At 39.6% G+C, this 135,421-nt stretch overlaps 2 protein-coding genes across 4 annotated transcripts; both read left to right on the forward strand.

The window, feature by feature from the left end:
• Nucleotides 1–5,875: 5,875 nt before the first annotated feature.
• Nucleotides 5,876–92,130, forward strand: CD2AP (CD2 associated protein). 3 transcript variants are annotated; one of them, XM_074861439.1, is made up of 19 exons: nucleotides 5,876–6,064; nucleotides 28,885–29,097; nucleotides 29,796–29,956; nucleotides 48,839–48,992; nucleotides 52,702–52,802; nucleotides 57,254–57,374; nucleotides 59,918–60,102; nucleotides 64,160–64,268; nucleotides 68,234–68,325; nucleotides 70,606–70,710; nucleotides 73,156–73,192; nucleotides 73,574–73,636; nucleotides 77,023–77,179; nucleotides 80,574–80,716; nucleotides 86,966–87,081; nucleotides 87,925–88,008; nucleotides 88,620–88,804; nucleotides 89,915–89,978; nucleotides 91,134–92,130. In XM_074861439.1, coding segments are annotated over exons 2-19 (1,920 nt in total). In that variant the 5' UTR covers nucleotides 5,876–6,064; nucleotides 28,885–29,096; the 3' UTR covers nucleotides 91,176–92,130. The 3 variants fall into 3 exon arrangements, with proteins under 3 accessions (XP_074717540.1, XP_074717539.1, XP_074717538.1); XM_074861438.1 differs by lacking the exon at nucleotides 28,885–29,097; XM_074861437.1 differs by lacking the exons at nucleotides 5,876–6,064; nucleotides 28,885–29,097 and adding an exon at nucleotides 7,256–7,371.
• Nucleotides 92,131–98,138: 6,008 nt separating this feature from the next.
• On the forward strand, nucleotides 98,139–106,458 carry ADGRF4 (adhesion G protein-coupled receptor F4). Its single transcript, XM_074864687.1, has 8 exons — nucleotides 98,139–98,223; nucleotides 99,163–99,199; nucleotides 99,341–99,501; nucleotides 100,059–100,349; nucleotides 101,085–102,449; nucleotides 103,587–103,628; nucleotides 103,725–103,784; nucleotides 105,845–106,458. The coding sequence occupies exons 1-8, from the start codon at nucleotides 98,146–98,148 to the stop codon at nucleotides 105,848–105,850; spliced, it is 2,040 nt and encodes a 679-aa protein (XP_074720788.1). The 5' UTR covers nucleotides 98,139–98,145; the 3' UTR covers nucleotides 105,851–106,458.
• The last annotated feature ends 28,963 nt before the right edge of the window (nucleotides 106,459–135,421 follow it).

A 135,421-nucleotide genomic window follows, 5' to 3' on the forward strand; every position in this document is an offset into this window, starting at 1 on the left:
CATTAGCCCATTGGACCCTGAAGATGAGATCTCTTTGTGCTATATGTTAATATAAGGAAATCCCAAACAGCGGCTGCCAAAGGGACTTAATGTGAATGCAAAATGCCAAATGTGCCTAAAGGGAAGGAGGAAGGTGCTTGCCTATTAGAGAAAAAAATAAATAAGCCAGCAAAAAGCATGATTTGCTTTTTTTAGTACTTCTTGTTTTAAGTACTGTGTGATGTACTCCAACCAAACTGTGGACATAAAAACTCTCTTGTATTTAAATCAAATAGAGTATTTTTGAAACTACATGGTTATACTGTTATAACGCGTGGTTATACCGTTATATAACGCGTGGTTATACCGTTAAAGACTACACGTCCATGTGAAATGGTTTTTATCAGCATGATGCGGATGGAGTTTCTCCACAAACTCCCTGCTGTTTGCAGCTTTGTGTTAATTAGTTGTAATAGCCCAGTATAAATGAACTGAATCCTCAGAAGAGATGTCAAAGAAAAAATGTAATGGCTGCTGTCAGGGTAGGGAACTGCTCTTTCAGATTACTGTTATAATGGCCTCATGGCAGAAACATAATTAATTGTTGCCTATACTTAGCCTGAATTTCATACACCTCCCTCTCCCCCAATTCTCTTCTTTCAAGATTCAACATTTACAAGTACTTTATTCCATACCTGTGCAAGAGAAGTGACATTTCTAATACTTCCTTCAGGACTTTAAAAGTATTTAGCACTGGACAAGCTGTTATCTACAATAATGTTTTACTTAACGTTGGGTACTATTTGAAGGATGTATTTTTACACAACAAAACAAGGCCACAGAACTGAAACTTGTCCTGGCTCCCTGTCTTGTGCTCAGCCCAACAACATGGAGTAAGGCACAGTGAATTTTTGGCATGAGGTAAAGGAGTAAGACAAGGGAAAAAAACAGTACTTGCTAGTCAAGGCTAGAACTGATTATGGAAAAGAGATTGGGATTGATTAAAGAGATTGATAATAGAGGAAATATATCAAGAGTGGTTAAACTTGAAACAAAGGACAGGAATTTGTTTTTGCTGGCTGATGTTCCTCAGCCTTTTCAACCAAGAACTGAACCAAAAAAACCCAAACTGTTTTTGTGGTGTTGCCACAACAATTTCCAGTTAAAGACAAATAAAACTAGTGTCCTTATTATTCCCCTCATTTTGGTTGCTTGATTTTTCCATGTGAGAATGCAAGGTTTACAAAGTGCATGATTCTTTTGATAGCCTGAAAACTGGCACCCCAAACTCCTTAGTATCACCAGCTGTCTGTAGTGACACGGTATTCCATCCTCCTTTAGCAATAATCCATAAGAAAGATTACGACTAGTTGCTCTTCACCTGCATGGAGGGAGCTGTGCTGTAGTTGCAAAGGGTCCAGCCTTTCTAAGAGCCCTGCATAGCTGTAGCTGCACAGAGTGTCTGTATGGGCACAGGAAGAAAAGAAAAAGTTGGTCTTGCTTCTTAAAATAATGTAACCGCCCCAACAGTTAAAAGAAATAATAGGATTAAATGTTAAGTGTGCAAGCTTAATTTGCCCCTTCCTTGAAAAATCTACATTTTGATAAAGTTTTTATTTACAAAACAACTGCTCTGTGTTTTTATATTTTATCTCTTTTTTTTAAAGAGTCCTGTCTCATTCTGTGAAATAAGCAGATTCACTCTCCACTGAATATGTATTGAAGGGAAAAATACTGTGTGGGCTGCATGAGTATGTTCCCACAGTTTGTATTTTTTTAAATGAAATATATCTACTGCTTCTTTAACCAGCAGAGGGAGTTTTCTCATCTAAGTAATTTTTTGACTTCTGAAACACAAACCTGTCTTTTTTTTTTTTAGTAATGTTATGTTGCCTAGTAGGAACTGCTACTGCAAACAAAATGTGAAATTTTACAGTCAAGACTGGTTAACTCCTTTGCGCTAGAGTCTGTACGTTTCTAGTCAATTTTTACGGGTATTATTGTGCAAGAAGTTGCTGTCATGAAAAAGGCAATAGAGTATTAAAAGCATGAAAAATTGACTCAGCTGGAATGTTTGGGAGCAAACTATTTGGTTAAAGGGGAATGTACAATTATTGCAGTACATATGCCACTTAAATGTGCATGAAACCATAACTTGGTAACAGCTGACACAGGATTTTTCTTTAAAAAAAAAGTTCCTTTATTTTTTTCTGCTCTAGGGAGAAGTTTTGAAAGTTCCAGATTTAGGTTTCTTTATTTGGAAGTAATAGAGTAATTTTAAGATTACCACAGTGGCAAAAAAGTTCAAGTCAAATGTTCACTGTAGCACTACTAGAAAAAGGATCTATTGTTATTCCTAGTTTTTTGTGAGAGAAAAAAAAGCACCTCCAGTGGTGACAAATTATATCATTCTTATTTTATGTTATAAACCTACATACCAGGCTCTATACATTGATCTCTCTTGTAAAATGATAGCAGTTACTGATGTTAACAGTGAGTATTTTCCTGATCTGTGAACATGTCACAACTCTTCCTCTCTCAAAAGCAAGCAATAAATTCAGATATTCAACTAAGCTCAATCATAAAGCATTTAAAATGCTAATCTTTCATTTTTAAAAGTTTTGTTGAACAAACTCCACCTTGGGAGAAAACAATCACAGCTATTTTGGGGAACATAATTGGATTTGAAAATACTCTGAAACAAATATGCACTTTTATAATTCCAGAGTCAGAATATCGATGTTTTATGTTCTGCTTGAACTGAAAGAAACGACTGAATAAAAACCAGGATGCAGCGTTCCCTGTATATCTATCAGTATAACAGCAAGACTGTATTTTCAAAGGACTGCATAAATACCAATCACTGCATAATATCCAAACGAAAATGGCTAATTAAATGTTTTCAGCTTTTATTGAAGTGGAAAATGAGGAAGGAACTCATTGTAGGTGATTTAGAGGGTAAATATTGGTAAATAAGCATTTAGCACATGACACCAGACAGAGCATATAGAAGATAAATTAAGTAGTCACATGGCTTAACGGTTGAGCCATAATAGTTAATAGTCTAGCACAGATGTATTTTCCTTATATGTATTATAATTGACAACTCATATAAGAATGCTTAATACGGGTCCCTATGCTGCTTTGAGTTACACTTGAGCGGACTCTCGCATTTTTGCAAAACTCACTGTAGCGAAGCCTTGTCAAACTCAGTGAAGCATGAGGCAGACACAACTGCTCAGCGCCACATAACTCAGGGACCAAAGCCCCAAAGAAGGACCAGCTTTAGACACAGGAAAACCAGAAAATTGTACGGGGCTGCAGATGATGGATTCAGCAGCATCACAGCCAGTCGTCCAGAGAGAAAAAGACTTTTGGGCTCAGCAGCCTCAGGGGCTCCCTCAGCAACCATCCCATTTCTGCCTCACTGGTACCAAAAAGGAGATGGAGGCTAAAGCAGTGGACCAGCTGGATGCTGGTGCACTATCATCAGAGCAGATGGGCTCTGAATAAAATTCAGTTTTTGTACTCAGACTGCTGAGAAGCTTTGAGCCAGCCTTGTCCACAGTTATCAAGACATGTAAAAATAAAATAAGAGAGAATTTCAGAAAGCCAGCATCTTGCTGGTCCACAGCATAAGAACTGAGAACCAGTGCTTTGCTGTCCAGCATGTTCTAGACTCAAGAGGAGGGCAAATGTAGCTTTATATCAGCATGAGCAGTCATTCAGGGCTGATCCAAAGGCAGAAATGATGCTTAAATAAACTGGAATTAGCTTTTGCCCTAGTTCAGACCAGCTTCCTGAAAGGTTACATGGAGCTTCTCCAACTCTCTTGTCAAGGTGTACACCATGAATATTTTATTTCTCACCTCTCCTTCATGTGTACTTAGCCTTGTGGCAGGGTTTAAAAAGGTTAAAATTGCTACATCAGATCAAATTTATAATTTGTCTCATTCTTTATCCTTTTTTAGCATGTAGTTCTTCAGAGGAAGTGGAAAAAAACTACAGAGAAGACAGATGAGGATAATTCATCCTCATGGACGTTATTTTTGAATTTTTCTTGGGAGTGACTTCAAACTCTAAGTAAGATGTTTCCTTTCTGTCCCAAATCTCCTCTTGCTGTTAACTATTGTAAATCTGGGGGTGTGGGAAGGTTGTATTTTTATAAAAAATAGATTCTTCTTTTAAAGAGAGTATCATGTGGCCATTTATCAGCATTAAATGCTATACCTGCTTCAAGGAAATTCTGACTATCGCTTGTAGTTCTGCTTCTTGGAAGAAATGGAAGAACAATCTGCCTCAAAGTGCAATGAAGGAGATAAAATATCATACTATAATATGGTGTATGCTTGTTTACACCCTCAGAGTTCACATTTTGTCTTCAGTACTCATCATCTGACTCATTTTCTGTTTATATGCCATGAGAAAGATGCTAAGCAAAAGCTGAGTCCTGGAAATACTTGACATTCTTTTTAGGCTAATTTTGTCCTGAGCTTGGCTGAAATGGCTCATTTTGAGCCACTCATAAAAGGATGTCTGCAGCAGGGAAGACAGAGTATTTTCATTTCAGAGAGCCCTGCTGTGTTATATTCCCTGATTTTCATCAAAACCAGACCATGTTTACTTGTCCTTTTGGCCTCAGGGTCACTGTTTTTTCTTTAAATCGGTTTAGTTCTAAGTAGTCGTTTTCACTCATTCCTGAGTTTCCCACAAAAACCTAAACAGTAGCAGCCTGATATAGCTTTGAATACTTTCCTCCTTTCTTAAGTACATCTTAAGTTAAAAAAACCCCCAACCAAACAAAAAAATACCTCTGCGCTATAAATTCTCCAGAAGCAATGCACAAGCCCACAAACATGCACACGAGGTTAGCAGCCTCGAAGGCCAAGGGGACTTGCCCGCTTTCCTCCCCAGCCCGCCCTGCATGCACCCCTGCCACCATCCTTGACCCAGGAGGAATGCCCTGGCTCCTGGTCCCAGAACCAACCCCAAATCTCAAGATTTCTTTGCCCAAAAGGGGCTTCCTGAAATGATCAGGAAGTCTGGAGAATGGGAGGCTGAGGGGAGACCTCATTGCCCTCTACTACGACCTGCAAGGAGGGTGCAGAGAGGTGGGAATGAGTCTCTTGAACCAAGTAACAAGCGATAGGACAAGAGGGAATGGCCTCAAGTTGCGCCAGAGCAGGTTTAGACTGGCTGTTAGGAAGTATTTCTTTCCAGAAGGGGTTGTTGGGCGTTGGAATGGGCTGCCCAGGGCAGTGGTGGAGTCCCCATTCCTGGAGGAGTTTAAGAGTCGGGTTGACCCAGCGCTGGGGGATCTGGTGGAGTTGAGAATGGTCAGTGTGAGGTTAATAGTTGGACTGGAGGACCTTCAAGGTCTTTTCCAATCTCGATGATTCTGTGATCCCACGGAGGGGTTTTTCTGGGACAGGGCTAGAGCGGGGGAGGAGGCGGGGAAGCCCCTGGATGCACGGGGCAGCCCGAGGGCCTCAAAGGGCCGGGGGTTTGCTGAGGGGCTGCAGAGCCGGGAGGCAGCTCCTGCCCGCGGGGGAGCTGTGGGTGCGCGGGCCGAGGGCTGAGCCCCCACCCGCCGTGGGGGTGTCTCCTGAGGAGCGCCTGAGGAGAAATGGCGGCGGGGCGGGCGGGGGACTGGGCAGGAGAGCGAAGCAGGGCAGGGGAAGCGGCGGCGGGGGGCCGCGGGCGGTGCGGGAGGCGGCCCCGCGGGCGGGGCCACTTTCCCGCGCGGGGCGGGGCAGCGGCGGTGACGTCATCCCGCCTGGCAACGGCGGCACAGCGTGGGGGCGGTGGCGCGCGGTTCTCGCGGGATTTGGCGACCCCCGCCGCGGGTAGGGGCGGGGCGGGGGCGGGGCCGCCGGTGCCGGAGCTGCAGCTCGAGCTCGCCTGAGGCGAGGAGCGGCGGCGGGACGGGACGGGTCTACGGCTGCCTCTGCCCCGGGCCGCCGGCGGCTCGGCGCGGCCCCTTTCACGCCCGTCGCAGCACGGATGGAGCCGCCGTGCCCGGTTTGAGCGCGTTGGCGGGACCCGGAGCCGCTCCGCCGAGCCCGGGCGGACGGGCGCAGCATGGGTGAGCGCGGCGGGGAAGGGCTGCCGCGGCGGGAGGCGGCGGGGCTGGCCCCCTCTTCCCGCTGCCCCGGGGCCGCCTCCGCCGCCCTTTGTCTGAGGGGGAGGGCGCGGACCAGGGGTGCCCGGGAAGCGCCGCTTCAGGGCAGCCCCCGAAGTCTTCTGGGGAAGGAGCGTTGCCGGTACCCGGCGCCTTCGCGGCCGGTGGAGGGGCTGGAGGCGCTGCCAGGGGTGCCCGGGCCCGGCGGGCGGGAGCTGGCGGCGGCAGGTGCCCGCAGGTGCTTGGGTAAACGCTGCCTCCTCGGCGGGACGGGGAGCGGCGGCGGGGCTGGGAGAGGCCGGGGCCGCTCCCTCCTGCCCGGCCCGTCCCGGGGGCTGCGGCAGGGGCCCGGGACGGGAGAAGGCGGGGGGCAGCGCCGGGGCTTGCGTGGCTCTCGGCGGGGAGAGCGAGGTTTTACAGCCACAGAACGAACGCGGATCCAGTGCTGGTTGGAGGGAGCTTGGTTGGGGTGGCTTGGTGAAGAGTAAAAGTTTCTCCAGTTAAATCTAGCCCTTTCGGTTTTTTTTTTTACTCAACTTCAGTTTGAGTTGCGCTTCACCCATTTCTCCACCAAGGTGTTAGCTTAGAAAAAGCAAGTGTCCACCAACTCAAAGTATTCCTGTTTTCATAATGTTGCAGATCAGGTTTACCCATAAAACAGTCAGTTGTACTGGGTCTAATTTTTTAATGTAGGAGCACCTGCATAGGGAAGTATGAAAGAGTGACTTGAACGCCACTCTCAGAGCCCTCTTTCCTTAGACAGAGTCCCCCCACTGGGGTCCAGAAAGGTCCGTTGCCCATTTTGTCTGTCTCTGTTACCTCTGCTTGTATTGCATCCCTTGCTTTGCTGTCCTGTATAACATCAGCTGCTTGATGTGCTTCTGGAGAGGTGTGAGCAAGAGTGTGTGTGGCGGTGGCTTTCGTCTCTTGTGTGAAGAGGCACGTGTGTACTTATGCTCCTACGTGCAAACGTGCTACGTTTGAGCACGATTTAAGCTTTTTTAAGTGGAAGGATACCTAGGTTTTGGAGAGCTTTGCTACTTCCCCCTAGTGCGTAAAAAGAAGGGAAGAAGCTCACGATGTGCAGATCAAACGTGCAGTTAGTGAAGTGATAAACGCTCCTCCTGACTTGTGTCCCTCCTGATCATAAAGATGAGCTTTCAGTGTTTTCATCTCAGTGAAAGGCGTCTTATGTGGTCAAAGCACAGTTAAAATGAAGTCTGAAAATACAAAGTGAACTCACTTTTTGATGCTTCTTGTGATCAGAATAGGTAAGAATTACTGTTTATTTCTTTTCGGGTTGCATTGTCTTATTTGCAAATGAGAATTGTCTATCCAGGTTATTGTGGTGGCCTGTGATGGTAGTTCCTAAAGCGTAAAGGTTTAGTGTGCTAATTAAACATTTTGCACTTGTACTGTGTAATGCTGAAACCTGCAGTACCTGAGGATTTACATATGGTAGGCCTGGGTTATTAAAATTATTAGTATACAGTTAGGAATATTGTATAAGACTGTTAAAGGACTGACTCCAGTTTATGACTAATGATCATTATATGACATGTGTTTTGTTTTTTTTCCTAACCTTTCCTTTAAGTGTGGCTTCTTTCTCTGCCTCTTCTGACTACAGTAGTGAGCATGTTATTACTGCTCCAGAGGCAACTGAATTGAGTGGGTGCATATGCTCTGTGCCAAGTATTGTTATTGCATGGGTGGTTATAACCATAACAATTTGTGTGCATGTGCAGTTATAGAACTGTTTCTGCCAGAACACTGGCAAACCTCTATAAATGATTGCAGAATGATCTCAGAGCCTTTTAAATGGATTTTCTATGAAGGTGGTGTCCTTTATTGAGATTTTCAAGTGTTACTCTCTTGCGACCAAAAGCAGGGAGCAATGTACGGTAAAACATCTCTAAAAATAAGAGTAGAGAAAGAACTAACTGTAGTTTGCACTGCACTCACTATATTCACGGACGGCCTCACGTTTACCTTGAGAAGTCATTTGATTATTTTATTACCGATCATGGTAGAGCTGGCTCTTGATAAGAGATTGTCTTTTATGTCAGCTTATGGAGGAGATTTTACGTGCAAGAGGTGGCTTAGAGGGGACTGTTGAGGTATCTGTGACAAACTCAAGGGTTTCTGAAATTTATGGAGAAGTGAGAATGGGGCAGTATGACTGGAGAAACCAAAAGGAGAAGGGCAGAAATACAAAATGCCTTGTAACAGGTTCTTTTATGTTCTTGTGGTAGCTGGAAATTAATGTTGCAAGAGCACATGTCATTCAGGCACTTGAAAGATGGGGAAGAGGATGTTACCAGAGGTGACAAACACTAGACTTTACAAAGTTACTAGTAATGTCCAGTTGCATGGTTAAAGTCCATCTTTATACTTTTTTGCCTTCTATGCTAGATTAATCATGTGGATTCAGTATATGGCTCTATGAATACTTAGAGAAATAGATTAATTAAAAGAAAAAAATGTATTCAGATGTTCTGGGGGAAAAAAAAACAACTTTATTTTATTGAACTATCTTCTTGCTGTCTTGGGTTGATATCCACTTAGATGGAGGTAGAGTTCCATATATTGATGCGTTGTAACATTTGTCTGGTTTACTTCTATGGCTCAATAACAGATAATATTCCTAATTATCGTTGAGAAATGGTTTGTACAACTTGCACGTTAATGTGCAAGGCTGAGATAAATTTGCAGTGTGCACCTAATGTTTGTATGGCTGCACAACTAAGAATGAAATATTCCAGCAACAGTTGATAAATTGCCACAGTGGTACAGTGGAATCTACTGGACTTCTGTCAGTATCTTCTTGGCTATATGCGTTTCCCTCCCCTTTTTTATTTCCACAGATTTGTGCAAGCGTTGATTTGTGGTTCCCACGAGTTAGTACATTTGAATTTGCTGCATTTCGTCTTTAGAAGACCCATGGTCTGGCAATTAGTAATTTATGGACTTGGTCAAAGGTGTTTGTAGTTTCACCAGACCTTTTTATAGACAGGGATGGACCATCAGGGACTTGTACAAGGTGGGACAAAGGAACGTGGCTCTTGCCCTTCACAACTACCTGTGGAAGTGAGAGTCCTGTCCCTGTTTAGCATGAATGGGGGTGTGGGGGGCAAATATGTCCTTTTAGCATGAGCTTTTTTCCCCTAAAGCTGCTGTTTATTCTGTCTGACTCCTTGGAGAAATGGTGGATGATTGGTGGGTGGTTTCAGACTGAGAAGTCTCTCTGCATCTACTTTCCTTGTGTGCCAGTCAGTGGTGCCAGTTGCTGGTCACCTTTACTGGATGATTATTTTAATTTTGATAGCACTTTTTTTCTTGTGGAGATTTGTTCAGGGTAGTGTATGTGTTGCTCAAGACCTAACTCCGTGTTCTCTTGGCTTCTTTGGTTTTCTTAACAGTTCTTAAGAGTTTTTGTTTCAGCTAGGTAGGATCTTCCCTTTGAAGTCTCTTCACCTTCTATCTGTTGTCTGCCTGTGTTGGGATTTTTTGTCCGTTAGTGGGTTTCTGTTGCATAAAGACAGGAAATGCGTGGTCAGGAACACTGTACTGTCCGGGGCTAAGCGAGGTGGCTGCCTGGTCTGTCCCGCTCTGGCTGTCGTCTCTCTGCTCTTCCCATCCATTTTGCTTCCTTGGAGGTTCTGTCACATATGACTGCTGGTGCAGTATTTCCCTAACCCAGTATCATAAAAATGATTTGTTAGGAAAGAGCAGCAATGAAAGTGCTTGAAGTGACTTAGGTCATCTTGACAGAAGTGGGTAAACTGATTAGGTGAAATTTGTTGCTAGTGGGTCGGGGGGGTAGCGATTTCTAGCAGCTAGTCCAACCTGTGATTACCACCTGGGCACTTAAAACATGTCTATGGTCCACTACAGGGGTTTAGCGCTTTCCTTCTATTCCTTTTAAAGTGTGGGGTTTTTTTTCTTTTTTTAAACTGTCTTCCTATATTTTGTAACATAGTTAAATTATGTTCAGGTTTTTCTTCCCTGCCACTTCCTTTCCATGAATGTTGCTTTTCTCTTCTACTTTGAATTGTGAATTTGTGAATGATCTAAAATGTACCCCATTCTCTGTGAAGGGGACACCTGTGCCTTTGCTGTCACTTACCTTCTTGGATGTGCAGTGATGAGGAATAGTTTTACCTAACTTTGTCACTGTGACGGTGCGCATGTAACCTTGTTTGTGCATCGCCCTTGGCTGTCCTGTCACACTGGTGCTTAGCAGGACTGAGATAGTAAAACTGCCTGTACAGTCGCCTCTTTTCTAGAGCGATCCCTTGTTATGTTAAATAAAAGTGTACTAGAGATTTAATTTTGATGCTAGCCTTGTTTTGAGCAGGATGTTCGACTAGGTGGTCTCTGTAGGTTCCTCTCACCCTAAATTATTCTGTTTCTTAGCATAAACTTCAGTTCATTTGAATAATGTTGTGATGCCAGCACAAATAGTTACTTTCTCTGACTAATGCCAACAAGTATTTTTGGGTGGGATTATGTTTTATTGCTCTAGCCATATTCAGAATTGCCTTTCTTTTATGTAAAATCAATCCGAAATGTTGCTTTTTCAGAAATCCTGAATGAAGAAAATGAAGCACTGCAGATATGTTTGAACAGTATATCTGCATTTCTTGAAAAATTTAAGACCTGCCACTGCCAGAGTCCGAAATCAGATTGAAGGAGAAGTCACAGTATGTGCCTGTCTGCCAAATGAGTTAAATCTTTCCACTTTTGGGGTGATGTACATGGAGAGGCTATAGTATGAGGTCATTTAGAATATTAAGTTAACTTTTCTTAAAGGAATATATTATTGCCTGTAACATGCTCAAGGTATTAGGCAGGGTTGCTTTCAGTGGAATAAATTAGAATCTAATATTTTGAATTATTAAAAAAAAACCCCATTTTCCTTCAATTTTGGCAATTTGGACAGTGCTGACTTGTGGAGTTACAGGAGAGGGTTGCAGTTGGAGCTCTCCACTGAACTGGAGGAGGAAGCAGGGATCTGTCTGCTTGTGTGCCTTAGTGCTGAAGAGTTTTGTGCTTGTAAACTTTGAGTTTAAATTTGACATTATTGTTAAAGAAACTGAAAACTATCTTTATCACCTTTATCGCTTCAACCAGATAAAGTATTATTTTAAATTATTTAAATGGCTTAAGCTCATGCTGTTTTCTTAACAGTACTTAAATCACCATGAACATGATACTTTTTGACAGTAGAGGAGTATGTAAATGGTTTTCAAATTAAGCAGTACTAGGTAATGGTTTTTTTTTTTTTTTTTTTGCTTCTGCAGCAGCCGAGTCTTGGCTGCCGTGAATAGAATTTTGTGGATTGGAGTTAATGATTTTTGTTTTGGTTTTAAAGAAGACAGTTTTGCCTGAGTTCCTGGAAACTTGCCTGATTTACCATTTAAAGACAACTCTTAAATCATCAGTTTCTACCTCTTGGCTAAAATTACTAAGTGGTCAGTCTTAGTCAAATGTTTTTGACCGTATATGTAGCTTGATCTTTTAAGCTGGTGCTGAAAGTCTCACCCTTCACTTACCTCTGGCTAGTGAGTATTGTCCTCTTCCCTTCATTGTGCCAGCTGCATCTTCTGAAGCCTCCCATCTTCCTGGATTAGCTTTCAGCCAGGCTGCCTCTCCAGAAACTGAGGCTAAGCTCATGGTTACAAAAAGAGTGAAGGGAAGCAGGAGGATGAGGATGCTACTTACAGCTGTGTCATCCACAGCACACTTACAGCAGTCATTGAAGTCGTTGTGCCTGATAGAAATTGTTGTCTTATAATTTTTGTTCTTTAGTTCAGTCGTGGATTTATTTGAAAAATACCAGTGTACCTTAATTCTGCTTAGTGGTTTTTTGTTTGTTTTTTTTTTTCTTTTTTTTTTTTTTCCTGAAGCTGCATTGTTTCTTAATTTTTCAGGAAAAATACCAAAGCAGAACAATAAGTGAACTTCTCAGAGTGGTTCAAGTTGTTTCCACTCAATGCATCTCTGGGACTGGGGAAGTGAAAAGTCTCCATCTTTGCTGCCTGAAGAAAGGAAACTTAGTTTCATGAAGTTTTCACTCTCTAGTAAAGGAGAATCACATCGCTTAACAATGAACTTGTATCTTTAGTTATGAAAGGATTTGTTTTAAGGCTGCTTTGCATGTTATCTCTCTTCTCCTGAAGTCATCCTGTGGGTACAGTTTCATGCTGTCCTTCAGCAGAGATAACTTCAGGCTGCTGCCAAAAAGGGCCAGAGCTTTGCGATGCCTCTTCGTGGCTTGCCATGGCTCTAGTAGTTGTCTGTGGTGTGAGCTGACAAGCTGGCTGATGTGGAAGAAACTCTTGTGCCAGGTTTGCCATGGTGTCAGCAAGCTGAATGGCCTTACTCTAACTGCACAGTTGTTAGCTCCTGTGCAAGAGGGGATGGGACTGTGTTCCAGGAGCCAGGGAATGGAGCGTGTTTCTCCTTTTCCATTTGCACTAGATCCAAGCTGAAACTTCTTAAATTTCTCCTGAGTGTCTATATTAATTGCTCTCCCAAAGTGTTCATGATTCAGCAAACTCATTATTTCACAGCTTTCTCATTCCAGTTCTTTAAAATGCTTTTTAAAATTCCTTGTCATCCTCCCCCATCCATTTTAAGCTAACCAGGTGCCCTTTTTAAACCGTGCCGCTGACTTGCGTTCTTTTTAAAATAGGCTTTAATATACCTTTAAAGAGAAAATGTTTCCTAAACAGCTAGAATTTGTTATTAAGGTCCTTTTTGTATTTCTGTGGATTTTGGTTTTGGTTGTCCTCAGTAATATATATGTTTTGAGAAGAAGGCCGAGCACAGTATCTAAGAAAATGCCTCTGTCCTTCTGTATCCTGATTTTCCACAGTGGGGCTGGACTTCAATGTTCCCATCACTTCAATGCTTTTATGAAGTTTGGCTTAATTAGTACTGTTATAAATCAATAAATGCAAGAATAACTAGAATAAACCTGCCTAAAACTTAAGGTAAATTATATTGCTGTTTGCACTCATTTTAACATCAGAATGTTTTGGCAAGTTAATAATTACGAGAACAAATTGCTAAGGGAAGTGCTAGATCCATCGCTTCTTGATATGGTCAAGCCCCTGGCTGATGCCCATATCAGTGTGTTCTTTAATCTTCCCTTTTGGCAGATTTAGTGATCATGTGTCCATGGGATGATCTAGTTTAAGACACTGGCCAGAGTTGAATCCAACTGGAAGAGAACCAGCTGGCTGATTTGGCAGCAAACTAAACCGGCACACCCTGGAGCAGCACAATTGCGAGACCAGCATAAGGGAAGAGGCAGCGGTGTGGGAATGAGTAGGGAGAGAGCATGCAGGGTCACTCCTTCATCCTCAGATTGTTGGAATTGCTCTAAGAAACTCTATTCTCTGTAAATTACTAAAGCAGTTCCTGAAAAGCAGAGCCCATCTGTTTGGTTTCCTAAGTGGTTAAGTGAAGAGTGTTCTTTTGTTCAGAGTTTTTAGTACAAGACTTCACAAATTTAGCTGGATTTGCAATCTGCTTGGGAGTGTCGGCAGAGATTCAGATGCTGTCTGAAGAGTGGGCAATGGTCTGTTTGTTAGAAACCTCAGTATCCCAAACAACACTTCTTTTTATGTTCATCTGAGTTAGTGCTGTTCTGAAGCTGGGTAAAATGAGATGACGTTCTGAAATCGGGGCAGTGGAAGTGCTGGGGGTAATAAGTCTTTTGTAGACATAAGGACAAAAGCAAATATGTTAATCCCATACTATCGTGGGTATGGTAGATAAGGACACAGTGGATCTTTCAGAAAAGTTCAAACAGCAGAATATAGTCCTTTTATTAAGCATAAATTATTACGAAGTGTGCTGTTTTGCTCTTGAAAATCAAATACAGTGTTTCATTTGCCCAAGTCAAACTATGCATGGTACTGAAAATATACATCGTCAGCACAGGGAAGGAGATTTTGTTTGTGAAGTGGAAGACCATAGTTCATTACATTAACATATTTGTAACGTTATGAACATAACAGAGGGACATGAATATTATATTAAGATTTTCACATTATGAGGAGCCTAAGTATAACAGGATCTGCTTTTACTGCATACCAGTATCTGCGTAAGGATGTGGTGCAGGGAAGCAGAGAAATTGGAAACCGTCTCCGATGAAATGCTTAGTATCTTGAGGAGATCTTGAAGGCATTTCTTGTAGCTCTGTGTGCTATAGGGCTGTATGTCAATTAGCAGTGTAGTTGTGCTCAAGTAAAAGCACAATTGAGAGTGCATTAAATTTCTTTCTCTACTTTTTATTGTGCTCATCTTACTAAATGCTTATTTTGTGGGAAGAGCATTTGCTCTTTCCATTTTAATGCTGCATCCTTACTGAGAGAGAACCATAAAATGTATATATGGATTGTCATGTAAATGGTTTCTAATGTGTAGGCAGTAGAAGAAAACCTGCCCTGGTATATAACTAGTAACAGGAAGCCTCAGGCTTGATGAATAGCAGATGAAATAAAGCTGTTTATGAAACATGAGATGTGCTGTCAGTAGAATAAGACACAGCCTGCTATCTCCATAAAGCAAGAAGCCCAATGCTGATTTCCTATCAGGACAGAGTTGCTGGATCTTGCCATATGCTGCTGTGTCGTGCTTTTGTAGTTATGAGCAGCGATTGAAGTGGTAAATCCTAACCTGTGTTTTTTAAAAAGCTGAGGTTATACTGATGATTTTTCTCTCCTCTTGGATTTTACTTTTTTTTTTTCCTGTGTAGTTGGATCACCAGGGTTTTGCCTGGTGGTCATGAAATAGGTGGGGACAGTCAAAAGGATTTCCTTTGTGTTTCTGAAATCCAAACTGCTACCTCAAGCAAATGTGTTGAGAATAGTGAAGGTGAGGATTAGCTTTCTATGAACTTGCGTTTGGGTGCTTTGTCTCCTGACTAGAGCCACTGGTATCCCTTGCCCCAGACAGCTTTTCATAACCTCCCGTAAGGCCTTTTTTCCCTTCTCAAATTCTTCAAATACCGATTGTTCTGTGTTACTATCAATTAGCTCTGCAAGACACAGCACATGCTGTAGCTGCTTCCAAGCTGCATATTTGGTGATTAGCCAACCACCAGGTTAAAAGAGCAAGAGTGTTGGGACAGTCTTGAAGTCTTTTCCTTAGGGAGGACAGTGATTTGGGTGGTTGAGTGCTACACCAAAAAAAAAAAAGTACAGCTCTTAGTTTTGAGATGGTACTCTTCTGGCATGTTTCAACCAAATGGGTGTACAGGGTAAGAATTGTTGTGAGTGAAGCAGGAGGATAGGTTGATAGGGATGCTCATGCGAGCCTGGTTTCTTCATGTGCTCGAGATGATGTTCAGGTTACCTAAAAAAATCCACAGTGAATGAGGGGGTATGGTTGATGTGCTGCAGAAGTACTGGGGGAGTGGGCTAAGAGGAATCTCCTGTGGTTCCAAAAAGGGCAAATGCATAATCCAGCAACATGGAAGGAACAACCTTGCTGTCTACCAGGTGGCATGAGCAGAATAGTAGCTAGGAGGTCATGGGGAGCAGTTGTTCCCCACTACCTGGCACTCACAAGGCTGTCTCTAAAATACCGTGTCCAGTTTTGCTCCTCCCTCCCCTCAAATGCAAGGAGGATGTCAACAAATCTGAGAGCAGAGTGTGGTTTGGAGGCTAGTCCATATAGCGTGGAAGAAGTTTGTCTAGCCTGGAGAAGAGAAAGACATGCTCTCCTTAGAGGCTCGGTGAAAAAATGTAAATCAATGTCTGCAAGTTAGAGCTATGGTAATTCCTATTGAATATAATGGGGGAAAAATTACTATGAGAATTGAGTACCAGAAGAGGTGCCCAGGGTGGCTGTGTTACCTCCATCCTTTGAAGACTTTCAGAATTTAGCTGGACAATACCTTGAGTGACATGATTTGACTTTGAGGTTAGCCTTTCTCTGACCGCTTTGGAGTAAGAAGCAGAAGAGAAGGATGAAGGTTGAAGATCTTCTCTTTGAGTAACCCAGCACGGCTGTTGGATATGGAGCAGGAGCCCCAGAATACAGAATGTCCAATTGCATTATAATTCAGGACATGTTGCCTCAATGATACTTATGTGGCTTCTCAGTTGGTGTAAAAGTCTTGAGTTGAATGGATTGTGGATTTCTCCTGGGAGATTTGAAATTATTTAAAATTTCAAAAACTAAAAAAAAGAGAAACGGCTGAGGGAACTGGGGGGGTGTTTGGTCTGGAGAAGAGGAGGCTGAGGGGAGACCTCATCGCCCTCTACAGCTACCTGAAAGGAGGTTGCAGAGAGGTGGGGATGAGTCTCTTGAACCAAGGAACAAGCGATGGGACAAGAGGTAATGGCCTCAAGCTGCACCAGGGCAGGGTTAGACTGGATATCAGGAAGTATTTCTTTCCAGAAGGGGTTGTTGGGCGTTGGAATGGGCTGCCCAGGGCAGTGGTGGAGTCCCCATCCCTGGAGGGGTTTAAGAGTCAGATTGACCCAGCGCTGAGGGATCTGGTGGAGTTGAGAATGGTCAGTGTGAGGTTAATGGTTGGACTGGATGATCTTTGAGGTTTTTTCCAACCTTGATGATTCTGTGATTCTGTGATAAGTGACCTGCAGAGGTCCTTTCAAACCTTGTTCTGTGATTGGAAGTATTGCAAGCCATGCAGGTTTAAATCACGGTCTTAATGTGCTTAAATCCTCCTAAATTCAGGTTACAAATGGATGTTTAAAGGACTCAGTCTCCTAACTTTTAGAACATAATTGAGCTAATGAAGCATTTTTATCTCCTTTAAAACTATCTGATTGAGATTGTAGGGTGCCCGTGAGCATTTGCTGTTTTGACTGGCTTTTGTAAAAATCCATTGCATACGGATTTCTCTCTGTGCTTTTCAATCAACAGTTCAGTTTTTTGTATTGACTAAAATGTCCACGCTAAAAAGTAAATGAACTTTATTAATGCCATAATTAGTAGGGACTGTCCTGACAGCATGAATTCAGATAGGAACACTTGTCCCATTGCTAAGCATATTTTGTGGTTTTTGCAAGATCCTAATCTGGGACCATTCAGACTATTGCATCATGTCTGTTTTTAAAGATGAAGGGAACACTTTGTGCACACTCCGAATGATGCTTTTAAGTTTCCATAAATTTATTTCAAAGCCAGATTCTTGCCATGTTTGCAGAAATACTAATTGTCATTCTGAATTCGATATGTGCCAAATTGTAGGCCATCTATCAAAGCATTTTTGCATTTCTTTAGAGCGTGAAAGGAGTTTTCTTCTAGTTTAAACCCAAAAGGCTTTCAGAGACTTTCTTGGTTTTATAACTCATGAATTCATAACCTGCAGCTATGATTATGCTGTCCTTTTTGGCTAGAAGAGTCCTGAAAAAAATCTGCAGGAGGAGCTGAAGCTTTTGTACTAACATGGGGTCCTGATATTGAAGGAAGGAAACTTATAAAGTGCAAATACAGATTTTTTTTTTTTAAAAACTTTTTGGGGAAGTGGGGGAGGGGGATGACTTCGTAAAAAGAATTCTAAGATAAGCAACAGTCTTCAGCTTCAAACATTTTTGTGAACTAACTATCTAGTGGAATTTTTAAGGGAAAAACCTATAAATATAGTGTTGACCCTGTGGTACTTTCACTGCTTGTTTGGTGCTTTGGATTTGAACTAAATCTAAATAAGGTATGATCTTTTTGTTCTTCAGAGCTTTTTGGCATGGCTTTGGTTTAGCAGCTTTTGTAATTTGGTGTTTTGTGACTCACCTTAAATGTTTTGCCAAATAGATGTTATAAAATTAACTTAAGGGAAGGAACAGAGGAAGAGGTGTAAATCTATATATGGAACAGTGTCTTGAGTCATTACTTAAGAAAATGTGATGTGCTTTTTTGAAGTATGTTTCCCTGTGCCCTCTAAGATCCCTGGTTTTCTCTGCATATTAAAGTAATGCCAGTTTTTCATCTTTGCTTGTGAAGACATTTCTACCTTTCCTGCTGGTGTGATTTCTCATTTCCAGTCTGGTTTCTTGCAGTGAGCTCTACTCAGACTGAAAGAAATAGCAAGTAGCACAAAACATAGCTTTCTGTTTAATGTAACTTCCCATGTAAAACATTTTGACCTCTTCTGTCCTTACAAGGTAGTATCAAATACCTGTAGATGGTAGAGATTTTACTCTAATGCTTCCTATTTCATGTTTTCTCTTGGTCTGAAGGGTGGAGTCTTGCAATTCCCTTTTATAAAGTAAGGGGGTAAATCAAATCCACTCTTTTAACATTTATTAAGTTTTCAACTGAGTTTAAGACAGGTATTTCTGATAATATTGGAAAAAACATGATCGGATGCTGCTTCTAGAGTCAGTTTAATGTACCTGCAGTGAGGAATGTAACGCTAAAATACTTTTTTCCCAGCTGGGTGGTAATGGTGAATTATCTATAGGATACAGTTGTAGAATTATGAGGGTATGTGTGGGAATGATTTGCATTAGGGAAAGAAAAATTTACAAACTTCGAATTTAAGTGTGTTCTATTGTACATAGTTGTAAGCACTAGAATGCACTAGAGTATGGGAGCCTGGAGCAGGAAAATGAGGCATGCATGGTTTGCATCTTTAATGCTTCAGGGCAGGCTGCTGGGCAGGATTTCTGCTATATTGTTTAATTTCCTTCACAAAGTATCTTGCTAATTGTACCAGAGCCAGCTCCAGAAGATGGTGTTTGAGATGGTTGCTGTTAGAATGCAATGAGTTTTTCATTACTTGAAATAGTTTGGGAGGAAAAGTGTGCATTTTTACAGTTTTCAATTGTTCATTTTCCTCATTACTTCAGCCATTCTTACTGGGCTGTAAAATCAGACATAATCTTTTATTAAAAAATGTGTGGTGACTCATGTATTGGAGAATGGACCATTGACTTGCCCAATCTAAAAATGCCAGTTGGATCCAGGGAGGCTTCCAGATGGACCAGTTCTGTGCTGACAGAACCAAGGCTGCTGGCTTTAGATGGTCTCATGGGTAGACTGCTATTTTTGTTTTTATTTTCCTTTTTTTTTAAGGCAAGCTATCGATGTAGAGGGATTGTTGCTCTAAGCAGGAAATGTTTGTGCTAGAACTGGGTGATGCAGCATAGAGCAAGTTACAAAAGGAGTAAGGAAAAACAACAGACACTGCAGGGTGGAAAGAAAAAAAAAAAGAAAAAAGCCTAACTTTACTCGAAATTACCTTATCACTGACTTTGATAGTGACTGGAGCTGGCTAGGGATCGTGCTTCTGAGTTTGTGATTGGGATGTCGGTGGCATAGCAGTGAGAAGGTATTTTTCGGAGTGTTCAGTGGCTGAAATTAATTTCAGTTTGGCCAACTTCTGTAGAGTTGCCTGTCAGCTGTAGATGTAAAATCAAAAGTGTGAGAGACTTTAATGAGGGATCTGACAGCTCTTGTGGATCACAAGAAGTCTGTGAAAGTCATAGCTGTCTCACCATGGGCTGCAGGGGCGCTCTGCATTAGTGCATCTCCCCCCCTTCTCCTTTCTTCCGCTGACCTGGGTGTTCACACAGATGTCTTTCTGGCAACTCCTCCTCACAACGCCAACTCCTCCTCTCAGGTTCCACTTCTTAAATATGTTATCACAGAGGTGCAGCCACTGTTGCTAATTGGCTCAGCCTTGGCGAGAGGTGGGTCTGGCTTGAAGCTGGGGGAGCTTCGAGAAGCTTCTCCCAGGGGACACTCTTGTAGCCCCCTCCCCCGCTACCAGAAACCCCCATGACTCACTCAAAGCCAGGTTGGGGAACTTGAGAGGGGGAGGAGGAGTTGTGAAGGAGACACCTATGCAGACACCAATGTCAGTGGAAGAAAGGAGAAGGAGGGGGAGGTGAACTGGAGCAGAGACTCCCCTGCAGCCCATGGTGGGAGGACAGGCTGTGCCCCTGCAGCCCATGGAGGTCCACGGTGGAGCAGATGCCGACCTGCAGCCTGTAGAAGACCCCACGCTGCAGCTGGTGGCTGCATCCAAAGAAGGCCGGGACTCTGAGGGGAGCCCATGCTGGAGCAATTCATCACTGGGAGGATCGCAACACGCAGGAGGGACCCACGCTGGAGCAGTTCGGGAAGGGCTGCAGCCCATGGGAAGGACTCATGCTGGAGGAAGTTCATGGAGGACTGACTCCCATGAGAGGGACCCCATGCTGGAGCAGGGGAGGAGTATGCAGAGTCTTTCCTCTGAGGAGTGGCCGAAACAATGAGTGATGAACTAACTGTAACCCCCATCCCCTGCACCATTTGCTGCAGGAGGGGAGGGGGTAGAGAAATGTGGAGCAAAGCTGAGCCCAAGAAGAAGGGAGGTGTGAGGGGAAGGTGTTTTTAACATGTAATTGTGTCCTACTCTGTTTAAGTGCTGTTGATGGTTAAATTAAATTGATGTTAATTTTCTTCCCCTAACAGTCTGTCTTTTGCCCATGACCATAATGGGTGTGTCATGCCTTTCTGTCCTTACCTCAATCTCCGAGCCTTTTGTTTTATTTTCCCCTCCCTATCCATGAGGGAGAAGGAGTGAGCGAGCAGCTTCCTGGTGCTCAGTTGCCCTCTGGGCTCAAATCACAACAGCAAGCAAAGGCCCAAATGAAATACTGGATATTGTGAGACTTAAACAATATGTTTGAAAGTTGTGTTGTTGCCTTTTTATTTTCCCCTGGTGTGTGTTTATTCTGACTTCTTTTTTTTTTTTTTCTAAAAGCTATCTTTATAACAGTTGAAAATACCCTTACTGTAAGCACTGGAAAGTACTTAATAAGTTTCTAAGTGATCTTGTAAACTATCGCATATATCCAGCACCTTTTTGGTGGTGACTTGTGATAGAAAACATATACTGTATTGCAGAAGAATGATGTATTTTCTTGATAACCAGTGCTATGGTCTTTGATTGGAAAGACTGATTTTTAAGTTTCCTTCTAAAAATAATTTTTTAAAAAATCTGATAGAGGAATGGGGCCTGGGGCTGCCAGACTGAGCTGTCCCAGCACAGTGCTGCATGAGTGTGAGCAGGGATGCTGCTCTGTCTGATCATCTCTAATGCTGGGGAAGTGGAAAGAGGGCTCATTGGGAATTTGGCCTGACTCTGTAGCATAGTGGGTGATTGCTGTCGCTCATCTAATGCTGCATTGAACCTGATGAGCCTTCTGAGATGTGGGGTGTGTTGGATTGAGTGTAAAGGCTGTTGCTTCAAATGGAGCAAGACCCCAGCAGGGTCTTTGTGGTGTTCCCAGAGTTTGGGTGGACACAGCTGAGCTGGTTTTATGTAAAATCAGCTTGAGACCAACAGTGTGTATTGGTTCATATTGAAGGTGTCTTTAGTGCTTGAAAGCAATGCTTGTTTGCCCAGCACCTGAGCTAATATTCTACAGATTTAGGTTCTCTGTCTTTGAAATAATGTACTATTGGAATAATCAGCTTACAGTAAATTGGGAGTTAATTGTACCTGCTTAAAAGAAATTCTATACAGAATGGCATGAAAATCTTTCCATTGGCATTATGTTGTTTTATTATAAACTAATGAAAGAATCCTGATGGCTCAGGACACTTTGCTTAAAAAAAAGACCTTAAGTCAATGTTTGAATATGTGAGGTCGGCATTACCTTAAAATGCAGAGTACCTTGTCTGCCGCATCCCTTCCTTGTGGCAGCAGAAGTTTGCTTGGCTGGCATATAGGGGATCAAAGCTTCAGGAGCAGGAAGCAATGTGAGTGCTTTGGTACAGAGCTGTTTATCAGGGCTGGAGCTGGCATGACTGGTGTGGCTCACTTGGGAGTAGTCGCAGGCAGAAATGGCTCTGCTATGTGTCACTGCTGTTTTCGAGGCCAAGGCCGTACAGGAGGAGTCCAACCTCCTTTTGAACTACTGTGAACATAGAACGTGTTACTTGTGATGTTTAACGCTTTCAGTAGTCCTCATGTTGCAGCTGTCTTGCAGGTCCTTCACGTGGAGCATGAACGTGATGGCTCTGTATGGCTGAGCTCAGTTTAGTGTCTGCTGTTCTGTATAGTGTGACTTGAAATTATTGACTTATTGAAGGCTGTGGTGAACTGTGCTGTAAAATATGTGTAGACTGCATGGTCTCTGTTAGTTCTGTTAGTTAAATATAGTCTTTCCTTGATCAATTTCTTAATAGGTTGGAACTGCATCCCTACCATCAGAGTTGACAGGAATCCAGTGGCCTCATATTGTTGATGCATTACGTTAGGATGTGGTTTCACAGCAGACTTCATTTATGTGCAAAGCAGCAGGTGGTAAGGGGCAAGATGAGTGGATCTGTGGGGGGAAACTGCTGGTGTCAGGGACCTGATATTCATATTGCACATTTTGGACGCTTTTATATCATTGTAGTTCTAGTCTTATCCCATGGGCTTAATGCCTATTAAAGATTAGCATGCATTAAGAGTGTTCCTGGGCTGCGTATCTTTGATTTAGTTTCAGTGAAAGGAAGTCCTGATTACTTGCTGTAGGACTGTTCCACACTGAACTGAAGCACAATAAATAAGGATGGTTTGGAGCTTCACTGAGAAGTGTGTTCCTGATCTGGACTGTAACAATGATGTAGATGTTGATCTAAGTTGGGTTTGATGCAGTCCTGCATCTCTGACCCTGCAGTGAGCCATCTTAGGGAGACAAACTTGCAGAAAGCTGGCGCTAAATGGTTTTCTCTCGGGCTGTTTTCTTTATCTGATTCACCAGTAGTATAAGTAAGTACTAATTTAAGTGCAGAACAGGGGGAAGGGACCATGTGAATGCACACAGAAGAGAGGATGGGATCACAGCATCCTTGGGTTAAGATGTCTTGGAGGTACTTTGCAGGTTTCCCGCTCTCTGAGAGTTAAGTAGGAAATAGTTTTCCTGCTGTTGTTTAGGGTTCAGTCCCTAGGCTGCTTCTTGTACTGATGGCTATTGGGGTGTGGAAGGAAGGGAAGTACCTTTTTGCACAAGACCAGTGGTTAGAGTGGTTTCCTCAATAGTGGGAAATGTGAGGTGCTTCCCTACTCAGTGTGAGGAAGACCAAACCTACATCTGTACCCCAAAAGAATACTTTGATCTTCGAGGAACTGGTTATTATGGTCATTGTGGGTCATTGTGTAAACAGGAGAGCGAATCATGGGAGCAGTTGCAGAGTGCAGAAGCCTGGCTGCAGAGCAGTGGAGGCTCTTGGCCAGGAGGGGTTTGTCTTTAGTTGCCAAACCCTGGTGCTTGCCTTGTAGGTGTGTCTTACCAGGAGAGCTTTGCAGGACAAAACTTGTGCAGTTTTGGAAGCAGGCACTACAACTTAAGGGCAAGAATTTAAGGTCAATGGGGAGTCCACCAGGGCTCTTTATTGGAGCATGTGAGTTGTCATCAGTGATTCAGGTCAGGGTAACAGGGAATTATGTGGTGTTGAAGTGGAAAAAAAAAATTCTTATAACCACTACTTATGTGTAACACTTACGGAGCTGTTTTCATTGTTCATCATTTAAACACCTGAACTACTGTTTCAGTGTAAAGATCTGTTTTCAGTGGCCAAATGTATGGTATTACTATTAAAACAGCTGAAACTCTCATATCTCACATTGTAGGAATGTTTCTTGGGGAAGGCAATTGGAAGGAGCTTTCTCCTTCAGTCCAACACCTGATTTTGAGATAGTTGTGAAGAAAAGTGTGATGGTTAAAAGGATAACATTGTGTCTTCTGTCATCTTTTGTCTCTAGTGTAAGCTAACTGTCTGCTATAAAACTAAATACCTTTATAACTCCGAGTGTGTGCATATATAATAACAAAAATGTTAGCTTGGTTTTAGAGGAGATTAAACTTTGGGGGTTTTTTGTGATAGACATACAAGTGAAGATAAAGTTTGTTTCAGGCATCTAGCAACTGTCTGTTATGATAAATTGGAAAAGCAAAATCTTAGTTTCTGGTGTAACTGCAGTTCTGCTGGCAAGATGCTTCTGGAGGCCACACAACTTTCCAGGGTTCACGTTCCAGTAAATTACTTTGAATCTGAACTGACCTAAAACCTGCCTGAAGAGACCTTTGTGGAGCATGGCATGCAACTTGAGCTTCTCTTGCTGCTTGATGTTGGACTCTGTCCCTCCAGGTCTGCAGCAAGTTTCATCAAGGCTTCTTGAATAGCTTGAGTTATATGCAAGGATTTCAGTTATCCCACAAATTAGATATCTTTTTTTTCTTTATAAGCTATTAAATGTGTTCTTAATTGGCTTTATTTTGTATCTGGTTTGTGTCTTTTTCTGGCTACTATGGAAAGGTCACTGGATTCTGACAGTATTGTAATATCCTAAACAAAGTACCAAGAATGTGAAATTGTGCTTTTTGCTGGATGAGCATCTGACGCTTGGTTACTTCTATTGAAGACACAGGCATGCTAGAATTTCAGTATATTTTCCACTCTTTTCCTTGATTTATTTATGTATTTCTTTTTGTAGGACTCCCAGAGACCCTTAGTTACCTGTAACAGCCAACTTCAGAAAGAGTCTGAGTAGCTCAAAACTTCCTTTGTTTAAAATCAGTGAAGATGGGTGTTATAAGGCCATGCTTATCGGGAGGCTTGCCTTCTGTATTGGCACTGGGATGTGGTTGGCAGAAGAGCCGGTTGTGTAAGTATTGGAGAAGTGGAGAGTCCACCTGTGCCAGCAGTGAGTGAATGCCTTGTGCAGGCAGTGTTGCTATGTTGGCTAACAGCGTGAGCTATTTTGTCAGAGAGGCAGTGTTGTGAGCTAGGACACTTCTTGTCTTTGCCATGGGGAACAACATAGTCTGTAGTTGTTGAGGGGACTGACTGGCTTTGACATGTTTGGTCTGTTTTATTGTTTCACTAGTGAGGTTGTCGTCTTACTTGAAACCAAGAGCTGACCACACTGCTCCCATAAAGCCTGTTATAACCTCCTTCCCCCCCCCCCCCCCCCCCCCAATATCCAGTCAATATTTTTTTAATTAGCACTGTTGATTTAATCGATCCCCTTCCTCTGAAAATGGGTCAAAACCTTCAAAAAGCACTGTCTCTAATTATGCTGGAAATCTGGCATGGCTGGATGATGGAAAGCTGCCACCTAACATTTATCTTTGGCTCAAATCAGTCACAGAATGGAGATTATCCAGGCCAACTCTCCTGCTCAGAGCAGGGTCAGCTACAGCAGGTTGCTCAAGACCATGTTCAGCTGGGTTTTGAGCATCTCTAAGGAGACTGCACAGCCCCTCAGGATGAACTGTTCCATTGTTTGATCATTCTTGCGGTGTGTGTGTATATGTTTAAGTGGAATTTGTTCTGTTTCAGTTTGTGCCTGTTGCCTCTTGTGTTTTCACTGGGCACTGCTCAGTCTTCTCCACACCCTTATCGATAAGATCTCCCTAGGCCTTCTCCCAGCAGTTCCAGCCTTTCCTTGTATGAAGATACTCCAATCCCTTAGTCATTTTCCTGTCCCTTTGTTGGGCTTTCTCCAGTATGTTCATCCCTGTCTTATACTGGGAAGCCCAGAACAGGACCCAGCACTCCAGATGGGTTTTACCAGTGCTGAGCAGAGGGGGAGGATCACCTCCCTCAACCCACTGGCAATACTGTTCCTAATGCAGCCCAGGATGCTGTTGGCCTTCTTTTGCTGCAAGGGTGCATTGCTGGCTCATGTCAACCTCGTGTCCACCAGGTCCTCCTCTGCCAAGCTGCTTCCCAGCCAAGCAGTCACAGCCTGTACTAGTGCCAGGGGGTGGTTCCTTCCCAGGGAAGGACTTGGCGTTTCCCTTTGAACTTCATGAGGTTCTTGTTGGCTTATTTCCTTAGCCTGTTGAGGTCCCTTTGAATAGCAGCACACCCATCTGGTCTGTCAGCCACTCTTCACAGTTTTGTATCATCTGCAAACTTGCTGAGGGTGCATTTAGTCCCATTGTCCAGAACATCAATAAAGACACTGAATAACTCAGCACTGACTCCTGGGGCATGCCACTGGTGACTGTCCTCCAGCTGGATCATGTGTCATTGATCACAACCCTTTGAGCCTGACATTTTGGACAGTTTTCAGTCTATTTCACTTCACGATCATCTGGCCTGTACTCCATCAGTTTGTGTATGAGGATGTTATGGGAGACAGTGTCAGCTGATTTCCCATCATCCAGTGAAGTAGTCATTTCATTGTGGAAGGCTGTTGGGTTGCTCAGGCATGATTTCCTCTTCATACATATTTGCTGATTCCCACTATCACCACCCTGGTGCTCTTGTGTGTCACAGGCTCAGCTGCCTATGATGCTTCATTGAACAGAGCTTCCAGCCTCTTGACTGCTACCACAGCACTGAACATAGTCCTCTGTTTCTAACTCTGTTTTGTCAGTTTTTACAGTCTGTTATAATTTATTTTCTGTAATACCCTAATCAACCTGACTGTGATTTGGCTTGTCATTTTTTGTTTCCTTCCCTCTTTCCTTGGTTGGAAGCATGTGCCAAGTGATGTCATATGTTTATATTTGAATTCTTGCCAAAACAAGATTGCCATTTATTTGTTAGAGATCTAGGATAAAGAGATCATCTTTGCACACAGTGTAGGAGGTGGTTTGTGATGCCCTATGCTGTCTGTGAAAACTCAGGAGGATGTTGTTTCCTTATCGGGTCAGCTTTGGTCCTGCTGGATGTGCAAGAAAAGCATGGTTAACCTCACAGTGTTTGAGCTCAAGCTTGAAAAACTATTTTTCATCCAAGACTTCGTCATTTACGAACTTTTAAACTACAGATAGTTAATTTGAGTTGAGTTTGAAATGGAGAAAGCTGTGTAAAAAGTAGAGGGGAGGTAAGAGGTGGTTTTGGTAGTTGCTGAGGTGTTCTGCTGCACCTTCTACCAGTTGAGACGCTCTGGTTTTCAAAAGTTTTGACCAGCTTGTATTACTGCAGCCCAATTTATTGCTGACTGATTTGAGTACCACATCTGTTCTTGAGTGAAGCTTTTAAATGAGAACTTGAAGCATTTAGAAGTGTAATTCAGAAGAATTCAGTACTGCTTCAAGCATTCAGAAGTATAATCTGTAGACTGACTGATTCCTAATAATTGTTATTATAAGGAGTTGTGATTCCTTAAAAACTTTTTCTGTCACCACTGTACACTGTTTTTGCTTGGGTAAATGTTATACTTGAAGACCTTTCAGAGGCTTACTTATTCTGGACTGTTTTGGCAATAGAATGCTTTCTTGCCCATCACACTGCAGTCTGAATTACCTGGACGGTTCATCTAGTGCTACTTGCTAATACTGAAAAGCAAAACTAGTAAGTATTCCTGTTGAGGACCCTGTAGTAGTGAGATGTGTAGCTTCTTGCTGTTTCTGTGTCATGATACGAAAGAAATGTATGGGATGAAATTATCTTGACATTCCCCATGACCCCACCCACTTTACAGGTGAGACAACAGAGTTTAGGTCTGTTTTGTATACGTATCCATGAGAGTGAGGGTGGTATTGAGTATCACTGACAAAAGAGGGAATTCAGCACCTAAATTTTGAACATAAAAAGCTGATACTCATTTACTGCTGTTTGTCTTTGGAACACGGAGACACATGGGTGATGACTGGGAAGGTCTTGAGATCCTTCTTCGGCTGTTGGTATGACTGAGTCCACGTTTTACAGCTGGAAATGTGATAAAAATGAACGTGTGCTGCATTTCAAGCACAAATGTAGAAATGTTCCCCCAAGGAAATAAGGAAGCTTTCAGAATAATTAGTTCATGTTGACACAGTGTGGGTATGATTACCTACTACTTCTGTGGAAAAAGGACCAGGTGTTTGGCAGTTCGAGTCGTAGTCTGCAATGCTGTAAGCATTTAGCATGACTGACACTGCACTCTGATCCATTTTCCATGTTTAGCTTTGTGAAGCTGTCCTATAGTGTGTATATTGAAATATTATACCTGCTAATGTGCTTAAAACCAGAATTTATCATGAGAGAAATATGGATATTTCTTACATTTTTATGCATTTGTTGGGTTGAGTTGGTTGGAAGATGACATTTTTATTTCCAGACTGTAGGTGATGAATGGCAGTTGTCTTTATGATCTGTGGCTGCCAGAATTTCCTATCTGTTGGGCAGTATTTTATGTCAGCCACTCAAAAGACAATTCAGTGCAGAAACAAGACAAAACTACTATGCTTGCTGCAGGCAGTAATGGGGAAATATGATGCTTTGAAGCAGGCTTAGAGAATACATTTGTCAAAAATAAATGTATACAGTACAAAAAGCGTATGTTAGGAGTTCCAGACTGTGTATCACAAGCAGATAACTTTAGTGATGACTTCTGTTCATAATGAAGAAAAATTTTATTTCTTAAAGGAGAAAAAGCAAAACTAAGTCTTAATGTTTATATTTGACTGGTTCCTTTGTTAGTGGGTGTATTCAGGAAATAGTTTGCCAGACACATCATTCTAGCTTTGCTTGTCTTCATGTCACCATCATATAGTTCTTGTTTTTACCAAGGGTTTTCTAACTTCATCTATAAGCAGCAGGGGAATAAAGACTACATTGCAGTGTAAGCGCAGCAGTGCTTTTGATCAAAACTGGCCACAGAACAGAATTATACAGTGATTTATTGGAGCTGTAAGTTCAATACCAGGAAATAATACTTTCTCCCATTTGACTTCTTAATTTGTGAATTAATTGTTGGATATTGTTATGCACTGATAGAATAAAGAGAAGCCTAGGAAAAGCTTTTACAGTCATTCAAGATTGCTGTCTTTTAACCCTATTGTGCTCTTATCTTTGTGCGTGTTTGTTGTGATCTGCAGAGGAGAGGCAGGTTTCAGAACAGCGTTACCTTTGGTAGTGCCTGGGTATCCTGACTGGATTTGACTGAGAGGGAAGATTATTTGATTGTTGCAGATTTGTGGAAATTTCTGGCATAAACAGAATTTCTTGATGAACAAATGAGCCTTTATTGCCAAACAAGCCTTAAGCTGTCAGTAAGCAACTCTCATGGATCTTGTGCAACAGATGGACAAGTATGTAAATACATTGCTATGCTCCTCTGAGTAAACTTAATTATATCAAAATTAAAGCTCACTTGCTTATTTTTCTTGCAAAACCAGATGAATCTGAAGGAGGGTGCCTCTTACATGTCTGTGCAATTTAAGTTGTATGATATTGTCAGTTGTACACCTTCTGGCTGTATTATATTTCTTGAATCAAATCTGGAAGAATATTGTGTGTGCAGCAATCAGTTTTTTTCAGATGTAATAGTAGATGCAAGTATGAGAATTAACAAAGCATTGCGTGTACGTACCATACATGTACAGCTTGAACCCTTCTCCCTCCTTGGCCCTAAATATGCATTGAGTAACAAACACTTGCCCTCTGGGCAGTGATTCATAATTGCTAAATCTTGGGCTGGGACTTGGTGGGGCAGGGGGGAAAAACCACTGCCAGCAATCCATTCCACCAGACATGCACAGAAACCTACCCACCATCAACAAAATATGACCCAATGTCGTATTCCTAAATTTAATAGGTGACTGTCCAGTTTTTCCCCCTTCCAAAATTGTTGGGAATGCTACAATTCATAAATAAGTGTTGCTGTAAGGGAAATGCTTGTTCTTAGCATTTGTCGCTAGGTCTGCCTCTCTGTACATGCATGGCTTTCACGTTGCATTTCCACGTTTGAGTTGCATTCACTGTGGTTGTTTTGTTTTTTCCTTTTTAGTGGACTATATTGTGGAATATGACTATGATGCAGTGCATGATGATGAGTTAACGATCAGAGTTGGGGAAATCATCAGGAATGTGAAAAAACTGGAAGAAGAAGGATGGTTAGAAGGGGAGCTAAATGGCAAAAGGGGCATGTTCCCTGACAATTTTGTGAAGGTGAGTTTTCTGCACTGACTTGGTTTTACTGTGATTGTACTGCAGGCTAGTTACTATGGAAATGATTAGAATACACATCAGTTCTCTTTGTAACAAGATGATTTTTTTTTTAACTGGAAGAACTATTAGATGATTACATTTTTTTAGTGTGCTTTTGAAGGCCTTTCTTGTTTGAAATAAGTTCTGCTGTCTGTTCTTAATCACTTTAGTATTTCTTTTGGTCTATACCCTTGTACTGTATGTTCTGTCTCCTTCCCACTGTTGCAGTGCACTAAGTTGTTTGTAGTCGTGGTTACCTGCTTTAGTGAGATGAACTGTTTAAAAAAAAAAAAAAAACCAACACAAAAAAATCCCTAAACCTAGCCCTACAAAAGACATCAAGTCATGAGAGAGTTAGGAAAGTGGGGTCACAGCTCAGTCAGCTCAGCTATAATGAAAAACTACATCCTCAGGCTGTGGTTGTGTGGGTGCTTCAGCCTGGACCAAGCTACTTTGTTTGAAGGAGAGATTCTGCCCTACCCTGTACTCCCTGCTGCTGGCACTGCCTTTTTCGTGACCGTGCAAAAGGACAGGGCAGGGAACATGTCCAGCTAAAAGGTAACTGTGAAATAAGGTTGGCTTTCGGTTAGTTTGGTTTCCTGACCGGGCTCCCCATCTGTCAGCAGCAAATATCTGAAACAGGAAGGGTGTGAGGTGAGTGCTCCGCTGGGCTGCAGCACTGTCGTGTCTTTGGCTTAGTCATCATCCTTCCAAATACAATCCTCCTCTCTGGGATCTCTTTCTCTCTTAGTGCTGTGAGACTGACTTGTGGTAGTTGTCTTCTGCTGTGAGATATTGCTTCTCTAAACTTTTATTTAAACTTTTATATTTATTCTGTGTTTGTGGCCTAACTTTAATTGAAGATCTTGCTTGCACCTTCCACATTTTAACTCTTCCCTGCAAATTTTCTAAATGTTATCTTGAGTATTGACCTATTTATTAGTTACAAAAAAGTCTGCAAAGCAGCTAGGTGTGCTATTCCACATATAACTTCTGAAATTCAGAGTCTGCTGAGCTGCAGATAGTTTCTCATCTAAACTACGTGTTACGGAGATGTTATGCTTTGCTGCTTGATGCTTTTTAAGCTTTTCACTAACTTCCAAGGATTCGTCAGTGTAACTTCTGTAAAGTATAATCAAAGAGAATTTAGATATTCTTGTCTCTTTTGAAGTGAAATGAATTCTTTCCAAAACAGAATTACCTGATGTATCTTACTGCGATATTTTCATATTGTTAAACCTAAGGGGAAACCTGTCCAGTGCTATAAACACTTCTTGACACTTGCTTACATCAAATTTGACAATTATTTTGTTCATCTTACTGAAGAAGCAAAATTACTCATTTTTGACTTACTGCAGGAGGATTTAAGTATATACCTTTTAAAACTGATGGGAATAATCCAGTTGTTCTCAGAGGGTCCTTTACCAAGGAAAAGTTTTGTACTTTTGCCTTTCACTTGTCTAATATTTTTAAGTTGTTTGTAGTTTAGTTCAAAATCCGTTTTGAGTCCTGTATAAATAGTAATTCTACTGTGATATGTTGATAACTACTCCGTTGATGATGTACTGAATTAGCACTCAAGTGCCGTATAGGAAGAAAGCATCAGACATGGCTCTTCTCTGGTTCTTGTGTCATCAAGACCATCTTTCTACCGAACAGCGAAGAGGGATCAGATGTGGCTTGTTTCCGTGTTAAATACTAAACTTGTTGGGTGTTTTCTTGCCCTTTTGTAGCTGTGGCTTTTATAAACGTATTTTTAAATTATTTGCATCCTGAAAAATCTCTGTGCTTTTCAGCTTCAGGTATTTTTAGCTATACAGTTGTTCAGTATGTGCGTGGCATGGTCAGATATCCTGAATTACAGGGGACAGTTGGTTTTCTAGAAGGCATAGGTATTTGGAGAAGTGGAAGGAAGTTGTGTAGAAGAAAATGATCTCTTTGGTTTCATGGCAACAGGGGGTAACTTGCCTTCTTGGTGCTGGAGTTGAGTGCAGTTAGGAGGCTGATCTTGGGAACTTTAAGATGTTATACATAGGCTGGAAGACTGTTGTGCAGTGATGAGATGATGGGAAAGCATTAGTTGTTAGGGAAGTGAAAGTTATGGTTTTCTTCGTGGCCAGTTTGATTATAGTTTCTTCTTAAAAGTTGATGTACTGGTAGTGATAGCTTGAGAGACTTACTTCTGGGAAAGCTGTTGCAGAAAAGGGAGGTGTTCGTGCCTTCCCGCCCCCCCCCCCCCCCCCCCCAACTGTTCTCATTTGCTGCTTAGCATTAGGTTGTTGATAGTGCAGGATCTATGAAACGCCACTATGACCAGACTGCTGCAAATGCCAAGCCTCAACAACTAAATTCAAATGCTCCAGCTTGGCCTGCTGCAATGTTAACGCCCACAAGTTGTGGGTGAACTTCAGGAGGGAGGTAGAAACAAGGTAAAGCAGGGTTGTACTTTGGTCTTGTGAACAAGGAAGGTCCCTTGAGGAATGGATTTACTTGTTTGCTGCCTTGCCCAGCAGCTCACCATCACCTGGTGGTGGTGTCCTCTGTGTCCTCTGAGCTTTCCATGGGAAGGGGTGTCATACTGCTTTAAGCAGGAACCTCCCTACAGCTCCTGCAAGGGGCTCTAGGGGTGAGAGTAGAGAAGTGTAGCAAGTTGATTGGGAGGGATAATGACAAGAAGGATGCTAAAGAGGAACAAATATTGCTAACTTGATGTGACCCACACGAAAGGGAAGGGAGGCTGAAGGTCTGAAAGATGCAGTGAGGAGGAAGCAGCTGGAAGGACGCAGCAGCTGGGAGGACTGGGGAGACCTCGGGTACATGGGATGGATGTCCCAGGTTAGGTCAGTAGAAATGTGACCAGAGAGAGCAAATTGATGTGAACAGGACCAAGGATTGCAACAAATTTTACACATTTGGATGCAAAATTCTGGGACTGACTGTACTTGAGTATTTATTCCTTTCTGAAAGGATCTTTTTATTCTCCTGTTATGAGAGTAATTTCATTCATTAGGTGGGGATCTGGCCTGACCTTATTATATGGATAAATTTGGAGTTTTTTTGTGATATATATGCTGGTTTGTTAAGTATTCAACTGAGGCCATGGTATAACCTCTCCATGCAGAATTTCAATGGTAAATTATAATCTGTGCTGACCTGAAAAAGATTAGCATTTGAAGCTGAAAGTGCATGTGTTATTGATTAGATTTGCCTAGCCTCTTCACCTATAAAATATTTAAAAACATAATAAATATATGACAGATTAAACTGGGTAAAGATGGACATGTTTTCTTTTTCCAATGTTAGATGTTTTTAGAGAAGATAAATGAGTTCTTTTAAAGAAGTTTTTGATTTTCATCAGACAACTGCAGGAGAATTGGGGGGGAGGCGCTAATTCCAGATAGTTTGATTTTTTGCTCATTTTGTTAGTCTCTTATTCATCCTGTTCAAGGTCAGGAAGAGAGCTCATTGCCTTGGTGGCAGCTGCAAACTGTCCTTGGCTACCAGGCAGCATGCGGCTGCTTCTTGCCTGTTTGAAGGACAACCAAAATGTTAACGGGGGTTGTGGCTGCATGCCACCTGGATGCCCCAGATTTGGACTGTATCATCATCATTAAAGGGGATCAGTCCCCTTCTGTTCCCTCCTCCTGGGCTCTGCTAATACATAGGATTTACTGTCATTTTACACCACTCCTCACACTTTGGCTTTTGCATGCTTTGACAAACGCATCTTTTCTATTTTGAAGTATGACCAATGCTAAAGTCATGCGGGAAATAGCTTTTTGATTATGTCTTCCTTTTTTTTTTCCTCAAGTCTTCTAAATATTGCAAAATAGTTTTACGTAGTGGTAGTGGATTTGTTTCATGTAGTAGTAGCAATTGGGTCTTTGCTGTCATAAGTGCAGTAAACGAAACTGATGTGTTTTCAAATGGATTAATTTGTTGTATAGACAAGTAGGTGAGCTAAACATAATATGACTTTGAAATACTTGTATGCAGAAGGGAGTATATGGAAGCTTCCTGTGGATACTGATGTGATGCTGATGCTTGGTACCTTATAACACCTGCTGGTAACTTCTTGGTTGGGTTTTTTTTGGCTTCTACCCAAACCATTGATGGTGAGATCTTGAAGAAGGATCAGGGCTTTGGTGGTGCCTGGTTCCTAGTGCCAGCTGAGACCTGGGCATTCTCTGCGAGCTTGTCACTTGACAGGTTAACCAGCAGTCTGAGATGGTCTGTCCCAAAAGGTGCAGTGCTTGGTGCTGACTTCCACTTGTGTTGTTTTGCATTCAAATAGAACCAGTAGACTCAGTTAAGGGGAATCCCATCAAGCCTCCAGACATTCTCAGATACTAGTGTCACAGTGTCACTGCATTGGATGGATGCAGCAGGAGGTATTGTAAAGGTTGGGAGGGAAGTCAGGCCGTGGGATATCCAAAGGAGTCCTGAAATCAGAGCTTGGGGTGGTGGTGAAGCTTGCTGTGACTGTATAGTTGAAAACACAGAGGGTGGGAGAAAAAAAAAGTAGTACAAGCAATTGCACTGCCCACTTGTGAAGCTAATTTCCTTGAATTCACTTTTCAGTAGTAGGCCTTTTAAAAGATTTTTCTGCCTGTATTGCAGTGTTGGATTTTGGAGTACATAGATTTCCAATTTTATTAATAAAACCGGATTTGAAATTCCAGTTTGATCTGTATGCCTATTACACTTTTAGTGGGGTTGAAATACTTGAATTAGAGTTCTTGTTCCTGACATTTTTATTGCCATTTTTCTTCTTCTTGTTGTATGGGCAATTTAAAATAAACAACTTCATAAATTCCTGAAAGGAATTAGCAGTGGAAACCTAGCAGACTTTTATTGTTTTCTTTGAGAGTGGCTTTTCCTTTCTAAAACTCATCACAGTGTGAAATGTGCACACAGACGTTCATCTCCTGTATGGGTTAGAGCAGTGCAGTAATGCTGTTAGGTTGAATGTGTGAGGTTTTTGGAGATGTTAAGGTGTGGGATGTGGAAGGCTTTCTGGTTTTGGGTTGGGTTTTTTGTTGGTTTGTATTTTGTTGTTTGTTTTATTTTTAGTAGCTCTATTCACTCGCCAGCCAACTGTTGTGTTGATAATCTGGAAGTGATGACTTGTTGTTCATCCTTCTGAAGTTTTTTTGTCCGTATATAGCTGAGAGGGTTTTTAATTTCATTTATTGGTATCTTAGTTTTGTAACTAGCTATATTGTGAGTAATACGGCTTTTCATAGTAGTAAAACCAGTTCGATCATAAGCTCAAGGCAGTAACCAGAATGAGGGAGGAGCATCGGCTAGATTAATTTGTAGCTTTCATCAGTTAAGGTAGAAAGTTTGCTGGTAGGTTTCAGGGGCATTCTGGTGAGCAAGCTGGACACTTCTACAAGCGTGTTTGAGATAATGCACCACTTCAGCCGCCCGCTCAGCAGAGGACACATCTACGATAAAGCTGCTTCAGAGAGAACTTTTTGCCTGCGCAGGTGTGTGCAGCCACTCCTGCTTAGCTTAGCGCCGAGCCTGGATCCTTTTCAGGTTAACACATGAACTTTGCTCGCTGTGACATTTTTTTTTTCCTCCCCTTAAATAAAAAAAGCTGCAACACTGGGTGTGTTCGAGCAAATATGTCCTTGGAAGTGGTAAGCTTGCTTTATTTTCCATATGTTCTTAACATCAAATACTGTAAACAGACTATGTTTCAGGGTAATGAAAGTGAACAGCAGCACAAATTTAAAAGTTGTGACTGCAATTTAATTTTTAGATTTAATTTAATATATAATGTAAATTCTTGGCCTTAGAGTTGCTTGTGTAATGAAGTTATTTGAGCTTGGTTTAGCTTATCTACTTTTCTGTAGTATATAGAGACGCTCAGGAACTGCAGACAACTACGGTGTTTGCATGAAGAATTTCTTTTAGGAGTGATTTGGTTTTAGTGGTTACTTTCTTGTTCAGCTTCCTGCTCTATGTGTCTGTGTGTTTGTCCATGTAAATAAAACCCAAGCCCCTTTGCTTTCCTTAAAAGCCACCCTAGACCAAAACTTTAGAGTATTAGCACAGCTGGCCTGCCTTCTTAAAGCTGTGTCTTTGCTGCCTCCTTCCTATGTTCTTGCTCTCAGGATGCTGTTAAGCTCTGAGCATGCTGTGAACCGATGAGAGAAGTTTTGTCTGAAAACTCCTTCAAGCATAGCATCTTTGGTAATTTCTTTTCAAAAATAGGAAATCGACCTTGCCCAGAACTTTAAACATTAATTGTGGATTTGGGAGTGGTGGCAGGTGGCTGTGTCACTCGCTTCTGAGCTGTTCTTATTTCTAACCTAGGCACAATTAAATAGTGTAATTAACAATATTTACAAAAAAACCCCAGATAAATAACTGTAAGCTTTTAAACAATGTATATAGGATGAGCCATGTGCATCTAGTTTGGAGTAATTGGGATGTCTTTATAGAATGGAATAAAAGACTTACCTATTTCTAGAATTTTGGGGTTTGCTCCTCTGCTGGGTGTTCTGTCCGAATTCTTTGCATCCAGGTAAGGCTTGGAGAAAATTACGTGATGTGCAGTAATTTATCAATCCTATTGGTCAAATGATACTTCAGTTTATACAGCTTTCTCCTTTGCTTTATTGTTGTTTTGAGGAAATTATCGCAGTGGGTTGTGTAGGGAGGTGAGACTGAGGAGCTCAGAGGTGTCATTAGCTTCTCAGGGAGACGTAGGCAGCCCTGCCCATAAGAAGGTGATGCTTCCTTCAAAGCTGGCAGTTCTTGTTTTTCAGAAACAAAGATAACATGCAAGATTGAAAGCCATATTAAGTAATTTTGGTTTCAGTGCTGAGAGTATGAGAGAACTGATGGGTGTAAGGTGGCTCTTCGTCTCCTGGCAAGGAGTGAATCTGAGTGTTCAGGCTGGTGCTTTAAGACCTGTTGCCGATACGATGGTGCTGTGCATTGTTCTGCTGAACTTTCTTCTGGCTCTTGGAGAAAATAGTGGTTCTGGAGCGTGTGTTATCATGGGGTGTCATGTGTGTTTGCCTGAGCTACTCCTGCTAATCCCATCCATTGGCACGTGTCTGGGATTTATGAGAATGGTGATAATGATTCCTGTGCTTGTGGGGTGAGAGACAGGTCTCTACTAGCTGGCTGTTTTGGCCTGAATAAACAAGGAAACGGCTTTCTTCTAACCAGAATGTCGGGATAAATGGCTTGGGTATGATGGAACCATTGTTTCTAAAAATAATACTAAAAAAAAAAAAACCCAAACCCAACAGCTGAAAACATTGGCAGATATAGCCAATGGCACTGATATATAGGCACATAGTCATATGTAAGAATATTTGCTGGGATTCAGTTCATCATGGATTATCCTTACTCCTGTGACTTCTACAGTCAAATCACTGGATTGACTGCTTGGGTTTATACCAGTTGGGCCCCAGTCTTGTGAGTTCTCTCTGTAAACTGACTGTATCTGGCATGAAGAGGGGAAAAGGAAAGTCTTGAGGTTGGTTTGAGTTTGCAGATGGTCTGAGACTTTGCACTGCAGAGCTGCTGTTGCTGTCACAGCTATGCTAGCACAGCCGCTTGTGGGCACCTGAGTGCCAGGTTGTCTTTTTGTATTGTCACTGTGTCCACACTGGGATTTTATTGCCTCACCCCTGTTGCTTGAGGATGTGTGAATTATTGCATATTCCAGGGCAGTATAGGTATGTTGATTAGAAAGAGAGGGCATGATAAAGTTATGTGGCTATGAGTTACTTATCTTGATGGACTGTTAGATCTGAAATGTTACAGATGCTTTCCTCAAAAGTTAACTATTTAAGTGCAGAAAATTTGGTGAAATGTGGTCCCTTTCCTGTTCTAGATGAGCACCTGTGTGTTAAAAAAAAAAAAATCACCTGTCAAGGTTTCAGTTTGCATTTGAAAACTGTTATCTCACTGTAAGTGTAAAAATCTGTAGCATCATGAACTCTTCTATGGCTGAATGTGAACACAGAATGAAGAAAACACTGGCGCTTCTTTTAATATTTAGCATTTTAAAACATATTTATATATTCCATATTTTAAAATACTGTGTTGCCAAGAGCATGGAAGAAAAGGAAAGAGCTCCTAAATTTTGCCTCAGTGGCAGTACTGGTACGGAAGGGAACTTGATGTACTCTTCCAAAGGACAACAGGATAAAATGTGATTAATTACTTGTGTGAATCCTGTTTAATATGCTAATTATTCTCTCTGATTTGAATTATCCATGCTTCTTGGGTGTACATGTGCCTCTTGCTTTTCTAAACGGCATATTGTCTTATGATGTTACTCTGTTGTAACTGCACACGCCTGCATACTCATAGTGCTGCCTGGTTTGTGTGTAATGGTTTGTTGCACAACCTAGTCTGGAAGGGGCAACAGGTATATACAGGTAGTTTTTAACCACATGAAACGTAGTCTGCTCTTTTGCCCTTCCTTATTTAGTTTGTACACTTGATTTGTGCGTACTTTTATAACTTCCTCTCCAAGCACCGCAGAAAGGTAACCATTCTCTGGCTGGAAGCCTGCTAACAGGGTGTGTTCCATCAGATGGCATTTACAACCGTTGTTGAGTAAACTCCACAAAGCGTCGTCAGCGTCTTGGTCAGTAATAATGGACTGGACGTGTGCAGAAAACTTTTAAGTTTAGACCTTCACTGTATACAGAAGTCTAAAATGCGGCCATAAATATGTACTCTGGAATTAGCATATGTAATAACTGACCTTCTTGGTATTATACAGGTACTGTAATATGTAATGTTTCTTACATCTTGGGAGGATCTGGGTGTCCATTCCAGCACTGTATTTTTAGTACTTTGCCAATATGTCTAATAAATCAACATGCGTGTACACCCAACACAGTTAATATTAAATCTGTTCTTTTGATTCTTTTATGAGGTTGAATGAAGTAGTCTACTTGTGAACTTGAAACTTAAACTTTCATGAGGCTAGCTCATCTGGTCTGTCATCTTGTACCATTTTCACCGCTTGTAAATTTTTTTTGGATAGGTCATCGTTTTGGAGGGAAGAAGTTAGCTCTCCTCTACTGTAGTGTTTTCAGTATTAAATTTATTTTTGAACGTATGTTTTCTTTCCTTAAACACTGGGTTCTATGTAATATTACAAGCTGATCTCAAACTTGGATGTGGTAGATGTTTTCTAGGCTTAACAAGATCTTGGGATACTTTTGACTTCCTAAAAATATTATTTTGGTGTATACATGAGTTCATTAGTTTTGGACTTGATGTAATAAGCTTTCAAACTGTTATAAACTGATGGCAATGGGCAGTTGCTCTGTCACCTAGATGCTTACAAAACAGGAGCAGAAAGCAAAGACGCATTTTCAGTTAAAAATGTTAGTTAATGTGTGAATCTTTCATAAAACTTAATCTTTAAACCTCTTAATCTCCACTGTGATTTTGTGATTTATATTTTTAGTCCTTATTTGGCAAATCTCTTCAGCATTTAATTCTGTGTCTTAGGCAAGAGTTGTGATGGGATGTAGATGTGGCAATGTTTTTAACTTCCTTCAACCTTTGTGCAGAGGTGGCCACAAGTGAAGTGCTGGAGGTTTTACAGGGAATGGAAAGAGATGGGTGCCCTGGAAAAGGGAGGCAGGAAAGAAGAAAACCAACTATAACAGCAGATGCAGGAAGCCAGGATGATGGTGAGAAGGAGCAAGCAATGTTCAGAGTTAAACATCAAAGTGGACCTGTAGCGGTTGATGGATCACACGTTTCTCTGGACCGGCAACAGAGGCACTTAACTGGGAGAAAGGAAAGAACTGTGTCTTCCTGCCTTCCCTTGTCAGGGAAGCTTGATAAAACACCATGTGGTGCAGGAGCAGGATCTATGGCTTGCCCTCTGCCATGTGCGATTCTTGGTTTCATTGATCTAAAGCGCTATTTTGTGGCTGGTGCTTGACAGGACATTAACTGTTAGTCTATAAAATAATTACAGGAAATATAATTAAATTTTCTTATGTATAAGGAAGTAGAATAGGAAAGAAATGCAATTAACACTTTAAGATGTTTTTATCTGGCTGTGAATGTGGCAGCACCATAAATTATTATTAAGGTGGTATTTTTAGATGTATTTTAAGACTGTTTTTCTTCATTAAATGGTTGGCATACATGTATGTAAACATCTGTGCTTCTTTTAGTTACTCCTGTTAATTTAGGATTCTTTGCTCTCTGTTGGTAGGCCTGGTGATCTGACTGCTGTGCTTTTCATCTGGGCTTTGGTCCTTGTTGAAAGCAGATAGAAGGAGTCTTTTTAACATTATCAGAATTATGTTATCAGATAAACATATCAGAATAAGACATTGCATGTTTTTAGGTCTTGTAATTTGCAAATATCAACAAGACCTCATTTCAGAATCTGTTTTGACACTTGTTTGGCACAAGCTCTATAGGTATCCAGTTCTCAACAATAAAAATTAATGTTTTTTATATATATATGTATAAAAAGTAAAATATATGTAGGTATAGTAATAATAATCATCTGTATCAAGATCTGGAATTCCAAGCCTGCTTCTACATTCCCCCTGTAGAGAGGAGTTTTCCATATTTAGTGAAGTCCAGTTGTTTGCCTGCTCTTCACCTTCAAATATTAGATTTATTCAGTGGCTCCAGTTTTAATCTGTAAGTCTAAAATGACTCAGTAATTGTTTTATGCTTCCCAGAGATCCTGCTTATTCCACGTGTTCTGTATTGTGAGAAAGAAGTGATACCTTGCCTGGTTGATGGTGCCTTTTTTCCTAACAGGGAGGTGGTATGTTATGATCTATATTTAGCATAGATTATAACAAGTTACTAATATTTTTACATGTGTTAAACTCCATGCTGAGTGATGTGATGTGGGTGTGATTTAATAGAAGGAAACGCTGGAGTTCTGTCTGCAAACTGGAGAAGTGTGAGCCTGGCTTGAGTCACTTTTGTAGCTAATTATATTTTTCCCCCCAAAAATAAAAGTTAGAAATTGTGATTTGAATCTGCAGCAGGCATAAATATTAATAATTTAACTTTTGGAAAATATTTCTTCAACCATTTATGAAACTGTCATGAACAGAGAGTCCACAGATTTCTTCTGACATTGTTTGATGGCAGAGAAGTTTTATCTACCAGGACTTTGCATCCTTACTTTCTGTACTCCTGTGTTTGAAGCATGCAAAAACTTTAAATGTAAATGGATAGCTCTGCATAAAACTCTCATAAGAAACACTTAAGGGAATTTCCAAAGCCATGCTCAGCCGATAATGGCCTTTGAGCGAGTGGTGTGCTGTGTTGAGGAACTACAGGAACAGTCGATCCCATAGCACAATGTGTTGTAGCTCCTGTGAAAACTGCTGGGGATTCATGTCAGCTGGAAACTTTTTTCTAACCTTAGTCTTGAACAGAAATGCCCTTGACTGGGGTGTACAGAAATCAGAATATGAGGCAATTTCAGTTTTGGAAGGGGCAAAGATGAGGAGTGGTGCTGCCTTACTGTTGGTTCAGCCTGATCATGGGTCAGCACTTAAAAAATAAACCCAGCAATTTACTGTTAAACAGTTCCTACTTCAGCCATAAATTAGGCCAAAAAAAAAAAAAAAGAACCTGTGACACAGGAGGTCAGGAACCTGTGCCCAGGAGGTAATTTGTCTTGCAAACCAAAGGTTATCAAGTTTGTCCATTCTGCAGATGTTAACTACTTTCATCTTTAAAATGATTTGTGTCTAATTTCAAGAATAACCTTTAATCCTCTGGGGAGTCAGGGGCAGCTTGTGACCTCTCCTAGCTGAGGTCGTCTCTTGGGAGCTCTGACCTCCTGAATGCTCCAGGGAGAGAGCTCAGGAGCTTCTCGGCTAGTTTGGTTCATAAATTGTCTTCATCTGTCCTGTTAGTTCACGGCAGGTGTGGCAAAGGAATGGGGCACATAGGAATAGCTGCAAATTACTCATCTTTCCTTCTTTGTCTTTATTAAATACTTTACCTCTGTGGGTGACAGCATTGAGGATGAGAAAACATGTTTTCTATTCAAGGAGGAGACAGTGACAAAGTGAAAGGACATTTGATATCTTAGATTTAAGACACTGGAGGTGTTAAAGCTGCCGTGTGCCTGCCTCTCTGTTGCTGTAACTAAGACGGCAAATGGAGAGGTAACAGGTGCTTAAATTATTTATGTGAAGATTTTTGTGTTCTAGAAGCCATGGCGTTTCATTGCACTTGAACAGATTATGGCTGACAATCTCATTTGTATGCAGCTGTACAGATTTTCATATGTATTCATACAGTCACACATGTGTGTTATTTTTCAATGATAGGGTTTTGCAGGCTGTGAGGGGAAGAGATGTTTTATCACAAGGTCCCAATTCCACCTTCTCCCCTAAAATAAGCGACAGGTCCAATTCGGACTTCCTTATTTTCTGCCCAGTAAAATATGAATCATAAAGTTAATTTGCCAGTCCATGGGTTCTTTATTGTTGTTCTGCTGAGGAAGAAGAGAGATGAGAAAAGGGGAAGAAAAGAGGTGAGATAAGTAGAGGCTCAGACATTTACTGTTGTGTATTCTTCATCTCATCCTCTTCAGAGATTGAGACCATTTTTTGCCGCTTGATATCTTGATTTAAAATGTACTCAGCCAGTAACAGAAATACACAAGCTGTGCATTGTGCATTTTGTACATGCTGATGTTTCATGGTTTACAGTGGAAATAATGTAAAAAGTCTAAAGATGATTGTTCATGGTATAATGACATATATAGAAGGAAAGCGGCAGCTAAAGTCCTAATATTTATGCTTGAAGAATCTAGCTAAGGATTTAGGTTTGCTGGATAATGAACTTCTCCGTGACCTGTAACTCAGGAATGGACTTCATATTTATAACAATCTATTCCGCATGTCCTTTCAGACAATCTGATCTGCTTTCTCTATCTCCAGTGCTCTGCTGATTTTAGTGCTCTTTGCTTCTGGCAAGGGGAGCGGGGAGGATCCTTCTGTCCCCACTAGAGTGATGCGTGGGCAGGCGGCTGGTGGTGGGAAGACTGCTTTCTTGCTTAAAAAGTAGGTCAGGACCACCTTAATGGTTTATTTTAATGGATATCATGAGGCTATAGATGAATTTAGATGTGTTAGATTTTGGTCTGGGTATAAAGAAGAGTAATTCTTGTCACATGTTGCTGTACCTAAATGATTGAGATTTTATATATACATACATACACTTCCCTGAGGAATTGTTAAACTGACAGGTGCAATTAAAACAATGGCCTCTTAAGATCACCCCAGTCTTTTTTTGCTCTGAAGCTAGATATTATATGCATTTTTGACAAATTTTCTAAGTGTTGTGAAATACGTGTTTAGTGGGAATTATGAAAACTTCAAACCGTTATGACTAGTGCCGTAGTTTGCAACAGAAAGAGTGGGTGGTTACTTCCCAGTTGTGTGTCTTACGCCAAGAGACAGTCTGTATTGGCCTTCTACTGCCAAGTCACAAATGCATAAAGTCTGTGTTGCTAATGGAAACGCTGACAAGCCTTGAACTGCAGCAGACTGGCATAATAAAAATATTAAAATTTCCAGCTGCAGTTAATGTCAGATTTTCATTTTGCTTTTGCTGGCTGGCAGCTGGTGGTGGCCTCATCTCTCAACAATCTGAAGTGTCCTGGAGGATTTTTCTTGGTATTGTCATAGCACAGACACTCTCTGTTAGTTTGGATATAGGAGGCTGACTTAAACAACAAAAACAAAGAAAGAAAAATGCCTTACTTGTTGTGAAGCCAATGAATAGGAGTCTTGGGCATGTTCAGGTTGGTTGTAGTGGTACTTGGGAGATGAGACTTGTGGGCAGTGTCATTTTTCAACCACCAAAATTCAACCCAGCTGCTTGGGCAGAGATCTAAGAATTGCAGGCTCTTATTAACATCTAACATTAATTGTAATTTCTTATTAACGTTATTAATGGGGTATCTATTAATCTTTGCATCGATTAGTGTCAGTTTTCAGAGATACATGTCTTGTTTAGAAATTACTTCCTTTGTAAAATCTTAACGTGTCCGAGAGGTCAGAGAGTCATAACAATGATGCTCAGGATGAAATTGCTGGCAGTGGTGATGGGTGTGTAACTCAGAGGATCCTGACGTATGCTTTTGAAAATGAATCTTAGAGCAGTTTCCTACTATTAGAAGACTGATGTAAAACACAGGTTTGTGGTGTAGTGGACTGCATGTGCATGTGGAGACCAGGGATTCCTGAATTTCCTTTAACTTGGTTTGGTTTTAATGTGGTTTTTAATGCCCTGAGGAAGAATAATTAATGCTGCAGTTCCTCTTTAACAAGAAGAAGAAGAAAAAAATAAGTCCATACTTTACAAGGATGTTCTAAAGGTTAGTAGATTAAATATGGAGAAAGCAGTTGGCTTATGGATGCACTGCTAACTGACCCCTTCTTCTGTAGTTCTTTGTCAAAACTGGGTTTATCGCTGGTTGCTGTAGCGGTGGACTCTTGTGTGGTTATTTTTCCTCCCCTTGTTGCAAAGCAGCTTCACTGGATGCTATGGTCACAGCATGCTTTGATACATGAAGTAAAATGTCACTATCCATTCTGATTCAAGTGTGGCTGGCACTGGTTCTTTACCTGTGTGTATTTATTGCATATCTTTTCTGATTATTTGCAGCTCTCTGCTCCTGTTTTTTTCACATGGGCATCTTGATCTTTTCCTTGCATCCTCTTTCCTTTCATATATCTTACATTAGGAAGGTTTCTTGTAACTGCATATTTGAAGTATTCAACTTCATATCTTGGCTGTATTAGGAAGGTCTGGTGGTACCAGTCTCTCCCAGCATCCGATTGTTCTTTCTGGTTTCTGCTAATGAAATCCTTAAACCTTCAGCCTTTGAATCTGTTTGCAAGATTTTCTTCATATAACTGTTCCTCACAGGATTCATTAAATTTTATCTTTTAATCTAATCCCACTATATTTTCTGTTACATTTGTCATTGCTAGTCTTGTGTTAGCCTTTGAGTACCTGCTGTTACCACTTCAATTACTGACTCAAGCCAAGCAAGAAAGTTGCCCAAGCATTCCTCCTTTCATTTTTGGGTCTGTGGTCTTTTTATCTCAAATTGTTTCCTGTTGTTTGTAACCTATCAATTACTTTGTTGCCTTTGATACTACTGCTGGATTTAAGAATATATTGTATGTTTACTTCAAGTTATTGATAAAGGTGATGCTTACCTTACAGCATGTTCTAGTATTTCGAAGTGGTGTGTGGGTGTGTTTTGTTTTGTTTTCTTCTAATAAATAAAAGAAGAAAGAGGTCATATTTTTGACCAGACTGTCTGTGTATGTCTTTGCCATTTCCCTTTTGCATCTCTATGCTTTTTTACAAAGTTATTGAAGCGACTGCTTCTGAAGTCTCATGCGAAGTGCAGACCTGGGGAAAGAACTTGGAATTTACTCCTCACTGGAGAGTGTTACAACTGAGAAACCAGTTAACTAGGGAAGTGTTAGTTCCTGGAGCAGCTGGAAGCTTTTGGAGTCTGTATAGCAAAAGATTTATAATTTTAAAAATCCAGAGACAGAACGACTCTAGGCAAGTTTTGTTGAGCAGAACAGCCTTGTCAGTAAGGCAGCTAGAAAGGTGTTTTGGAGGTGGCAAACTTCTCAGCTATAGCCAAATTTAATTCCTTATGGTTTATCAGACGTGCAAGTAACTGACCAAAAAACAACTGTAAGACTGAGAATGACAAAGTCTTTGAAATGTGAAATGTCTCAGATGGGAGGTAGACATGATGCTGTGCTATTCTGGAATATGGGGGGTTTTTTTGACTTGGAAGATAGGCTCTCAGCTGAGCTAAGATCTCCAGGGCAAGAAGTCCCTGTGGGTGAAGGAGAGTAACAGCAGGAGCTGCTCACCTGTTTTCTGGAAAGCCTCTTTATGTACTGTAGATGAGTGGGAGGAAAAATTGGGCTATCTGTAGTCTTCCTTATTCTACTTGCTCTGCTCTTTTGGGTAACAGGAAGTTGCTTTGGACTGTTTAACTTGAGGTTTGTAGTATGTTTGAAAGCATCACTGGATTTCCAGACCTGCTGAGTTTTCCAGCAGGACAGCTGCAGTAAGTAGCCTGGGTTTTAATGTTCCAGACTGGTGAATATGTTTTTTTAATTTTTGACATTTCATCATTGCATGGGTTTTGTTGTCTCTAAAGCTCATGCTTAACAGTTCACACAACATTAGTAAGTGTATATATGTGCATTGTCAATATTGTTTTTGAATATTAAATATTTTATTGCAGCTACAGCTGCAATAACTAGTGGAGTTGTTAACCAGTGGCTACTGATGGTGGGTATAATAATTGTTCTGAAGTCGATCATGAAAAGCGGCAAAGTATTTCTGGGTGTTTGCTTTCCTCGAGACATTGCAATGCTGTGGTGGTGGGAAAGCTGACAGGCTTTGAGGGTCTGGCTAAGCTCACAGGCACATGAAATTCAGTTGGGTTTTCAGAAAGTCTTTATTATAAAGTTTTCTATCAAGTTATTGAAGAAATGAAGTTGCTCTGAGACTGAAGGAAATTCTTTTATGAAGTTGCTTAAACAATAAGAAGCAAAAGACAGGATAGAGGAGAGTCGGCAGTGGGATCCCCCAGGAGCTGGTTGTGGTACTGGCTTTGTTCAGCATCTCTGGTCATCTGGAGAGGGCATTTAACAGCCAACACTTCCATTTTGTGAGTGCTATAAAACTCTTACGTAGTATGATGCCACACTGATGGCAAGGAGCTGGGCAGACACAAAGTGTGGCAAATGACCTTGAAGGTAATTGCACAACAAGTAATGTGTTGTGCTGGTTTTGCCTGGGACAAAATTAATTTTCTTCATAGCAGCTGGTACGGGGCTGTGTTTTGGATGTGTGCTGAAAACAGTGTTGATAATACAGGGATGTTTTAGTTATTGCTGAGCAGTGCTTACACAGAGTCAAGGCCTTTTCTGCTTCTCACCCCATCCCACCAGGGAGGAGGCTGGAGGTGCACAAGGTGTTGGGAGGGGACACAGCTGGGACAGCTGACCCCAACTGAAACAAAGGGATATCCCATACTGTATGATGTCATGATCAGCATATAAAGCAGGGGGATGTTTGGAGTGATGGTGTTTGTCTTCCCAAGTAACCATTATGTGAGATGGAGGTGACTGAGCATCTGCCTGCAGATGGAAAGTGGTGAATGAATTCCTTGTATGCTCTGCTTGCGTGCGTGGCTTTTGCTTTACCTATTAAACTGTCTTTCTCTCAACACACGAGTTTTCTCATTTTTTACTCTTCCTTCCATCCCAGTGTGGGGAGTGAGTGGCTGTGTGGTGCTTAGTTGCTGGCTGGTGTTAAACCACAACGTGTGTATAAGAATAGTTAATCCATACTATGCCTACATGGAACTGCCAGTTGAGAGTTGAGCATCAGCTCATGAATATCTGGTAGTGCTGCTTTCAGTTCTCTGAACTGCTCAGCTCTGGGTGCAGTGACAGCCCAAAACACCAGCAGGATGCCAGGTGTCATCAGGTCTACTGAGACCAGGATGGGGACAGGTGGGTAGATGTTTAAGTGGATGGACAGCTGCCTGGTGAGATGGGGGCTGACAAGCTCTTCAGTTGAGAGGATAAAGCGAAGGGGTGATATGATCAAGGTTTACACAGCTGTGGAGGTAGTGATAAACTAAATGCAGTGGTGGGGAGCACACACTGGGACCAGTGAGGTGTCAGCTTAAAGCAAATGAGAGAGAGGAGCTTCTTTATGTAGCAGAGAGTGACTGTCTGTGTCTGTCCCCACGGAAGCTGTGGAGGCAGACAGGACCATGGGTGCAGAAAGGGATTAGACAGCTTCATCAGCAGATGTGAAAGGGAGAGAGGAAGGGATGTATCTCCCTAATGAAACCCTTACGGGTGCTCTGGGAATGTGGGAGGATCTGGGTTGCAGGCTAGCTCTCTAAAGAGCGCCTGGGATTGTGGCTGCTGGGAGCTGTGTTCTGCACTAGATGGATCATTGATCTGACTTAATGGGTTTCTTCTTGTGCAAAGGGATGATTTCCTTCTTTCAGAGTATCTCTTCTCCAGTGGAATCTCATTTAATGAGCTGATGCAGTAGAGTAACTGCTGCGTATGTGTGTGGCCTTTTCTGTTAAGAACTGATGCTTCCTTGTTTATTGGTTTCTTAGTCTTGGCACATTCAATTCCAATCCTAACACCTTAATTTAGGAAGACAGGAAGGTGGGAGACAATTATTAGAAAAATTATGTCTGTGTTACTTTCCTTCTACACCTTTCCTCATGCTTCCTCCCACTCTATTTCTTGTACCTCTTTTCCACTTGTGTCTTTCAGCAGTGTGATTGCATCTTGTCTGTAAACAAGCTTTGAGCTTTGAGGCAGAGATGATCACCTAATACAGTTTTATATAATGAAATACTTTATTTAGTGCCCTACCTTTTGGGTCTGTCATTGAAGTAATATTAATATTTTTAAAAATTTTTTCAAATATGAGCTGTGACTTAGTTGTAACATGGGATTTCTTGGGCTCAAAGCTACTTTTCTTAGGGTCGGAGTAGATGGCTAAAATATTGCCCTCGTTTCTGAACTTTCTCAGCTTACCTGTTTACTGACATGATTGTATGAAAGGGTAAAGTTTACTAAGGCCTTTAGTGTGTTTAGTTGCAGGATGCCATGAATTTTGAGTATAATACATCATTACACACCAAATGGTAAGTACCTGAAATCTGTTGGTCTATATGGAGCACCTGTCTTGAAACACTGACCTCTTGGGTGATTTAAATGGCCTCTCAGTCTTTTAAATCTCTTGTTTCAGGAAGTTAAGAAGGATGTAGAGCCCAAGGATGATGCTGTACCAGTCAGGAGGGAGAAATCTGGCAATGTAGCCAGTCTTGTGCAGCGTATAAGCAGCTATGGGCTTCCAGCAGGAGGATTTCAGCCTCATCCCCCATCCAAAAGCTTCAAGAAGAGTATGTAGTCTTTCCAATTCTTTCAATTATGTAAGCTGCTGACGTGCATTTTTTTAAATAAATATGAATTATTTAATGTTTGCCTTAGTTTTAAGGTTGTATGGAAAACTAGAGACATAGGAGGAAGAACTTTAATTCTAAGCCAAATTCTGCTCCTGGATGCATGGGCAGAAAGCTTATATGTAGTTCTTAACAGCAGCAATAGGGTTGAATTTTCCTGGGAACAGGATTTAGACCCTTTCCAGGTTGCACAGAGATGCTCTGTTACTTCATGTGAGCTCTGCCTGTATTATCAGGTACCTGCATGAGAAGTGCAGGCCTGTTCATGATGATAAAAAAATCTTCCTGTGGTTATTTCTTTTAAGCATAAACATTTTGCTGCTAATTTAGGGCTTTGTTACAAGGAAACACTCTGTAGTTCAGGTTCCTTTTGTTTGGTAGGCTTGCTTCTAGTGTGAAATAAGGTGGAGTTGGTGATGTCTAAGACAAGTAGTGGTCTTCCTTTGATAGTAACTGCAACCCCCAGGATGGACAGGAGCACAGACTTGGTGCCTCCATATCTGTGGTTTCTGTATTTTAATGCCAGTATTTAAATCAAGGTGACTGAAACTTAGAACAGAAGACTTAACACTCCCTGCATCCAGAAAACTGACTTGTGATTTGTGTTTGGACACCTCAATCTTATGAGACATTGCTCTGAATTACTCTGGCTTCTCTTATAAGGGATTTCAAGCGTTTATGATTTAAGCTTGCTTTTTTTTAAAAGAAAGACTTCAGAACTTACTGTTTCTGCTTTGAGTTTTTGCCCATAAAAGGAGAAGAGCCACTAGTTGTCTTTTGAAGTCCTGAAATGGGACCACCAGATGTACAAATTTGTTGAAACCTTCTTCTAGTCAATAAAGATGTGACCTTCAAAATCACTTTTTAGTGAATCTGATCTGTATATGCATATTGGCAACAATACATATGTGCCTGTTAGATGTTTGCAGCATCGGGCTTTTGAAAATCCAGCCTGAGAGATTAATGCTGTTCCTAAGCTAATGCAACCAGGCTCTGAAAGGGAATCAACATGATCCTTGTGGGTCCTTCCAACTCGAGATATTTTAGGATTCTTTGATCCTGTGAACATGATCTGATACCAATTCAGGTGTCGGCTGCTCATTCTGGTCTCCCTAACCCTGGAACGATCCCATATTTAGCATCACTTGTCCTCATGCTGGTGGCTGCATGTGTGATTGTGGCCAAGAGTAATAGGTGCAACTTGGTCTCAAACTTTGGAGTGCTCTGGCTACTCTCATCCTCCTAGAAGAAAATGGTGTTCAAGCACCTTCCTTTAAGCACACAACTATTTACTTGGCACACTGGCAATCTCTGTGTTTCTATTTTACTTGTTCTTCCCTCTTCTGGAAGACTGTTTAAACAGCTCGTGCAGATCCTGTTTACTCTGTGCCTGGGCAATCACACACTTCTTTCAAAAGGTTTCCAGTGCCTGGTTGTCTTTCTGTTCCTGATTCTTACTGGTAAAATGAGGTTTACAACGTTAAAAACAAAGTTAAGCTGCTTTAATAGCAAGCTTCCAATGTGTAGTGAGGTAGGTTGTGTCTACCTGGGAAGTCCCTTGTGTTGTTCTCATGTGCAGCTCTTGCTGAATGCAGGTATTTTATATCACGTGGGTAGTAGGCTGCAGGCAGTATTCCTGTCAGTTAGATGGCTGTCCTTATTCAGGAAAAGGAAAATACAGGTGGTATGCTAAATTACAGCAACAAAGGGCTAAATTTGGTTTACCCTGTACAAAACAAATAAAACCTGAAGCCAGACAAGTTGTTTTGGAAAAGGACAGAATTGCTTGGAGGCTGCCAGCCCAGCAGTCCTGCAGCACCATGTGAAGTTTTTGGAGCGGATTGGTTAGCTTCCTGGGTTAATCTAGGGATATTCAGAACTGGAAGGAAGTACTTCCTAAGCTGAGTATTACTGGAAACAGACCTCAGGTGAGAGAGAGTTCTGGATGTGAAATGCATCTGTGGGTTTGCTTTCTCCCCCACTTCCCCATTTAGATAGAATTACAATATGAAAAGGAATGCTCAGATCAGATTTATACTAAATGGCAATGACTTTTTAATTTGCCTTTTTTTGTTATCAATTAATCTCGTACAAAGGAGGAGCCCTGAAAGCGCTGTAGGAGGTAGTAAAGGCCAGTGAACCGTTTATTGCAATTACTGTTAACCTAACAATCCGTCTTGGCTGATGTACGAGTTTCAGTGGAGTTAAAAGAAGGGTTTATTGTGTGGGCAATTACATGTTATTAGAAATAACCCACAGAGCTTCATACTTCTGGTTTATTTGTTTCCTGCCCCTTTTAAGCTCTTTAGAGCACAGACCATATTACAGCATGTAGAAAATTCTTGATTTGGTGAGCACTCTCTCAGAAATTTTGGATGTTGAATATTGCTCAGATGCTTGGTGTGTTTTGGACTGAGGATGCTGGGTGTGGCTGTCTTCTAAATGTCTGACTTTGGACTCGAATGCTGCTGTAGTAAGACAAGGATCAATCTTGGAGGCAGTATCTGTGTTTTGAAATGCTTTCACCCAGCTAATCTTAATTGCTAATTGTTAATTGAGTATGGAAGGAGAGCAAAGTATAAGAGAGTATGGAAATTATGCAGCTCCTACTATCTTAAGCTTTATCACTTCAAGCTTTTGCTTTTTCAAGCATATTTTCACTTAAACTGTGGCAAATTGTTTTTGTGGAGGATAGGGAGCATGTGTGGGTCAGCTCAGGATGGCAGTTGCCTTTGAAAGTGTGCCGGCTGCTCTCTTGTGGAAAAGGTCTGAAGTCATGGCCTCTTGTTTGAAAGAGAGATACCTAAACTCTCTGGGTTCAGCAGTAGCATCACTCCAGGATACGTGCAGAGAAATTGGGCAATTGTAGGGGTTGTTGGAAGCCACTTCAATGCTCTCTCCTCTCGGGATGTCATTCTGTCTTTTTAATGCCTGCAAAGCTTTAATGATATGTAACAAACATCTAAATACTGCAGTTTATTTTAATTTTGCCTTTGTCAAACACTGCTAATTGAAGTTTAGGTTTAATCTCTGAACTCCATACTGGCACTGAGAAAAGGAAGGGTTTTTTGCATTCACAGATAAAAATGAGTTTGGATTTTGAAATATGAGCTGAGAAAACGTTAGCATTACCTCAGACTTGTAGTTAGCAAGGTCTTAGAGGTCAGAAAGGCTATCAGCACTTCAGTGTTGCCCAGAACAAAACATGTGTTACTTCTTTCAGGATTGCTTACAGACCGAAGGCTCAAAGTTGCCCATTTTCTTTCAAGCAGGTGCTAACACTGCAACTGGCAGCAGTTGTCACTCCTGCAGATTTTGGTCAAGAAATAGCATGAAAAAATCACTGTAGTGGGGGTTTATCTGACTTGCTTGTGTCAACCTGTTTTTTATAGCCTGTCGGTAATTGGTAGTGTAGTGTTTATATGTTTGTAATCAGCTGTCTGTGAAACTCAATGGTTTTCAGGCTCTAAGATACAGCTTGCTAGCCTGAAGTGACACAAGCGAACTGGAAAACCAGCAGCAAAAGCTATGTAGCTTTTTGGCATGGTTCATGGGTCTTATGGTCAGATTTGATCCTCAGGAGCTGAGTGTAGGAAAAACTAGTTTTCCTTTGCAAGCGTTCTTACTTTTGCCATTTCCCTTGAATCAGGGTCCAAGAAGCGGCAGTGCAAAGTGCTCTTCGAATACGTCCCGCAGAATGAGGATGAGCTGGAACTCAAGCTGGGGGATGTGATCGACATCAGTGAAGAGGTAAGCTGTTTTACAGAGCTGATCGTCTCTTTATGTGATGAAAAGTCAAATTGTTTTTTTGGCCTATTACTTGAATTACAAGGATGTTGGAAAAATAGCATGGGAAGTAGTGTTTTTGAAGCTAAAGCTAATGGTTTAGGAGTTCTTTGTCTCAGGATCTAATCGTAAATCAATGAATGCTAGATATTTAGGGGAAGTATTTGATCATCGCAGCAGTAAATTATGATCTGTTACACAGATTCCTTTTTTTGAAAGACTTTTAACAGTTCTTTGGCCCTGTCTGTGATCCTTGTTTTTAGGCTGCTTATGCTAAAACTGTTTGACCAGTTGTCTTAAGTTGACATAGTCTAACTTGGTTTAGGTGAAAAATGATATTTGACCTGATTTTCTGGGTCCATGCTTTCTTGCAAACTCCTTGAAGCTTTGAACTAATTATAACAGTATTCAACACAGAAGCCTGTATGTGTTGTACAATATACGTCAACCTACTTGCACAAAAATACGGAGCATACAAATACACTCGACAACATGTTATTATTTCTATTGGCTTCCTTTCCCAATGGGTAAGAAATACAGTTAAAGATATGTCTTGATATTCAGACTTTGGCAATGGTCTGATGTATTTGAGTGGGGGTTTCTTACCTTTTCCTACCTATGGGCTTCTTTGGTATCTATTCCCTTCAATAGAAACTTGTGTTGGGGGAGGCTTGAATATGTGGGAAGAGTGTCTCTTTTAAGAGTGAAATCTGTCAGGGAACCTGTGGAAAAGACCAGATTGATCATGGAAGGAACCTTTTTAGAACTAGGTGGTAAACTTCTGCACAGCATGCTCTCACCTGCTGGTGCTGCCTCTTCTTACTACCTCCCTGAGCGTCTGAGGAAGAATACTGAACCTTTCTTTCTAGCCATGTGTCTGGTGGTGCTTTTTAAGTAGCTTATGAGTTTGTGTTTTTCATAGGCATGAAAAAGAAAAGAGTACTAACTCTCCAGGATCCCAACAGTTGCCAGGAAGGACTTTTCCATTCTCCTAGCAAGGAAAAAGTTACGCTTTTAGATGCATTTGCGCTAATGGCTTGTAAAATTTGTTCTCTTCAAATAAACAGAGCAAGTGACTTGTAAAACCTGCTCACGAAAATTAGTTTCATAAACACCATTGTGTATGGATATTTTGTAAAGGAGTGCTCCTGGACAGCCTCACTAGCTTAACTTGTGGATAGCACTTGTACACAGCAGTCATGACTTTGAATGGTCCAACATAAGCATTTACAAGAGATAGCATGTGTAGTAAACTATTGCGGAAGCTGCTGTTTCAGGTCACACATGTCAGCATCTGGAACTATTTTGGGAGAGGTGTTTGGTGTGATGTTTCAGATGACCAAGTAGCCAAACCGAATAAAATGATCAAACCATTTCCTCGTTCCTGGTTTCTTAAGGAAATATGTGTTTTATGGTTTTAATTTTTTTTCGGTCAGTCCCCATGCTTTTTCTTTTCCTAATGATTTGAAAATACATATCTGTAGTACCCAGCCTTGCTACTTCTGAGAAAAACTGTTAATCAAATTTTTAGGCAAATGCTATCAGGTAGAAAAATATTGCGGCTAACTATTAATGCAGAGGTGTTTGCACACTGGTTTTATGATGGTGTAGAATAGACTCGACAGGTGTAGCTAAGGTCTGCTTCACTGATGGACCAGAAATGTGAAGAGTGATAGAGAATACCATCCATGAGTTGTGCAGTGTGCTGGGGTAACTTGTCTTAGGTAACTTGTCTTTGCTACTGTGAGATGATTTGCTTCCATTTATATATAAAAGGTACTATTTATATATATATGTGCAGATAACTGTTACTTCAAGGAAAGATCATTTGATCACTTTTTTTTTAATGGGGAAAAATAAGGTAGAATCAGCTTCATAAGAGGATCAGTTTTGCCAGTTACCTGAGAACAATTCAGTATTTAGCCTTTGCAATTGCTTTCATAAGTTGAGTAGTTATGACTGACACTGCCGATCGTGAAATCAAAGGTGGAGGCAGATGGGTTCAGAAATAAATGGCTAATATTGAAGAGAGCAGGCTACAAGGACCAGAAGTAGCATGTAGGGAAGAAGGCCCTTGTGCTATGTGCTGGCTGAATCTGCAGGGTTTTTTGTTTACAGAACATGGGGGTTTTGCATGCAAAATAGATACACGTAGTGCATGTGATAACTATCACTGCTGTAAAACTTTTGTTTCTCCTTTATAACTTTGCACCACTCCTGTCAGGCACAGCATTAAATAGCAGATTTATTTTTGTAGTATTATATTAGTAATATTTGCGTACTGTGTTATCAAGCATAATTGAAATTCATATGACCCCATTAGTGGAGTTTTTATTAAAAAATATCAGATTGGCAAAACTGCTTGTTTCAGCCTTTCTTTTCCCTCCTTTGTTTAGAAGTCTTGAGTTTTCATTATCTTATAGAAATAAGTTGATGGTATTTACACTCTAAAAAAGTACTGCTGTGTGTACTAGAGCTGTTACTCCCTCTTGTGGAAATTGTATCATGTAATAGGATTTTGAAATGGGAGATAAGAGTTGTAAAATTGCTAGTGCACAGAGATGCATAGATGCTCTCCTCCAAAGTCTGTAGAACTTTTTTTAGCCTGTGTTTTAACCTGTTTTTTAATGTTGATTTAAGATACCCTTTTTGGTAATATAGTTTGTATATAGTCAGGTTTTTTTAAAGACAATGTGGTGAGGCATCTGAAGCAAGTACACTAAAGAAATTTTTGTTTTATTCCTGACTGTCTCTGACCTGGTATCGCTTTGCTTTGCAAGTCTGTAAAGTGCTTTGCTGACCGTATTTCTTGGCAGAAGAATAAATGGATGCTGGAGTTGCTTTCTGTATCATAAGCACTAAAAGTCCCTTTCTCATGGCTCTTGGGTGTAGTATTGATGAGTCAAGACATTTGAATTTTAATTTTCTGTAATGTATTATGTAAAGCACAAGGAGCCAGAGCCTGGTCAGCACTTGTCAGTAATCTATGCTTAAAATTTGTTTCAGAGGACTGGACTCTGAATTTGAACCATCCACAGCAAAGCTATATTTTAGCACCATGATGTCTTTAAAAATAACAGTGCTTTTTTCATTGCCTCTCTCTGTAGCTGCCAGGTTTTGCATACGTTCTGCTTGCCTGGAGGTAGGCTAGCATTTAAAAACTATGCCCATGTGTCAGGCATAGTGACCTACAAAACAAGGCTAAAAAAAGAGAATGTAAACAACTGTGGGGTTTTTTTTTTTCCCCTGTTGCTTTTCTTTCTTATCTAAAAACAGCTTTGCAGCCCCAAAACAGAGTAATTGAAATAAAACATTTTGAAAATTTATCTTAATTATAGTTTTTACGTAGTGCTCATTAGGCAATTCGGTTTAAGACATTTTGAAAACTGTTCATAAATTTGAAGAGCACAATTCTTGGTCTTCTGGCATTGTTTTACACTGTCCCCTATGCATCCCCAGCTTTTGCTTGTTGTGCTTTGGACCATGGGGTATTCGTGATAAATGTTCCATTAAATATTTGGGTATTGCAGTGTAAATGACACACCAGGAGTCCAAGCACATAACAGAGCATTAGAGTCATTATGTTTCCTAATCCCTGAACAGTTTTATTTCCAGTGCAAAAGTGAGTTGTTTTGTGAATAGCAAAGCCAACAGATTTTGGCATCCAACAGACTTCTATCCTTCGGACTGCTGTGTGCCACCACAAAATCCTCGTGTGTTTCTGCCGCCTTCATCGGCTGGCCAGCTCTGATGGGAAAGCATCCTTTACCTTCTGACACATGGGGAGCTGGGTGTATGCTGTTCAGCCAGATTGCCTCCAGCTTGGAAGAATGGACAGCTTAGTTTTCCATTACTCTGTGACATACTTAAGGACTTTCCTCTGTTCTACCCAACACTATCTGTAGAAATTTTATATTTGAAACTTGTCGTCTGATGAAAACTGTTCGAAGCTGTTCAATGGATACAAGGCCAGTGGGAATGGGACTGGTGGAAGCTGGACAAGACAGAGGAAAAGACAGATGATGGCAAGAATACATCAAAATTCCCTTAGAAAGTCAGGCTAAAAGTTGCATCTATTTCATAAACAGTTTAATGCTTTCTTCTTCTGTTGGATGTGTAATGCCTGTTACTCTGTTTTATCTTGAGAAAGTTGATAAACATTTTGCTGCTTTTCTGGATTAATTGGCATGGGGCTAGTCTCAGTTTCAGGATCATTTCTGTAGTGATAGAACTGAGAGTAAATTATTTTCATGCTGCTCTTTTTGTCTACTGTTTCTACATCTTTGGTAGGTTTCCTTAAAGAGAAATCATGTTCATTTGAACTTTGTTTGTAGAGTTTTATAAGTGTAGTGTGGATGGAATTGATAGTGATTTCCTTTTGCTTTATTGGTAATGTGCAAAATATTTCTATACAGGTAGAAGAAGGCTGGTGGAGTGGAACACTAAATGGCAAAGTGGGGTTGTTTCCTTCAAACTTTGTGAAAGAATTGGAATTGACGGATGATGGAGAAACACAGGATGCTCTGGATGACACAGGTGGCATTCTGCTTGTTGTAAACCCATTGCAAAGTCATTTTTAGATCTCATGTGTAATTTTGAGTATTATGGTTGTAGTACAACAAAAGTTGTAAAGAAGTCAAGCTTCCTAAGAATGGTATTTAATTCTAAAAAATATTGATGCTGAGTATGAAGGTACCTGTTCGTCCAATACATTTCTAATAAAATTGAAGTCAAGGTCTTGAACTTGCAAATGTATATCACAGAATCATCTAGGTTGGAAAAGACCCTGAAGATCATCCAGTCCAACCATTGACCTAACACTGACAGTTACTCTGCATTTTATCCCTGGAAAGTGTTTCATATTCAAAATTTGGGTTTTTTTACTATTGGATATAATATTGCTCTTCCATTTAACAGCTTTTTTTCAGTCTTACTCACAGACATGAGTTCTCTAACATGGAAAACCTAAGTGTTTAACCACGTCAGTTGAGATGTAAAACTTGAATCAAAACAGTGTAGAGAGCATCAGGTTAAAATGAATCCTGGGAAGGGGGCCCCAGTTCTTTATTATGTTTTAATCTAACAATAAAGTATTTTTAAGGCAGTGTTTACATTTAGCCATTCCTTTGTGGCTATGACTGTAAAGCTTGGGCAGAAGCAGACGGTCTGTGGCTGAACAGTAGTTCAGTGCTGGGTGGTGCCAGGCAGGTGCCTGCTTTAACAGGCAGTTACTTTCCTTTAACACTGCGCTCTAGAGGCATTCTGTCTATGAAGACCTGTTTGAAGGCTGGGAACTTGAGATATGATACAGCTGGAGTTGCAATATTCTTTAGGAACAACATCTTAATGCAAGTTAATCAATGCTTAAAGACAGATGTGTAATTTTCAAGGGAAAAAGTGATTTTTTTTTTTTTTTTTTTTTTCCCCTCGTAGTAATGTGCAGCCTCATTTACAAGATGTTCAGTATTGATTGTTTCTAACAAGGGTTTGCTCAGAGATAGGAAAGAAATGTCTGGCTTGGATTTTTTTTTTCCGTTAAATTGTGGAAATAACTGCAGTAGCAAAAAACAAAAGTTGTTTGACTTAAGCAGTCCCAAATAGCTCAGTGGCTGTCTCCTTGGAGGTCAAGTTCCCTGAGTTTAATGGGGTCTAGTGAGATGAATTTACAAATGGTTATGTGTTGGTCTTAATTCCTGAATACTGAGATCAGTGGGACTGAATAGTAATTTGAAGTAATTGTATTTTCTGTCAGTAACTAACAATTTACGATTTTCAGCCCCTCACACCCCCAGGGGTTATATTTAATGCTCAGTACTTTCACAGTCAGGATCTCAATTATCTGCTAGTTCTCTCCTCGTTTCATTCACTGAGCTATGTTCTTTCAAACATGCAACCTGGACTTTTCTCATCAATGAAATATTTAGCTATCCTTTTAGGTATCTAAGAGGGATATAACTAAGTGAAGAGAACTTGTTTGAGAAAAGGTGAGAAAATGAATTCAAGAGCTATGTAACTTTGTGGTATTATCAAAACCCCTTAAAGTTATGGTAGAGGGAAGAGGCTTTAATCTTTATGGCAATTCCCAGGCATGCATGTGCTGAAAAGAACTTGACTGAAAAGCTAAAAGATGTAGAGGCTATTTTTAATTTGGTTTATAAAAGCTGTCTGTTTTCACATTAGTATCTCCTGGAATTCTACATGTGGAAATAGTTTGTCCATGAATACTAGTTTGTAGGTTTTAACAGATTTGACTGTAGCTTAAAAAAAAAGAAAAAAAAAAAAAAGAAAAAAAAAGGAAAAAGAAAAAAAAGTCTTAAAAGGTCCTAACACCTAAATTCAGTTCTTCTCTGAGCTACATTTTTTTGGGGGGGATAAATGTTGCCCCTTAAAACTGAAAGATTAAAAGAAACTGAAATACTATGTGATTAATCTCAAACAGTTATATCTGATTTTGAATGCTTAACTAATTAAAAATATTTTTTAAGTATTATCAGGTTAAAAAGCTATTTAAATAAATTTGCAAGAAACTCTTTTCAGGTATTTTTGGTAGTTCATTTGGAGCAATAGGAAAAACTCACTTCGGTGCCTTGAGAGGCATCACTCTGCTACTGAAACACTTTTTTTTTCTTGTGGCTGTTGAAACATGGTAGGACTCATTATGGACCTTTATTGATTATTGCTTTCAGCAAGTATAGCTGTGCAAATGACAAGCTTTTAAATGTTGGACTGAAAACATGTCTTCAGAGAATTCATAAGCAATGTTTTGTAAAACTAATGGAAAACATTGGCATGAACAGACTGTGGAGCCTGCATGATAATTGAAATACTAAGAAATATTAATGATCTAATGACTTGGTTGCCAGAGTATTAATCATGCAATGCTGATCTTATTTTGAACAGTCTTAGGTTAAATGCACAACCAGGACAAATGTGAGGTATTACAGCTACAATAACGTTCATAGAAGAGCTGTGTAGCAAGAGCAGTGCACACAGTTGTTACCTCCACTTTTTTTCCCAGAAGAGCAAATAAATAATTTCGGATATTAAGCCACCATTTTCTTTATCTTTTTCACTTTCAGAGTCTGTTTTCAGTGGTCCTACCTCACCTGTGGCCTCTCCAGGAAATGGGAGTGAACCTGGATCTGGACCAGCACAGCCAAAGAAAATCCGAGGTGTTGGGTTTGGAGATATCTTTAAAGAAGGCTCAGTGAAACTTAAGACAAGATTATCCAGTAATGAATCAGAAGATAAGAAGCAAGATAAGGTTTGTAGCAGTTCATATTGTTATTTTTGGGTTTCCTGTAAAAATAATTTTGAAAATGTGGAATCTGAAGACGTAGTATCTTGCAGATGCTGAACACACTGGTCATTTTAAGCTTTGTCAATATTGTTCCGTAATCAGACCACAGTCATCTCATAGGGCTCTTGCCTGTAAAACATAACAAACCTTCTCAAACTTCTTTCGTAATAAGTTATATTTCACATTGATTCTGAAAGGACTATTCAAATGTTTTGGTATTTAAACATTAGAGAGAGACAACCAAGCTGATATAAAAATTATCATTTCAAAGCCATGTGGCGTAAGACATAGTAACTTCTCAAACACATCTACAGTACAAGGTCCCTTGTTCTCTTTGTAACAGTCTTTTGTATATAGTCTGGGACAAGACTGTTAAGTCTTCCTATACAAGTTAAACTTGGCCTTTAAAACAAGGAATATTTTGAAGTTTCTTTAGTTTTTGGGTTGGTTTTTTTCCAAATTTTGGTGGATGTTGAGGTTGCTGTTCTAGGTGTCAACTGTCATTACCAATGTAAATGTCCTTCAGTGAATGCTGCCAAGCTTTTAGCTTTAGTGGTTTCTTAGGTTAATGAGCTATGTAAACTGCTGATTGTGTAAGCCTGAAAAATACTGTTCTACAATTTTGCATTGTCTTTAATTTTTTTCCCCCCCTTTTTTTATGAGTGAGTGGGAAAAGGAGCACTTTTAGTCTCCATATCGAATTTAAAGCTTGGGAGAGAGCAGGTAATGTGATGATAGTGGAATTGCTTTAGTTTGAGTATTATTTTGGTCTGAACCTGAGAGGGCTCTTACCCCTTGGAAGCACAACAGTGATGCTCACTCCTTTCTCTTGAATTTATTTATTGTTTATACTAAAAGCTTATATATGGATTTTCAGCTTTTGATAAATTAAAGGCAGCTGAGATAATCCAGTGTTGCAGTTTTTACTTGGGTGATCAATTCAAAAAAGCTTTTAAAACCTTTGTCCAATTTCAATATTTGTCTGTAGGTTATAGCAAAACAGCATTAGTGACTGACTGATTTGCTTTCCTCTGTTGCCATGGAAGTAATTGTAATAGTGTAGAGCAAAAGGTGGGATCAGTCCCTGGGAAGAGAGTAGGGACAGAGATATCCGTGAATGTGTTTTCCCTTGGTAGCAGTGCTAAGAGAAAGGCTTATCCACCTATAGATGTGGCACGTGTCCTGTTTGCTTCTGGCCCAGTCAAAACATCAGATGATTCAGAAAATGAAAGCTACAAGTGCATTGTCTTCTGTTCAAGGCTTGGGAAATGTTATCCTCTAAGGAAGATGTTGTTCAGCTTGGAGAAGAGAAGACTTCAGGGAGTCGTCATTGCATCCTTTCAGTATATAGATGGAGAAAGACTGAGGCCTGTAGTGACAGGACAAGGGGCAATGGTTTTAAACTGAGAGAGGGTAGATTTAGATTGGACATAAGGAAGAAATTTTTCATGATGAGGAATGTGAGAGATTGGAGCAGGTTGCCCAGGGAAGTTGTGGATGCCCTGTTATTGGAATCACAGAATCATCTAGGTTGGAAAAGACCTTGAAGATCATCTAGTCCAACCATTAACCTCACACTGACCATTCTCAACTCCACCAGATCCCTCAGCGCTGGGTCAACCCGACTCTTAAACCCCTCCAGGGATGGGGACTCCACCACTGCCCTGGGCAGCCCATTCCAACTCCCAACAACCCCTTCTGGAAAGAAATACTTCCTGATATCCAGTCTAACCTTGCCCTGGTGCAACTTGAGGCCATTACTTCTTGTCCTATCGCTTGTTCCTTGATTCCAGAGACTCATCCCCATCTCTCCGCACCCTCCTTTCAGGTAGTTGTAGAGGGCGATGAGGTCTCCCCTCAGCCTCCTCTTCTCCAGACTGAACAACCCCAGTTCCCTCAGCTGCTTCTCGTAAGACCTGTGCTCCAGACCCTTCACGAGCTTCGTTGCCCTTCTCTGGACATGCTCGAGTAATTCAATGTCCTTTTGTAGTGAGGGGAAGTGTTCAAAGTTGGGTCGGACAGGTCTCTGAGCAGCCTGATCTGTTAAAGATGTCCCTGCCCACAGCAGGGGAGCTGGATTAGATGATCACTGAAGGTCCCTTCCAACTCAAACCATTCTATGATTCTATGAAGGCACATTGATTTTTCCTCAGTTCTCTCAAGGCTTTAACCTTTGAAGTAGGAGTCGGTGGGATGACTACACTTCCATGTGAATGCTGTTAGACTAGGGTTTCAGGACCTAGCTTTTAGTTTGCTTTCTTGCCATGAGATTCAAAAGCATGTTTCTCTACTTTCCACCTTGTAACTTAAGAGTATAAAGAGCCTATCTAAAATATGTTCAATTAATATGAAGTCTGATGAGATTTTGAGTTGTGTATAAGCATTAACATATGTTGGCACTCTGGTTAGCTTGTCTGAAAAGGTTGTTTCTCAGCAAGAGGGGAAATGAAGTGAGAAAACAGCTTTGCATAGCTTAAAGACAGTGAAATAAACAGTTGAGTTTAGTGCTTAATATTCTACTTGTGCTTGTTGCCAAAGTCATCCCAAAGGTGGACTGACTTACAGAACAACATGGAGAGCCCTAGGGAGACAATTCTTATGAAGATCTGGGAAAATGGATGGCTTCTTTGGACTTGTGCTCAACTCCAGAGTGAGTTAGGTGGAAGAATGCTGGAAGAGGATTCTCAGTCTTTAAGCCAGTAAGGAAAAAAGGTGTCATCAGGAAACTCTAGGGTAGAGAGGGCTTTTTTCTCTTGGGGAATTCAGCAGAGGAAGGCTGAGCACTGACATATCTGAAGTGCTTGAGGGTATATATGCTCCTGCAGGAGGTCGCTTTCAGTTGGTCCCAGTGTCCTGCCTGGGCTCAGGCTATTTATATCCTGTCTGCCTAAACTTCCTCTCACGCATCTAATTGCATCTTATTTTGGAAGGGAGAAATGTAGAGAACTATTTCCGTGTTCAACTTGTTTAATCTCATAGGTGAGTTATTTTAGTGCTTCCTTCATGCAGCATTCTGGAGCGAGTTAAATTGCACATGTACTCCAAGAACATCCCGAGTGACCATGGCTTCCTCCATGGTATGTCAGAGGTACTAAACACCAGCCCACAGGCATCATCTGCTTTTAAGGAGAGTAAATCTAGTTTCTCTGGCAGTAGAAAGTCTACAAAGCTTAACTGTCAGTGAAAATGAACAGAATAACTAAAGGCAATGGGATTTTTCACAACAGTAGTGCTATTAGGGCTGCTCAGGTAAGTACTGACTATAAGATTATATTCTATGTTTGTAGCTCATAGGGCTGTGAAGAAGCGGCTGCAGCTGAAGCTGTCTGAATCTTCCTGGCAGCTCAGTAAGTCTCCTGGGAAGAAAAAAAAAAATATTTGAACAATTATTTTGGTTAGATGTTAACTCTGAAACTTTTTACTACTTGCAATGCCTCTGTGGTTTTTTGGTTCTGGAGAAATCTCCAGTGACATTTACTGTTTTAGTTCTGTTCTGTATGAATCGCTGAGTGAAGAGAATCTGGGATGGGCTTTCACATGCTCTTACATTTGTCTGAGTAGTTAAAAACTGATTGCCTCCTCTGCTGAGGTGGTGTACGGCAACTGAATATTCCTGCTTTATTCCAGTGCAAAATAAGTGTGGTCAGTGAGTTACTTCCAGCAGAGCTGTTATATTACCACTTCTGTTCTGCACTGGAGGAGGCAATTTTCAGGATAATGGAACAGTAACACTTGGAACTGCTGAAATATGATTGCAAAAGTATATCTGGCAATGTCCTGAAATTAGCTTCTAGTTTGAAAGCTAGTGCTGTGTCATGAATCATTAGACAAAATTCTAATTGCAGTGGCTGTAATGCAGTATCTACAGTAAGTTAAGTACTTAATGGGAAAGTTCATTGAATCTCTTGGAGATGGTCATTCGCATAGTCTCAGCTAATGAAAACCTGAGTACGTCCTGTAGCCTAATCAAAAGTATAAGTCAGTGAATTTTTGTTAACAAAGTTCTCTTTTGTTCATATAGCCATCACCTAGCCATCCCCCTGGAACAAAGCTAATCCATTTTTCCAGTACAACAAAACCTGAAAACTCATCAGAAGCAGTAAAATCAGAAGCTGAAAGTAAACCAAAAGGTAAGGCTGATGGAAGTTTACAACTATTACTTGATAGTCCTCTCTAGAGAAGTATTTGGTTGTCACTTTTTTTGGTGTTAAAATCTTAAACTTTTGCATATACTAAGTTACTGTATAGGGTTCTGTACCTTTGAGGAGTTACGCAGATGCAAAAGAGTCTGAATGAGTTTTTGATTGCATTTCTGTGGAAAATGAATCAAAAACATTTGTAGCATTGTCTTTCCAGGACAAAATAAGACTAGGGTATGAAGTTTTATTGCAGCAGCCCCTTTACATTAATTGGCTATGTTGACATGCTCAAACTGACTTTCTGCCTAGCTTTTACTGTTCAGTTGGGATTCTGGAAATCTATTGTTATAGGACAGTCCCCAAACTCAATTTCTGTCCCTGTGCTATAGAGGTGACTCTCTAGGCTCAGGATTTACTGTAGAATTGCTAGTGTGTTGTCATAACTGTATGTGAAGTTTCTTGCATCAGAAAGTTGGTGTTTATGTTTTGTTGAAGTCTGTTCCGTAGATAATCTGGTTCCATTGTCATTCTATTTATAACAGCTTATTTAATTTTTCTTTTTTACTATCTCTAAGAATTTATTACTTCATTTAACTACTAAATTGCAGAGTTTTATCTAGAGAGAGATTTTTAACGCAAAACATCTTGTGGGCATGCCAACCCCATATAAAAATTAACTTCAACTATGTGATGTGTAGACAGCTCATTTCCCCTGGTTCCAGAGCAGACTTTTTTGACTTCTGTATTGTAATTTCAAGTATATTTTTGTTTTATGTGGAAATACCTTATTTTGGTGTAAGTGGGTTGTTTTACATGGAATGCATAATTTGCAGAAATTAGAAAACTGCAACAAACAATTGACTTTTTGCCTGTGTTCAGGAGTTGTGTAATCTATCACCACAGGGCACTTGAAATGGCAGGTTTGTCAGAGCCCCAGTCTATCTGTAGCTATAGCAGTATAGAGGGCATCCATGGCATTTTAGCCCTGTTTTGGCTTTGGTGAATTGAACAGCTATAAACAGCAAAACCATCTGTACAAACAGTTGATGACTGTCAAGAATTGTTTGATGTAATGTCTTAAGAGCAGTTAATATTTAAGTTTTGCCATTGCAAAGCATATATCAAAAGTTTACATATGATGCATTCGATGGAAGTTGATGCTTACTTTGCGACTTTGAAACCTTTACTAAACATCACAATTGGGATAGTCATGGGATCTTGCTCTTAAACCATTCCAGTGCTATTGTAACAGCTAGCAAGGCCTGAGCATTGTGAAATTTGACTTGTTTAAAACTTTATATAAAAATTAACTGAAGTCTGCCTAAAAAATCTGAACATTCAGTACTGAATGCTCAGAACATTCAGTATTTAGCTCTTTTCATAATTTCAGGTGCATTTATGCTAAAAGCATAGAAATTGGACTAATCTAGTAGCCATTCTGAGTCTGCTGCATCATACATCTGAGTCATACATCAGAGAGGAACTTAAATATGATAGTAATAGATGCCGTAGAACATCAATAGATAATAATACCTATAGACACCATTTAAGAACATCTTATAACCTTTGGAAGAAAGCTTGGTTTTCTTCCTCAGTGTTTTTATTTTAATACAGACCATATTATGGTTTATGTTTATCAATTTCATTTTTGAGAGAGCAAGTTTAAAATAAACTATTCAATATGTTAGCAAATAAACAGATCACTAAAATGTTTAGACTAGTGTGGCTTATTTTGGTGTGGCTCTGCTATTTCTGGGAAGCTTGTTTTGGCCTCTTGTGCAAGTATGTAAAAATATGTTGTTTAAAAAGAAAAAATAAATCACAATTTGACCTCTCTTTGCCCCCATTGTGTTAGAATACATCTGTGATTCCAGCTACTGCACTATTAGTCCCTAGTCTTTGGAAAAGATTCAAGTTTAAACTACCTTTTATTAAAAATATTTTCCGAAGTTCGGATTTACTGTTTTGTAAATACCATCCTAGATTTAAGTGCTGGAAAGTTAAATTGGACTCATTCTTCATCTTAAGTACTGGCAGAGTATCAGGCTCACAAAATAAGGTGCTAAAATGGCAAATTGTATGTACAAACTCTCGGTTTCTCAGGTGGTGTTGACTGCTGGGGTTTACAGCATGGCACATGCGGGGGACTTGGCAGTCTGCAGGGTGCACGGCTCCCAGTCTCCAGCCTCCCTGGCAGCTGGAGCAGAGGGAAAGGTTCCCCTTTCTGGGACGGTTTTGTGTCTGTTGTGGGACTAGGTGTATGTGAGGAGGGGAGAAGTGCTTGGAGGAGGAGGAGAGTAAAGGGGGATTGTGTAGTTCAGCTGTACTGGCCAAATCACCAGGCAGTAAGGAAATCCATGTGTTTTTACAGAATCAGGACATACAGATATGTATTACATTTGTGTTACACTTATTCACTACGAATGAATAAAATCCCCAAATTTGATAGATATTTGTAGTGTACCTGATGAATTTTTTCTTAGTCAGTGTGTGGGGTTTTTTTGCCCCACCCCAGACCTAGATTCATCTCTTTGACAGGGTTCTACTTATGTTTCTCTAATTCTTCACAAACTACTATATAGTAAATCTATAGTTGATCATTTTTGATCACCAGATAAGACTGTAAAATAATGCAGGTTCTTTACCTAGGATTACTCATGTGGTTACATATCTATGTATATCTGTATATATCTCTCTATATATATCTCTTAAGCTTGTCATACCTTTGCATTTTAACGTAGTGTTGGCACTGACCATGGTAGACTTTTATTTAAGGGTGCAATTTGTACATTTTTTTAACTAAAGATTTGTATTTTGATTAAATGAAGTACAACAACAACAAAATAATGCAACTCGCTCATCTATTTTCTTACCATCCAGCAAAAGGCTGTTGTTAAGAGGTTGACTTGCAGATGATCCTAATGAGGACTTGATGTTGTGCTGCTCTCTAATTAGGGCTTCATGTGGCTGCTCACCTGTGTGTGTTGTCAGTGCCAAATACCTGACAGGTATGCAGCACGTTAGAGTCCCTGTTTGCTGCTTTTTCCTTAATGTGTCAAATACAGAAATCCAGCCTTTTTGTCTGCTAAATAATTTTAAATGTGCTGGGGTTGAAAAGAGGTGCAAAAAATGCTTTGCAATTAAGACTTCTATATTAATGTATTTTGGCTTTTCTTCTGTTTTTATTCTAGCGTGGGAAAGGAAAGCAAATCCTCCTGCTTTTTCACCTGAAATCGTTATCGCAATTTTAAATGGATTAGTTATAGAACTGTACCAAATGGAAAGAAAGGAATTATTCTTTCTACTTCTGCAGATGAGGCTGTAACTGTCTGAGTTGATCACTCAGATGAGCTCTGGTTTCAGGTGCTTAGCCAAGGAATTCCTTTGCTTCAATTACTTAATTTCACTGTAGAATTTCAGTAAATGTGCTGCTTGAGTACTTGAAGTTGCTGTAGTTGTGTCAGTATGAAACAGTTGCACGTATTTAATTAGGAATGTAAATTTGAAATTTAGATCAATTTTGAGATCATAAAAATATCATATAAACTAAATATAAAAATTGAAAGTGTTTTTGTATAAAGCAGCTCAAAACTGAATATATAATGCTATGGGGAGGGTTTTAGATAGGCTGTTACAATTTTAACGGAGTAGGCTCCTCTCCTCCCTCTGAAGTGAGAGTACCTGAATTAAATGACTGTTGTGGATAAAAATGTTTTAGAGCTTAAACTACTGTCTTCACAAAGATTTCTCTCCATCACTCTGTAAATATATAATTTTATTGTGATATGAATGACAGTGAACCTTTGTACAGCAGTCTCAGATGGCTGGTGTAGAAGGGAAATATAACTATAGCGTTAATTTCTGAGCTCTCTTTTCAGACAGCACAAGTGAGCTGGTGTTATGTAGGTTACTACCCATGGTATGCAAATGTAGTTAATTGTGCTGCTTTGTTTCAGCCAAGGAGTATTGCAGGACACTATTTTCCTATGAAGGTTCAAATGATGAACTCAGCTTTAAAGAAGGCGAGATCATTCAAATCATCAGTAAGGTAAGATGTTCAGTCTGCTTTAACAATTTATATAGCTTTTGTGGATTTTGTACAGGTAGGTAATGTGTAAAGTGGGAAAGCAGGAGAGTCTGTTGGAGTGGATATTCCCATAGACCGATTTGCCTGATGTGAGGGTCAACTCTTTGCTTCTACACTTGGTGGAGATAGAGATGTCCTTAAAGATTGTTCCATAGTGGGAAGTCATCTTAGATTCTTCAGAGGCCAGCTGGATCAGTATACACACAGTACCAAAGGCCTTTTTGGTGAGGGAACTGGGAAAGCTTTGCAAATAGCCCTTTTACCTTCAGAACTGGTACTATTTCTCTGGTGATATAACAGACTGATCTAGAGGTGGTGGTTGGGAAGTATTATTGTGTCAAAAGGTGAGAAGTTAAGTTCTGTACATAACTGGTTTTGATCCAGTTATGGTGGAAAAAAACTGAGGAAATGTTTTCAGTAGGAGAATGAAGTGCAGGTGTTAGAGACACTTGGTATTTCAGAATAACCATAGAGAAGTTAATGATACTGTCTGGCTATTTAGAGAAATACGATTATTTAGGTGACTATTTGTGTTAAATATTGAAAACACCTTTTTGAAAGGTTAGCTTGTTAGAGATGGTTTTTAACAAGAAATGAACTTACCCATACTTCATTTTCCTGCAGTACTCTGCAGTCTCTTGTTAGTTGCTGTTTACATGCTGCTATAATAAGGAATAATGACTTGGCTAAAAAAAGTGGACAGTTTCTTTTTTGTTGCTTTCAGCTTTCATGCAGTTGGAGAAGAAAAGTAACACTGTTTCTTTAGGAGGATTTTAAGTTTGGGAAAAGATGGCCACTTTTCTTAACAGGAAAATTGATATTATCAGTAGTGGAAAAGAATAGTTATGGAAGGCCTATTTTTAAACATGACAGCCCTTGCCCCAAGGGAGTATCTTCACCATATCTCTTGCCTCTCTGTCCTTTTTAAACTGATTTACCCAAAGCATACCCTGGTTCAAAATGGAGTGAAGAAGAATTATCCAGAGCAGAGCTCTCCCTCCAAAAACATCTGAAGTCTGAGTATATTAATTTAACTGTCATGTGGCTGACTCAGTCCAGGGTTTTGATCTCGTTGGTGTTAAGATATTTTCTTCTAGCACATTCACTTTGTGTAAAGCCTGTCCCCCTCAGACTTTTTTTGTGTCTGTTCTGCATGTGATCATTTTCCATGAAGTTGTCTCTGATTTGCTGGCATGCCTCAGCACTGTCTAAATAAAGTTTAGCAATAGATGGCTTATCCCATTCACGACTGCACGCTGTTCAGGAATTGGACTCTACTTAATTGAAAGGGTGATGGAGGGAGAAATGAAAGAAGGCTTCAGCAAACTTTCACTTTCAGGACTAACCACCTATTCATGTCTTCTTCCTACCTCCTTTAGTTTAATGTGGGGTGGGATTTTTTTCTAAAAAAATATTTTATTTAGTATTTTCTCTTCTCTCCTTTACCTGTTCATTGTCTCAGCTGAACTGAGTGCTGAATTGTCCTTCTTGTGGACTGAACTTTGTGATTAACTACTTGATGCTGCTAACAATATCAGCAGTAATCCAATTGGGCTTATATGGAGAAGTGACATCTGCAGTATTTTGGATCTGAGGCACAGAGGAAAGCTGTTATTTATTCTGCTAAAATACTCAGATAATGTCATACTTTCTGTTATGGAGACACTAAGGCCTCAATCCAGTAAGATCATGTAATGGATTTCTGTGCCACTGAATTAGTTGTCCTTTTTTTTTTGCTTATGTCTTCATATGGTTATTTTTTCTCCTCAGTAGGGTATATCCTCTTGCTGCTTCACTTTTCAGACCAGTGGACCTAATTAATCACATCAGAATCACTTTTACTTAGTAGAATTGTGTGTTACTCCAATGACACTTGAAGTATTTACTGAACAAGTTGCCAGTCAAGGAAGTTAAGAATATTGGATATTGTGCATTGCGTCATAACTGGTTTTATGTATTTTCCTTCCGTTTGCAGATCTTATCCTTATACACTTATCATATATATTATGTAATATAATTTCATTCTGCTTTTTAGAAAACAAATAAAAAGTGACCAAACCTGATCTGATCTGTAGCCATTTCCCCTATCTAAGGTGGCCAAAGTATTCCTCTTACAAATGCGATATTTCAGACAAACAATTATTTTATATTGTGGGTAAAAGCAAAAACATTGTTCCAGTAACTGTGTCTCTTTTGGGGAAGAAGTAAATATTGATTGAAATGTCCTGTTGTTTATTTTAGGACACTGGAGAGCCAGGCTGGTGGAAAGGAGAACTCAATGGTAAAGAAGGAGTCTTCCCAGATAATTTCGCTGTTCAAATACAAGAGTCTGATAAAGACTTCCCTGTAAGTTCTTAGGTGTGTTGTTTAGTACCACAAAAGAGTATTGATGAAAATGCAAGGAATAAGACTTCACAGCACATTATGCCGCTTAAAATATTACTACAATTGTGGCAGGTTTTGACTTTATCTTGTATTAGCTATATCAAAGAAGATATGTTTGTGTTTAAATTTCTCAAATATTAAACTGAGGCATGCTTTTCAAGATTAACTATAATTAATGAGGATGGTTAGGTCAGAGAGAAAAGGATACAGTTCTGATAACATGGTGTTATATGTAACTGATTACTGAAAAAACCCCTTACTCTTTTGAAAGGAGATAAGCAGTCAGTCTCTTCCATCAGAGTCCTGTAAGTAACTATAATTGAAAAATGCTCAGTGACCCCTGTGGGACCAGCTGGGATTTTTCCATGTTAAGACTTGCCAGTAGGTTGCAGTGTGTGAAGGATAATCTTTGGGTGGGATCTAGAAATATTTTTTTTTTACTATCTCATGAGCTAACTTGTGGAAATTCATGTTTTCATGTGGTACTCCTTGGTCTTGTAATTTTGGTTCTTATTTTATAAGTTTCTTGTTGAGATTAGTGTGATATTCTGTTCTGACAAGTTTGTATAATGAAGATGGTTGTGTTAATTCACAAATATATGTCATCCCCAGATGGAATAGATTCAGCTCCAGATCAGGACATCTAAATGTTGAAGCATGTATCTCAGCAGAACAGAGTTTGAGTTTCATAGTAATTTAGTGCCATTTGGTCTGGAATTGGAGGCATTCACAGAGGATTGCTAGATACCTGACAGACAGTTACTAACTTCAGTTACCTAACATAGACAGAAAATCTAGTTACTCCAAGTCAGCGTTTGCTTTTCAAATTGATTCTCAGCTTTGCAAGGGTGGCATAAATGCTGTAACATAAAGCTGACTTGATTTGAGGGGTGGGTGGGTAGTATCGCTGTTTTGCTATACAGAATTGTTTTTCCCTATCTCCCTTGAGAGAGGGGGGGAAAAATACTCTTACCATAAACAATGTTTCCTGTGGGCAGACCTTGCTTTGATCCTTTATTCTGCATCGTATACTGTGTCTCAGTACAGGGATTCACCTTGCACTGAGCAGCTTTGAAGTTCAAGGCATTGCATGGCTGATTATTGTAATCAGCTATTTGATATCGACTTAATAAAAACAGAGATCAGAATCATATAATGGCAAGTTGATGCTGAACTGTCAGTGTAAATGTTTTTGATATAGGCAGCAGTGCTGCACAGCTAGATAATGTATTTGCTTTTTTGGGAAAGAAAGAAAATACGGCCTTGTTACTTAAGTTCACTAGTTTTTGTGTTCTTTGAAACTAGAGAAAAAAGCTTAATATGGGTTTTCATGCTTGCTTAATTACATTTCACTTGTCAAAATAAAATCTTTCTGCATTAAGAGCTTATTCAATAGTGGTAGGGGCACAGAAGTGAAATCCATCCATAGCAACTGTTTCAAAAATACCCACTACAAGGCATTTTTGAAAGGGCTATATTAGACTGAGCCCATACAGTTTCAGCAGTGTTTGTATAAAGAACAAGTGTAGGCTTTTGTGATCATTTTATCAGTGAGTTTTCTCCTTCATGCAACCACAAAGACACCTAATGTGGAACATTTTCATGAATCAGATTCTGAGGATGAGGTGGCTTGAGGTGACTAGAGATGTCTGTCCTGAGAGTACTCCTTCAACAGGAGAGAAACTCAAATTCAAGTCTACCAATTAAAGGAAAGTCATGAGTGACTGTGTTTTAAAATAGAGTTATTTTCAATGTACAGACTGTGGCACCATAATACTTTGAGTTTTTAATGGCTAGAGTAGTTTCTCCAGCTTTCCCACTTAAATATATAATGATAAGGAATCTCAGAACGTGTTTCATGTAACTGCATTGTTTACTTTGCAAATGCTGCAAATTATTTTTTTTTCCTTACACTGTTGTAATTTAGAAGTCAATTCATTGAAATAGTTCAGATACTTAATTTAGAACCTTTTTCTTTTTCAGTGAAAGCGACTATTTTTGGTTCAAAAATTTAACTGATTACTCTTTGAAACTTGCATTGTAACAACTAAGATTTGAGTTTTATATACTGAAATTAAAATGGGTGCAATTGGAGCAATTCTTTGGACTAGAAAAGACGTAATCTTTAGTTCTTTGTACCTCTACTGCTTATGCAAGTTGCTGACGCACTGATCTGATTTGAAGAAACCCGCATTTTCTTCCTTTTTGCAACTGGTTATTGGGGAGATATCAGGGGAATTGCTCCAGTTCTATTTTCTGTCTGTGAATTGATTGCCTCTTTTGTGAAATACTTTGAAATCAGCTAGTAAACAAGCTAGACATTACAGTTAGCAAAACAAAACATGAATAAGTCTGTCTTTGATAGAGAATATCTCTTTATTTCACTTTTTTTCCTTAATTTTGCAGAAGCCAAAGAAACCTCCGCCTCCAGCTAAAAGTCCAGGTATGTAGTATATGTATGGTGGTACGTGTCTGAGGAAATATTACATTTCAGAAGCAGTGCATGACTTCAGAAGAAAATTCAGATGTAGCTTTGTATTTCCTAGTAATGGAGCCACCCATAGCCACAGTTTATGGTTACTTTTTTATGCTTTATGTATTTTGCTGCTGCTATATATTTTTCAAAATTATGACAGAGCCTACTTTGGAAACATTTTAATACAGGCCTACCATTTTCTGGGCTCAAATGAGTGTTTATAAATGGTATTACACTCCTTGCAAAGGAGAAAATATAAACACAAATTGGTGTACGTCATATTTTTAGTTAGTGACCAAGATAATTAAAGCTCTCTGAGAAATGTCTACGGTTTGTTTTTGCATTTAGCTCCAAAGCCTGAATTGTCAACTGGAGAGAAGAAATTCCCTTCTTTGAGGCCCGAGGAAAAAGGTGAGACCAGTTTTCTTCATAGTGGGTTTCAGACTATGCTCTTGTAAACGAATTAGTTTTTTAGCTTGGCTGCTCTGTGCAGTAGTTGCCTGTTTAGAAGATGTCATACAGATTCCCTTGCTACTGTCTACTGAAGCTGTTGTGTCTGTGATGTTATGGAAATATCTTTAGAGTGATTGGAAGAACTACACTTTATGAAACGTTTATTTCTTGTTAGTGCATTACATTCTGAAAAATGTTGATTGCACTGCATAATAACATAGTTACTGTTGAATTCATTTAAGTGTAGTTCTGTGATAGTGACTTCAGTTTTGAATAGCAATAGTAAGTTATTAGAAACGAAAATGCTTGCTGCTGCTTCTGAATGTTTTGGCCAAAATCAGTCTCTGGTTGAAAATATCTTTGAAATAAATACACCGAATGGTTACAACACTCCTTAGATGTTACAGTCGCAATGCTCAGAAATTGAAACTTCTTGTCTTGTTAGTTCTTGCTATATTCCATATTTTCCAGTTCTCCAGAATTTGGAGATCTTTACCACTTTATTAAAATTTAAAGGACGCCTTTTTTTTTTATAGAAAAAAAAAGCTACTATTATCACCTAAACATGTTTCTGAAAGTCGTCTTTTCATATTTGAAAAACTTGCCAAGTGAAACTGTTAAACTGTTTTGGCTGTGTTTAAAATCAGAAGCTTAAACAAACATGCTGGTTGGGTCTTAAGGAAGAAATTCTGATGTTACTGCAGCTTAACCATATTATAAAAACATACTCTGCTCTGTGAATAGCTAACTGTGACTGACCATGGCTAAACAACATTTCAACAAGTAAGCCTGCTCAGTGGGTTTCTTGGCTTCCTTGGGCAGTTTTTATAACCCACATTTAAACATAGCACGTCCTCAGGTTTTTCATATGAAGAATACTTGTTAAAATCAGGTATGTTTCTTCTGAATGTGAGCAAACAAATTATTTTTATCTCTTGGAACAGTATCTTCAGGTATGAATTGAGATCAACTCTATGCTTCTAGAAATTTTGATCACTTGGCTCTTTAGAAGTTCAAGTTTATTTAAACTGAAGTAAGTTTAATTTTAGATTGGCTATGTTTGTACTATGGTGTTAACTTTTGCATAGTTGAGTTCCACTGTTTGTGGAGGAATATAGGAAAAAGAAGTACTGAGTGACACCATCTAAAATGCTTAGGAACGTGAAAGCTCCTGAAAAATTAAGTATGGTAGAGAACCATCCTTTACTGTGGTACAGGAAATTATGAAGGACAGGTTTGTCCTTCAGTTGAAGGTCAGGTCTTAAAGTTCCTTATTTGGATAGCAGTAATCTTTTACTAGAAGAAATATCCATTTATCAGTGCAGTTTTACTTTTGGAAAAATAACCATGTCAATACTAATGATTAAATTCACTAAATATGAAATTGTACTGCAATTGGTTTTCAGAAAAAAATTGATTGAGCAGCTCCAATTGCAAGCTATTAAACCATGTAAATTTTTTATGCCTATTGGGAGACTAATAAACCTGCCTTTATGATCAAAAATTGATCAGAAATTAAAAGCAATAGTCCTATAAATATTTCTGTATTTATAGCGAAGGATACTTAGTGGTATCATGTAGAAATTTTTGTCCAGTGTAAATGTTTCCAGATTAGTATTTCTATTTCCATTACTAAACTGCTCATTTTTAGCCAACCCTTATCTCTTTCATTGCGGAGCAAAAGCCAAAAAAGAGGCATGCCATTTTGTGCAGCAGAATGTGCTCATGGTTAATCTTGACCTTTGGTATTAACTTTTTCCACTTAGTTGTGAACAGTTTTTATATTCAGATTTTGAGTGGGAGTAATTGAAGGCAAAACTGACAGATGATAATTCAGGAATACAATCTGACAGCATTTTTTCTGCCCTGTTTATGAACTCGCATATTCTTAAAAACAAAAGGTGTAATTCTCAACTCGTGATCAGCATAGCTAAATAAAATTAATTGATCTTCAGCAATACTAACTGCTATTGGGCATTTAAAATTTAAATCTTACATATAGAGTCAGCGGGCAGAAGTGGCTAGCACTGTTAGCAGGCTGTTTTAGACAGGACAGTCAGCACCACCATGTGGCAAAATTCTTCCACTACTTCAGTGTTTTATTTTCTTTTAATATTAAGAGAGACTGGACGGGGATGCCAACCAGTTTAGGTTTTTTGTTCAAATTGTCTCCTATTGTTTAAATGTCCCAAAGCAGGAAGACAATTCTGCCCTAGATAATGCTTTTTTGCAGAAGTGTCTCTATGATCTGTTTACTTCCAAGTATTCCTGTGAAAGAAAATCAGTGTTTTCCCATTTTACGGTTGGAGGGCTGACAATGGCTGCAGGACTTGTCCAGAGGAAGTCAGTCATAGACCTGGCAGTTCAGGCACTTAGCTGTGATGGAGCTGAAGCAAATTTCCAACCCTACCCCCAGATCCATAGCATATGTACAGATTTTACATTAGACCAATACTTGGTTAAAAGCAAAGTCACAGGAGGGGAGAACGGGGAGAATCAAAACTGAAGGTCAGTCTCTCCATCCCAGTTTATTGATTTCCTGCCCTGCAAGGGCAGTAACTGTAAATGACTGTAACTCCTTACTGTAGTCTAACAATAACCTTCTAAAGCCTCAGTACTTTTTGCATGCCTAACTGAGCTGTAGCATAGTTTTACAAGGAAAAGTAGAAGGTATGCTCTGGATATCCCCCAGGGTGTAATTAGGGAACATGGGTTAAAGTCTATTCAGCTAACATTTGTGAAGCAGCTTGAATTTTTCAGTGTCCCATATGTTATATGTCAGCTTCTCTGGACAGTATTCAATTAGGTCATACAGTCATTGAACAATAAAGTTAACTTTTTTATACATACTTAATTTGTATCTTGAATTTGTAGGATGGTAGACTTGAAAATAAATTTAGTTATTCAGATAAATATTCATTTTTCCCTTTTTTCCATAGATACATTATGCTGCTTGTGTGTATGGAAGAAGTCTAGTTACAACAAAATAAAAAACCCCCTACCTTTTTTAGGGGAGGTAAGGTGAATTCATAGAAAAGAGAAAGCAGTAGCAGTACAGAAAGATTCTTGGCTCTTAGATGTCATTTGCAGTGCAATAAGGTGAATCCATAATTTCTTACTACTGTTTGATGTCAGTAGAAAGACATTTTGCTTACTTTAATGGTTTTTAAGTTCAGGTAACTATGTGTTTTGATAAGGTGTTGCTTAAGACACTTGCATATCTATTTTTCACTTTTACCTGCAAAGAAAGTATTTCTGACAGCAGTTGCTTTCTAATTGATTAGCATTGTAAGAATTCTAGACAACTGGCGTTTTTAAAATGTTCTGGTGACTTATTTTGTCAGATGAAAAAGGAGCTTTGGATCAGAAGCCTTTGAAGCCTCAAGCTCCTCAAGTACCACCCAAGAAGCCTATTCCTCCAAGCAAGACTAACAGCTTACTGAGAGCAGGGCTTCTGCAAAAACGTCCAGATAAACCTGTTTTGCCATCATCTGTGTCCAAGTCAGTATAACTTAAATCGTGTACACCAAGTGTATTTTATTTGCGTTGTTTAATCTTCCTTCATGGATGAGGTGGGAAGAAACATGTTTTAAGGGTGAAAAGGGTGCAAGGATAACTTCTACCCTACACCTATCAGTGTCTTGGTTCTCCATGTCATTATTAGTGTGAATTTATAACTTTCTAATTCTTTGAGACATGGAATCTATCTCAGAGTAAGTATTACAGCATAGCTAACCATGGGGCTGATGAAGTTACAAATCTGTGGGCTGCTTTGCTTTAAGCCTGCCCCATAACGAAGAAGTTGTAACTACAGTAGCGGTGTGGTGTAAAAGAATCTGTGTACGTGGCACTTGAGAATTATTATTGTGTTGGAAAAAAACTGAAGATTTGAGCTGCATCAATGTTCAGTGTTTCAGCACTTTAGAATAAGATAGATGAAAAGGAAGTTACCACAGTTAGAACCTCTGCTAAAGGTACTCAGTGTTGCTTATGTGCTCTTCTGGGAAGAAAGCACTTATTACAGAACCACATCTAGTGTCTTTACTCTGTCCTGAGTATTCTCAGTTGAGTTACTGGACAAATAGGGACGGTAATAGCAAGTAATTGCTCACTATTTCTTCTAGATCCACTTTTAAAAACTTTTTTTCTCATGAGTTTGTAATGGTTACTTATAGGACTAATTTTGCATCAGTACAATCCTGCACACAGTTTCCCTTTCTGTCTCCATCAAAGTATATTTGCTAGATCCTTACCTGTCAGCAGTTTATTTGCAGTTTTGGGTAACTGTCCCTTTGGGATTGACTTGAAAGAACCATGAGAAAGTAAGGTCATGATTAACTTGGCCTTGTACAAATAAAGGAGCAGACAGCTGCTACATCAAAGAGCTTGCACCTTAAATACCTGCAAAGACACGTAGTGGCAGCAAGCATTTGTCAAGGTTTATCTTTTTTTACAGCAGGTCCTGTATAGCTGAACCAAAAGGAAGAATATCTAAAGGCAGTGAGGAGGAGGGCAGTGGGGAAAGGGAGTGTGTGTAGGGCACACAGTTTGGATGGTTGAGTTCAACATGGGTCACCTGCCTCTGATTCCACCCTGCACAGCCCTGGGAACACTGGATGCCTGTCTGAAGTTAGACCATTGTCACATTACTTCTGTTTATGTTTTCAGCATGTAATTGTGTTATATCACTTGGTATTTTGGAGAGTTGCCCAAGTAAAGATTTTTGTTTTCATACCACAAGTTATGTTCTCCTCAGTTTTAGAAAATAATTATGGCTATAAAGGGATACACATGTGCAGTTAAGTAGAGGTCTGTAGTAAACTGTGGTCCTTTAATAATTGAAAACTTTAAATCTTAGGGGTATTAAACTTTCAGATATTTAAACATATTTAAACATTGTTCTAGGAAGATAAGGCTGCTATCTCTTTCTACTGCAATAAAACTTCCAAATAAAGGATTTGGGAGGTGAGTTAATAACAGGAACACATTGAAGTTGACAACTGGTGCATTTATGCACTGTATATATGGCACATACAGGACAGTCAGGTGATCAGGCCCAGTCAGCATGGGTTTATGAAAGGCAGGTCCTGCTTGACTAACCTAATCACCTTCTATCACAAGGTGACCTGCTTGTTGGATGAGGGAGAGGCTGTGGATGTCAAAGGCTTTACTAGAGTCCAGGTAGAAGCCTTTGACACCATTTCCCACAGCATTCTCTTGGAGAAGCTGGCTGCTCATGGCTTAGATGGCTGCACTCTTCACTGAGTAAAAAAGTGACTGGATGGCTGACAGTTGGTGACCAGTCACAAGTGGTGTTCCCCAGGGCTCAGTATTAGAGCTAGTTCTGTTTAATATCTTTATGAGGGGATCAAGTAAGTTTGCAGATCAATAAGTTTGCAGACGGCACCAAGTTGGGCGGGAGTATTGAGCTGCTTGAGGGTAGGGAGGCTTTACAGTGGATGTGGACAGGCTGGATCGCTGGGCCGAGGACAATTGTATGAGGCTGAACAAAGCTCAGTGCTGGGTCCTGCACTTGGGTCACAACAACCCCATGTAACTGCTACAGGCTTGGGGAAGAGTGAATGGAAGGCTGCCTGGTGGAAAAGGACCTGGGGGTGTTGGTCAACAGCCGGCTGAACATGAGCCAGCAGTGTGCCCAGGTGGCCAGGAAGGCTGATAGCATCCTGGCTTGTATCAAATAGTGTGGCCAACAGGAGTAGGGAAGAGATTGTCCCCCTGTACTTGGCACTGGTGAGGCCAGACCTTGAATACTGTGTTCAGTTTTGGGCCCCTCACTACAAGAAAGACATTGAGGTGCTGGAGTGTGTCCAAAGAGCAATGAAGCTGGTGCAGGGTCTAGAGCACAAGTCTTATGAGGAGTGGCTGAGGGAGCTGGGGTTGTTTAACCTGGAGAAAAGGAGGCTCAGGGAAGACCTTACTGCTCTCTACAACTACCTGAAGGGAGGTTGTAGCAACGTGGGTTCTGTCTCTTCTCCCAAGTAACAAACAATAGGACAAGAGTGAATGTCCTCAAGTTGTGCCAGGGGAGGTTTAGATTGAATATTGAGAAAAATTCTTCACTGAAAGTGTTGTCAAGCATTGGAACAGGCTGTCTGGGGAAGTGGTTGAGTCACCATCCCTGGAGGTATTTAAAAGATGTACATCTTAGGGACATGGTTTAGTGGTGGAATTGGCAATGTTAGGTTGGACTCAATGATCTTAAAGGTCTTTCCCAACCTAAATGATTTTATGAATCTATTTCTATGCTGTAGCTTAAATGATGGCAATAAATTTATAGGAAATTTATAGGAAAATGTCATCTGTTCATTTTTTTGGGGGAGTGTGGTTTTTTGTGTGTTTGTTTTGGTGTGTGTTTTCCGCCCTGCCCCCCTCCCCCGGATGATGTGACCAGACATGCAAAGAATGCATGGTAGAATAAAAGCCATATATAGAAGGTACTTTATATCCAGAAAGAAATAACTTCATCTTGGCAGCTTTTTTCTTTACAGGAAGATTTTGATGTCAAGGAGTCTGAGTATGTTTCTGAATATTTCAAGAGATATCACTGAAGGTGCTATTCAGCTCTCTTGTTTTCTGTTGCACTGAAGTGTAATATTTTGGATTTAAGTGCCAAAATGTGCCCTGGAGTAAAAGTTTGGGATTGTTTTTACAAGGGAATTGTACGTGTTTGACAATTCTGCAAGAGCTGGAACAAAAGAATTGACTTTTATAGGACTAGAATTGCTTTCTGAAAGACTTGATTTTAAGCGAGGCTTTAGAGAATTATAAAACCTACTGAAATGTTTCAGTTTACATCTAATCCTTGATATGTTTCATTTGTAAACTATTTAATCTCTTGACTAGTTATGTCTTGTCGTTTGTCATCTTGCTACAGATCTAATGGAGAAGTTGTTTCTCTTCGACCGAAATCTGAAGTTGAGCCAGTAACAAAACCAAAGTTAGACTCTGAACCATTCCCACTTAGACCAAAATCAGTAGAGGTAGATTCACTTGTGGTAAAGAGCTCTAAAGAATCAGGTAAGAAAAGAATAAAACGTTCTTTTGGGTCTTTGTTTGGACTGTAGTATTTTACAAGGTTAGCTTTTTAAGTAATTTACTCAAAATGCTGCAGAGTGCAATTATGGCCGTTCAGTAGAAAGTATATTTTTTAGAACTGCTGTAGGTAGCTGAAGGTAAGAGTCAACAAGTGATGGGCAGTTGTCAGAGGGCTGTTTGGAGGTAGTTGATGAGCTCTGGGGTGTAAGAGATGACAGGAAGGGAGAAACGTAGGTAATGGTTTGTTGTTTTAATTTGAAAGCATGGGGTTTTGCTGCCACTCTTATCTTGCGTTTTTATGAAATTGTTTTCCTTACTGACTGGTTCTGTTTGTTCTGCTCTTGTATTTCAGAGACCTTTTGCTTTTCTAGCTAACTTGCATATTTTTAGTAATGCCATTACCTTCAGCATTCTGTGATTAAGTTCATAGCTATTCTAGATTATGACTTTATCATTCCTTAAATTTGGGCCAGCTTGGAGCATTGTACATTTGAAGTCCGTGCTTATGGCTTTGCTTAATGGACCTTGAGCCAAACCTGGCATCTCTTTAAATCTGAATTTGTCCAGTGAAACCCTTGATACTGGTTAAAGCACACACATTGATGATCAGGCTCTGTGAGCTATTATTTAGTTACCTTTGTCCTTTACTTGACAGCACAAGTGATTTCAGTCCTCTCTGTGCCTCTTGGGCAGAGATCATCCACTGCAGGCATTTTTTTTTAAATTCTAAATTATTTTTATTGTATGATTAACCACTCCAGAAAAAGCTTTAGTGAGTTGTACCTGCAGTTTTGATTTATGTATCTCAAATGCAGCCTTTCCTCTCAGAAAAGGTTTAGTTATTATACATTTTGAAATAGTATGACTTTGATTTATTTTTTTAGGCCAATTATGATATTCAGCTTGTAGAATAGTTTGTCCTAAAGTGTAATAAATTCATCTGGGAGATAAAAATAATGCATTAAAGAACTGAGGCAGTTTATGAATAGAAAAGGGTACTTCTGACTTTTCCATTAAACATTTTAAAATGTGCTTCTAAGATTAAGTGCTTTGTATGAAGAAGGGTTGGTTCCTATATGTTTTAATACAGAAGTTACATTTTCCTGAGCCACAAAAAGTTGGACTTCAGCAGGTATTAAAATATCCTGAAATATTACAGATATTATCAGTGTTACCCTAAAGTATTTATAAGTTTTCTTTTTATTCCCCAGTAAAATCTGTGCATATTCTGTGATATGTCTTGCATTAAAGGTTTTGAATTGGCAGTTTAACTATTGCCTCTATTTAAAGATGAGTTTGAGTGAGGGTATGGAAGAAACACTTTCAGGCCAAAGCAAGCTGAGAGATGAGAGTGATGCACAACCTAGCCTTAAAAATGTAAGCCTTGTCCTACTACTCAGATGTTTATCTCTAGAATTGTGCTAGATGTGTTACTGTATAGCATAGTATTGTTTTCCCCAGGAAAAAACTCCCCTGGAGTGGAATGTCTTTTGTTTTTTTTTTTTCTCTTTAGGTGCAGTTATCTTGGCATCTTTAATAACCAGAGCAGCAACATAGTAGCTGTGATATTAGGTATTCATATATATAAAATCCCCAAAATTTATACCGATTTAGTAAAAAAATAAAAATATATGGATTCTGATTTGCTAACATAAGATTGTACAGGCTCATAGAGATATTCAAGATTTTAGTACCTGAGATGGGGCAGGGGACAGGGGTTGCATAACAAGCAAGTGGGTGACATCTGCTTCATGGTCCTTGTTTGGCGCTGAGCAAGCGAGGGAGGCTGAGGCAGTCTGTGTGGGGTTGCAGCACTGACCAGTGTCAAGGAGCTGCTATTTAAGAATAAAGTTTCAAAAGTCCTCTGTTATGCAGATTGTTTTAAACAAGGGCAGCTTCACATAAGTCACTTGTAGTTTTGCTACTATTGTGAAAAGAGAGTAGTCCAAACTCCTGCCAGTAAAATGTAATGAATCTTATGCTTTATGTTACTGTGTGCATTCTACTATTAAAGACGTAATACTCTGTGCAGCAGCTAAGGCTGTATAAAGCTCCAAAGATGTTGGGTCCTTATATAAAGTTCAAGAATGTTTAATCTTACAAGAACTAGAATAGATACTAAAGGGGGAAAATGTATGGCTGGGGTTCACAAATGCATTAGCAGAGTCTCTTTTTTTTTTTCTTCTTTAGATTGAGATCCTGAAGTGAATGAATTCTTAGAAAACCAATTTCATTAAGTATGGAACTTACTTTTTTGCAACTTAGTTTGACCATTAAGTGTGGTGTAGGTTGAGCTACTTTGAATTTAGCCCAAGGAGAAGCTGTAAATCTGTATCTATAGGGGAAAAAAACTACTCCATACCAAAATTAGGCCCCTAGCCGTCAGATAAGGACAAATACTCAAAAACATTCAGAAACATTGATCATGTTGAAATACCTCTTCTCGAAGCTTTATTTGAAAAATTGCATAAATGTTTCTCTGTTCAATTAGTCTTTTACAGTACTTTAAAACTGTAATTCTAGCATGCTGAACATGTGAAGCAATTCTGTTTCTTCTACAAATGTTTCTTTTTTCTGCTTTGTAAAATAATTTTTTTGTTCAGAATCTTTTTCTAGACATTCCTCTCCTTGACTTTTCTTTCCAGATTTTGTTTCCTATCCTGTTTGCCATGTTTCCCTTCTTACGTGTCAGGAAATTACCCTACCCTTCTCCATTTTGGTAAGATAACAATCTATAAGGAAATCCAAATGCTTTATGCCATACACGTAGCTTTTTCTTAACGTCATAAGCGTAATTTTCAGTTATTGATACTAAAATTTTTGAGTTGCAATTCAAAATGCCTTTTTTTTTTTTTGTTTGTTTGTTTGAATGCCTGTTTTCCTTAGCTGTTAAAGAAGTTTAAGTATACTTTTCAATTAGGAACTTGTGAGAATTTAAAAAAAAAAAAAGAAATAACAAAAACTTTACAGTCCAGCTATTGATAAGCCAAACCTAGTGCTTATAGTGAAATGTGTTCAGTAGTTGTAGCACTTCTGTTGTATGTAGGTTGAATGGCTTTATCTTTCTGTATACACAAATTATGCAATTATGAAGCCTTTAGGCACTGAATCCACTGATGTTGGCTACTTAGTATCATCCTGTAAGAGAGCATTTTTGAAACTTACATATTAGGCATGTGCTTAATTGTAGAAAATACCTTACTATTGCTCAACCGCAGATGTAGATATTCTAAGGCTTATATCTGTCCTCTAAATTGTTGGGGTGCTATCTCAGCAAGATGAGTAATAGGAAAAAGGACTGCCACTTTCTCTTACTCTGCAGATTAATGTGAGGTCTTGTCTTCTAAAATACTGGATGTGTTTCACTTTTATTATGGGTTTTTAAGCCCCAGCCACATGAGAGATTGGAAGCATATTTCTTTAGACACCCCTTCAGCTTTGCTTGTTTTTGTGAAGGCTTTTTTAAGACAAACTGCTATGAATACACTTGAAGTGTTCACAAATCATAACAAAACCTATCACCTAGTTGTATCTGTTAAAGCTCCTAGCAGTTCTGTGACGGATCCATGCTAAGCTCGCAGAAGAGACGTTTCTAATAGTCTGTCCTAAGTAACTGTTTAAGCTTAGCTCATCTTTCTAGAAAGAAAGGTGAATATCGCTCAGCCTTAAAATAATTTTTTGACTCAAATTATCCCCAGATACATGGTATTGTTCTTTTGGCACTATGATGGAATTTCCTTTAACAATTACTCACAGGCTGTCTGTAAGAAAATTAATAAATCACCTTATTGATTGAAATGGGTGTGTAACTTGTGAAGTTCCAGTGGATTTCATCAGTATCTCTACTGGTTTCAGTAGGTCCAAGCTTTCTCCTAAAATAACTAAGATTTCTGTTTAAAAACAAAAACAAACAAATAAACCCCTAAACCCACAATAAAACAAACAAACAAAACCACCACCACCAAACCCACAAACCCTAATCCCCACCAGCCTGTGTTTTTATTTCTTCCCCATACTAAAGCAACAACATGGAAAGGTAAATAGGAAAATGCAAGTACAGTCAGAATTCCCTCTGACTTTAATGTGTTGGTAATAATTTAATGCTGAGCAGCTGTCTCAGGTGTAGCCATTTCTTTAGAAGCTCATACAAATAGGAAAAAAAACCTCTTGGCTTTAGTGTCATCCCACCATCTATATTTAAATTATATACAATTCAAAACTGTAGCAGTCTTCATCTTCAACTTTTGTGAAATACTGTGGTTTTTTCAGAAGTACACATTATTCTTAATATGTTCTTAGTATTCTTAATATGCCTGATGTTTACTTTGTTCATGGAGAGAGGGCTGGCATTACAATCATAATAGCAACTCAGTTTACAATTCTTATTTAAATTTACTTCCAAATGATTTGTCACTTCTGCAGAATGACAAAAGGAGGATTGTTTAAAGGCAAAAATTACTGAGGTGGGGAAAAGGCATATATATATATTTTTTTTTCCCTGCCTTTTTGTTACCTTTCTAATAATACCTAACTAACATAAACCCTGATTTACATATTGGCATGGGTTAGTACTCTGGGATTACTGACAATTGAGTAAAGAACATGAATATATACCCCTTGGTCACTGTTGCTTGACTTCTAATAAGTTAAATATTTTATTGGCACAGACTACAATAGAAATACCTTCATAGTTATTTATTTCTTCCTCATCCTTATTTCCATCAGCTGCTTGCCATTCATCACTCTTCTGTTTCTTCCTTTGTTTTTCTTCCCTGCGTTTTTTTAATTGCAACTATGATTACATGTTTTCAAAAGAACGTCTTTACATTCTCTTTAATAAAATTAAAAAGCAGCAAAACTGATTGGTAACAGTGCTATAAATGCTTGCATTTCAACAAGGCAACAGATAATAAAGTAGTTACATTCAGGGATGTCTGAAAGATGTGAATATTTTTAAGAACTTCAACGATAGTAATGCAGAGTAGAAGACATTAAAAATCAGTTAACGCATTCAGTGGAAAACTTAGTTCCTACAGGTACAAATTAACTTTGACAGTGCATGAGTAAAGTTTGGATTAATCAGATGATTTTAAGTCATCCAAACACCAAAGCGGTATGAATGGTCTGGCTCAGTGTTCTTAGGGGTTTTTTTCTTATCTCTTGCCATAGCTTCAAAATTAATGAGAAAATAGGGAAAGAAGAATCATAGCTGCTGTTTGAGAAATCGTAATGTCATGTAAAAATCAGAAGTCACTGGAAAAAAAACCCAAGACCCAAAACCTTGAATGTTATTTTTGGTGCCTATAGTAAATGCTGTGTCGCATTCTAGTTAAACATTTAGAGTCTCTAGAATAAGTCCAATGAATTTGTGTTGTAAAATGATATATAATATCCATAATCTTATGTTGATGCTTAAATAAAAAAACCTATCTCATTACACATCTGTTGATAGGTAAGTATTATCATTTTGTGGAGAAATGGTTAAGAAGTTCAGTTTTTAACTAGGTGAAGTACTTATGTTATTGATTAGATGTGTTCTGTTCTTCCTATTAATAGGTTTTTTTCCTAAGGTTGCCTCTTCCCATAAAGAATTCCTACTGATCTAAGACAGTTTACTTAGAGCTGTGAGCATAAAGACAAAAATGAGCGGAGAGATCTATATGATTTACTAAAGTATGAAATGTTTTATTACAGGCTTTATGAAGTTGTGTATTTTCTTTAGATGAAGTGCTACATATGAAAAAACTACCCTGCACAGAAATATCTGCAGTTAATGTTTTGTTAACTTTCACCAACATGTGGACATGTACTTTATCATGTTGCTTTTATTTTTGTCTTAGTCACTAAACTTGAATTTTCATGCAAGTTTAACCAACAAGAAAATATGCTCTCTTCAATAGTTCAATATGGCATCTCTTAGAAAAACAATCATAAATATGTTTTTCTGCAGATACTTGTTAGGACTGTTTCATGTTACTGTAGCACTACTTCTGTTGAGAACTTGAATTTAAATGCTAGTTGAATTCATCTATTTTTTTCAAGGGGGAAAATGTGGTTTCCCAGATATATCAAAGTCATGTAGTTATTTCCTATGGCTCGTGCTGTATATGCTGAAAATCTTTGAAACAGTAAGAATTCTGATAATTTTTTCTGTAAGGAAAGAAGTGATAAAAAAGAACAGAGCAAAACCTTCTGGGCTTGATGATGGTCTCTGTTTTCATCTTTTTCTAGATCTGTTAAGCTTTGATGATGTAATAGCTACCTCAGATAATCTATCACACCCTACTGCAAACCGACCCAAGATGCCTGGTAGGAGGCTGCCTTCACGTTTCAATAGCAGTAGTCCTGTGAGTATATTGGATGTGTTTTCCTAGTAGTGAACTAAGAAATAACTTCCAAGGAAACAGGATTACAGTGGGAAACAATCTTACGTACCATTTACCTGAGAGAGAAATGCAAAATACCGCAGAGGTTCAGTTCCTATAGACTTTGTCTACAGAAACATCCATTCCCAGGAGGGAAGTGTATGTAAGAGAAACAGCGTGATTGTATTGCAGCTGAAGGAGTCTTCCTGTTCTGTGGGGTATTGCTGCAGTATGTACTCAGGTCTTTTAGCTTCGCTGATGATGAAATAGATGTTGTGCATACACACAACTCTGAAAGTGTCTTTAGTGCCTTATGAGCCTAACAATATCTAGTCTTTGGCCACAGCAAATCTGTAATTTAATGTTGCTGTAGCGCAGGACTTGTGATCTCATGTGCTAAGATGTGAGGTGGTCAGACCATGAGAACCAGGTGGTGCAGAGTCCTTGACATGAATTTATGTCATTGGATGTGGTATAGTTCAGTCATGCCAGTTACCATCTACAGTTTATGCCTATTAACGTTTGTGGTTTATGGAAGCACCTACAGGCTCCCAAAAGCATCTAAGAATTAAGTACTGCAGAGATGCTTGAAAATCCTGCCCAGGCTTCCCGAGTTTGATGTAAATCAGCTGAATGAGTATTGCAGGGAAGGAAAGCTCTAACCGGCAGGGGAAGAAAACTGGTAGTCTAGTAATCTAAGTTTGGGGTTTTTTTTCTTCTTACTATTGCATCTTTAGAAACATATGACAGTTCTTCTTCTAATTTATTTTAATTTTTTTTTCTAAATTGTGAAAACCTTTTCACTTCTTATGAATGGATTACCAGGCAAGTCAAAATGTGAGTCCAGAAAAAATTTTGAAGGTGCAGAAAGAAGAAAGTGCCAAACCAAAGCCAGTTGAAACAAAAAAGGTATGGTGCCAAGGAGCTAGAGAAGTACCAGGCAGCTAGGTATTCTGTTCATCTTGCTCATATTTCCAGTTTAGATTGATTCAACCATCTAAATGTAAATGATTGTATTTAAATGCAAGTGAGCCATGTCATTTAACATAAAGTTCATTTATAGTTTAGTATAAAGTGCATCAGTTATGATGAGAACTATTGTATCAGGTAGCATGAAACTATGGTGGTATTTCCCAAATAAGCTTCATGTCTGCGTAGTCTTTAGTATCCCAACAGACAGAACAACTGAGCAGATCAGAAAGGTGCACAAAAGATTGTGTATAATGAGCCAATGGGCTCCATTAAATCACAGGTTTTTTAAAGTATAGAGAACTGCAGTGTAACTACTTTTTTTGATGACTACAGGAACTTCAGGGAAGTGCTTAATAAAGAACTGTATAAAATAACTATCTCATATACTACGGTAGTCCCTTTGAACTGGACGTTGTTTCTTACCTTTTGGGTAGAAAATTAAGGAAACTTGTGCACATGTAGCTCCCGTACCAGTACAAACTGTATGCTGTAAGTGGCCAGTTCATAAAGACTTCATTTCTTAGCTTTCTACTGGTTTATATTTTCAGCCATCTGCATTCAGTCCACCAATTCCATCTTCATCTCAGAGACCAAGTTCTGTTATACTCAACTTTTTTCCTGGAGACATCCAATTTAAAGGAGAAACAGATGATGAAAAAATTTCTGTGGAAGAGCTCAGGACTCAGATTAATGATTTGATGGGTTTAGTAGATGCACTGAAGAAAGAACATGGGTAAATATTTTCCTTATCAATCTGCAAAGGGATATATAGGCATCTTCCAAATGTTTTTAATGCCAGACTTCTTAAAAAGCTATTCTATATTAATTCAGAAGTTATTTCTTTAGAAGCTAATCTAACTACATGTCTTAAATACATACAGATTTGATGTCAGAGTATTTTTTGAACTTGTACATATTTCTTCCTTCCTACTTTGCACTTTTGCATTCATTACAGCTTTTTGAAAATATTTCTTACACAGTTAGCACTTTCACTGTAAGGAAAAGTAGATAACTTCTGTGATATTTAATATAAATACATGTGCTGGCCATGTGTAACACTGCACACAACTGCAATATTGACATGACTGGTAGTAGGGAAAGATATTACTGAGCTTTTCAAATGGGTGATCATGATAGCCCCATCATCTCTGTGCATGTGGGTAGGGTTGTGTTTGGAGGATGATGTAGAAGAAAAATTGATGTTTGAGTAAAGATTATAAAGACCAATCTGTGGGAAATTTACCTTTTCTGGTTTTAGTTTTACAGCACATTCATTTTAGTACTATTTAAATGATTACTAGTGCTAACCAAACCGGCTTTGAGAGTGACCTCTTGAGAGGATCAGTTGGTCTCCAAAGCAAACTAGTGAATTATGAGTTCTGGAGATTAATGAACTAGTTCTTCAGCAACTTGATAATTCCTAGCACTTTCTTGCCTGAGCATAATAAAACATGTTTTGGGAACTTTCTATTCTAAACAGCTTCCGTTCTCTATGTAGAAGTTGCCAGGTTATTTAGCTTAAATTCAACTCTTCAATAATAAAATAACCGTACAAATTTCTAAGCAGACTACTTAAAAATGTGATTATAAGTTAAGGATAGGTGCATAGTGATAGGTAAGAAGTGTTGAGAGTTGGTAGAAACTTGTGGTCCAGCAGATCTGAGTAGCAGTTCACTAGTGGGGATGTACTTACACGTAAGTTTTATTTATAAGATGTAGTGTCAGACAGTTGTTATGTGAAATCCTTTTGTAAAATTTAAACAAGGCCTGTGCTTCCTGTTCTCAGTAATGTGAATTCCCCCCCGCCTCTAACTTGTATTTCTGATATCTTAACTGCTATTAGGAGAGAACTGGAAAAACTCAAGAAGGATTTGGAAGAAGAGAAGCTGTTGCGAAGTAATCTGGAGGTAATGTTAACAATTCGACGGGGGGGGAAGTTTACAATTATGTAGGCAGTGTTCTGGAATTTTGATGCCACAGGGAAGTTTTAATGAACCTGCTCAACTTTTTTTTTAATTTTATTGCTGTGTTAGTGTGTGGTTGAATGAATGCCTCCTGAGGCACTTGGCATATATATATATATATATAAAGATTCACAGTTCATATTAGTTCAGCTTTCTTTATTTGGAAGAATATTTTTAACAATATGTATAGGTGTTGGGATGTGAGTTTGGTTTAGTGTTGCTGGATTCTCTTTGCTAGAGATATGTCCAGCTGGACATGTTCCAAAAGAGAAGATTAACACTTTGCTTTTGTAAGATTGAAGGGCAAATTACGTAATCAAAAGAAAAACAGGGCAAAAGTAAACTTTCCTAAATTTTTGATGAATTGTTTAAATATTAAGTGGATAATTTGCTACAAGAACAGAATGCATCTTAAAAATTTCCTTATGAATGAACGCCACTCCTTTCAATTGATGAAGAAGGCTACCTGCATTACAATATGATGCCATCAAGCGATTGACAGGATGAGCTCATTGTAGAAAATTATCTCAGTCTGGTACGAAAGGGCATTTTATTTGTGAAATAGTACTACCTACTGAATAGAAAGCTACTTTTGAAACTTAAGAACTTCTGGTGAGTCCTCTCTTTAATGCAGCTCTAAAGCAATTAATGTAGTTGCCTTAAATATACACTGGGGATGACGAGGACATAACTTCCATGTATCCTCTAAATCCATTTGAATAAATACAAATTAATCATGGTGTGGTATTTTGCATGAAGGCTACTTTAGGAAGATAGTCTGAGGTGACAATGCAGCATTATGTGGGGACCTGTCAAGTGATTCCACAACCCAGCTTAGACTGCTTTATTGAGAGCGAGTTTATCCCATAAGATGTTCCAGAACTATAGGCAAATTTTCAATGATTTTAGGTATTTGTTTGTTTAGCAATACAGTAGTATAAAGTTGGCTGTAAATATTGAGCTGTCAAATGTTACGATTTTACTTACTTAAGTGTCTTTGAAATATAAAGGTTATAGTTTTGGTGAAAGCTCTGAAGACTTTAGATGATTGCTACTTTAATACTGACTCTCTTTCTTTTCAAAATATCCATTTTCCAGCTTGAAATAGAAAAATTGAAGAAAGCAGTGATGTCTACATGAGACAGCTATGGACTCAAATCTTTTTAACTCATCAGGAATTCAAAGCTGAACACAAGGAGAACTGACTCTTATTCATAATAATGGATGCTGGTGTTCTACAGTCTTAAAGAAAAAATATAGTAAAAAAAGGAATATAGTCTTTTATTCAAAGAAATAAGAAAACAAAAAAGAATAATGGTGTAATTTTTTTGCCAATGTAAAAGAGGCCTTATTTCTTACTGTGCTGGAATTGCAGACCTTATTTTTTGGTTTGCTTGAAAATACTACTGAATCTGTATAGAAAGGAGAGGGAGTTCTTAATAGATTTTTATTGAATACCTGTAGCTTAATTTTTAAAGAGATCTATACTATAAATAGGGTGATCTATCTTTACAACTAATCTGTAAAATAGTCTATTGGGAGGGTTGGAATAACTGTATTGTAATTGTAGTCACTACTTTTCCCCTACACGCAAAATGGAATATATGGTATTTGTATAATTTTTGGCAGTCTTACCCAGGGTTATGCTGTTGTGCCTGTCTGCAGTGAGAATATTAATAATATGCTGTTTATAAGTTGAGCAATGAGATGGGAATTTGTTAATGCAATGAAGCAGGTGAAACTCCTATGCATTGTAGTAAGAAAGAATGATCTAATCTGAGTAGTTTAGCAGGATGTTTTGTCACTTGCACTATTGGATTAAAAAGGGATTTAGGACTGAATTATGAAGTTATGACAATTAACTTTTAAAACCACAAAACGCAAGAAGTACAGAAACAAGGCTAGAATCCAGTCTTAACCTGTTGTGCCTAAAATATTACAGCATACAGCATGAAAAAGTAAACCTTAAGTCACAATGTCTCTGCTTCTGTGTACCTAAACTGAAGTCATCAGTCTTCCTAGTGGTTAAGTATGCGTCTTGATCTGTTTTTACAATAGTCAAATAAATCCCTTTGGAACTTTGATATTCTCAAAAGGTCTCAATATTTATATATTTATGCCATAAACTTTCTCTTCATTGTGATTAGAGCATGAAATAAATCTTGGAATGGATTGCTCCACAGAAATTGTGTCTGTGTGTAAGCTTGTAGCAGACGAACAGAACAAGACAATCAGTTAGAACCACAAATGAAAGATATTTGTTATTTAATGGCCTTTGTTCGCTATAGCAATAAATGACCCAAGTGCAATGACTTGATTTAATAAAACCCTCCTTTAAAAGTCGCTGCTATGAGTATTTTTAGCCATAAGGAAGTTGCCCTGATATACGTCTGTCTTGTCTTCAGCTAGTGTTGTGTACTAGAGTGGAGGGGGAGAGGGTGCTGGTTTTGAAGACATTCCACAGTACAAGTTCCTAAAAGCAGTATGCTCCACTGACCTGTTTACCGGTGCTGTAAAATGATGCATGCTATCCAAATGCAGCAAATAAAGTAAGTTTAAAAACCTGTTGAAATGTCTATTCAATTCTGTTCAGGAATGTTTCTAATGCCACTAAAGTTTTTGCAAGACAAATTCAGGGGGTGGGAACAAAGTGTATTATTGTGTATATAGGGTTTGAGATACTAATTTACTCACTGGGGTGCTCTGGTTCCTGACTGTCAGGATGGTTTAGGATCCAAACCATTGGAAAGGTTACTGTTTTTCTTTGCAAGTGTAACTGGGAATCTTAACTTCTCAGTATCTCTTTATTTCCCTATTTTTTTTTTTTCTTTCTGTTGGTCTATATTGAACTGAGCGACTGTGCATCTTCAGAGGTTTTTTTAAGATCCCTGTTGCCACTCAGTAACATGGATAAATGCATGTTTGAATCACTTAAATATAGTGAAGAACTGAAGGCTGAGAGTGGCATGTTTTAAAAGGAGTATGGATGAGGGAAAAGGCAAATGAACAGAATAAGAGAAGGGCATTTTTAAACTTCAAGGTCTTTATTCAACGTTCATAACATTCTCTAAAAAGCTTTTGTTTGCATACGAGGTACAGTTTAAAAAAAAAATACAGGTCTACTTTCATTTTTTAAAATTTATTTAAACAATCACAATGAAGTAATAGTTTTCATTTATGTTGCTTCAGGGGAATGAAGTTTCTGATGAAAACCTGTAATGTATTCCAAGGTTTGACTTTGAGTTGTGTAGCAAAGTATCTGTTGAACTTTTAAATAAATACCTTGTGTTCACTGAAGTCATAAATTAGCAGAAGGCTGTTAACTCTTTCCAAAGGAAATGGTAAAAACAGGTTTTTACAGCTGGCTTATTTTTGGCTGCTATTGAAGTTCCTGATTTGCTGACAGTTTGCTTTCTCAGAGCAGTGTCAAAGCAGCTGGTCATATATCTTGGGTAATTGGATTTTGCAAGAGCTGAAAAGACAAACCACTCCCTTTTGGGTGCCTAGGCACATACCTCCCAGCTTGAAGAATGCAAACAGCCTCAACCAGCTCGTAAAGCATGAGACTGATGCTGCTGGGTTCAGGGTTTGGAATACCCACCTTGCCTGTTGGAAGTCAAGGTCTGAAAATCTTTCTAAGTCCGTGGGAGCACAAATTCACACCTCTTCCTTCTGGGGTAAGCATGTGTGTGTCTCTTGAGTACTGAAGTATGCCAGCCTTTGTGTCCTTCAGAGGACTAGTGCTTAGACTGAGGAGGTGTTTGAGAATCAAGGGGTATTCAGTCTTGTCATTGTAGCAAATGTTCAGGGAGCACAACTCCAGGTGACTAGGGGAAGAATTGCCTTTTAAAACGGGTGTCCGTATCTTGAGTCTGATCTCTGGCCCTTCTGACTTAAAGGTTGCTAAGGTGCCACCTTTTAATTCACCTCTACCTGGTACTGTGTCAAGTGCAAGTCATCTAACCTTCCCAAGTGGGTTGTGTTGGGTGTGTCTAATTGTGCTTGGTTTAATTCCTACTTGATACCATTGTGAGATGCAAGGCTGGCTATATCCAAACAGAACCCTAAATAATGCCTACCTTTAGGCTAAAACTGGGGACCCTGCATTGTGCCTGAGGACTGACTGAAGTTGTGGTTGCAGACAAAATGACATTAGCTCAGGAAACCCTATAAGCTCATGATAAACACCTTGCAGGACTGTGGAAAAAATTAGTGACCACTGTTCTTCCAAAGCAGCCCTGTGAGTAGAAAAAGCATTAGGAATTGCTCTTCTGTTACAATAAACTACTTGCTGTAAATTACCGGCAATATGAAGAGAGCCAACACTGAAGGTGGCACAAGGTTCAGCAGACAACTTTCACCCCTTAGGATGGGTGGACCCCATAAAGAACAAAGTATTACTTGCTTATTGAGCCTTTTAGCTGTGCAAGATACTGTCAGTAGTGCCATCTTTGATTTATGAAGGGTCATGCATTAACCTGACCAGATTTTGATCATTAATTATTTTTGGTCTTTAAAGTTTAGAAGATCTGTTAAATACAGAAGAGCAGAAGATGCCTCCTCCACCAGGAGGAAGGGTACAAACCACGCAGGCGTGATTCATCTGTGTGGACACCTAGCCAAGGTGGCAATCTGGCGGTTTTGTGGGTGTGTTTGTAACTTGTTTTGTCATTTTGCAGTGCAATACCTCTATTGTAATCTGCAGGTTCCTCAGTGTTAATCCAGTCGGACAAGAAGAGAAGCAAGAAGAGAAGCCCAAGGTTATTTCTTCATGGGAAAACTCTGAATGAGTCAGAGCACCCAAGCAATGTGGGGTAAGGCCATAAGAGTGAGACTGGGGCACGAAGGCGGCAGATGAATGGTTAGACGCTCACCTGTGATATTTTGAGGATCTCTGGCTATGTTAATTTTGCTTACAGTAGAACTCGGGCTTATAAAAACGGTGAGTACTATCACAAAACACTTTTTCAGAACTGCTTGAAAATTATCTGTGAACTTGGTTCATTCATAATTTAAAATACACTTAATTGCTTAGGCTGTATTTACTATGCAGTTATTTCCTCAGTTTTATATTCTTCTTATATCTGTGGAAATAAATTATATATCTTAATTATCCTCTGATCTTTTTGCTTGTAGTTTTGTAATTGGCCTCTAATCAGTGTTGTCACTTTTAAGAAAACGTGAAATTTTCTTATAAAGTTACTGTGAAGATCACTCTCCTCAGAACTTGCATTATTTAAATTCACATTTTCCAAGTGTGATCCCTTTAAAAATGCAACTAATACCCTTTTGTATAATTAAGAGCTTTAATTTTTATCCTCGGATGACCATATTGAAGACTAAAGTCTCCTGCTGCAGCCTTTTTAAATTGCTAGGTAGCAAAGGCAAGTGATCACATTATGGTGGTTTATTGAGTTTTAAGCTAGCCTTGTAGCCATTAAAGCCCTAAAAATAATAGATTAGTTCTGTAACAATGGAATGAATATTTTTAAAAATGTTAAATACACACAGTGAGAGTTTGCAGTGTTCGGAGAAAATGTATTTGTCTAGCTAATCATGGCAAGCTCAGTGTAAATTTTTATTTTGTACGGTATGTGCTTGTAATTTTTGTGCAGGATATCTTCCCCATAAACCTTAACTATAGATGTCTTCTGTAGTAGTGGAGAGGGGAAAGCTGTGACTTCAGGTGATGGAGAACCCTTTAGCCAGAGACCTTGGTTCCACCAGTATAGGGGTGTGGGTTCCCACAAGGGTTCCCACACTTATTGCTGCTTGGGCTGATCCCTCTGGTAGCTGTGACCACGCAGGGCCAGGCTGCCTTGCAATGCATCCTCCAGAAATGAAGAGCAAGAAAGTGCTTGGGGTAACAAAACGCTTTAGTTTTAACCAGCAGAAGTCACAGAGTGAGGGCTTTGAATTTAAGGGTATGGTACATTAACCAACATAAGGATTACTTTTTAAATACATGATCAGTTTACCTTTTTTTATTCTTTTAAGAGTCTCTTCTGTAACCACTGTCTAGCCACTCACTCCTCACTCTTTCCCCCCTGTTGAGGGCTTTGCACCCGATTGGGTGCTGTGACCAAATGGAATGAACTGGAGAATCTCATGAGTTGAGTGGGAGATACCTGAGGGTATGGAAGTGTCCTCTTACTAGAAAATCCTTTCTCCTTTCCACGTGAGAGGATTTTGACAAATCGGCTGATCATATGCCTGTGTACTGATGGAGCAGGCATTAATGGCAGTAGATAGTTTATGATTAGATACGTATCATGCACTGTCTAAAGTACCATAAATGAATGTTTTAGAGAGAGGAATAGCTGTATACGCTTTCACATGGCCTTATGTCAGTATATCCATGTTTTTTCCCCTAAAGTGGTAGTGGCTTGCTCTGTATTGTTTTGCTCTAAGTTTCTATTGCTGCATAGTGGTTACCTTGGCATGTTCTTTCGGTGGTGAGGCTGGGTGGTTTCCATGATGAGTCAAGCAGCACAACTGAGTGAGATCAGTGTTCTGCTGGTAACGTGGGCCATCTCAGTGAGCCTTAGATACCTGGAGCTGTCCCAGATTTCTACCTCACTAAAGATAAGAGCCCTAGGTGGAGCTACATCAGTGATTAAATACAAAATGAGTATGAATTAATTAATGATGAAACATGATGAGCTCAAGGGTTCCTAGCTGTAAAATGGAATTAGGGCTATAAGCATATAATAAATGTTTAATGACTGCAGAAATCGGGACAGAATTCGATACAACCCTTTGCCTCAAACCTGTAGGTGTTTTCCCAGCCACCTCCTGTTCTTTGGCAATATTGATCCAAGTCTTTTGGTTCATTTCTCCTTATCCATTTTAGATGAGCTAATGGTTGCTAGCTTTAAACCCAGAAAATGCTTTTCCTAATACCAGTCGAATTCAAGAGGCTGGCATGAGGTTCTCCTTTAGAGCTAGCATAGAAATTCAGTGCATCCAATCTAGTTCTTCCCTTCATGATATTTTCATAACTCAGTAATAAATCTGTGGATTTAAAAATACATTAAGGTGAACAAATGTCCCAGATGAAGGGGGCAGCCAGCTGTGTGTCTGGCCCTTTGATGCTGTCAGATGGTGAGACCTTGGAGTTTCCTAGACAGGAAAACATGTCTCTGCTCCATCAGAGCAGGACCCTTCTGTTTCAGCATCCTCTGTCCTGATTAGTATGTATCAGGGGCAAAACTGAGTGGCCCCTATCGGGGCATGATGATTTGACAAGCTTTTTCATGTGTGCATCTCCTGAAATCCAGCCATCATCCTGCTTTGCTACTTTGCATTTGTTTCATGCTTTAGCTTTTTAGCTCACCGATTTCGTGCTGCTTATTTTTTTTAGTATGTGGCTTATAATCTCCTTATACATCCAGTGATGGAAGATCAGTGTCTCAGTTCTTCTGAATCCACAGCAGCTGTTGCTTTTGCCTTGAACATGTATAGCATCTAATAATCAGATCTAACACATTATCTTTTCCTCATTCCCTTTACTGGATTATTTTTCTTCAGCAACTAGGCCTGTAACAAGTTCCATCCCAGGATATTAAGCTTTTACCAAGGACGATGGGAAACTTCAGAGAGGGAGCAGAGGCCTGAATCCTTCTGCAAAGCAAATAATAACACTTCAGTCTGGTCCTTGTTTCTCAGATTTGGATATTTGAGCCATGAGGGCCCAAGTTTCCTACTTCACATGGCAGGTCTCGTCAGGAACTGCTCGAGGAGAGTAGCAGCGTTGAATCCAGTAGAGATGAGGCTGTCTTGAATCACTTCAAAAGGGACCCACAGGCTGAACTGCTTTAATAAGCTCTCCACCTCGCAGTTTACAGTAAGTTATTAATGCAGTAACTTCCAGCGTTGGACAGACTTTTAATGTTTTTTACAAGAAAAGGTTCACAAATCTTTCTCAGTAAAAAAGTTAATAAATGATAAAACTCTGAAAATCACCTTGCAAGTCCAGCAAGGCCAGTCTTTGCGATGGGTTTAGCTGCTATCTTATTAGCAATCAATCTGTGTTCAAAAGTGAAAATAGAGATGCCTAAACTTCTTTAACATATCTGTCTTCCAGGAGGAAAGCAGTGAATGCGAGGCGATGGATGTGAGGGTAGCCCGCTGTCTGCTCCTTTGGGCTGTGCACTTCTTCCTGGCCACGCCATGCACCACTCTGAGGGTAAGTTTCACTAGACCGTGTTGCTCAAATCCCCATCCCACCTGACCTTGAACACTTTCAGGGAGGGGGCATCCTCAACTTCTCTGAGCAACCTGTTCCAGTATTTCACCACCCTCATCGTAAAAAATTTCTTTATCTGATCTAAATCCACCCTCTTTCTGTTTAAAACCACTGCCCCTTGTCGTGTCACTACAGGAGGAAGTACTTTGAAGTACTCAGTACATTCAGTAGGCCCGGCAACCTCCAGCGCAACTCTTGCAGTGTTAGAAATCTGCTGAAAGCCTGCTGTGCCCAGCAATAACAGTGCAATTGCCAGGGCATCGCATAGCCAAGCTTTGCTTCCAGACTGACAGGGTTTGGCTGGTTGTAGATGATAAAGCATTTGTCCAAGCAGCGATGGAGGCTGTTCAGGATTGCGCCTGGCTGTAGGACACACAGTCCCAGTGAGCGGTTCTGCCCGCAGGAGCCCGGTATGCCTGCCTTGGGGTCGCTTCCTAATCAGGAGAGGAATGCAGCTACTGGTATTAGTACAACTGTAGCTTTATCTTATGGCAAAAGTCATACAGATCGCATATTCTCATCAACAAATCACATATTCTCATCAACCTGAGAAACACTAGAGAGCTTAAGCCTTCACACAGGCTTTTTGTCTGAGGAGTAACTGCTTGAGGCTTGTGCAATCCTGTCCACTAGCTTAGTATGTCACTTCAGTAGAAGGGTGCAACCGAAAGCTTAATAGAGACAAACGGTTAGTAGAGAGTTCTCAATTGGTCTGTATGAGCAAGGGGCCATGAGCTCTGCATTCTGGACCTTGAAAAGACTTCTGGACCTCAACAGGACTATTTTGTCCTTGAAATCACCTTTCTGGTTTGTGCCAAGGAGTCATGTTCTACTTATTTATTTTAACATTCAATCTACATTCCACTTCTTATTTTTCAGGTACTCAGTAAGGAATCAAAGACTGGTAATCAGCAAGGTACAGTGAATAGCTATGTGTCTGTTAATTCTTTGTGAGATGTTATCAGTTATCAATACTTTACGCTTCTGATACTCACCTCATGGACCATGGTATGCTGTCTTACACCTTGTAACAGTATCTGCTTAATCTATTTTTCAGATGGCTGTATAAATCTCTTTCCCTGCAAAGTCAGTGGAGCCATTTGTATTCAGCCTTGTTCTCCCTCCTTCCATGGGGAGACACGCTTTGTCTGTGAAGACAGAAAGTGGCAAATGCTGACAGATGCCTGTGCAAGCCTGGATGTTCAGTCCCTTTTTCAGGTGAGGTAACTGCTATGCGTCTACTTTGGCCTATACTCATAATTTCTTGCAAAGACAACCCCTCCCTCCATACCTTTCAGTCTTGAGCAAAGGGAAGAAGATGGGATCCTGAAACACAGATTACTTTGATAACAGGCTTTGACTTCATCTTAAATCAAGTCATGGGAAATAAATTTGAGAAATTCCTATGTGGAAACATAATTCAGAAATGAAGTTGCCTTGTTCATGTGGCTAATGTTCCTCATGTGGATCTAAACCAAGACAATGATACACTAGGATGAACCTGATTATCTGTAATAATCAGATGATTCGTGTAAATTCTCCCCAACTACAAAATAAAGAACTTCATTCAAGTCATTTCAATATTAAGGCACTGCATTTAGTTCTTGCCCCTTCCTTCATGTGTGTTGTACAAGCAAGTCATTCTTCTGGGGTGAGCTTTGATCCTGGGTTTCAGGCAATCCGGCACGTTCTTTGCACACCCCAGTGCTGTACCTTGTGCTTGCTTGTAGCTGTAGCTTCACTTTTATTCTCAATTTTTTTTTTCCTCCCTCCAGAGGATTACTGAACGTGAACTCCTTCCAAGCTCTGAAGGACATGTTAGTGTTGCTGGGGGACACCTTCCTTCTGTAGGGGAAAGAAATCCAGTGCATGGGAAGCCTGGAGATGGAGCAAAATATTTTGGTGCTGATGACCATGGGAATAGTAACTGCCAAGCTGATTTTTCATGCATCATCCCAGATATCCTGTCTTCACCAGCCGTTCCAGGAAACATTGCTGATATAGTGGAGTTGCTAAAGAAGATTTCACTGTTGTTATCAGAGAATGTCAATAGAGGAAAAATGCAGGTATTTACTTTTATGGGTTTCAAGAGGTTTTTCGGAGCTTGCCAGCACATCCCTACAGTGTTTTGTCCTTATAGCCACTATCCAATGAAGTGGTGGCTGCAAGTCACTTGGAGAACACCTGGAAAGAGTTTGCAGAGAGGGACATATTTTGTTGTCAGAGAAACTGTTTGACCTATTCATGTATAGTGAAAGTACTCTGTGGAATTCGCTTTCTTTAAAAGCAAAAGTTTCCAGGAACTGCTGTTATAGACATGGGAGAGCAGCAGAAGGAAGAAGTTGTTTTTCAAGTATGACACCATAGGGAAGGCAGCCTTGGAGATGCTGACCCACAGCTGTTTTCATGTGTTGCACAATAGAAACTAAAATCTTTCCCTGATGAACTCAGGGAGATGAGGGAACAAATATAGGGAGGGTGATGTAAAGCAGACCTGCATAGCAGGTCGGTGTCTGGAATAGAACTTAGGTGTCCTGGTTTTTGCTTTATACTTGTTTCTCCAATCACCTTTTAATCTGTGATATGAAGAGGATAGGACAATTCTGGTAGTGGCCATGCCAATGAGATGTTTGAGTTTGACTGGGATGGATCATGGGATCCTGTTCATTGTCAAAGAAGAATATTCCCTTTATAGAAATCACTCTTGAATGAAATGAGCCTTTCTGGAGGCCCCGCCAGTGGAATAATAGTTGGCTTCTTTTGACATAAAAAACCCCTTATTTTTTTCTTGTTTGTTTCAGAGCTACAGCAGGATAGCAAACCATATTCTGAACAGCTCTATCATTTCCAACTGGGCTTTTGTAAAGGACAGAAATGCCAGTTCGGTATTACTGGACTCAGTGAATTTATTTGCTGGGAAACTTCTTCTAAGTAATGGGTCGGAAAGTATACAGGAGCACTTCATCTCTACAAAAGGCTACAGCATACATAAAAATACTTCTGGAAAGAGCTTTGATTTTTCTATGGGGTTCAATAACACAGGCAGTATCACTGGGCGAGTGGTCATTCCAGAAGAAGAGCTTCTGAAGTTACCGAAGACTTCCAAAGCCATCAGCATTGCATTCCCAACGCTTGGAGCCATTATAGAAACCAACCAGTTGGACCCTGTTTTTGTGAATGGAATGGTGTTATCAGTGTCTCTGCCAGAAGAGCTCCGGCATATTTTGCTCACCTTTGAAAAGATGAATAAACTGGAGAACATCAAGGCTCAGTGTGTTGGGTGGCACTCTACTGAAAGGAAGTGGGATAACAGGGCATGCAAAATGAAGTCGGACAACATCAGCAGTGTTGTTTGCATCTGCAAGCATCACCGTCGGACATTCAAATCCTTCTCCATTTTGATGTCCCCCACCACGCTGCGAAATGCAGTGCTGGATTACATTACACGTGTAGGGTTAGGCCTTTCCATTTTCAGCTTGGTTCTCTGCCTTATCATCGAGACTGTTGTCTGGCATCATGTTACAAAAACGGAAATAACCTACATGCGCCATTTCTGTTTGGTCAACATTGCTACATCGCTTCTTATTGCTGATGTTTTGTTCATCTTAGCTGCTATTGTGCACAATACAGCCCTAAACTACCAGTTGTGTGTAGCAGCCACTTTTTTCCTTCACTTTTTCTATCTTGCCCTGTTTTTTTGGATGTTTACCCTGGGCCTCTTGATTCTCTATGGATTATTATTAATTTTTTTTAAGATAACAAGATCTGTATTCATAGCTACAGCATTCTCTATTGGATATGGATGTCCTTTGGTCATATCTATTCTTACTGTTGCTATTACTGAACCAAAAAAAGGTTATTTAAGGAGTGGAGTCTGCTGGCTCAATTGGTATGAGACGAAAGCCCTTTTGGCCTTTGTTGTACCTGCTCTGAGCATCATTGTTGTGAATGTGGTGGTGGTGGTAGTGGTTGTAGTGAAGACTGGGAGATCCTCTGTTGGAGAAGGCTGCAAGTCACAAGATTTGAGTAACATGATCCGAATTAGCAAAAATGTGGCCCTTCTGACACCTCTTCTGGGCCTCACCTGGGGTTTTGGATTAGCAACAATTGTCGACAGTCACTCTCTGGCATTCCATGTTACGTTTGCACTACTGAATGCTTTCCAGGTAAACTCTTTGAGACTGGGAATAGTGTGCACTCAGACTTTGAGCCTGGGAAAAGGTCAAAAGGGTCAAAGAGGGGTTCGCAGCATGTGTTGTGCATGAAAAACAGGATCTAAGCTTTCCTTTTGACTCAACTATTTTACACGGTACATGCTCTAGACAGCCTGCATTGATATGGTAAATGCAGACAGGTAATGGAACAAACTAGTTGGTGTAAAATGTGATAAGGAATTAAGATGATGGTGAAGGACCTGGAGAATAAATCCTATGAGGAGCTATTGAAGGAGCTGGGACTGTTTAGTTGGAGGAGGAGAAGGCTAAGGGGAGACCTCATCACTCTCTGCACCTACCTGAAAGAACATTGTAGAGTTGGTGCTGGTCTCTTCTCGCAGGTAATTAGTGACAGAACAAGAGGGAATGGCTTTAAACTCCAACAGGGGAGGTTCAGACTGGACATTAGGAAAAAAATTTTCACAGAAAGAGTGGTCAGAGAGTGGAATAGGCTGCCCAGGGAGGTGGTGGAGTCACCATCCCTGGATGTGTTTAAGGGTCATTTGGATGAGCTGTTGGGGGATGTGGTGTAGGGGAGAACTTTGTAGAGTCGGGCTGATGGTTGGACTTGGTGATCCCAGGGGTCTTTTCCAACCTGAATGATTCTGTAGTTCTGTGATTCTGTGATGTTAAACATAAAATACACTGGTTAATGTCCCGCGACACTGGTTAATACACTGCGAAGATGTATCATCGTTATCAATTAACAAATATGCAGAAAATTCTCACTTGCCATTTAAGATGGTTTTGTTTAACTCATCAGTATAAACATCCAGTGTTAGCTGACATGCTGTTGTATACCCAGCCTGCCTTGGCTCTTCTCGGCTAATACGGCTACTGAGTGGGCTGGGAAAGTCCTGGTATGTGACCCATCAGTCCAGTTCATGATGAGAATGAGGATGAGTTATATATCCATTCTTGACATTCCCAGAGAACCCATGTGTCCTGGGTGGATAAAGTCATTTTGCGCATTGCTCTTTTCTGAGTCATAGGTGATGAAATCTATTCCTAAGAAAATGACATCTAGAAGGATTTAAGAAACATCATGTGGTTATGCTGGTTTTGTTAACTGGTTTTGCAATTTTTTAGGGCTTCTTCATCCTGTTGTTTGGGACACTCCTCGACAGAAAGGTACTTGGGTCTCTTTAGCAATTATTCTGGATTATAAGAACACTTTCTACACTCTGAGAAACAGTTCCCTCTAATATTTTTTTTTTAAATCTACAGACAAGAGAAGCCTTGAGGATGAACTGCTTTTCATCAAAGCGGAAGTGTAGTCTAGCAAAGGTCAAGATTTTTTTTTTTCCTTTAATGACTTAATTTACCAATTTACATACCTTCTTATTTGTACATGGAAAGAATGAAACAACACACTAAGTCTTACCTAGCTTAACATTTTTCCAAGGCAAGTGCTTGCTGAAGGAAATACAGATATCTTGAAAGTATGTTGAGGATATTAAGCTTCTAAATATTACTGGCAATCCATAGATTTTTATGACAGCTACATAACCTACTGCTGTTGTTACAAAATGAAAAATGGTAATCTCTTCACCTGTAAATATCAAAGCCCTTTAGGTAGAGAATGCCAATGATTTTTTTTTCCCATCTGTAAAATAGATCTACTTTAAGGTTACTGACTAAGTAAGGAACAGAATGAGGAGTCCAAAATCCCAATGTAATGACCTGTTTGCTCCCTTCACAAAAATATGGATCTGTATGACAGTAGGGCTGCTGTAGGATGTCAGAGAATCATTCTGCTTCCAGCTGAACATCAGCTCAGGATGGAAACCACTCAGAGCACAACCAGTACATTTGGTGCTAATCAATGTTGTGCACTCATAAGAGCTTGAGTTTTTAAAATATCAGGGTAATTCATTAAAAGAAAATCCTTAAACCTTAAGGAAACAACTGTGTTTCAGCAGCTTCCTAGGAAAACACTGGCAGAATTGATGTGTTGACATCACTGACTTAGTGTTTCCTGTCTCTGCTGGAAAACTTTTATCTGCTGTTTGTTAGATTTCTTGTGGTACCAAGGCTTTAATGGTTTCACGCTGTATTTATAAAAAGGAATCCCCTTTAGCTGTCTCATAAGAATAGCCTGCAGTCCTCCTGCTATCTGCCAAAAGAAACTCTGTCAGTTCAGTTTGACTTTGGAAAAATAAAGCTATTTAGTTGCTTTTCTCCAGTTTGTTTATGAATCAGTCCTGATTCTAGTATTGAAAGCTGCAGAGTGTCTTTCAGTGACAGCGTGTCCAAATGTAACTTGGTTTATTAGATAAAAATAGAGGGGTCAAGGAAACTATACCTCCTTTCTGCTATCAGCATTGCCTGGAGTGCTTTGGGTCATTTGGTGCAAGAGAGGCTGCATGTTTGTGCAACTTCTGATTCCTCTTCTCTGCATCTCTCCTCTCCAATTTAGTTGTCAGCTGCATCCAGCAATGCTGTTATGTGCTAAATTTAAATGCAGTGCAGTAGGTCCTCTCTTAAAAAAAAAAAAAAAAAAAAAAAAGTAACAAAACAAACCCCCAAATCCAATAACAACCAAAAAGACCAACCCTCAATCTTCTGCTAAAATTAACTGTTTCCTACCTAACAGAGGAAAGAGAGAAAGGAAGCACTTGAGACTGCTCCAGATTTAATAAATTGAGATTACAATTCCTGCTTTTACAGATCCAGGATCCAAATAACAATAAAGGTGTTTCACCTTTTGTCAGGATTGAAAGTCTGAAAGTTAAAATTCTCTCAAGGCACCACCAATATAATATTCTAGAAACAACGGGTGGAAATTTAACTAATCCTATGACTCAGCACCATTTGCTAAAAGTATTAAGTGATCTCACTGGGCAAAACTTGATGTGGAAACCATGCCTGCATGTGCCTAAGAACTTGGGTCAATGTTGTCACTCACCTGGGTGGAAGAGACCATATGTAGGTGTTTACAATTGCATAACAGAGGGTGAAAATGTTAGTCATCCGTTTCTGGAAGCTTAGGTGTAAATATGGAGTTTGACTCAAGAGAGCTGGAAAAGTTTGTCACACCTGAAATGATTGTTAAAAAAAACCAAACCAAAAATAATTAAAAAATCTTGTTTCAAAGAGGTTCAGAACGGGACTGTGTATCTGGGGGTTTAATGGTGAATATGTAACACATCAAGAAGAGTTATGCAGACTTGCTTCAGGTCTTCTTGTTTCTCCAGACTCATAAGAGCCCTCCTTCTGGGTCAGATTTTAAGATGACCATCTGTTGGCTTTTTTCGCAGGACTCTGAGGCACCCCCTGTTTGAAATGGAACCTCCACATACATGGATGATACACATAATCTGACCTGCTGATTTTTTTTCTCCTAGTCCTAACAGTGCACAGTTGTGGATCTGACCAGTGAGAGGAAAAGGAGCACTTCTTACACAGAAATCCTGGTTTGAGATGCGCAGAAGTGGCTGACCAGCTCGGAGCATGGACAGCACTGTCTTGGAGCACGACGATGGGAAGCATTGTGAAAACCAGAAGAGAAAAGGCCCTGAAGCTGCTGTCAGGAGCAGGAAACCATCAGTGTTGCTGTAACCCCTGGAGGAAACACTGATACATAAAGGTTGATTCTTACCTTTGAAAACTTCTGTGAGGAGAGTTTGTCTTTGTTTGCCATTTCAGTGCTTCAATTCCTTCTTTTTTTTCATGTCAGTGCAATAAGAAGCTGTACAGCATGTGGAGCTGTTCTAAAATTATTTAATTTTTATTGTGATGTACAAATGTTCAGTGTTAACTAGCTGGTTTTGGCTGTCTTTGATCAAAAGTGATTCTATTTGGTGACACTGTATTCCTCATTTCCATTTGTCCTCCAGACTGATGGACAATGTAATGCTATTTCTGCATTATAGCTGTTCTGTCCATCTCAGTATTTGTTCACTCCATCTTAGTACTTGTGTGTGTGTCAGAGGAATTGTACAAAGCCCTCTCTTTGGTCTGCCAGCACAGAATTTTCATTCTTTATCCAGTCCTGCAAGATGATGACAGAGATAAACAAGAAAGAGCACTCTGCAAATAATTAGTTTCCCTCTTTAGATGTGGAAAGCAAACTTTGAATATGCTTCAGAGTTGAATCAAGTGGATGGACACCTCCTGTGTTCTGTGCAATGTGCTAACCAAGAAAATGGTTCGTCCATGTGAGATGGCGTACCGGGTTTCACTAGAAAATCAGTCCTTGGTCTGAGAAACTGTTTCTAATGAAAGCTTTGACAGAAATGTTGTCTCTTGTCAGGACAAATCAGTGCTTTCAAATAGAAATAAAGTTGAAATTGTCATTGTTTCTAATAAGTGTTGCTAATCCTTCTCTACCAAAAAAAAAGTAGATAAATGCCCTTTAATATTAGCTGGTATTACTCAAGTCAGGAAACCCCTCATCCCCCTGTGGCTTCACATATGTTTGAAATATAGAAGATTTAATTGAAATAATACTGTTTAATGTCATCAACGCCCCTTTACTGAAGAGGGAGAAAAATACCCTAGCAAATTAACTGAGGGTTGTGATGCATACTATAGAAAAACCCACAGTCAGATGTCTGAGGGGGAGAAGCTGGGGCTCTGGAGGGGGTGATCTGGAGGGCAGAGCTCTGCCCTGGGCCGTGAGACAGTTCTTCTCCCCAGGACTCTGTTGCTTCCTCGTGTCTTCCTCTCCTATCTTCTTTCTCGTAGACTGCAGTCTTATTACAAGAGACTATTCCTGCTCCTTTCATACAATACATTTACACATTGGAGAGCTTTGATCAAATTGAGATAAAATTTGGCTTATGTTCTGCTATAACATAAACTTAAAAAGGCCATTACCCCAAAGTCTGCTTCTTGTTGTCAAGCAGCATCTTCTGTGCTTTAACTTCTTTCTCTTCTTGAAGCACTTAGAGGGTGTTTTTTTCCTTCCCTTCCCCCCCCCCCCCCCCCCCCCCCCCCAGCTTTAAGTTACATGTATCTTGGAGTTGTCTCTGTCAAACCTTTTTCAGCACCAGTAGCATCTCCTCTAAGTCCTTGCACGGCCTTTTTCAATGTAGTATCAGAGCTATGTGCCTCTCACACTTGAGGGTTTTGTTTCGTTGTGGTGGTATTGTACACCTGATTTAAGAATTTAAAATGTATTTTAAAGAATAGTTCAAAGACTGGCACAGGGTTTTTAATGTCAGGTAAAGACGTTGGCCAGTGTTCAGCATCTGTCCTTTGCAGCCATGAACCCTTGTACAGGTACCTCTGTCACCTCTGAAGGAAGGGGACCACGTGCAGTTTGCAGCATGGAGAAAACAACTGCTTGCACCTGAATTTGCTGCAATATATTTAAAAACACCTCTGTTTCCCACCACTCTTTGGGACCACATTTAATTCAGCTGGCATTTTTTATTCATTTGAGCTACTGTTAACAGTGAAATTTTATTAATGTTGGGATTTTTTGGTAGTACCTGAAAATTTAAGAAAATTTGCCTCAGCCTGGCACCTTACCCTTCTCTCATGTGTGCACACGTGTTCATGTTAAACCACAGTCTGTCACAACTGTGGGTTTATAGACAGTCTTGGATGAGACTTCCCATATTATACACACCCCCTCCAAAAATCCCAGGAAATTCATCAGGAGTCCTGCCCAGGCAAGAGCTCTGTGAAAGGAATCTGTTTTATCTGAAGTTTGCTGAGAAAAGTATCTAAGCTGTTTATCAAAGGCTGTTTGAAGTATGGTACTTATTTTCAGAAGCGGACACACAGCAGAGTTTTCCCTGTATTTTATGATCATTTAGGTATTTAAAAATAACTGGGAGTTTACAGAGAACCAGTTAACGGTACAGGATGAAGATGATCACTGAAGTTTTATTTTTAATACCCCAAAATTAAGCTGACCAGGAGCATTTAATGAATAAATGTTTTTGAGAGCTGAAAAGTGTAGCTGTCCTCTATGGGTTGTGAATTGGTATTTCTTTAAATGCTGTGGGCTGATGGCCCAGTTGTAATTGCAACTGGGGGAGGGAGGGGGGAGGAGGAAAGAAAATCCCCAGAGTTGGAATTCTGCCAGTTTCCCAAATTATGAATGTAGCAACAGCTTAATAATGTCAGTGTTGAATGGGTCGAATAGACCCCTTGATGTGCAGGAGCTTGTTTTGGAACTGTTCCACCCTGCCTGCCAAAGTGGTCAGACTTGAAAACCCCAAGTGCTGTTCTTCACAAGGTGTCACAATTAATGGGACAACCATTTTTTTCCGTAGGCTTACAGGATTGGTTGCTTGGCCAAGCATAGAGAGATGTCACGAGCTCCTTGGCCAGGCAGGTAAAATTGAATTATCTTGTGTCAAGTTTGACACCAAAATAAGTTTTTGGGCAGAACATTAATTTACCTCAGATACCTCAAGTTTTACATTACCTTTCCAGAGCTAGGTAATTTTCCCCCTCTTTTTCTATCTAGCACAGGCATCTCCTTCATGGTTGGTGAATCAAAGGAGAGGAAGATACCAAACCAGTAGAGCCTTGGCAGTCTGTTAACAAGACAGCTGGGCTGCCCTTGTAAAATTTGCTTGCAAGATGCTCACCTGCACTGTGAGGCTTGGCACTGTTAGCTCCAGGCGTGTCTCCAGCCTGCTGCCCACAGCTTCAAGAACCAGTGGGTGCTTGACCTGTGGTCCTGCGCAAAGGTGTTGAGTGGCTCTGGGTCTCGCTCGCCTCACTGAGAAGTGTTGTGATGCCTTGTGGTGAGTCTGCTTGGCTTTAGGTCTTAATGGTACGTGTTGTTAGACAAGTATGGTTTGAAAGGTAATGTCCCTCATGAAGTTAAACCCCATTTCAGGGTATGGGAGGAAAGCAGTTTTGGACACACAGCACTTTTTCACCTCTGCCCACATAGTGAAGATGCACCTAAAATCCATGGTGGGTGTGCTCCAAGGACAGAGACCCTTGGGGAAACTGCTTCCTTATCTAGCTCTGGTTTCAGTTGTTGGGTGTTTTTGACTTTTCTCAAGAATCAAAGCTTTTGATTCTCAGAAAAGCCCACAACAAGCCTTTTATTTACTTTTCTTGTCTGGCTAAAAGTGGATTCCTTTGTTATTTTGAACATTTTTTTTCTTACCTACTTTCCCATGGATTGGAGTTCCCTCTCACATTTTTTTTTTTTTCTGCTGCAAAGTTTTTCTCTTTTTTTCTTCTCTTGGCTTTTCTCCTTTTCCCTTTCCCAATATCTATCTCTCTTTTGCTACTTATGCCCATCTCCAGTTTTTTGAAGGCTAAGACATGGGCCTCTTGTGGCCTTCTGGCTTATGCCATAGGGCAGCCAGTAACTGCCTGGTGTACTGCTGGGCTTTCCTTAAGATGTCTTCTGTGGGTTTGGTGGGGGTTTTTTGTTTATTTTTGTTTAGGCTAATAGTACTATGTGAATGTATTTTCAACATGTGTCTGAATGCCATCGGGTCAAAATTATCAAAACAACAGTATTCCCCCTCCTTGCCCCCCACGTCCTCTTGTGTCCTATATGCAGAGTGATGCAAGTAATGTTGCTGACGATTTAGTTTACAATTTCTAACATATTCTGCGCTATAAAACAGATTTGTTTTGTTTTGCTTTCATTCTCCCATGGAGGATATAATCAATACCGAATCCCCATGGACTTGTATATAACTTTAATTTTTCTGTTATCCTTTGATGTCATCAAATCTTTCCATGGTCTTGAACAACTTCCATCTGGATGTAACAGACGAACCTTTCTAACGGTGTAAGATTTGCAAGCTTCTTTACATGCAATCTACATTTCAGGTCAAATTTGCTTGGACATGGTGTTCCCTCAGGCCACTCATGTTCCCATTGTATCTGAAATCCAGCCCAACTTTAGTGACACCTGGAGGCTAGTTCAAAGTTTGGGAAAAAAGTGCCCGTTTTGATTTTACAAAAATAGTTCATCTGTCACTAATTACTGCAGCCATGTGCTAAGGTAATTTTTTTCCACAACTGGAAAAGTCATCTTAGGTGAATTTATTTACTTAACTGCAGCCAGTAGATGGAATTGCACTTTTATTTGCTCAGTGGTGCTAAACATGAAAAGCCCAGCGCTCTCTTGCTTGCTTAAGCATCAGTGTTTAATTATAGCTCTTCAACCCACATGAAAGATGTACACTTACACTTTAGGTACTTTTCTTTCAGGTCGAGACCAGTAATAAATCATCTGTTTGGATGGTTTGAAGATTAAGTATTGAACAATGGATTGATTAGAGAGATCATTATGACCTTTGGGGACTGCAAGTCAAGTTTTACAATTTACTAGTTATTCATGCTGCAGCATCTCTGCTCAGGGAACAGGCAGACTATTACAATTACTGGGCTGTTGGAAGATTGAGCTATATTTAGCCTGAATTTGCTGAGCTTCAAATATCCTTCCTTAAGAAGGACAAGTTAGTAGTGAAACAAAATATTTTGAGAAGCAGTGGGTTTTCCTTTCTCTGATGTTGCTAAATCAGGCTTTCGTTAAGCACTAATTACTAGGATCTGTACAAGGGTGTGAAAGCAGTTCTTCATCCTGTGAAACAGTCCCTTCTGGCCTTAACACTCACTAACTATCCCAGACCTTTCTTTCCATTGTAGCATTGTTAGCAGTAGCCAATTGTGAATTTCTAGCATTATAGCTGGCCATCCCCAGGCAGAGCTCTCTGCTTTGGCTCACTCTTTGATGGCAATTGTAAGGAAAAGGGAGGTGGGTAATTGCATCAGTATACTTACATTAGTGCCAACCTTTTTAATAAACCCTGCTATTTATTAGTAGTATCTTTGGCCCCCATACCTGCTACTGGAGTGTTTTTTTTCCAGAAATGCTCCGTTGATGTCAGTAGTTAATCTTGACCTTTTGTGGTACAAGAGAGCAGAATTGGACTTGGGGTACCACTTGCCTGTTTAAATCATGTCAGATCCATCTCAATGCTGTGCATCTCTCTAAGCGATTGCTATTTTCATGATAAAGGATTAATTTTTTCTGGGTAATGACACGTACTCATGCAATCTTTTTTTTCTGTTATGGTGCAGCTGAAAATCTCCCACATTGCTGGGATGGTTGGCTTGGGAGCTCTGCGACAGCCTGGATTTCTTGCCTAGCTTCTGCATTATTACAAAATGTTATCTTAATCTCTCCTCACTGCAGAGAGCCCAAGGTATTCATCTAGGCAGCTGGAGAAGTACAGCAGAAATCCTCTCTACCTCCTGTACTCCAAGTATAGGCACTGCTGGGCATAGCAAGAATAGGGCAGTAGAATAGAGGATTTTGACCTTTTTATCAATAAACTGTAAAGCTACTAGACCATAACATGTGTCAGGATCTGCCAAAAGATCTATCAAAGACAAGACCTGAAGGCTGACTTTTGAAGTGTGCTGATGAGTAGTAAAAATCCCACTGACTTTAAAATGGACTGCCAAGCCATAAGTGTCTTGAAAATGTCTGCTTTTGGGAAAAGGTTTACCAATAAATTTTTTTTAACTTTTATTTTTTTAGGCCAGAAGAAACTGTTGAGATTAACCAGAGCCTTCTCCTCTCAGGTGTGATCAAACTACTTTTCAACCTTCTTTTGGGCAAGCTAGATAGATTGACCTGTCTTTTTCCTTTCCGAAGAGGAGTTGTAGTATTGAATTTGTATTGATTTCCATTTTTGCTAGCAGACAGAAGAATTAATTTAGTACACAAATGGATCCTCCAGGTTACAAGCTGTGTTAAATTAATAGGAATTTGGGTCTTCTTCCTGTAATGAATGTGTGTGAAAACCCCCATGAAGAAAGACTTGAGAGAAAATTTTTGGTTGTTGAAACTTAAGGTGCAAATATAGAAATGAAGTTCATAAAAATTAGGGATCGACATCTGAAATAGATACAAGACAACTCAATAGCAATGTTGGCAAAGAAAAAAGCTACAGTTCTTTAGGTTTTTTGACTAGTTCATGGGAGGCTTTGTGCTTCAGCAACCAGCCCTTGAAACTCCATCTGGGACCTGCTGTGATAGCCAGACGGTAGCTGGATGCAGGGTTTTGGCCATCAGGTTGCTTCAAGAGAGTATGTGCTTTTGTAGAGTTCCCTGTTGGGTTGTGCAGCCTCACATTGTGTCATGTGGCTCCTCTTGGGTTGTTCAGCTCTAACCTGCAGCAGACCCGTTTCATGGTGAGGCCCACATAGGTTGCAATGGTTCAAAGAAGTGGGAGCATGCTGTTTGGCAGAGGTGGGAAGTCCATTATCTGGTACTACTATGGAGACCTTAATGTGAGGGAGTTTTGTTCCAAGGCATTTGGGATGTCTGAGGGTTCAACGTGTGGTGGTGGGAGATAGCAGATGCCTGAAACTGAAAGCAAAGGGTGAAGAAGAAGGTGATGAGATGTCCAAAGATGGCTCACCCGGGTAATCTGGAGCTCTGCAGTTTAGCAGCAGCAGAAGTCAGCCTCTGTGTAGGATGTTTCATTATGGAGGGTTTACAAGGAATAAGCATGCAAAATGGGATGCTCCTGATGAATACTTGTCTCCATTTTTTTCTAACAGAATGCTTCCCTTTTTGCTTGCCACAATCCTCAATTACTTGAATTATGGAGCTGTATAATAACTGGCATGTGTTACTGATCACTTGAGCTACTAAGAGGTTCTTAAAAATAAATGTGCTTTATGGAAATGATACTTAGAGGGGAGAAAGGAGATGAGCTGAGTGAGAAAGACTGTCATTGCTTCCAGCTTTTCTATGAATACTTTGCAGAGATTCTATAAATAGTTTGCAGAGAAATTAAAAAATGTGAAGGAAAGCTGTGTAAGTCAAATGAGCATGACTTTCAGCTGAAATATGCCTAAAATATAATTGTTCTTATGATGGAATAGTCATCTCTCTCCAGAGATCAGCTGAACTGCTGTCAGTCAGTCTTGACGTTTCCCAGTCTGTAAATTCTCTTGGGGAACCTTAAGAAGTGAGGGGGACATAAGCCTGAATCCTTCTTTTCTAAAATCAGTATGGATAATTGTGCCCAAGAATAGCTCTAAGGCTGGCATCCTCTGCGGAGGAGATGCGTGGGGAGCCTGAGTGCATAATTTAACACTGGATGTATTGGACATGGGCACCATCCCTGAAGCAGGCATGGCCACAGGTAATGCTGCTAAAAACTCAGTGTCTGCTCTTTAGAGAGGCAAAAAAAAAAGTTTGCCATGGGCAAGGTCCAATACTGATTTTCAGGGTGAGTCCTGCTGTGTACCTGGTCAGGATACTGTTGTTCAGAAAGAAGGCAAAATGTTTTACTGATTGTGTGTCGGTCACCTCAGGCTGAGTGTAATCAGGACTGGGACAATCCATAGTTCATACTAAACACCTTCAGAATCTTAATGCTTCAATTAAGGCTTTAATTAATCTAATCGCTCCTGTAGTAAGGCATACCTTCAAATGTGGATCTACCTAGAAGTTTTTTACAGTGACTTACATATGATTGTATTTTTAAACTCTGTTAAAAAAAATCCATGCATGCTGTTTATATTAGTGAAAGTTTTTTGATAACTTGAAATTCATAAAAGTTTACCAGTCCAATCATTTATGTGGATGATTACTTATGACATTATGACTGTAACCTTGGATTTTATTTCTTGAAGATCTCCACACTGGTAGCTGTATTCTAATTTCTCACTTGGTAAAATGAAGTAACACAAACCTGACCTAAGTGCCAAATAGGAATATTAAGAAGACAATCTATTCTTTTGTGTTCAAGAATCATAGAATCATTTAGGTTGGAAACGAGCTTTAAGATCATTGAGTCCAGATGTTCTGTGACTGCACAGAGCTCAGCATGCTGGAGTCCTGGACCATGGCTCAAGTTCCTGTGTGATGCCACAATGTAAGTGGATAATAATAATGCTAGTGACTCCAAAGGCTTTCTCTTGGATATTTTTTATTACGTATGTGTTTATGAAATTACACTCTGAAATTGTTGCTGACAGGTAAGAGAAATATTTGTGAATGGGTACCTGCTAAACAAAAGTCCTTGGCCCGTGCAGTTTTAGGTAGAAATGATGTGATTTAGTAGCATAAGATAATCTTCCATTGCAGGCATAAAAGTAGGTTATTAACAGTCACCAAAATTCTTCACTGTTATTTTGCTGATAGAAGGGGAAAAAGGTATCCTCAGACATTATGTCTGAAGTCATGTGTTCCTATGAAAGAAACTTTTAAAAATTATTTTCAACTGGTGAACTCTGAGCTTGAACTCTAGTTAGCTTGATGTGATTTGACATAACTAAATCATTGTTTCCAGGAAATAAAAACAAGTCATGTGTCTGAGTCACATATTATGACAACATAAATAAAAGAAAATAATATGAAACAAATTCTTGGGTTATTTCTTCAGAATAAACCCATGATTTCCACAATGCTTTACTGCTGTTTTCAGACCAAAGTTATTTTATTGGTGCAGTAAAGATAAACCATGCAAACAAGAAAAATAAAAGAACAAATGTAGTGGGCTTTGCTCAATTCTCTTATACAACAGTGCAATTGTCTTAATAAGTAAATAAAAACTGAAGATTTGAAGGAGCACTGGGGCACTTGTTGAAAATTTTCTTTGCCCTGATATAAAGAAGTCTGAAACCTCAGTTGCCTGGCTTTTATATCAAGATCATCCTGGCATTCATTCAACCCCAGTTTCTGTACAAGTTAGGAATGAAGAAAGTGCAACAAAATACTGATTTAGGAAATAGCATTCGAGGGAAGTTTCATCTGAATTTCAACTTTCTTCTGGTCTTTTCCTGGGCTATTCAGTGAACCTAAAGCCTTTCTTGAATTATTGTTAGCGTAATAATTCTGTATTGTTCTGGTTGTGTTGCTTCTCTGTTGAAAGGTAACTGAAAGACACCACCAATTCTACTAGTTTTGAGAAAGCTTTTGCCCATGGCATATCCTGGACACGGCTGGTCTGTCTACACGCTGGACATTCACTTCTGAGCCAACATGTTAGGGCAGCTTGATGAGAAGCTTGTCTGTCAGTGGACTCAGAGTGCTGCTTTAAGTCTTTTTTCCCCACAAAGAGTAACCCTATATATGAAAGTCTTAATGCCATCTCAGGTTGAATCTCTGTAGCATCTTTCAGATTAAGTTTATGATTTTATTTTTCTCAAGCAACACACTGCTCAGTGCATTAACTTTAAATCTTTTACTAAGGTGCTCTAAAGATAGAAAGTGCTAGATTTATTCATGGATGAAAGATATTTCTTTGGCTTTATCACCAGACTTAAAGGTGTGTGTATATGTGCATATATCAAAATATGTTTCTATGCACAGGAGAAAATAAATCTGTCCATGCAATATCAATAGAGACTATACATGGAATAAATTCTATTGCTTGTTAATGTCTTTACAGAGCTTTGGTTATGTAGAGTATTAAAAATAAACCACTGAACCAATGAAGTGAAATATCTCTGATAGGATTAAAAATTACCAATTTGTGGCCAGCAGCAAAGATGTGATATCTGTTAGAGCATGCATGGCTGGGGCCACGGAGTAACGTGATTGTTGCCCGCACTTGCCTAAGAGAAAGATGAGGGAAAAACATAAATTAAATTCCTTGTTCTAATTTTTTATCATCAAAGATACAGACAGTAACTTCTTGGAGAGGCTGAGATGAAGGCAAGAGTTTTTGCCTAAAGGTTGACTGAAGGATTTTAGAAATGGAAACCACATGGAAGAATGAAAATATGGAAACAATATAGGAGAAGAACAAAACCAGAACATTTTGCTTACAAAGACATAATAACTTTTGGTTAAAAAACCTGAATGTTTTAGGAGTTTGTTGTTTTATTAACAATAAAAAAAGCAATTTTCTGAGGGGAGCAGAAGGATCCTCCACCCCCTCTGAAATGGTCCACCAAAAATATTAAAAGCAACTTCATTATGAGAAAAAGTTAGTGAAAACAATCCTTGTGTATCCTTTGACAGCATTTGAATGAAAATCTGACTTTGAATCCTTGTTCAATATTTCCTGTATGTATTGTGAACCCAGTAATGGCTTTTCTTTACCTTTTTGCTTGCTGCTTTTGCCACTGTGGGAACTTTGTGATATACTTTCAGATGGGCTGTGTTTCTAGTTTTTCTCAGTTGTTGGCTTGTTTATGCATGTGTGCTTGGTACAGTACTAACAACTATCTCTGAGACATCTTTTGCTGTTGGATTGTGAGCTAAGCAGCTTTAGAAATGGCCAGTCTGATTCTCCATCACATTGAGAGCACCTTGCTAATGCTGTGTAAAGCCAGAGACAAGCCAAGGGCAGGCAGAGCATCCTCATGGTAAGGGAACAGCACCCAATTAAAAGTTTGGGCTGCTTGTGTGACCTTGATAAAAGCAGTTTTTAAAAGTCAAAGTCATCTTGCTCAGCACATTCACACTTTCTTTTTCCTGACCAGACAGCCACTGAAGGTGCAAGTATAATGGAATCTGTCATTTTAATGTCATAGATTTTTTTTTTCCCCCCTCTTTTATCGGTGTTAGCACAGACCCGTGGGGAATTGGTGGTGTGAGCTCTGAGCTCTCCATCCCGTGAAGCACCTCATTTGTCAACCAGAGTCATCTGCACAAAGGAAATCCAAAAGGTAAGTTTTATAAACCAAAGAAATACATATTTGAAGGGATAATACACACAAACACCCAAACTTGCCCTTGTTATCGAACCAGGTCCTAAACCAAAATGACAGGTTTTTCATCCCTGGGACCATGGTTTAACCTTAAAGCTCTCTGGAGAGGTACTAGAGATTGACGCAGTCTCAGATCTTATCCAGGTGTTTGCATCAGTCATATAACTACATAAGTCTGTAAGAAAAATACAGGGAATGTGTATTCTCCCCAGTAAAGCAATTCTCCGTCTCACTGAGCCCAACTCTTCACAGGGATAGCATAGTGGAAAACATGCATGAGATCATTATATATAGCTAATTATCAATAATTTATTATCAACTTCTTGTCTGTCTGTATGCAAGGTAATAAGCCATGCTCACTGCTAAGCATCTCCAACACTACATGAATATACCAGGGATAACACTAACAAGCATCATCCCCTTGCTCGGCACTTGTAAAAATAATATAATAGCATCTACAGCTCTTCTTGCCTTTACCACTGGGCAGAAAAAACTTCCCTTGGTGAGCCAAAAGGTGCAACCTATCAATGTTAAGTCACTTACCTTAAAACGGTGCATTTTATTTCACAAAGTTTATCAATCAGCTTGCTTTGTATAAAAAGGCAACAAAGCCCAGCTGAGCTGAGGAGTTTGCAGAGGTTACAGACTTGACATCTTAAAATGGAGTGATGGACCTTACATAAATATCAGTACAGATAATAATTTTCAATTTTATATAGCATGATATTGCTGGTATGAAATATGTTGTAAATACAGCCGTGTTTTACTTTCAGAAACCTCTGATATCTGCAATTGGCACTGTGTGTTCTGTAAGTATATCTAATCCTTTAGAGCAGGTGTGATGAGATGAAGATCCCAAGCCACATTTAGCTCAGGAAAAAATTCACCCAGCCTTCAACCTGCACCTTGCCATCCTCTCCCTGGGACTCTTGCATATAGGTTATTGCCTTTTCCCATATGAAAATTTTGAAGGAAATGGAGAAATTTGCAAACGGAGGCATTTGCAGCTGAGTGCTTTCCTCTGCTTTTGGCAGGGGGCCTTCTGGCCCTTCCTCAGATGTATGCCTGTGCAGCATCATATGAACAAAATGCAATTGCCCTGGAAAAAAATGCAAGTCTATCTTGTCCTACTGCAGGGATGAGCCTGGTAATGCTCCGGTGCATAACTGCATTTTTATCCCATGGGCTGTTGTGTGCTCTACGTCTATCTGCTGGTACTGCAGGTATGGGCTAGATGATGGACAGGGTGAAGGAAGAGGAAGGAAGTCCTGGATCATCTGCACAAGAAGCTATATGGCCAGTACATATGAATTTGTTAATTTTTGGTGTGGATGTTGTTCAGTGTAAGTTGAGTCTTTCTGTATCCTGACTGATGATTAAAATTTCAAAAAATGACAGAACAAAGAGTTTGAACAAAACTGGAACTCTATTCTGAATTTCATGTCATCAATCTTTTGTGGAGTAAGTTGGGGTTCTTTTCAATTTGTGAACATTTGTATAAACACTTTATGAAAACAGTAAGTTTGCAGTCTCCCCTTGAAGGCACATTTTTTTCAGATTTACTTGATACCAAAGCTCAACTTTCATACCTATGTTCTGCTGAGCTACTCAGTGATGTCAGTTGAGCTGCTCCTGGTAAATGCCTGGAGACAATTTGGTAAATTCAGCAGTACAATTTTACCACAGGTTGTAAATGTAACATAAATAACAAATGTCACCTCCACTTCTGCTTCCTGCATTATGGGCAATTATGAGCAGATGTTTCAGAAGGCCAGTTACTCCTCTCTTGCTCCATTTTTCTTGTTCCAGATCCTTCCCACATGGAGTAATTGATAGCAGTTTGGTACTTGTCTGACTGAAGGTTTAACTCAAAATTAGTCAAAGTGTGTCTAATCTAAAAAAATGCTCAACACACTTTCTAATTAATCCACAACCTTCCTTTACTCCGTGCTTGACACATTCTTCTCTTTTTGTTAGTATCAAGATATGATTTTGCTGATTTGCCTCTGGCATTAAATATACTCTCAGGAAATCACCTTCTTTTAATTATTTTTCTGGATTTTCTGTGCTATGTGGGATTTTATGAAATCCTCTTTCATTGGGGCTGTCTGTTCTGTTCTAAGATGTAATTCTGTATTAGGGGAAAAATGTTTAAAGAAATTCCTCGGGGGAGAATAATAGAAACATCTTTTTGTCTTAGCAAGTTAATGCATGATTTCACTTTTGCATGTGTAAAAAGTCTGCATCGGTGAAACATTTTATGCTGTTGGTATTGCACAACCATTTCACTTGTAGTAAGATATATTAAAAGTGGTTTATTTGTTTTCATTAGAAATAGGAGGTGATGTGACTTTTTCCTATTATTATCTGATTTCTCTTTAGGGGAAAATGTCAGTGTGACTTGATTAAATTAACATTCTTGAGGCAATATTTCTGACTCTGAACTTTTCTCAGAAAAATCACCCATATGTACTGATCATCTTGAACTTTAGTATAAAATTGGCATGCAGTAATTTTGCTGGCACATTGCTAATTAAAGAAACTTTAATTATGTTTAGCAAAACAGTGGAGAAGCCAATCACAAAGGTACAGACAAGTATCTTTTTATTTAGTATTCTCTATGGTGATTTGGGGATAGTAATCTTGGAAATTTAGAAATATTACAGCTATATTTCAGGACTCCAGAAATCTCAGGGAGACTGAATGGGAAAGAATCACCCTGTAATTAAAGGGATGGTATCATAGATATAGAAAATTATTACTTAAGTAATTTTAAAATTATTTTGCGGTGTAAGGAGAAAACATTTCTGTGCAATGTCTGTAGGTCTTTAATCAAATAGTACAGTTGTGTGAGAACAAGAAAGGAAAACTTATGTCTTTCTGCTCCAGAGAGTTTAAGAGTAGTCTCTTTAGGTTTACAATCTGAAGTAAGAAACAAACCTTACAGGGTCCTAATAAATGATTCAGAAAAAAATAATATTGCACATCTCTCAAGCACACGTCTCAAGTACATGTATTTGGCATCCTATAGATTTTAGCCAGATAACCTTTCCAAGCTTAAACAGACCCTCATTTTACTGGTACTTTAGAGGACCATAATGTGGTAATGGATCAAAATAAAATTATTATAAGAAATCTTCTCCACTGTGCATGTGAAGGTGGATGGACATGTTTCCAGTGATGCATTAGAGGCTACAGCTTTCAGTGTTGGCATGTAACTGCCAGTCAGTGAGTAAAGTGGTATGCCCTGGTCAGGATGGTTTTGTGGCTGAACTGTATTTGTGACAGTGCAAAAGTAAATCCATTTTCTTTTCATGGCACAGAAGGACTAGGGACCTCACTGAAGCACAGATAAGAATAGCTCAGTGAAGTACCTATTAAATATTCATTATTGCATGAGTGCCTGCCTCCTAGATAATGAGTTTGTGAAGCAGGAATTGTATTTGTGTGACAAGACCAAAATATTCCCATATTTTTGAATGGTTTCAATTACTTAAAAGTTTGTCCAAAAGTTTCCTCAGTAATAGTACCTTATTCATGAACTTTAATATTCTTGGGTGAAGCCCTCTCTGTGGGATATCTGTGTGTACTTCCATGCCTAGCTGGGATTGAACCTTAGTCTGGAGAGATCACCCTTGTCTATGGAGCTTACGGACTACCCTGGACTTCCATTGAAGGGAAATGGATCCCAATTTCTTGCCCTGTTTGTTTTTTGTGTACTAGGACACGTGCTAGCACACACAAGGGATGTCAGATGGCTCTCCCCATGAGTTGTGTTTGATTGCTTTTGCACAAGGCTGGGTACCACAGTACCCCAGGGTATTTTGTTGGCTACCCAAAGTTGGCAGCTCAGGCTGAGAACCAGAGAGACGTGCAGAGGAAATTATAAATTTCTTTACCATGCGATGGCCATTTCTTCTGTTTTCCAAAATACAGCACCTAAGTTCCCCAAGATCTAAAAAGCATTAATGCTCCTACTGAATTCAAGATATGGAAGTACCCTAGCTCTCCCAGAGATCTGAATATGTTTTCCCCCTCCCTTGCAGCAGTATGGCACAAACACATGGTCCTGCTATTATGTTTTGCATCGGATGTACGCACTGCTTAGCTTTCTCCTTGGCCACACTGCTGCGCATCCCTCCTCCAAACCACAAAGTTGAGTTCATATTCTTCATCTCCACTGCTCAGGAGTGAAGGAAAATACTCTGCCTCCTGAATGCTTCATTCACACCTGTATTTGTGCCTCTGTTTTCAGAGCTGCTTTCCATAGTAGCTCTGTATTTCACTCCTGCTATAAGTACTTGGGGAAAAAAAATAATCTTGCTGCATAAAAGTGGAAAACTTTTCTGTTCTTGTTGCTAAAAGAAATTGTCAGTGTGCCATTCCAGTCAGTTTGATCTGCATTACCTATTTTTGGTGGGTTTGAAATAATGAGGGAATTTACTCATTGTTTCTTTCTTTTTCACTTCAGACATGAATGGCAAAACTCTTTTTCTTAAAGAAGAGCTCAGTGACCTTGGAAATATGCACTGCACCAGCTCTTGCCAGCATATATGTGTGCAGATGTACAGTGTATATGTGGTTTATGTGATGCCCTTGAAATAATCTAAGCAAGTTCAGCAGTGCCTGGTTAGTGTGTGATTCCCTGTCATGATATGCCTGAGTGTTTTTTTTTTTTTTAATCTCTTTACTTCAATAAGATAATTCTAGTCATTTACCAGTCCTCAAGGGATTGCTCTTAAAGTTGTGAAAATTCTAGCTATTGTTCTAGTAATTATCTTTTTTTCTTCTGTGCCTTCCAGAGAACATTATGTTGAAATGATGTGTTTACAATTACAAAGGAGTTATTTGTTAAAGCATTTACTGCATCTTGGATAGACTGCCTCTATTTTCAAGTTCCAGTTCATGTCATAAGGTCCAGTGCTCTGACTTGGAGCTCTCAGTACCCCAGCAGAGATCGTAGCATTCATGTGTCACCATTTAGAGACTGTGAACAGCAAGGGATTTAAAATAAACAAACAGACCTCTTCTGAACACTTGGAATGGTTAAGGTGAAGGCTTATCCACCATCATGGGTTTGCATGTTTTCAGATCCTTTATTCCTTTAGGAAGAAAATATTGTTAGAGTATAACACTTCAGGTTACACATTTTTACTGAAACTTTACTCAGTTGCTATGTGGGACATTAGGCTCTCATAGTGTGAAGACTGTAAAATTAACCCACTGAGCGTAGAGGGCTCTCTTATTTATGCAACAGATTTCTGCACCCTTCTGGTAGTATGATTTATACTGCAGTGAGAACATCATAAAAGAAGGGGTTAGAAAAAAGAAAATTGGGTCTGTTCTCATTGACTTTTACAAGACCAAACCAAGCTTAGCTGCATACCATGGCCATGAGTCCTGGTTACACCTTCACCTCTCCATGCTGTGGTCACTCAGTGCTCTACCTCTGCTTTGCTCTATGTCTCTTAGTGAATAAAATCTAAGTGTCTTAAACAGTTGCAATGCCTTGTTTGATTTTTATTCACCCTGTAATTCTTACTCTGTTAATTTTATCATTTCCCAATTAATCTACTTTGGAGTCAGAATTTCAATCATCTTGTTAAAAACGTATGTATTATAGTAAAATAATTTAAAAGCATGTTGAACTTCCTTATGCTCAGTATAGGCTTAATATCTTAGATATATTATAATGTCAGAAAGTAAATTCTCTGCTTCTATGCATGTTGAAGTAATTAAATCCCCACCATGAGCCATAGTTTTATTTATATAAAAGCTTTTTAGATTTAGTGATAGCTCACAGTTAGAGGTCAATAACAGCATTATCTTTGCAATGCTGGTATAGTATGAACAAGAATTAGTCATTCAAAGGTAATCCTTTTGTTTGTGTAGAAAAGGTACAAAATATAATGGCTGTTTCAAGAATTAGGCAACATTTTTTCATGTTGTCATCAGGACATATCTTCTATAGGAGCAGATGTACATTTGTTTCTTATTTAACTTAATGATCAAAAAGTCCTTAAAATCCACTTTGTACTTATACAGAACACTTAGACTGCTTTTTTTTCAGACTGCAAAAGTTCTTGGTGCTGCTTCCCTTAGAAGTAGAGGAGTAACTCTTTTATTAGAAATGCATCTATAGCATGATGACTGGTCAAAGAATGATATTTTATTTGCAGGATTTGATTCCATTTACTACCTTTAACATCTTGAGTAATATTGCTTTGGAGTGACACAAAAATGCCACTCAGGATTATTTGATGATGTTATTGTAATTGCTATCTAAAAAAGAAAAAAAAAATGAAAAAAAGAAATAAAATGGCAGATCTCTTATAGGCTTTCGTATTTAAAAGGACAAAATGCTTATTTTTACTAATGTTATATGGTGTCCATTCTGCAAGCTTTATTCTTTCAAAGGTCATGTACATACTATTTCTGCAATTCTGTGACAGTCTTACAATTTCACTGCTGTAGTTATTTGTAGCTAGGTGTGATGAGTAGTCATTTTTTTCAGTAGCTTCTCAATGTAAATAAAAATCGCTACTTATCTTCTACAGTGCCATGCTACAATACTTTGTATTCAGTCATCTAGTATTAAGTGTATCTCATAAACCCCATAGACTGGGAAATTAAAATGTCAATATTTTCTCAGAAGCTGGTGGACTTCTATAATTGTAATTCTTTACATCCACACCTAATGGTTACAGAGACAAAGATCATTCTTAGTCCAAAGGCAAATATACTGCTTTTGACTGATTAAACCATCAGCAATAAGCCAGGTCTGTACCTATCCTCAGTGATCATGTTTAATGAACAGACAATTAAAACAGCACTTGTTGGGTGCATTGACACTAGGGACGTTAGCAGTATCACAGCTGGCTCTTTGGCCCTGATGCCAGCCAGAATTTCAATGCTATGGAGGTCCTTTGGCCTCCAAAATGGTGTGTCCACATGCAAGCTACCTTTTTGGAATGGTTCCTTGCCCATGGTTGGGATTTGTTTGTAGGGTGCTCGTTTGTCTTGGTCAAAAATGCGACCAAATATTCATCTTAAATGTAGGTGACTGAGATTCTGTGCCAGGGAATAATTTCCTAGTAGTAATGTGTCTGATGAAAACAGAGTCACCCTGAAGTCCGAAATTAGTGGAAATGGGATGAGGTAGATATGTACCAAGTACAAGGTATACTTTTAGGAAATGGCAGCAGGAACTGCTCTTATGTTGTTTCCTAAGCTCAGCTTATCTTGACATGAAAGACTATCCCATCATGGGCTCAACACAGACCCTCATTTCACTGCTATCAAAGAGCTGAATGGTCTCCTAAATTATATCACGGAAGTCTTTCAAAAAACACAGGGAGAATGAATCCCCCAGGTATGTGATATATATAAAACCTTATCTAGGATGTAGTGTCTCACATTGAATAAAGATGAATAAACTAACACAGATCCTGAGAGCGACTGTGATCTGAGAAAGGGGGAATCTCCCTTCATAAAGAAACTGAAGGTACTTCATTTGTTTGGATGGAAAAATGAAGGCTGAAATGATATTGGTTCCTGTAATACACCAGAGAAATAAATGCTGAAACAGGGAGAGTTATCAGGACTACAAGAGAGTTTCAACATAACAAATGAGACATTAGAGAAAGATTTGTAATCATCAATGAATGAAAGTCAGGAATAGGCCCATGGTAAAAGTAAAAGGAACAAATAGCCAAGCTGTCAAAAAAGAAAATAAAAGAAAAAGGAGTATGATCAGTTTACGCTGGTTGCCTGTAGTGCTGGGTGATTAAATTTCATAGCTCCAAACTTTTTTCCTAATGCTGTGCTCCGGCTTCATCTGGGTATTCACATAGCTCTGTAAATCACGTACGAACTGCATTGAGAATAGTCTCTTAATATGGTCTATCACTCTATATATTTTTCTATCTTATATAGATGTTTACATTATATATATATTTAGAAAGAAGATACATTATTTCAGCTGGGACAGACAAGTACACAATGAGGCAAATTTCCTTTGGGAAGTGCCAGTATGTCTGTGGGCAGAGCCCGGTCACCAGACACTTGAATTCTAGGTGAACAGGTGCAGGTCAGACAAACTCTTTCATGGACAACCCATTTGTCCTTTTTTCCCCTATCTTCTACCAGCCAGCAAACAGTATCACAGAGTGCTTTGTAGGCAGGGAACATAGTTTATCTAATAGCAACTTTTTTGACACTTTTAATAATCCATCCACAGAGTATGAATGACTTAAAGCATTTAGGATTAAGGGAATTATAACCTTGCATTAGCAGGGGAAAACAACCAATTTGCATTCTCGAGCTGGTTTAGGACAGTAGCACTGGTTTTCTGGTAAACAAAAATTTAAGTAAACTAGTGGAAAAGTCTTTGCTGGTATTTTCTTCTAGGTGGTTTTGCAATGGTTGACGCATGGGTGCAAAAATGCCATTGCCAGGATGGTCCTCTGTTTCATGCTTGTTGCTGGTGATGGCAAAGCTGCCAATGTTGTCTTCACATTTTTCTCTCCTGTGGTGTGCCTAGACATGGCAGATGCTGTGAGGAGTTTGGGGCAACATGTTTGTCTATAGGGCAGACTCCCATATTATACACTTTTTTGGCATCACTTTTGTAGCTGCACAACCAAGTCCTGGCACCCTGGAGACAGTCACCATGACAGACGTGTTATTGAAGTGGGATCACCTCAGCAAGCCACTATTGCCATTGCATGTCACACATTTTGCAGAGGTGCAAAACAATAAGAGAAAAAGTGGGTTTATTTTTGAGGAAGGTGTTTCCAGTCTGCTGTATGTGCTGGACCACATACACAAACAGACCTCTAACATCCATCCTTACACACAAACACACGGTGCTTTGAATTTACATTTAATGATCTCCAAGAAAGTCACAAAATTTAACAGTATACAATAGAACAGGAGATGTAGATACTGTAGCCCCCTTAAATGAAAGTTTGTGCTCATCTTCCAGAAGTGTGTTACACAGATGGAGAGACAGCTGCCTTTAGGTCTCAAAAATTGAAGAGAGTGAAAAATTAATTAGGTCAAACTCAAATTTTGTTGCCTCTCGAACTCAACTGTTTGCAAGTGTTATTAATTTCTCCTTTACCCTTTTCTCCTGTGGTCTTCACTTCAGTAATTGTTAAGTCCAGTTTTCTGTGTAACCGCCTGATCCTCAAGGTATTTCTTAGGTGTCTTCTCCCAGCTGGGAAGGTTTTCTTGTTCTGTGTTTTTTGGTTTGTATCTTGTCTGAAGCGATGCAAAATGGGTGAGTACTGGTGTATTGACACAAAAATAAACAGTGGTTAAGGTTTTGGATACCTATCTAAAATATAAAGTGTGACTTGTCCATCTGTATTTAAAGTCTGTGAAAATACCATGAAAGATTTGATGTTAAACCTGCATCTATGACAAACACATTCAAATGGACAAATTAGAATGTTTCCTTTGTACTATTTTCCTTTTCTGCAAAAAATGAATAGATTTGTTCAAGCAAGTCTTCAGCTGTGATTATCTTGATTTTTTTTGTAAATATGCCTTTCATTTTTAATTAATCCATCAGAAATGAATTAATGACAAAAGCTCAACAGGCTAATATTTCACATCTCCAAGCACTAATTCTGTTGGTTAGTGGTTGGTCAATACCTTCTGGGTTACTTGAGAAATTTATCATTTTTCTTTGCTGCCATCTCCTGTTGCATTGAAGGTAATGCTGTTTAGGGGTGGGTTTTTTGGTAGCATAAAAGTGTTAATTTGATGGTAGAGTCTGCTTACTACTCTGCTGCATACAGAGACTTTCCTGCTACCACACTTGCTCTTACACAGTTGGTACAATCCATGTTGGCAGGGCATCATGAATGTAACCCAGAGAAGGCCCAAGAGTCTCCAAAACACCTCATGGTTACTTGTTTTTCTTTCTCTGGAAGTAAATAGAGCATAGTAAATAGACTTCAGCCTGACACTTGTGGAACTGGGGAGATGAGGAGACTGTGGCCCAAAGACTAAAATGTGTGACATGCACAGGGAAGCAACAGTGCCTGGGAAGGGAGTGGGAAAACAGGAAAAAAAAAGGCAAGTGATAAACAAGGCTGAGGTGGATGCTGAGTAGGGGAATTACACAGGGATGTGAAAAGGGAGGATGTCCCTACCCTGAGACATTAAAGGGGGTTTTGCAGATTGATGAACCATAGAAGATGCAGTTTAAATGAATGGCAATGTATTTTCAGAAACTCTTCCTCTTTTTTTTTTCCTCCTTTGAACCTCTTTGATCTTCCAACCCATTTTACTTCAAGTCTTTTCTCTCTTGCTTTTTCTGTTTTGAATACCTTTCTTTTTTGCCTACCTTCTACTGTTGTTTCTGCCCATTTTTCATTTCTTTTCCTTTTCCTCTCTTTTGCATTCACTCTTTCTGTCCTCTTCAAGAGATTCTACTTTATAGGACAGAGTTCATGTTTTTTTTCTTGTTCGTTGTGCCCAAAAGAGCACCCAAAGGAAGACCTGAAAATATAATTTGCACATATAGTTGCTACTGAACAACTCAGCTGGTGGCCTCAGCTAGGTCATCCTTGTATTAATCTGTTTTATGTGACTGTTAGAGTTCCTTGATCACTGCACCTTGTTGCAGGTCATGCAGGCAACAGAATCAAGATCCTTTCACTGTGATGAATAAACCAGCGATTCTATTGAAGACTCATGTGAGATCCTGGCAAGTAACTGTGTAATAGATAGTCCCCTTTCTGTGGTTGCACAAAACTTTGCTTTTACATGAAACTTTGTACTAGGATACAGAGGCAGGTACTTTTTTTTGACAGCAATGCTAAGCTTGATGAATACTTATTCTTGCTCTGTTCTCTCATCTGTGTCACACAGCTGCTCATAGGGCTGTATAATAGGGGATAAATCAACTGAGGTGGATAAAAAAAATATTCTCTTTGTCTCTTTCCCCTCTTTCTGCCAGGAGCATGGACCTGAGGAAAGCTTGGACCCATGAGTGAAGACACAACAACATTGCTTCAAGGATATGGGGCTCCATCAATAACTTCAACTTCTCATCAATCCTTCTCTAGCTATTGACTCAAATGGATGTGTTCAAAAACTAAACAAACAGGAGCCGAAATAAGAACCACAAAGTTACAGTATTATGATGTCTAAAGACGGTGTTGGAGAGGTGGTAACTTCACAAGCAGAGATGCATTTCTTCCAATTACAATTAGGAAAAATGTGTCAGGTGAAATCTTATCAAAACCACCCACATGAGTTAGATTAGTTTAACAAAATTTACATAAATAAAAAATGAGTTTGTAGTTGAAATAATGGCAGGTTCAAACCCAAGTACATATCTTCAGCTAAAGATGCACAGGAAAGTGATTTACTGTCACAGAAGGGAACTGCTCCAAACTGGAAATCTGGAGGTTCCCGTTGCTGGGGAGAGAGTGTTTTGGAGACAAGGCAAGGAGAGGATTTTTATGATGGAAGGTAGTAAATGCTTGGGACCTGAGAATAAGAATCTTCTTCTTTATCCTGTTTTATTTTGTGTGTGTAGGAAATAAGATTTATGTTCCTTATGTTCAAAACTTTGTTCAAGACACACCTGACTATCAACTTCTCTGACACAGAGCACTGCTCTTGGGAAAGGAGGTCAAAGAGTTGCTGGTGATCATTTTGCAGTGGATTAATTGGGCTGTGTAACTTTTAACGCACAGTAATTAGCAACTCTGTGCCCTGTTATGAGCCATGCTAAGTCACACATTCATGAAGGACCTCAGAACAGGAAAGCATGGGTACGTGTGTGTGTGCACATGCACAAGCAAACAAGACCAGTAGAAGAATCCTTTTGTGTTTAATGTGATTGTGAACTGACCAGTGTTGGATCAACTGAGCTATTCTAAAATGGGTCAAAAAATGCCTGCTGAAATAATACATCCACAACAAAATGGTAGCAAAATATAAAAATTTTTTATGGAGAAAAATTGATTTTGGACTGTAGTCCTAGTTTGAGCTCTCCATGGAAGAGATTCTGTTTCTTTTCTGCAAATGTCACACTATATCTGTCACACTGATCTATAACTACATAAGTCCAAGTTTCCTCATTGCTATTAGCTATTAAGCTATATTATTGCCCTTAAAAAGATTCTGACCATCTCAACCAAATATTAGTTCTTCCAATACTATTCTAAAATTCAGTGCCTGAGCTTATGATTCATTGTCTTAACTAAATAATGTTACCTCAGTATTGTCTCAGCTGTTTCAATAATTCAATAAATATGGAGTGTTCATGAGTTAGTTTTAAACATTGCTAAGTTTTATCATCTCCTTTAAATGGAGAGAAATGAGAAGCTGAAGTTTGTCTAATATACTGGAATGTTAAAAGAAGTGTGCTTTGTCCTTTTTTCATTTGCAATGAAGATAGCGAGAGTCTACGTGGGGAAATGATGGATCTGGTGTGATGTGTGATTTTCCCCTACCTCAGACTGCCACCAGTGTGTTTAATAATTAGATGTAGGCAGAATTAGGTGTTTGGACTCAATTTTTGATATCTAGGGAAATGAAATATAGCAAGAAGTTGCTACACTTTCTAGCAATGAAAAGACAAAATCATTGCTGAAATTGTTGGAGGGTCTTTCAACTCAAATTCAGAAGAAATCCTTCCATCAAAGAAAACATTTAAAGGGTTTTTTTATTTTAATTTTATGCAAAATAGAGAGTCTAAATGAAGTGTGAACTATTAAAGCGGTCAAGGTATAAACAGGCAGTTCCTTGTTTCAAACCTAGCAAGAATTGAGTTTGGTCTAATATCATTAATGTACGACCCCACGAGGTTAATGTCTGTCAACAAATGTGTTTGATTTCTTTCTTGAAGTGATGGTATGAAGTAGAGAAATGTACAATGCAAGTAGATACAGATCAATCAAATACAGTTTCATACTCCTTTGAATTTTGCTATTTAATACATTTCAGTATCTGTTACCTGTTTTGATACATAATGTCTTTTTCTGTGCTGGTTACATCAATATTTACTTGGCATATGGCCTGTTTTCATAAATGGATATAGTTACATTATATAGACTTAAAACAAGAGGAGCAGGGAATCTGAGAAGTTATCTAGTCTATCTCTCTTCCCCCTAATTCTTCTGAAACCATTTCTACTAGATGTCAGACCAAACTTGTTGGGTTTTTTTCTATTATCTAGTGTGAAGCTCTTGTGGAAATGTTATCCCCATTCCCTTTGTCCTTTCTAACGTAGTTAGGAAGCAAATTTATTCACACTTCTAAACATTTTTACACTGTTCAGAGGTCTCTATTGAATAGTTTCCATTTCAGAATAAACAACTTTTAAAAAATATATGTTTTCTTCTGTGTGTGTTTTTTAGCTTTTTTTGTGTGTGTTTTTTGGGGTTTGTTTTTGGGTTTTTGTTTTTGTGGTGATGTGTTGTTTGTTTTTTTGTTTTTTTTTTTTTTTTTTTTTTTTTCCTCTCTGCAGTTCTGCTTATTCTGTTGCCTTTTTTCTAGACTCTTAACTGGATATATCTCACATTAAATATGGGGTCTACCCATACTTACCAGCTTACCAACCCAAATAGGTGATATGTAGAGCTTGTCAAATTGGTGAGTTTTTTAGTTACAAATAAATGCAAACAAATAACCAGTTTTATCACAAGCAGTGGAATCGATGAAACTTGAGTTTTCTATTATTCTTCATCCATTAATGCATATCTTCTATTTCCCCTCTAAAGCAATCACACTACATTCTTTCCATGCCTCTTAATCTTAAGAGATGTTGAAAGAGAAATATTGTACACAGAAATACTGGTGTTTCAGTTTGATGAGGCACTAAGAAGGTTGATGCACTCATTGGCCTCTATCAATGGCACAGGTCATGTTTCTGCCTCCTTTCTTTCCTGAGGGTGGTGGTTCTGCATCTTTTTTATCCATGTTCTTATTGATTTTTCAAAACATTAGAAGTGATATAATTAGAGATTTCTACTCATTTCTGCTTTGGAGGGAATTAATAAGTTTTAAAGTTATTGAGGAAAACTTGGGCAGTGTAATTATGTAGTCTTCATTTCCTTAAAAAACTGAGAAGGAAGTCAACTGCTTAATTTTCTTCACTCCTGATTTCTCTACCTCCTCCCTGCCAGCAGCACAGAGGGGCAGGAGATGGGGGTTGTGGTCAGTTCATCACATGTTGTCTCTGCCTCTCCTTCCTCCTCAGGGGGACGATTCCTCACACTCCTCTGCTGCTCCAGAGTGGGGTCCCTCCCAAGGGAGACAGTTTACAACTTCTCCAATGTGAGTTCTTTTCATGGGCTATGGCTCTTCATGAACTGCTCCAGCGTGGGTCCCTCCCACAGGGTGCAGCCCTTCAGGCACTGACTGCTCCAGTGTGGGTCCCTCACGGGGTCACAAGTCCTGCCAGCAAATCTGCTCCAGTGTGTGCTTCTCTCTTTCCATGGATCCACAGGTCCTGCCAGGAGCCTGTTCCAGCACGGGCTCTCCACAGGGTCACAGCCTCCTTCTGGCATCCACCTTCTCTGACATGGGATCATCCATGGGCTGCACATGGACATCTGCTCCACCGTGAACCTCCCTGGGTGCAGGGCACAGCTGCCTCACCATGGTCCTCACCACGGGCTGCAGGGGAATCTCTGCTCCAGCACCTGGAGCACCTCCTTCCCCCTCCTTCTTCAGTTACCTTGGTGTGCAGAGTTGTTTCTCACACATATTCTCAATCCTCTCTTCATCTGCAATTGCTATTGGGCAGCAACTTTCTTCCCTTCTTAAATATGTTCTCACAGAGACACTGCCACCATCGCTGATGGGCTCGGCCTTGGCCAGAGGCGGGTCTGTCTTGGAGCCAGCTGGCATTGCCTCTATTGGACATGGGGGAAGCCTCTAACAGCTTCTCACAGAAGTCACCCCTGTAGCCCCCCCTGCTACCAAAACCTTGCCACACAAACCCATTACAGCCATACGAGGATTTCTTTTCTCTTGAGGATTATATGCTAAGAAAAATGAGTTTTTTTCTTGAGGGGGCAGAAGAAAAGGGAAATATTTTACCTTCCTACCTGACTTAAGTTATCTGTCCAAAAGGAATGGTACTGCAAGCAGCTATCTACAATGTGTAAAGGGAGAGAGCTGTGTTTTGATGAACAAAACATGCTGGAGTTTTCAAGCTTCCAGTTGCCTTGTAACTTCTCAAGAACTTGCAGGTGACCAATTCATAACATGCCAGCAGGAAAGGCCTGGGCATGTGCACAATTACTCTACTTGGCAAATCTTATCCCAGCATTAATATCTAAAATATGATTCAAAATGGTGCTAATAGATTTAGCATAGTCAATGACACAGTTAACATGTTTTGGCAGCTAGAAGATGAGGCCCCAGGAGGGGATGGAACCCACCACCACTGAGGTCTTCTGTGCCTTAAACTTTGCACTGGCATTGTATTAATTAATTCTGTCACATATCATGATGTATGACTTGGAGTTTTGCACAGCCTTGCCCTCTAATGGGTCCTGGCATTTATTTCTTAATGTGAGAGTGTGAGTGCCATAGGAGTAATTTGGGTGGACACATACTGATGCATAAGGCTCCTGCACTCAAATTTCCCTCTTTTAAGACATTGTGTGTAGCCAAGCTGAAACTGCATAAGCAGAACAGAGAGTTACTTAAGTTTTATCTCAGTTGATCAGTGTGACATTAAGCATCAAGCAACGAATTTTTTGTATAACCATGTGAATGAACATGCTGAATATTTAACAACCTGCAGCTGGCCCATGACTATGTTTGCTTTGATGTTCTACCTGCTGCACCAAGAATACTGCATAGTGGTGCAAATGATGCAGGTAACATGGGGCTTCGTTGTGCTTCATGTTGTTTGTTGAAAAGATATGTTACAGTGCTGTCATCACCCGTAATTGAAGTGCAGCCGTTCTAATTTTCTTTTGGCTTTTGTAAAAACAATAATGTGTTAAAAGGCTGCTTTAGAAAGAGGCAAAAATCTATGAATGAACTTGTAGGCCAAAGGATATTTTTTTCCCCTGTACTTTTTTTTCTTCTGTACCTTTTTTTTCCCTAAAAAAACCCCAATTAAATAGTCATTTTTGTGTTCTTATAAACATGTTCACTGTTGACTTCCATTTCTCTATTTATGATGGTCTTGACATGAAAGGTACATACCACCTGAATTCTTCCAAGCTTGGGAAGGCCAGCAGCTTTTTGGTTCTCTTCAACCCTCTTCTCCAAGCTACTTTCCCACCCTTGAGGTTTCCTGTGATTTGCTGTGGCTGAGGGCTGTCGTGGCAAAATGTCAGTGCCCCAAGTTGCCAGCATCACTGTTGATGGCAACAGTTCCTTATTCTGATACTCTTCAGTTTTGTGGTTTGCTTTGGGATAGTTTTATACTGTTGTTTGTTAGTGAGCTTCTTTCCCAGTAATCTGTGATCCTATACTATGGTAGGATTTTCACTCACACACGGTTCTTTGCTGGACTTTTCCCATATATGATACGACTAAACCTTACTAAATATGAAGAAGTCCAAGTTTTAAAGCTACTGAACAAGGACTATGGTTAAAAAAATAATCATCTGACCATTTTCTTTTGCTGTTAAGAGTTTAGTCACCTGACTACTTTGCTGCTAGAGCAAGCAAAGCACGTCAAGACCAGTTAAGATGAAAGCTAAGAGGAGGACTTGAGGTCAGTGGTCTGTAACTAACAGTGACATATCACCAACACCACCCACAATAAACTGAGGAATAAACTCAATTTTCTTCCACTGCTGCCTTTCATAAGTTGTTTGCCATGATTTCTGCAATTAGAGAAAGCAAACTCTTTCCTGGAGATAAGTGACACACCTCAAAATGAGTCCGATTTATACTTTATATATACTATTGTTTCACTCTGCAGCAAATGACAAAGTCTTCCTTAAAAAATGATGTTATAGGTCAGAAGTATTAGTGGAAGCCCTGAAAGTCCTGTTCTTTGGTTACTGCTGTGTCCTAGCTCCAAAGGCTCTCAGTGATGCTATAAATTACACCCATCTTTCCCTTTTCCTCTTTTTCACCCATTCTTCTTTAGCCTTTCCAAGTCCTGACCCTCTTGTGTTATACCACTCTCTTTAACCCTCACTAAGTGCTGCTGTTTACCACTGTTCTCCACGTTGAAAAAAAGTGGAACTGAGGAGAAGAGGGACACCATGTAGTGTCTGTTTTCAGGACTTATTTCCTGTAGAACAGCCACTTACCTTGGTCTCCTTCTCTTGAGGTTTGTAGGGTAGCAGTGCAGGAGAGATTTTGGAGGGGCTGGAGCTTCTGGAGCTTCACATCTCAAGAGCTTACCTGATGTCTACAGCTGTTTTGGCACACACTGACTGTTTGGAAGACTGAAAATCTTATCTGGAAGGAATTTTCTATTTGGAGAACTGCATTCTTCACCCTGTAAATAAAAGATGGCATTACTGATGCACATTTTCTGCAAAATATCTTCAAGTCAATTGAGCATAAAGCACTGTGCTCCTGTTAATTCTGTAGTGAACTGTCCTGAAGTCACTTGCCATGCAAGGTTTTTGATAGTGTAGGCTGGATTTTGGGTCAGTTAGAAAGTTACTCTCTAGATTTTCATGATTCCTGCCTTTATATACAGTGCTTACGGTCTGAAGGGTCTGTGTGTGTGCCAAGGAAGGCTGCCAGGTGAACTAACCAGGGCCAGCCTGTAACCGAAAATTGAGCTACTCCCAATCTCTTCATTAGGAAAGGAGAAAACATGCTGCTTTTCTTTTTTATGTAGCTATCAGAGAATGATATTCAGCCTTACTGTAAGAGTATGCCCTGGCTCAGAAGAATCTCCATATATCTGGAAATCATTTGTTTCCTCTTATCCTTTACCATTGTAGAATAGAATCCTTTTTTCTCTTTTACTTGTAGAATACAGTCCTTTCACCTCTTGACAAGCATAGAAAGACACCGACAAAATTAATTATGATCTTTTTTTAAACGATGCAAAAAAAGTGTCATAGTCTGTATTGATCTTTGGTATTAAAAAGTCATGTGAAGTTGTTATATATAAAAACCTTTCAGTGACTTCTGCAGTCTCTTAATTTATAGCCCCTGGCAGAAAGGTGACAGGGTTAGTCTCTGGTTACAAAGCAACTAAAATGTTCCCTGCAATATTCTTTGCATATCTCAGAGCGGACTCATTTAGCTGTGTTACCCTAGGAAAGTGTTACAGTAGGAAAGTGCTTCTTGACCAGGCAGCTAATGAAATCAAACTGATTCTGTGGGGCAGAGCT

Source organism: Strix uralensis, chromosome 3 (assembly GCF_047716275.1).
Source record: "Strix uralensis isolate ZFMK-TIS-50842 chromosome 3, bStrUra1, whole genome shotgun sequence".
NCBI classification, from domain to species: Eukaryota; Metazoa; Chordata; class Aves; order Strigiformes; family Strigidae; genus Strix; species Strix uralensis.

Bases quoted from the DNA above. Each gene is read 5' to 3' on its own strand.
- ADGRF4 (XM_074864687.1), top strand. From the start codon at position 98,146: ATGGATGTGAGGGTAGCCCGCTGTCTGCTCCTTTGGGCTGTGCACTTC. The intron at 100,350-101,084 runs GTATTTACTTTT...TGTTTGTTTCAG, and splicing joins TCAATAGAGGAAAAATGCAG to AGCTACAGCAGGATAGCAAA. The intron at 103,629-103,724 runs GTACTTGGGTCT...TTAAATCTACAG, and splicing joins GGACACTCCTCGACAGAAAG to ACAAGAGAAGCCTTGAGGAT.
- CD2AP (XM_074861437.1), top strand. From the start codon at position 7,350: ATGCTTCTTGTGATCAGAATAG. The intron at 73,193-73,573 runs GTATGTAGTATA...TTTTGCATTTAG, and splicing joins GCCTCCAGCTAAAAGTCCAG to CTCCAAAGCCTGAATTGTCA. The intron at 89,979-91,133 runs GTAATGTTAACA...TCCATTTTCCAG, and splicing joins TGTTGCGAAGTAATCTGGAG to CTTGAAATAGAAAAATTGAA.